Source organism: Macadamia integrifolia, chromosome 7, assembly GCF_013358625.1.
Source record: "Macadamia integrifolia cultivar HAES 741 chromosome 7, SCU_Mint_v3, whole genome shotgun sequence".
In the NCBI taxonomy this organism is placed as follows: Eukaryota; Viridiplantae; Streptophyta; class Magnoliopsida; order Proteales; family Proteaceae; genus Macadamia; species Macadamia integrifolia.
In genome coordinates, this window is record NC_056563.1 from 31,838,130 (window position 1) to 31,981,535 (window position 143,406).

The window sequence follows — 143,406 nt, forward strand, 5'->3', positions numbered from 1 at the left end:
CTCGTGATAGAGATTTTTCTTTATGGGCAGTTTCTTTCCTTTTTCTCTTTTTTAATGTTTGGTAAGAACTTTATGGTGGTTTACTTCCTTCTATAGTATTCTGTAAAAGCGACATTCAACTATTTCAGTCTCCAAGGTTCATCGAGAAGGGAAGAAGAGCTGCAAAAAGACACAAGAGAAGGTCTAGGAAGAACACAAACAGCAAGGTAAGCGTGCTAAGGTTTACCACCAACCTATGAGGTGTTATATATATATATATATATATATATAAGTGCTTATCCATAAATTATTCTTAAAAATAAACAAGAGTCAGAGGGAATAGAAGCTGAAGACCCAATGCCCCATCCCTGTAGATTCCCAAAGAGGAGTAAAAGGACAAATATTGAAACTGGTCTACCCTACAAATAATAATAATTTTTCCATAATAAAAACTTGGCACGCCATGGTAGGATAAACCGTGGTCCCATACCCATTATCCACCAAAGCTCGTACAACCCTATCTAGAGACCCCGATCTTAGAATATATAGAAGTAGGAAATAATGTTCAAAATAATAGTTTGGGCAGGGATCCCCACACCTTGGTGTAGAATGGTATCCTTAAGGGAAGTATGGAGGGTTTGCCTCATGGTTTGAGTCCTAGGGATCCAAATAGTAAAGAAGAGAGTAATCAGGAAGAGAGAGCATGTGAAACTTGAAATTTTACTCATAAAATTGATTTGGAAATTCACCCTAACAGGCTAAACTGTCTGTGATTAACAATTGGGTTTCTTGATAAACCCTCCAATTATTTGTGATTAACAATTGGGTTTGTTCTTCACATAGTATGGCGATCCATTAAGACCATAATCTCTACATAACAAAAACAAAGTGATAATCAGGGTTTCCTGATAAACCCTCCAAGTACTTATGCGAAGGATGAAATTTAACAATATGAGAAGGATTTCAACAATAGGATTAAGCTTTCTTTCGAATGTACTTCATTCTTTAATGGTGATGCAACCCCATGATTGGAGTCTTGTGTCATGGCCAACCCCCTAATTACGCTATGGGCAGCCGTGGTGAAAGATATCCTCCTTCACTGTGAGTTATTGGAAACTCTATCCTTAACAATATGAGAAGAGAGCACACCTTCCCCCCAACCCCATTTATTGATTGTGAAAGTTTTTGTTCACCTAAAGTAGAGTAAGTGGATAAAAGCCCTTTACCGTTCCGTGGGTAAAGGAAAGCTTCGTCATTTTTATTGATTCCTTCATAACAAGAAATCCATTCTACATATGTTAAGGGCGAACACACCAGATGAAGATTTCATGTCACTGGCACATGGCCACCCTTTCGTTTGCGCTTGTAGCATCCCAAGTGAGCAACAGATGAAGCCAACCGAAGTCGCAAGGCAACACACCAGCGCGAGAAACCCAAGAGGAGCAGATATGAGACAAAGAGGCGTAACCGTTGCAGCCGTGCGGCGCTGTGGCAGAAGTGGCTACTACTGTGGAGGCCCTCGATGAAGACGGAAGGTGGAGGCCCTGCAGGCTCAGATAAGGATTTAATTTCCTGCACTCTTACGGGAATTTGCGTCAAATTACAATGATGTAAGCAGCAGAAATTCAAGCAAGGGGTCTAGTGAATCCAGTGCATAGCACATTGGTTGCAACCTCTACTGATAGACCAGGCACTAGGTTTGTAATCTAGGGATCAACTCCTGCCACACGCATCCCCCCTCCCCTCGTGTGTGTGTGTGTGTGTGTGTATGTTTGTGTGAGTAAAATCCCCTTGGGCGGTTCTAAAAAGAAAAAAAAGAAAAGAAAAAAAGCGAAGGAGTAAGCAGCAGAAATTCAAGCAAGGGGTTCATGAGCTGAGAACCCGAATCCAAAACTGCTCACAAGCATTCCCCTCCCCCCTTTTTCCTATCAAAACTGCTCATTTAAAACTCAATCGGATCGAAAATATTAGTTAGATTTTAAAATTTAAAGTGAAATTTCATCCAGTTTCAGTCGATTTAGAGTTTAGATCGAAAAACATCTGTTTGAACTAAAAGGAATAAAGCACAACTCGTATGAAAACCGAACCAAATCTAAATCAAACTAAACTCTTCAATCATGTCTTTGTTGAATGATGTAAAATTATCTACTATGGATTTCTTTTTGAATTGTACAGAAAACATTGCACGATACCAGATTTAACAGTGGTATTATCTCATGATGTTGTAATTTCATTCCCAACTTCATTTGTCTAAGCAATTTATTTGTAATTTCATTCCCAACTTCATTTGTTTAAGCAATTTATTTCCACTAAAGTTGAAAAACGATGCATGAATTAAATGAAACCGAATACAGAAACAAAATAGGAACTGAATAACACTTGAAGTTATTAAAATTATTCGGTTTCAGTTTGTACAAATTATATCTTGAACCAACCAGAATCCAATGGATTGGCACCCTTACTAGTTACTAGGACCTCTCCCCAACACTCAAAGATATCACCTTTACCAAACCCCTCCCCCAAATTATAAAAAAAAAATAATAATAATAATAATAAATAAATAAAAAAAGAATGATCCCAGATCACGTGGCCTTACACCCAAACATAGAGAGCAACAAAATGACACCTCCACCCCTATGAAACTGTCCATGTGCACCCCTGCGCTGGGACAAGGGCCGTGCGATCAGAGAGCATTCTTTTCCCCAAAAAAGTTATCTGAGAAAAGGCAAAGACTTGCAATAATTTACTTGGGTAGAAAGCAAGACTATAAATGAACACAAAACATCAGACACAGCAAATGAAAATATAGCACATCCAAGCTCAATGCTCGGCACTTGCCTTTCAAAATCCTAAACCGAGTCACAAATATATCAAAACCTTGGAGTAGCTGGAGTAGTTCAATTGCTCTTCACCTTAGCCCTAACCTGAATCCTGACTTGATCAGCTTGAGTTACGAGGTAAATTTAATATAATCTTGGACAATTGGGAAAGACGTTCAAGGCCTAACATATAGACTAATGGTACAAACGACCAGAACATCCAATTCATTTCTGATGAGCAACTTGCTAGTTGATGAACAAGCTCTCAGATATTGTCGAGTAAGGACAAATCGTTGGTGGAATTTACACATGACAAGCTTCCAAGACAAATCCACTTAAATTAATAGAAGAAGAAGATGAAATACCAGTAAAATTAGTACCCACGAACTAGGGCAGTCGCTCCACCTTCGATAAAACTTTCCAGTATCGTAAACAGGATGGGTTCAAATGTATTGCTCGGAGAACCCATCTCTTCGGACTTTGATAGGACTCAATATTTGATGCAGAATCAGAACCAGCTTTCAGTTGCATTGCAAGCAAATACATTTGAAAATACAATTCTGCAGGCCTCATCTCTGCAGGAAAACAAAAAGTCGGATAAGGCCAATAAACTAAAAATTGGGCAAGCGAAAAAGAAATCCTAACCATGTGCCATATTCTGTATTTTACATCACATCCAGTGAGTTCAACCCAAAACATCAACAATCAAAAATACCCAACACTTCGACAAACACCCTCAATTTGATGATTAAATAGGTTTGGTCAAAGTTAATTTTTAGGTCATGTGATTTCCATGGGAAATTTTATTTTGAGTAGCAGATCAAATGGAAGTTGATGTCTCCATAATCCATCAAATTATGACTATATGTGTGGTATTGAGATGAAATGAAACCTGGTGGCCAAGAAAACCATTCAAGACGGACGTTTTTCTCCCATTTTGCTTTGGAGCCAAGGCTTCCTTCTGCTTGAGCCAGCAATGCAGATACAATAGGGAGAGGAATGACAGCGGACCCTTGAGCTTTTCTGAGACTACTTGCTGCCAGAGATAAGAACTGCGAACCATACCCCTGCCTGGCAAGCTCCATACAAATGGCCCCTGTTGAAGCCAAACTCCAGTTTAGAAACAAAGGGGGAGAAAAAAGCTATTTGAGAAAGCAATTCATCTATTTGTTATGAGATTCTCAAGGCAGGTGCCACAACTGACGTGAAAGTATCAAAATAAAAACAGAAATTAAGATATGTAAGTAAAAAAAAAAATTGAGAATATAAAAGGAATGAACAGATGTAGCTTTCGTATTTGGGCACTTTCCACCTCCTTTAAACACATAGAAGAGAGTACAACTCTAAAATGGTGCTAAAAGTAAACCTATCTCAGCCAAAAAAATACAGAAATGTTTATATTTCCATAGATCAAAACAAAATTGCAAAGGAATATGATGATTACAATATTTCTGCTGAACAATTTCATAGCATTGCCATCACATAAAAGAGTTCACGATTTCAGTCAGCAAAAAACATTTTGAATGAAAAACAAGAACCTACCAACACGCCATTTTATTTCCACCAAAAGATAAGTCAATATTAGAAAGGGGGTAAGTGAGCGCAGATCCAACCGACTCGCACCTTGGTGCAGTTCTAGCAACTTTATCTGCCACCTGGCATGTCAGGTGGCCCCCAAATTTTAGTGGAGGCTCACACCTTCCCCAATTAACGTGTCAAGTTTCGGGTCCAACTTGGCTTTGCCAAGTGCCAAAATAAAGCTAAGAAAGATGACAAAAAAGATAATTCTTTGAAAAATGCTGGACCGTCGAAAATACAAAGAAAAATGTACAATACAAGGTGGGCCATATAATTGATTTGGGGCCTCAAAACATCTGACCAATATACGGTGTTCTCTTCCCATTCAACAATTCAGATTTGTACAGTTAGCATTTCAAACATGGCAGAAAAGGGGTGCAGGAACTGCACTTCTCATCTATTCCGCTTATTTACATCCCTTTTGTCTTGTAATAAGAAAATAATAATAATATAACAACAACAGCAACAACTCAGCCTTATCCCAAATAAATGGAATCAGCTACATGGATTCATGCCCTCCAATCAGCTCTATTCGAGGTCATACTTGATACATGGCCTAAGCTATGCATGTCTTCCTCACTACTTTTCTTGGGATCATTTTAGGTCCGCCTTTGGCTCTTTTAGTTCCTTCAATCTGAATCAAATCACTCCTCAATATTGGAGCACCCAAAGGCCTCCATTGAACATGCCCATGCCACCTCAAATGAGCTTCTCATAGCTTATCGTGTATTAGAGCTAATTTGGGAGTAGCTCTAATATGATCATTCCTTACTTTATCCTTCCTAGTTTTGCCACACATCTATCTTAATATATTTAAAGGAATATACTAATCACACAACACTCCAGAAGCACCTCTCCACTGCCATCCTATATTAATTCTTTGTGAAACATCATCCTCTATACCATCTTCTTTATTTATGATTGTGACCGAGCCTAGATACCTAAAATAATCACTTTGCATAACTCCCTCTCATCAATTTTCACTTATCCGTTATTATATACTCCATCTTTTGTTCTACTTATCTTTAAACCTTTTGATTCCAAGGTTAATCTTTATAACTCCAACTAGGCGTTAATCCCTCTTTTGTCTCATCCACCAAAACAATATCATCAGCAAAAAGAATATTCTGAATGTCCCTAGTTAAATCATCCACGATAAGTGTAAACAATTAAGGCTTAGAGCCGATTCTTTGTGTAACCAAATTGTAATTGGGGGAATTCAATAGCTTGACCCCCCCCCCCAGTTCTTACACTAGTCACCACACCATCATATGATAATTCTATAAAAATTAAGAAAAATAAATGCACCATAGTTTACTTCATCTTGCAACAACATTTCAAGTGGCATGTGTGCCAGATCTATGTTTTCTGAGTTTTTTTTTTTTTTTTCCTGTTTTTTCAACTGATAGTCTATATATATATATATAACACAAAAGAATTTAAAAAAAAATTCTAATTGAACATAAGCAATGATTTTTTATTATTCAAAAAGTTACATGTAAAAGAAAATATAAATCATCACCAAGAACAGCAAATCCATGATTAGATACATACCATGGCATAGAAGGACACAACTATCTGCTCTTGCCAACGAACAAGCATGTGCAAATGTTTCTTGAGCAGAATGATAATCCTGATTCCGTATGAAAATTTGACCTCTTACTAAATCAAAGACGGCCATCCACATATTCGAAGTACTCTTTCTCTCTCTGAAGCACTCTTCGAAGTTCAAGTCTATGGTATTCGAATCAATCTGGAGTTTGTATCTAGATACTAGAAGTTTGAGGCATACCCAACCAATTTGAATATCTGTCTTGAGCTGCAAGCATTTCAAATACTCACCCTGCAGTCTCGATAAATCCTCTTGAACTGCATAGGCACGGCATAGTAGCAGATGTGCAAAAAATAGAATTTCACCAGGAAGAGCGAGCCTTGATGCATTTGTAGCGTGGTTGATGCATCCAAAGTGGTCTCCACCTTGGAAACTGATCTCTGAAGCACAGAGGAGAAGTTGGAACTTCTGATATTGATAAGAGATATCTTTCTTTGAATATACTTCATCCAAGAGAGCGGCTGATAGTAGCCGTTTAAGTGTAACACAAAGATGCTGAGGAAATCTCTCTTCACGAGCCTTCTGAAGAACATTAAGTAGAAGCAAGAACCGAGCATTGTCGTTCCACGGTTCTTGATGTAACCACCTGCCCACATACAGGGTAAGAAAAGGGATTAGTTTTTTAACTGAAGAAGTGCAAGCAGACTGCTTAAGACACAAACAGGTATCTTAGTTTTCGGAAGCATCCTTCGGCATATTTTATTACCTAAATATTGGCTTTCCATTACAAAAGTCTCACGAATATAAAAAATAGTCAAGGCCAAAAACTCAACAAAAATTGAAAGCCCAAAGATTAGCTCATTGTGAAAACGCAAACACCTAGCATCAAGAAATTATTATTTTGTGAAATTAAAGCAACAAGTATTGTTCAAGAATTAATCAAATACCAGAAAGTAACTTGAAAAAACAACCAAGACATTTAATGAAGTAAGCTATAATACTTCTGCATTTGTTTGGTTGCGTGTCCTTCATGCATGAACCGGTCTTTACACGTAGGGAAGGAGAACTTTTGGTTGGTCGTACCACAGGCATAGCATGCAATTGCAGCAGCACCTAGAATCTTGTATGCCGATTTTGATGCCTCCACACTCGGGCGACCAGGAGGGTCTACGACAACACATCTAGTAACTTCATGTGTATCTTTCCATTCCTTACTGGATAGCAAAAGATAACCTAGTTCATTCCTACAAGCAGAAAAATACAATTAGAAAACCAAGGAGTAGATGATATGTCCACTAAAGTAAACAAGAATATCAACTATCAGAATTTATCAACACCCAAAGATAAATTACCAATTTCACATCCACCATTTGGAAGTAGAGAAAAATCTGTCCCATCATTGGGTCCATCACCGAGTAACAAACAAATAACTTATTTGGTAACAGGAGATGAAGACACAATCCAAAAAAATAGCCTAGTGTTAGCCTCCACAATGCATTCCCATTTCATAATGCTATTCATATCTTGGGTCCAGCCAATCAAGATCATTCAGTCGATTGAAAACTCTATTCCCCAGCATTTGTTTGCACATCCCATTTTGTCTGTCTACGTTAGGATTGGCCATCTTTTCAGTTACACGCTAATGCAAACCCATGTAGCATTAGATAGTCCAATACAGATTCTATTTTTGCGCATCTGAATTTCTTGACTGGATTTCTACACAGAACTACTGGCAGCTTTTTTATCACTTCTAATTTTGAAGACTGATTCTTCTGCCTAGCACAAGTGATTCTTATAGCAAGCAAATATTTACAGTAGAGTGATCCTCAAAATTGAGAAACAGTCCCTCTACAAGACCACTTCAAAATTGCAAAAGATAGAATAATTTCTCTGGAGAATCAAAATTTGGGCCATAGCGATTCTGATCATGATCGCTCCAGAGAATAAAAACCCCTCAAAGTCGCTCCAACAAATTGCACCACGTGTGGATCTCCAGAATTCAACCAACGCCAAACCTAGATATGTCTCCTCAGATTTTTGTCAGGAGGCTTCCAGCTACATAACTCCATATTTACCAACTTTGCAATGGCCTTTAATAGCTACGCAGGAGACTTAGGACATAGCTGTCACAGATGTGACATGTCTCCCCCATTAAATATCTAGAACATTGGTTAGATCTGTACTCAGTGAAGCAGGCATTCTGAAGCTTGAATTGCTGGGCTTGTGGACATACTATCAGTAATATCTAGAACATTGGTCTCATCTAACTTCTTACTTGTTCAATTTCTTGTGAAGGCCGGAAATTCCTAGTAATTCTCAGCCCCTTTTTAAGGTCTTTGGATAGAGTATTGATTGAAAAGAACTCTTCTTCATACTTCAGATAGTGCTTTAGTCATGTGGGACAGTTATTCCAACTAATTAAATAAGATAGAGTATTACTCCTATGGATAATATCACGTGCCCCTCAGCTGTTAGTTTGTGCTATTTTATCTGCTGGTTCATCTGGAAAGCAAGGAATGAATCTGATGGAGTAGCCTTAGGGAGAAGAGGGAAAATCGCACGAGGGGGAAGGGGATCACACACCAAGCATAGATTCACTAATTCTAAAATTAAATTCACTCTAAAAATCAAACATTGAGTTTATACAAGTATTTAAAGGGAAATAATAAGCCTACTCCTGCTTAGGAGTAAACTCCTACTTATCCTACCCAAAGACAAACATGAGAAAATCCTACGTATCCTACCCAAAGACAAATGAGAGAAATAAAAGACATAATATAAAACTAACTACTACCAGCCCTTGTTAGACCAAAAACCTGGGCTGGACTAGTTCTTCTTGGCCCTTGGCTTCCACAGCCGGTCCTGCTAGTCCAACCAGGTAAGTGCAACTGTATCTACATTAGAATCCAGGTTTAACAATAGAAATCTTCCCCCTGTTGAGATTCACTCCCTCGCTGTCAGGGCATTTGAAGAATTCTGGGCAGCCACCCACTCCAGCAGCAAACAACTAGTCAACCAGGCCAACCAGGCATATCCTCCGTCTCCTGGCATCCGATGGACTCCTCCACCTTGTAACACATTTAAGCTGAACTGTGATGCATCTCGTCTCTCCAAGGATTAAGGTTCTGGAATTGGGTTTCTCATCCAAGACAGCACCGGTCTTTGCTCTGTAGCAGTATTTGACCCTGTGAAATTCAAAGATATCCTCCAAGGTGAAGCCCTCAGTCTCCAACCTGGCATGCTCTACGCCATGGGAGAGGGTATTGGACGAGTTGTGGGCGGAATCTGATTGCAAGGCTCTTATTTCCCTGCTGTCCCCCCCAAGCCCTCCTCTTCCCATAGGCATTTTTCCCATTATCTAGGATATTCTTCAACTTGCTGACTATTTTAGAAGATGCAGCTTCTCCTACATTCCAAGGTTAATCAACCATGTGGCTGATACCTTGGCCAGGAAGGCCTTATCGCATACATGTGCGATGAACTGGCCGAACTCCACTCCCTGGTTAACCACCCTATGTAATGGTGACACCTTGAGTTCAACACATAATCAATAAATTCCTTTTTACCAAAAAAAGAAAAAAAAGATACCTATTTCTACTTTGGATAGAGTTCCCTATGTTTGTTTTACTTTCTTTTTTCCTATTTCTTTCTATATAAATAATGTAAAGCCTAGATCCCCACCCTTTTTACTAGTTGAACAAGGTTGGCTTTGGCTCCATAAGTTCTGTGAGATGCTGTGCAACCCTTGGTGAGATGCTAAGGTAAAGGCTGATGGGATTTCAATCTAGTTCCAAGTGAACTGCTTGGTTCATATCCATCCATCTTTCTTCCATTCTTCTTCAACCTAACCATCATCAATTAGGTCAGTACTTCTTTGTTTTTGTTCAGTTCCTTTCACTTTGTAATTGCTGGATTTCCTTTTTTTCCTAGCAACCGGACTCTGTATTGATTATACTTACGATTCAATATCTGATCTTTACGTCAGATCATAAGAGTCCTACAAGATTCTTAAGCCCTGATATTAGGTTTTGGTTAGTAATTTTGATCAGTGTTTCCAATTCATAAACCAGAATATTGTTCTGTTGTTTAAATCTGACTTTTGCTGCTGTTGTTCTTGATCTATATATTTCTGTATGTTGTTCTGAGTTCAGTCCATATTCTGTTATCAGTTCTTGGTTCTAGAACAGTCCTCAATCCTAATCCAAGTAGGATTCTCCCATAACGTTGAATCTGACCATTGGGTTGGTTCTAGATTCTGATTTTCTGTTTTACTAATAGAAAATCAGCCTCTTCTGCGAAGCAGGGGGTAAGGTTGCATGCACACTTGCCCCTCCCAGACCTTGCAATAGCAGGAGCCTCGTGCAGTGGGTTGCTCTTTTTTTTTCCCCCTTTGAATTCTGAATTGCATCTGACATTCTGATCTTTGTTTACTGTTTGTTCTTTTATTCATTAAATCACTGCAATTCTGGTTTTAAATGTTCCAGGAATTTAACTTAAACTCACAAAAGCATTTTAGACCATAAGATGGCATAGAAGACTGGATTTACAGAAAAAAAATTCAAATTAAGTTCTTATAAGCGCAGTTTTAATAAGAAAAAGTAAAGCAACCAGGATAAATACATACTAACAACCCAACTGAAAATCTGTATATTTAAATAATCCTGTTCCGGTTGCTAAATAAATTACCTTATCAAACTGCTGTTAGGGTACATATGAAGAGCTTTTTTGAGGTGATTGGCTCTACTCTGAATTTCCATGTTCAGTTCTGATCCTTGTTTGACCTACAAAACCCATAGTCAAAATAATATCCTCATATTCAATGTTCCAGGAATTTAACTTCAACTCACAAAAGCAAGAAATGATTTGGCATAAGAAGCATACTAGTTTGCTTAAGGCGATTAAAGAGTGCATTCCAGTAATCTCCTCATGTGATGTAACAAAACGACGTGTAATTGAAACAATTGACTCGAGTCTGCTACTATGGTCTAGAGCATGAATTGCAGAGACAATAAAACTGATTTTTGAACTCTGCAATAGTTCCCTCGGCATTTTCAGGATGCTTGTTACTGCAGATTCTATCCCCGAAATGTGGTACAGCAATTTAAAGATCAAACTAATGGAGGTAGCACCAGATGTGCTTTCCATCGTAGAAACACTCGCAGCTAAGTTTCTTGCCATAGAAAGGGCCAGGTCATTCTTGCCAAGTTTCCATAAAGAGATGGCATACACCTGCAAGCCCTGGCTATCAAGCAAACCTACATTGACAGAATACATATAAGCATCAGACAAATGAGGGACATAGTGGTTTAAAAATTGTTTGATTTACTTAAAACCTCCACCATGTAATTAAACTAAATAAGAGACCTTTTATGAGTGTGCATGAGCGTGTGCGTGTGTGCGCATGTGTGTGTGTGTGTGTGTGTGTGTGTGTGTGTACATGCCCAAAAAGGCTTTTTCAGTGTAGCAACAAAGAAATGACTATGTCCAGATCTTGCAAACTGTAGTTCCATATTATAACATTTAAATTCTAAAAACCATTTCCACCAAAGAGTCGGAGCACATATTCATCAAAATTGAACACCCACAAAATGGGCCACCTCTTGGATCACACTAAGATATAAACTCAATCAAGAAATGCCTGTTTTGCTGAGAAATTACTATTAACTTTCATCAGGACTATAAACCTGAATTATATAATTCCTACATTTCTATAAATTAACATATTGGATGAACCTTAAATCCTATTTGAAAGTTACATTATAGATGTCAGATTGATTACCATTAATTTCTGACAGGATTTGACACAACAGAAGTAAATTATATGTGGACTAGATGACCCAGATGATCAGCATGTAGGTCATGTATCAATTTTCAGACCAAGAAAAACTGTAAAATAGCAAAGAGCAAGAGACCAATGCAACATTATTGCCTCCACATCCACACACATTTGCAAAGACTGAAACATACATCACCACTTTCTGAGAATGGCTACAACTGCCTATCTCACTATATAATTCGACCAACACAACTTCTAGCCCTGCACTCTGTCAAGACCATCTTTCTTATAAACACACCACACCTTGTATACGGTCAAAAGCGACATCAACCACAATCTTAAATTAACAGTTAGTATGGCTATATTCTAGAGAGCTCATCTCTCCACATAGAAAAAAGATTAAATCTGGCAGCAAGACGGAAACAGATGACAAAGGAAAAGGATTCGAAGTAAAACCAATTTGACTGGAATAAATAACAACGGAGGAGTAAAATGATTGTTCTCCTTAATTTCTACACCATCAGTTCCAATAAAATATAATGCAAACAAGCACGGAAAATAATCGTTTGCAATCCACACCTTCTCTCTTCAGAAGCTCACATTCTCGAACAGCATCAAGAGCATTCCCTGCCTACCAAACAGAAACAGTTAAAATTAAATAGAGAATGCCTCAGAAACATGGATGTGGTTAATTTAAAAAACTCCCATTTTATCATCACTGTAACTGGAATCATGAAGATATAAGTTCATTCATCCTCTATGAATATCCAGAAACAAAGAATAATAATGTTGAGCAAATTTGTTTACCAAAAGAAGTGACCTGGCCAGATTAAAAGAAATGTCACAGAAGAGGGAATCTTGTCCCATGCTGTTAGAAGTACAGATGGTGAATCGAGCAAGCCTATAAGAAGCAACAGCAGACTGATAATCCGACCTCGCCTCACAAACCAGCCCATTTAGATTATGTGACTCAGGATAGTGAGGTGCACGCTGCACAGCCTGTCGGATGGCTCCAAAAACCTGTAACAGCAATTACCTGCATGTTTCAGTCATACTTCCAGAGCAACTTCAGAACATACTATGTGAATATAGACGTACTAAGGGAGACGACAGGTGGCCTGAAAGAGCAGCGAGCTTTCCAAGACCAATCTGGAACTCTGCGAGCTGTTACAGAGCACATCTATAAGTACAACTCCACCAAAAATTCAAGAACATATTGCGTTCATTTGGAAATAGTTCCTTTTCCAATAAAACATGTGTTTTTGTGTGTGCATTTGTACATTTGTGCATGTCACACACACACACACACACACAAACAAAGAGAGAGAGAGAGAGATCTAATCATATCAATAACAGAAAACTCAGATTGTTGTTCTTCCCATATGTCCCCACTCCACGGCAACCCATGGTTAATTAATGAGTAGTTTTGGTTTCCCTTGACAATTAGTCAAGAGACAATGAAACCAAGCATTCATAAACAATTGATGTTATGAGCAAACAAGATCAATAGAAATCCTCCAGTGTCGAACTAAGAAAATCAATCCACTCCCAGTTAATCTATCAAATGATCAAGCTAGCTCAAAGATCTAGGAGTCTAAATGGACTGAATAGAGCAAATATAGGCATATCCATATCTGGTCCAAACTATATCACCAACATCTATCAGAAAAAAAAAAAAAAAAAAAAAAAAAAAAAAAATCTATGTCACCAGCAGTTACCCAATACTCGAGTAAATATTTGCATCATACGACAGGCCTGGATTCATATACCTGAATATTCTATATCCAATAAGAACTTTAAAAAAATACCATAAATGTTTCAAGGCTTATGTCCTATAGTACCTATTTATACCAGCACTTAAAAATCCATAGACAAATCCTGCAAATTATATAATTTCTACAAGTTAATCACATAAATACCTGAAAATTTGTTCCTTTTTAGTGCATTGATTGAGCTCAACAATTACTCCAATAATCTCATCTAAATGTAAAATGAACCTTCAATAGATGATAAAAAGGTAAACTAGCCATATTTAAGTGTATCCCCATATGGCTGGATATGTCTTTTGCAAGGAATTCCATATGGGATAAGATTGGGAAGCTCACCTTTGGAACAACCATCGCAAACATTTGGAAGGAGTGTAACCTTCGGAGATGGACATCCAGCTCCAAACCTTTTCGTCAGATTTGGAACTCCATTTTCTTTGAGGTAAAAATCAAAGTTTATAAGATCTCTACTAGTTGTGTTACCTCCCCAAGGAATAGGCATATTGTTGTCTCCTGGGGTCTTCCCTCATAAATTGAGGCGGGATTGGTAAGAAGAACCTGTTATTTCTAGTATTTCTAATCTTTTTTATGTGAAAAATCTAGAACCTTGACATGCAAATCTGAAAATTCTGCTCACAGCACAACTGGTGAGGGCTCGCATGGGGCAAGGGAAGGACTCGGCATAGAAACTCTGCATGTTTCAGCTGGCCATTTTGGTTGTCAAATGACCATATTTTGCACAAAACTTCAGGGAAACCCTAATTAAGCATTTTTAAACATATTATAGCCTTTAGATTGTAAGAAAAACATTGAAAATGGTAGTCTGTTTCGTACCCTGGGTTGGTATCATACGCCATACCCTGCTGTACTTTTTTAAATATAACCTATTCCACACATAATTTAGTATTAGAACACATAAAATTCCATGAAAATAACTAAATTATGCATTAGGAAAGAAGAAAACCCATTTCTATTACCCAATATCAAAGTGTTAAAAGTACAAGCAAAAGGTCAAGTGTACAAGTATTATAAGTAGTCAAGTACAAATGTACAATAAATGTTAAAACACCCCTACGAAACCTTTCCTTCAACTCTATGTCAGTACTACATACAACAACAACACAACTCAGCCTTATCCCAACTGAATGGGTTCGGCTACATGTCAGTACTACATAGAGTTTCAGAAAGACTCAAACTTTGAAGAAAAAAGGGCACACCTATAAGATTGAATCTTACACAATTCTTGCTCAAATGTGGCAAATCGTCGTGCAGATGAGTTGTAGTAGTTCCCAACACTTTGTTCCACCAAGGAATGTAGGTGATTTGGCCAAAACACAAAATCTGAGATCTTTTTTTAGGTTTTAATCTATAATAGACAAAACCAATTGAAACCAAGTCAAAACTGAAATTTCGGCCAAAATGGAAAAATTTTGGTCAAAACCCTGCATCCCTACTAAGTTGTACCCAATTTTGTTTCACCTTCATTGAAACCAAATATTTTTGTGAAATCTTGGCGGTTTCAACCGAGATTTAGAACTAAGAACATGACTAAAATGGTCATCCCCAAGTGATTGGGAACTTAAGGATTGTTGACAAGAGTATAACAAGAAAAAAAAAGGACAAAATTTAAAAATCAAGACAAAATTCATGATACATGACTCCTTTCTCTAAATATGGCATTCCCATATAATGCAGATAAGCAGAGCACAAAAAAGATATATCATTGCTAAGATGACTAGTTTAGCACAGAAAACTTACAGGCAATGTCTGAACAGCCCGTAGACAGCTTTCATAAGCCTCGTATAGTGTGTTACCCCTAAAACATATTTCCAAATGTTTTTCAATATATAAAAATTTCCACTTCATAAAGCTTAATGAAACCAGATATTTATTTGCAACATTTAAAGAAGCATTTACCCAGCATGAGTATCCACTGACATGCCTGCCCATGGTAATGCAAGTGAAGGATCTATGCTCCTAGCACGATCAAATGCCTGCTTCGCCAATTGTTTCTCACCCTCTTTTCTGTAAATCTGTCAGAAACACCAACTGAGATTCCTAGAGTTCAAGAAATGTCATATCTACAGTACTATCAAAACTTCGTTGATATTTTCAAGGCTCTGAAGACAAGTGATTAAATAACCAGTTCTTAAAAGATGTTAAATTTTGCATGTGGACTTCTTCATCAACTCAAAATTTTATAGTCCAGCTGCAATTTCATAAATATTTATGTCTTAGGTTTGGACACAAGGGTTTTTAAGCTTCCACCCCAGCAAGTAAACCTAGTAAACATCACGTCTTCTCCATTCCATGGATTGCAAAAAAGAATCCTCTAAATATAAGGGTAATTAAGTCATTTTACAATGGTGGTTGGAGAGGAAAATGTATTAAAAAATCTCAGTTGACTAATTTTCAACAATTTCTTTGGTATCTGTTGATGACTTATGAAACAACAAATGATCCAGCCATTGCACTTATGAGGCTACAAATTTCAGTTCATTGGAGCAAAATAAACAATTATTAAATTTCATTATATAAGAATTCTATCAACATTTAGAAAAGAAACTCTGGAGAACAGATAAGATGAGTAAGGATTCTTCCGGAGAGTACCTTTCCAAGGTATGCCCATGCAACAGCAAGAGATACATCCAACTGCAATCCCCTGACAAAAGCATGTTGTTTTAATGCATTGTTGTTGGATAAACAACCTAGAGCCACCCAGAAATCATTGTTGTCTCCTTCAAGTAGTAAACCACCAAGAGACATCTTCTCAGGTAACTGCCTGATGAACAAAAATAGTCAAATAAGGTATCTTCTGCCTGGCAATATGAAGTAATCTAATGAAAATGGTGTGCACTGTGAAGCAAGATTGTCATTTTACCAAGCATCTGGTTCAGGTTTACTCCTCTCCTCCAAAGAACAAATGAGATCAAGAGAGATCGCAATGTCAGTATAGATGTTAGCTTGCCACGGAGCCAAGTGCAAAGACCGCTGATAGGAACGACTCGCAGCTATTGCAGCTGAAAGACACTTCCTTTTCCAAGAAAGGATGGAATTTCTAAAAGCCTCATCAGTTTCTAAGCTAAAACCTTCTTCCATCCATGGGAAACATTTTGCATATGTAAGCTGGCATGGAGAAAATACACCTTATTTAAAATGAAAGACCTGCCATAAAATAACATTATTGAAATACTAAGATATTACATGGCATATTCCAGTAAATTAAGAGGCCCCCAACCCCATCTTTTAGTGGCAATATATGAGATGAATAGAAGCAAGTGGTTGTATCATAGGTGTACTACAGAAATAAAATCAAGGGATGGGATGATCACAAGACAAAGGCCATGCAAGCACTGAACAACATTCCACAAAATGTGAGAATGGTTATACCTGAATATCACCATGCAATTTCCAAGAACAGGCATTATTTCCAGCCAAAGGTATACTTGTTTTCACAATCTCAGACGCTTCCTACGATCAAGGAAGTTTCAAACTTAACAAATTTCATTGGTTTTACTAATGGAATCCACTGAGAAATGTATATTTACAGCAACTTCATTTAAAGGCTAACCTCCAACAGCGAAGTTCCCCAACCAAAAGCACCAGAATGTACACATTCCTTTGACAAACCAAGCAGCCCAGAAGCAAGCCCATAGAGTGCAGCAACATTATGAGGTGATATGTCTAAAGCCTGTCGTAACTGCTCAATTCCCTAAAGATGGAGAGACATTTAGTTCACGAAATTAGAATACAACTATAATGTAGCTTGATAACTCTTCAGTTTCCATGTAGCCTTCCTAACTGAAGCATTTAGTCTCATTTGCAGATCAAAAGAACAAAAGTTCATTCCATCTGCAACACAGCTGGTTGACAGCTAGTAATTGTTCTACACTCCAAAACAAACATTCAAGTCCCTAAAATCCAACAAGAATAATGATGAAAATAATCTTACTTTTCTAAAGGATCCAAGCATCAATAAAATGTTTCCACTCTCAACCAATGCAAAGACTCTTGAGTCCTCCAATTCAATGGCTCGCCCATATGACTGCTCCAGGAAACATTGTAAGCAACAATTAATTACCCCTCGAGTGAATCCATTCATGTGTGTTACAGGAATGAAAAATAACAAAATTATGCACCAATGCATCAATAAATTAGGAAGTTTCTTGGTTCTAAAACAAGTTTAACATTTTTTAACATAATAACCCCAAGTCCTCGGTTATTATTTTGGATTCTACGTTAGGTTTTATCATGTTTCGAATAATTAAACCAGAACACCTTCAGCCTCCGGAAGTCCTCCTATCTTTGAGTTTCATATGAAGCTTAGGACTTGACATTACAGTCTCTCCCGATAACAAGAAACATGTTAAGTAGCAGGCAACACGTGATGAAACTCATGATAACAAGTCGACAACAACAACAGGACTCATTGTATCTGGATTGGCTAGCTTGTGAACATATTGAAAACAGAACACCTACCCATGTGGAATCTCAACTGCACTTTGCCACGTGACTACAGAAAGCTCTAAAAAATGGTTGACAAATCAACTCTGGACAAATTGGTGTAACAGCTGAAGAGTCTAAAGGATTGTGAACCAGCTGAAGGGTCTAAAGGATTGTGAACCACTCGGTCGAGGTCGACCACAGAACTTGTGGTCATGCCAGGAGGAAAACTTATCCATAGTCCCAACAGCCACAAGGCCCACATCAGTCCTTCACGAGAGCCAAATAAGACGAACCTTGCCGACAAGGTTTCCATTACAGACCTTGTAAAGCACATTTTCCTATATGATGATGAACTTACCTTTATAGCAGCTGTAAGCATGCCAAGTCGCTGATATGCAAGACCCAAAGCCTGGAATGGATGAAAACCAATCAAAATATCCCCATCAAAGCAAAAGTAAAAAAAAAAACAGTATAAAACAGATGGAACAAAAATCTTCCACAAACACGCGGCGTACTTCCCACAAATCTGCACACGTGGGGTAGCCTCTTATCGCATGTTGAAGGCTCTGTACTGCTTCAGACCATTTCTTTTGATGCACCTGGCAGTTATCGGTGAATTTCCAAATTGGTTTTAACAGGAAGGGAAAATGAGTTCAATAATAAGAAAAGGCCAATGTTTACTGAAGTATGATTCAAAAAAATAAAAAGAGGGTCACATCAGAAAAGGCAAAGATAGGAAACCTGCAGGTAACCTAATCTCCGGAAAGCCCAAAAAGCTCTGGGCGACTTCTCCGAAGCTTCTCGGCAGACCACAATCTCCAGGCTCTCTTTTCCTTCGTCATCCAACAAATCACAAAGATCCTCCTGTAAGATAAAATATACAGTCAATTTTCAATCTTGATGGGAAAGAAAAACCGCACCCCCATTGAATTCAAACCGAAGAGGTACAAACCCCAGCTTCAAAATCATCTGGATTGAGAGTCACAGCTCTCTGGTAGCACTTTGAAGCTCTTTGGGAGTCGACTGACACACGGCTGTAGTAATGCCCTAAGAAGCGAAACGCAGAGCCATTGTTAGGGTTTAACTTGGCGGAGATAACAAAATGCTCCACTGCTTTTTCCTTAAATTCCTTCGACTCATCAACTTTCTCCCACAAGAAAAGCCCCTGTGACAAAGTACTTCCAAAATCAGAACGCCATTGTTCATGACAAGAAAACTTTCAAAGATTTTAAATTCGAAGTAATGGAAAGCGTACGAGATTGTAATGGTGAGAAGGGTTGTTCGGGTCGGAATCTACAGTCTCTTGCAGTTGTTTCAGGCGAGCTTCGTCTTCCTGGAAAGAGAAAACTGAGAGTGAGACCGATAATTGAGAGAAGGAATAATGGAAGTCGCAGAGAAAGATTCGAAAAATATCAGTTGAAGGAGTTGGAGATCGTAACGACCTTGTCTCCCATCTCGACTGCTAAAGTTAAACCCCCAACGCCCCAGACCGAAAACCCGTTTCTGCCGCGCTTCAGACTCAGTGACCCAAGTTAATAGGGAGGGAAACTGGGGAGTACCAATTATCCCCGGCACAACCAAATAGATTTCGCAGAGAAAAAAATCCCAATGTTGCATCTCAGTCCGTTGTTTTATTGGAAAAAAATCGTCTGTAATTTCGGTTTCGTACAATTTCGTGAAATACCACCTTCAGGGGTGACACGTGTATTGATATCAATACAATAGTCTAGATCTGATTTAAATATATTTTCACTGATTTAATGTTTTATTAGTTGTACCAGATCTAGGCCATTGTATTGGTATCAATACACGTTTCACCGCCTGAAGGTAGTATTGCACGGAATTGTATGAGATGAAAATTGTAGACGATTTCAACCCTGCTTTATTCGTTTATCTTCCAATTATCCCAATCATACAGTGACAAAATCCTTGGGCTGGGCCCCATATTATTTAGGTTATGCTTGGATGACAGAACAAAAAAAATAAAAAAAATAAAAAAAATAAAATAAAATAAAATCTTATAAAACAAAAATCAAGATGACACAATTATTTATCTAAGGTATCTCTTAAAATTCAATTTCTTCTATATCCAAAATGTTGCAAAAATAACAACTGTCTAGTGCAGTTGGTAAATTGTAGTGTGTAAAAAACTAATACTCATTAGGAGGTCTCGAGTTCGAGTCTCCTGGCTGTTACCTATTTCCCTCATTGCTTATAAAAAAAGTGTAAATATTTACAAAGTTTTAATGTTTTATAGACATATATAAATGTCGTGTTATATATTTTGAGGCTAGAAACTTGAGAGCATGTAATGTTTGTTTGGTTATAAAAATTATGGCCAGTTTGAGATGGATCTCCGTCGGTGGACACATATGTCAATGAAGGGATAGAATGTGAAGAGACGCATTAGATCAGCAATGCGTCAATCATAATTCTAAGAGTAGAAACAAAAACATATACCAAAGACAGAAAGGAGAATAACATAAGAAATCAGAATCCTAGTTTAAAAAAAAAAAAAAAGGAAAGTGGAATCTTCTTTATTTTTCCTTAGCAAACAAGCAACTATAAAAACCATAAAAATAATATGAAAAGATCCTTACCCAAACGCTGTGGGGATGCTTTTCCTTGTCTTCCCATTTTTTGACCATGGTCTTGCTACCCTCTTATTTAAGAAACCATTGCTTGTAAATCATTAGACTGGAAAATATACCATATTAAGTCATGATCTCCTCTTATGTGGTTTGGTTTGGATGTATAATTGCTTAGTACTTTGTAGTTATTTCTAATTAACAGTCCAATGTTATCTGTCAATCATATTCATATCTATTCTACTGGCATGCATCCCCCAACCGATTGAAAACCTTAATAGTAATAAGGTGCCTACAAGGTTGTTGTCATTAAGTTATGTTTCACCGGCTTCTCCATGGTTGAAGGATTCCATTGACGAGGTGATATCATGATTGGATATCAATTACATGTTACATTACACCTTCAATTGACGAAGTTGAAACTACCAATCTCTTTTGGTAATATATGGTACCAATGCACATGGCGGAGGACAAGAGAGAAAAATCATACTACAATGGACAAGCACATGCAATACATATATGTGATCACATAAAGTATCTTGGGTATTGAATCAATTAAAATGATCGGAATGTGATCAAAATCGTGGGGTGATTTCTAATAAAGAGGGACCCTACGAAAATAAACAAATAGTGGCCTGCTTGAGTATAATTCTGGATCAAGCCCGGACCAATTGCTTATTTGCGTATTAAAAAGTCCCGGGGCAGCGTGGATCCGGCTTATAATGGCATCTGGCAGCCAAGACGGCTAACCCAGTAACCCGTTTCTAACTATACTTATTACCTTGGTTCGGGTCCTGTCAAGTGTCACACTGTCGCGAACTCACAATTCATGACGGAGACGAGGATCAGGAATTGGGATAACGATGATGACGACCATGGCAATGAGTGGCACGACCGCCATGTCCGCACAGAAATCGCCTGCAAATGGACCAAATCCCTCCACAACACCAACCCTAGCCCCAATCTATAAAAAGTGCATCGCCTTCACGACGCCGCAAAACTATGCGGAGAGGCTATCTCACCTCATTCAAATCAATGGTGCGGAACCCATATGGTGTCCGACCATTGTCGTCGAGCCCACTCCACGAACCAGAGCTTCCATTAGAAACTTCCTTCTCTCTTCACCGAGTCAAGGCGACAACGGCGCATCCCGTCTCGAGGATTTCTCCGCGATCGCATTCACGTCCAGGACAGGTATCTTGGCATTCGCAGAATCCTTGGCTGAACTAGAAAATCCCCCATTAGCCCCAACCGACGGAGGTTTTACTGTCTCTGCTCTCGGGAAAGATGCAGAGCTTTTAACGGAAGAATTCCTCGCCATGCTCTGTAAGAACCCGAAGAATAGAATTAGGGTTTTAGTACCTCCGAAGGCAACACCGTCATCTATGGTCGAATCTCTTGGGGCAGGACATGGACGGAGGATTTTGTGTCCGGTTCCTCTTGTGGTTGGAATCAACGAACCGCCGGTGATCCCTGATTTTCTTCGAGCTCTATCTGAGAGGGACTGGATTCCGGTAAGGGTATCAGCGTACGAAACGAGATGGGCTGGACCGAATTCCGCTGAGGTTTTGTTGAGAAGGAAAGAGCGTTTGGATGCCATAGTATTTACAAGTACGGGAGAAGTGGAGGGAATGTTGAAGAGTTGCAGAGATTTAGGGTTTGATGATTGGGGAACGGTAAGAGAGAGATGGCCGGGATTGGTTGTGGCAGCGCACGGGCCGGTTACCGCTTTAGGAGCAGAAAGATTGGGCGTCGCTGTTGATGTCGTGAGTTCGAGGTTTGATCGCTTTGAGGGAATCGTTGAAGCTCTTGCTCTGAAATGGGGAAAACTCACCCCCGGCTCATAGTTCTTAAAGAGAATGTAATTAATTAAATAAATTAATTAATTCATTAGCGCAGCTGAGATTTATTTGATCGTGGTCTTTACTTGTTAAAACCCTGGTGAAGGTTTCTTCAACAATGGATTTTTTTTTTTCAAAAACTAATTTTATTATTGGAACTGCCGAATCGACCTCATATGGCCAACACTTGTTAGAATCGAGCCATCGTAGCAGCAAATTTCATCTTCAGTGCTTGACATGAAAATCAAGATGAAGAAAATAGTACAGAGACAGAGAGTCCAAATGGGAGAGTTTCCATTTGTTAAAACTCTTGCTGTATATATAAAACCTGGAGATCCTTCGCTTAACTTTGAGGGAGTATAGTAGCAATAGCCTTCATTAGTACTGTAGTAACAAGAACCCTCATCATCATCGTCACATTGAAGCTTCCTTTTTTTGGTAAGATCAGATTGAAGCTTTCCCTTTTCTTGTTGGAACCGTTTCATCTCCTCATAAGCCCATTCGAGACCAGGGCAATGATAGAGAGGTGGATTGAATCTATAGTCTTCAATGTCCGGTGGCAAGAACGCTCCATTCTCAATCAAGAATTTGATCGCTGCCTTGCATCGCTTCTCAGCGGCATTGTGCAGAGGAGTCCAGCCACAAGCCCCTTTGGTTCTTGCGTCAATGTTTGCTCCGCGTTCCAGTAACTCTTCCATGACTTGAAGGTGGCCACCCTGTGCAGCAAGGTGAAGAGGGGTTAACCCTCCTGAGTTACTTCCCGTCCATGCCCGCACGTTGACATCCATGCCTTCGTCGAGGAGTCGCTCCACCAATTTCAGATCACCTTTTCGAGCTCCGATGTGTAGCAGAGTCCATCCTCTGTCGTCCATTTTAGTGGAAAACATTAACGAACATCTGCTTGAGGAAGGCGCTTCTTTTGGCATAACTTTGATTCCTAACTAACTGAAAAATCAACAATTTTCAACCCAACAAGGATTAGGGAATTTTGTAGATTAACAGTGAAGCAACCCAAAGATTTATAGATAGAACAAGAACTTAATCCTAGTTGAATGAGGATATCAGAGACACGTTCAACCCATATATATAGCTAGACAGAACAACTGTTATTCGAAAAAGGATCACAGAGACTCAATCCCCAGGGCTCAAATCCAACGGCTATAATATAAGGTTAACCTACTTTCTCTCTCTCTCTCTCTCTCTCTCTCTCTCTCTCTAGATACTAGATGCCATCCAAGGCATCCCTAAGTATCCTAAGGAGGTCAATTGCTCTTGCTCTAATGGGTGTAAGTGTAACCATGGGGCTGCCCATGTTCCACTTATCCATTGGAATTATTTATTTATTTTTTTTATTTGAGGAATAAAAAATAATTAATTAACAATATGGAAATAAAAGGTTCATGATGTGGTACCCATCACATACAAGGAATCCCTTTGCTTTAGTAAATGGAGAGGAATCTGCATGCCTGCAGAATCGGGGATCGATTCGGTCCCTCCTGATTTCAATTCGAGTCTGAATCAGCTGGAATTGGTCCCAACAGAACTCTAGAAACCGTTCTCATATATCAAATTTCACTGATTTTAGGGTTTCTTGGCATGAATCGACTGTTCAATTGGTCGGAATTGAGATTGATCATGGCTGATTCACATATCAGATTCCCATTTTTTTGAAACCGTGTAGTTGGGTTACCTACTTTAGCCCATAGAGTGTTCAAGCCTAAAGGTGTAAATTTAAAACCAAAACTAACCGTTTGAAACTGAGTTAAATCGATTAATTTTTTGTTTCAAAATATAGAATCTTTTCTTGATTCAGTTTCTATTTTAATGCTGATGACATTTGTTCAAATCGAATAAATTCTGTTATTTTAAAGGTTTTAATCAATATAGATAATAAATTCTATTCCCTTTAATGTTTGGAAAAAAATTGGTGGATTATTATGACCTGAATTAACAAGGAATTTTTATGTTAGTGATGTTAAAAGTTGCTCAAACTAAATACAATCGGGGAGAAAGTATGTGTACACGAGGCTGTTTGATAACATTTCAAGAAACGTGTTTTTGCCGTTTCTGTGTCAAGAAACGACAGAAACAGAACAAAAACCATTTGAAAAAACGGTTCCATTTCACCTAATTTCATAAACATAAATAGAAATTTATATCGATTTCTGGTTCAAGAAACATAAATTATGTCCAAATTTTAACCCAAACCCCAACATTTTCCCCTCCACATTAGACAATGCCTCATCTTCTCTGTTCTGCAGAGACCTCTGATCTCTTTCTCTAATCCAGTTGTTGGTAGGAGAATGTTCGCCCCATATCGACAAAAGCCCTAAATAAATGTTCGAGTACTTTGAGTAGGTGCTATTGATGCTTCTGGTTCGTTCTTCTTACATCATATTTTGTAGATTTTAGTGGATCAAAATTTTTAGGGCTTTGTAAGGTACTTTTACTGGTTACTATCGACTTCAACCACTCTGTTAGAATCAAAAGGGTATCTTGAAGTAGTAAGGGGAGCGTCTTCATGTAAGTGCATTCTACCATTATGCTCTGAAACTCACTCATGATTCGGTTTGATTTCAAATACCTACGAGGGCTTTATCCATTTCTATCATGCTCTGTTCTGCAGAATGTATCTTCACAGAATTTGGAATTTGTAATTTTGCTTCATGTTGTTTTTTTATTTACTTTTTGTTTTTCTTTTTTTCCTCTTTGCCATTTCAGTTAAATGTCTATAAGGTTTACTTATGTTATATCTGTGGAAACGTTTCTAGAAACATGACTTATCGAACACCTTCAATTCCGTTTCTGTTTTTAGAAACATAAATTTATGTTTCTGCCGTTTCTTAAAACAGAAACAGCAGAAACTTTATCAAACTGGCATGAACGTCTTTTCACAACCTAGTTCCACTTCTCCATGTGTATGGACATACGCAACTCTATTGGATAGCGTTCTTTTTTCCATACAAGCTGGGTCAAAACCAAAAATGAACCAAATATGGAACAGAATAAAAACCAAACTGCATTGATTGATTCTGATTTGAAAAGAGGTTCTTATTTGATTGTGGTCAGGTTATGATTTCCAAACGCTGCATCCAAAATCGAAAAATCAAAACCACACCAATTGACACCCTTATTCAAGCTAGTTCATAGGCCTGAATCGACTTTGTGAGACCTAGCCCTAGCCTGGCCATATAACTCCGCTATGCTCTAGCCACCAAAGAGAGCAACAACATCATGACTGGAAGAACATTTCATCAAACATTTGTGTGGCACCTACTTCTAGTTCTAACCTAAGTTTTCTAACCACAAGCATTCGATGACCAACTTATCTCACTATTTAAAACCATCCTATTGATCATGATGACTCATGGTTCTCAAAGTCCCTGTGAGTACTTGATTTCAAGACTGTTCATCTCCAGGTGATTCTTGAAGCTAGCTGTGCTAAAGAAATGGATCAAAACCTTGAAATAAGAGGGAAAGTATGTGTGACAGGGGCGTCCGGGTATCTGGCTTCTTGGCTTATCAAGCGACTCCTCTTGTCTGGTTATCATGTTATAGGAACCGTCAGAAACCCTGGTTCTCTCTCTCTCTCTCTCTCTCTCTCTCTCTCTCTCTCATATTCGAATTAGAAGATGTACCATCTTACCTTGTGGCTTGTATGACCCACATGAGGGTCCCATGAAACTATTTTGCGAAAATAGATTCAAGGGAATTGCTTCCCACAGGTAACATCACCCAAATAACTATCTCTGACTAAGGCATGAGTCCATACATCCTCTGCAGCAAGTGATGAGGTGCAGTGAGCACCGAACGGCTGAGAGCATCTGGACATGTACCCCAAGTGGCTCTCGATCACTTGATGTTTACTGTATCAGTGCAGCGGCTACAGACAATTTTCAAGCGTAAGGTAGTAGATCAAAATGTTGTGGATAGGTGGAGCACAAGAGCGAGCTCATGTGTCTAGTTTCCGCCCAAAGGAAGTCCACCTTATGTCATAATAGTGCTTGAAAAAGCTGGTACTAGGAAGATGTTGCATTGAGCCATTGACTACCACATGGTCCCCAAAAAAAATCCTCTGCAGTGTGATAGTGAGCGGTAGTGAGAATCCAATGATTGGTGTGCATACTAGGGCCCCAACTATTGGATACTCATTGTTACTCACCGATCACCACAGAGATTTGAACCCCAGGGACCCATTATGGAGAAGTACATGATCATTGAATTAGGGTATAAAATTTGACACATGCCTACCCATATCGTGTTTTATATATCTAATGGTTCAAAATTGGAATCACTATATCAAATGGAGGTTGATCTTTTCTTATTTTATATTTAATGGTATAATATTTTGGGCAGAAAATGAAAAGCTAGCATTTCTTTGGCAATTGGAAGGAGCGAAAGAGAGACTGAAATTGATGAAGGCGGATTTGATGGAGGAAGGAAGCTTTGATGATGCCATCGTGGGATGTGAAGGTGTCTTCCACACTGCTTCTCCTGTTGTGGGACCTAATTCCGATCCCAAGGCACGTTTCCATTTCCAATGCCTCACCACGATGAAACCATGACTTTTTTTTTTATTAACTTTAGAATGCCATCTCTCATTCCATAAGTATTTTTATAAATTTTTTGGGCTTTTAGTTGGATGTCAGGCTGTATAGCTTATGTTGGCGTCTTCTTGTCCATCTGATCTCCTTTCATAACAGCGGATAGACGAGTTATTGTATCAGAGGGAGGATAGATAGACACAAGGAGGCATAAGTGTACATAATGCGGACTCGTAGAAATCTTTATTTCTTCCTCAAGTTTTATAGAAATATTTACAAAAAATAAAAAATGTTTTATAAAAATGAAACGTGTTTGGTTTTCATACACGATGGTGCATGCACATGGCCACCTTCATTCAATGGGGGTAGAATGGTATTAAGCGGGATCGTTTTGTAACATTCTGATGGCTGAACTTAGAAGTGTACGCAGAGTTCGGATCAGGTCTTCATACGAGAAACATTCTCGTACGGTGCCTAATCCACTGAGATCGGGTCAGGTCTTCATACGAAAAACATTCTAGTACAATGCCTAATCCACTGAGGAATCCACTTGTTCTCTCTCTTCTACATCAGATTTTCACAGTGAGTGGATTCCATGTGTGGATCAAACATCGTATGAAAATGATTCTTGTACAAGGACCTAATCCGGACTCATGTATGTATAACCTTTGGCCGACAGAAATTTTGCAAAAATATTTTTTTGTTGAAGCTAATGGAGGGGTCAGAGTTTTCTTGTGCACAAAATGCAGGTTGAAATCTTGGATCCAGCAATTAAGGGCACCTTAAACGTGTTAAGATCATGCAAGAAGAGTCCCTGCCTTGAGAGAGTTGTCCTAACATCGTCTTCAGCAGCTATAAGAGCAAGAGATGATTTCGACTCTCAAATTCCTTTGGATGAGTCGTCTTGGAGCTCTATTGAATTGTGCGAAAGCCTCAAGGTAATAAAAAGAAGGGGAAAAGGTCTAAGAACCACTAATTTATTTCTTCAATCATGGTATCTGGCTCTTTGATCTGATTAGATAAGGGTATTTTCGATCTTATACATTGGGGGATGAGAATTAATAATGCTTTCATCCTACAGAAAGTCCAATCACATGGTCAAATTCCAAATAGTTCACCGAATTAGGATCCTCTCCAACCAGCTATCGTCTCCAATCCCATCTCACACCATTCATGAGATGTGGTCTCCACACCCACCCACCCACCTCAATTAAGCGGAGGAGAAAGTTTTTGTCACCCAGATGGAGAGAGAATCTCTTCACCCACCATTATGTGAACTATGATTTGACTCTTGGGCAAGGCAATTTCATCATTAACTCTCACCCCTTCGTAGAAATTTGTTCTCCAATCCAATCCAAAGGACTAATGTCCTTGCTCTAAACACTCTATCTTCTTCATGGGAGAAGGGAGACTCGGCCTTAAGTGGGGAAAAAGAAGTATAGGCCACCTTTTGTTTAACATTTTGATTTCCATTTATCCTTACATAATCTTCAACCACTAATATGTTTTCTTTTTCATGTTGTTTCATCATCTCTAAGATTTGGTACGCATTATCAAAAACACTAGCTGAAAAGGCAGCATGGGTGTTTGCCAATGAGAACAAGATTGATCTAGTTACTATTCTTCCCACCTTCATCATTGGACCAAGTCTGCCAGTCGACTTATGTTCCACTGCCTGTGATGTCCTTGGTTTGCTGAAAGGTACCCTTCAGACTTCTTTTTTTTTTCCACCATTGGTGATTCGACCTTATATTATAACTATATGAAGGGTGAATTCGTCATTATACCCTTCCAGTGTCGGAGGGTTCAATCTAAAACCTTAAAATATTAAGTGGATAATCCACCCAAGCATATATGAGGACACTGAGAACTAGAATAACTTGATGTGAAACCATGACTGTGTTTGGTTTGCATTCTATGTCGACAATGCATTCCAAGAAATTGTAGCAAAAGCAACCTAGTATTTCACCCATGATCTTAAACATTTGACTCACTATTTACTTATATTTGTTATTTCATCTTCTCAACTTCAATATGTTGTGGGTCACGAACTCTAGAGCACCCCACCCATGTCCTGAAGATCTCAACCCTAACTCATTGTTAAACAAAGTGAAATATACAACTATACTTGGAATGTTTTTGGAATCATATGGTGGAATTTTTGAATTTAAAGCTGCATTTGGTATGATTTATAGCAATGCATTATTAACCAAGAATACATACCAAACGTAGCAATATAACTCTATGGTTGTGCTTGGTATGCATTTTCAGATTAGATTTTGTGTCTAGATTAGAACACTTTCTGAAGCGACAAAATAGAAAAGAATCGAGTTTCAGAATATGTTCTAAACTGGAAATATAACTCCTGACATCTCAACACCCAGCCCAATGAAAGGGAAGATCCCATGGTTGAAGAGTTTTCTCTTCCTCATTGGTAAAGAGAAAATGGGTTTGGAAGAAAGAAAAAAAAAGACATAATCAGAACTTCAAGGTGAAGGATTGGGTCTAGACCATCATCTTCATTGATTGTTACTTATTAGCAGCTTATCCTTTGCTGATGTGTAGGTGATTCTGAGAAATTCTCGTGGCATGGAAGGATGGGATATGTTCATATCGATGATGTAGCACTCATCCACATCCTTGTTTATGAAGATAGAAGTGCTAATGGAAGATACCTCTGTTGCTCCACAGTATTGGAAAACTATGAGTTGGCATCTTTGCTATCAAAGCGATATCCATCACTTCCTATTCCAAAAAGGTTGGTTTTGTTCATATGGCGGTTCGCATTTAATTTTGGACTGTGTGTTACTAATGCATGGAAGTTTCAGGTTTATGCCCCTCTTGAAGGATAGAGCCTATTATAATTACAACACATCTAAGGTCGAGAGCTTGGGCTTCAATTTTAGAAGCATTGAAGAGATGTTTGATGATTGTGTTGCGTCGCTTAAGGAACAAGGCCGTCTATAATCTCTAGAGGAGACATCTTAATTAATATTTTAAGAACTTTGCTTTCACTTATTTTCTTTTGTTTGGTATCAATTAACCCTACAGTTCAAAATTAAGTATCAATTATCAATATATGTTCGCACTCTAGTAACTAAATTTGACTTTTTCTTAATCTTTGCAAAGCTAATTAAGTTTGTATCGCCTCATTCGTGGGTTGCCCAGATAGTTAATGCGAATTGAGAATTATGTGGATAGGCGCACGGTCCCAAGTTTAATTCTCCATCCATACATTTGCGATTTAAGTGGAAACTGTGGTGGTGGACTGCTGCGCTAGTCTCCCCAAGGATTAGTCACTGGGGATCACTCTTTGATCCTTGGGTTCTATAAAGATAAATGATCATGTCCATGTAACAAAACAATCACCATCGCTTTCTATCCTAATTGTACCTAAATCAGTCGGGTCGACATTGGCTCCAAACAATTTAGAGTCCTGCCAATTCCAGTTTGAAATTCAAAACCATGTTTTGAACTGAGGAGTTTCGATGAGAGTTTCACTTCCAAGTAAAGAAAAAAAAAAAGAAAAAAAGAAGAAGAAGAAGAAGAAGAAGTGTGCCTAAACCCTAAACCCTAAACCACTTCTCAAAAATTGAAATTGAATAGGTGACCAATTTGAATAAAAGTAATGTTCTCCATGGGATCATGAGTTTTCAAATCTAAGGGGTCAATTCTAGGGTTCTTGAAACCGATTATGATTCAATTCTAGTCAAAACCTAAATTGGATATGTCATTCGTTACCAAAAAAAATGGATATCCCATTTTTTACACTTTCAAGAGAGTTGTATATAAACTTCGAATAGCTGCAGGTTGGCGAGAGAAAGGTGGAAAAGTGAAACTAATCCTCTCCTCATCTCTCTATAATTCTACTTTATCATATTATGGAGGAATTAATATGATAATCAAGAAGTTATTTCCTATCTACTAGTCACTAATAATCAATCGTGACCCTTAAAATATGTTTGTCGTCATTCAAGACGTCTTGTACTTTGTTTCTTATTTTGTAGATTGTTCATTCAACTTTATTCCAACAAAGATTAATGACATTGCTAACCCATTTAGAAGAACAAGGGGGGGGGGAAACTATCATCAACATGTAAGACAGTATAAACCCACCCCCCGGTTGTATGAGTTGTGTACTTTCAGAAGCCATGTGCTCTTCACGTTTCCATTGTCATTAAAACTTCTACTTCTTAAAAAAAAAAAAAAAAATCTATTGGTGCACGACCTACACTAGGGAAATTAGCTATGGACCTTATAAGGGGCTAAACAAGGGATCCATGAAGAGCTAGAACATGACCCACAAGGGGCCGGCAAGAGACTCATTCACCTTTATTACTAGATTGTAGATACAAAACTACTACTATTATATCAATAATTAAGATTGGGGTGTTACGCCTATCAAAAACCATAATTCCCTGAAGTTACGCAAGATCCAACTATCTAGCTTCATGACACCGAGCTAGAGCCTCACCCACGACACTCACAGCCCAAAATAATAAAAAATTGAAGATACCCTAATTTTTTCTATGGATGGTGAATGTTGCCATGTCATGTGGCTTCTTCAGCAGTACAGGACCAACGAAAAAGTTCACTAATCATAAAATAGGAAGATGATCGTTTCAGCACCCTGGTGTCAGGGTGGTGTACGATCAGATAACAATCTTTTGTTTTCTTTGTAATCTATTTCTCTCTTGATATGGAAGGTTTTTTTTTTTGGGTCGGTAGAAATTGAAATGGAAGTTGAGATTGAGATATCAGATATTCATGCATAGCACGTGAAGAACTACTAGTTACCTCTCCAGTGTCCAGTCCCCACAGTAGAGAGTCCATACACGGGGAATATCCAAACTGGCCTACCCAATATCGAGATGGCGATAATTTAAAATTTGAGATTTACCCAAAAAGGGAAAAAAATTGAGGCCCATCTTTGTGCTTCTCCACAAAGCAGTCCAGCACTCCAGCGTAGACTGCCCACAAACATCCATTGAGAAAATGTGCCCAACGGTTGCCGGCTTCCCCATATGGCCATATCTAGCAATGAAATTTTTTTCTCTTATATTGCTGAGATACCTATGAATTTCTCAATTAACTTAAAAAAAAAAATTCACAAACAACAAGGCAATGAGTTTACATTCTCTGTAACAAGCAATGAGCTACGGCAAGCAATAGACGGTTGAAAGTTTCTAGATTACACACGTTATAAGGGTTTTCAATCACCCGATGCTCACTATTCTAGTGCAACGACTGTAGATGATTTTCACAGCAAGGCAACTCAAACGAATATAGGCTACGTTGAATGAAGAAAAAGAATAGTATTGGTATGATTTTCCTCCCATATTTTCTTTTATTATTTTTTTTTTTTTTTTTTTTTGAGGGAGGGATATAGTGTCAGGCTGATGAGAGTGCATGTGGACGTATCTAATAGGAGTAGGATTTTTTATTTCATGAGAGGCGAGACAATCACACTACAAACAATCTTCTTTTTCCATTTCTTTCGAGTCAATGGTTTGTTGCAATTTAACCAATTATTGGCCCAATATCGATTCAACCTGACCAAAATTAGCCTGAACCAACCGATAGACACTCGGTTCTAGATCACGTTTTCCCAACAGCCCCACCCTTACTTGTTGGGTTTTTTACTAAAATAAAATTAATTGTCGAGTTGGTTTTATCATGTAAAAAAAAAAAAAGGAAATTTTTATGAAAAAGTTTTTGGACACCACCGTTTAAATAATCCCTTAATAGTAAGCTACGTGTCAAATTTCATATTTGACTTCAATAAATTTACCCTTTCCTAATGTCATCCCTCTTTTATATATATGTAAATGCACTCCCATTGTAGTTTTGTGCAGCCTCTTCGTAGTTTCAAATAGGCACTTGGCATAACTTGGATTGATTTGAAGTTTGGCTTGTAGGCAAGGGGTCTTCAGATCTTAATGTCCACAAAACTCTAGTCCCATTTTATATGGCATGTGGCGGTTCTAGATTTTCTTTTAAAGGAGGAAAACTTTTAAGGTTTACATGGGTCGATGGAGATAATTTGAAAAACTTCATTTTTTTTTTTTAAAGAGGAATTCTTAGTAATCAACAAAGAGTGAGGCATAGAGAACTTGTAACCATTTTCTCCATCGTTAATGAAGAATACTCTCATCTCTCCGTGGACGTTGACACCTTAATGAACCATATATATCTTTACATTGTGGTTACTTGATTGTTTTTGTTTCTGCTACATTATGCCCTCTGTATGGTAAATAGGTTTTAGTTTATACCTAGACTACTGTTTTATATCCAAAGAATATAAAATCTAGAAATGAAGAAATTTTCCGAATGAATGTCATCCGGAAAAATAAAACAGACATAGAAGTGGATCAGCGGAAATACATGTGAAATTGAAACCTGCATCCCTAGATAAGCACTCAATGAAGGGCATATGAGGTTTCTATCATTGGCTTGCTTGGTGGCTGGTAGCCGGTAGCTGGTAGCTGGTAGCTGGTGGCAGGTGAGGAGTGATAGATTTAAGATGTGAACTCAAACCCGTGAAAAACTTAAATTGGAGAAAGGAGATTGCCAGTTTTGACTTTTTATTACCTTTCAATTTCTTCCCTAAGATTCTCATAAATGCTTACATACCCTACACGCTTTAGTTTTTTAGAATGGATATGGATACAAAATTTCATCTCATGTCAATTAAGCCCTTTCTTCTCAACACCCCCCCCCAAAAAAAAGCCCTTTCTTCATTATTAGGTAGCTATTTATTCTAAGAATGTATCATGGTTCAAGGTCTTGGTATTGTATCAGCCGATCGATTTATATGTATTGGTATTGTCGGTAATTAATATCAATACATGAGAGAGTAAAATGGCCCAAAAATCAAGATAACAATATTTTGAAAAGTAAAATGATCTGATCCGAATTATTACAATTGATTTGTATCAATATCAGTTGAGATCAATATAAGTATTGATACTGATACCTACAACCATGGAATTTATACTAGTGTCGATATATTATAGGCTCAAACCGGTTAATTAGGGCCTAATATTGTGTTTGATGTGCACTCCAAGAAATCATTTTGAACGTAATCATAATCTAGAAAATTCCACTATATAATTCCAAACATTTTCAAAGTACAATTATATAGTCCATTCTCTTTAATAAAGATTTAAAGTTGAGATTTTAAAGGGATGGCTCAAGACTCACAAAATGTTGATGTTGGAAATATAAAATGACAAATTTACTGATGTTTAAGATCATGGGTGAACAATTAAGACTGTATTTAATATGATTATTGAAATACATTATCGACCGTAAATACATTATTCAAATACATATCAAAGACAACTTTAATTTCCAAATATCTGCCCTAGCTATATTCCGAATCTCGGGTTCAAGAATCATGGTTTATTGAGACTCAAACTTGGTAGTGAATCTACATATATAACATGATTGATTCCTACAAGTGAGGTACCAAATAAAGTCAAAGCAACAACTTTCCTTGTTCACCAAACTTTTAGAACCCTACCCTTATGGGTACTATCAACAACCATGAGCCAATCCTGGTCAGTGGAACAGCCCAAATAAGAGGTCTTCTTTGGTTAACAGAACCAACAACCATAAAAATACTTTACTGGTCTTGCCTTGGCATCTCATCATCAATCTCCTGAAACATAATTTGGCATTCTTCTCCTCTCATCATCTCATCATCTCATCATCTCATCATCTCATCATCTCATCATCTCTACACTCAATAATTTGGCATTCTTCCCATTTCCCTGCATAGAAGCAAAAGCAAAGTGGTTGTCTGCCCGAATGGGCATACTCTCTTTATGATGAATATTTGGGGTGTCACTTTTCAGCCCCAACCAGTTGGATCGGCTATAAAAAACAAGATCAAATCGAACCATTATTGGTGGTGATGAGGCAAAATATGTCCCATTCCTCAACACGGCTGAAACATGTATGCAAACTTGAACAGAAGGCTGACCCACCACCTCGGCCTCTCCTCGTGCCGAGCAACCACCTCGACATCTCATTAGGCCGTGCTGCCACCTCGGCCCTCCATCAGGCCATGCTGCCACCTCGGCCCTCCATCAGGCTGTGTTACCACCTCGGCCTCTCCTCGTGCAGAGCAGCCACGTCGGCCTCTCCTCATGTCGACCTATCACCTCGGCTCGACATAGTCAAGTAAGGCACCCAGAAACGTGCACACATCCACTCCTACATTCAAGGGACGTGATCCCTGATCACGAGGCTAGGACTCTATCCACTACACGTCATCAGAGGCATCCACCCCTCTCACGACTTGCACCTCTGAGATCAAAGGGGAATATTCCCAGAACATGCCTTGGAACCCGGAATATTCCTAGAATCACAAAGCCACTCCTCTCAAGGACTCTACGTCTAAACAGGACTCTCCACAAAAGCCTCTCCTTCTCTCTCCATCAGCAGTCTATAAATACCAAGGTAAGCCTCCATCATAGGGGATCATTTACTTTTTTTACTGTAAAAGCTCTCTTGAGCATCAGCTGTGGAAATATCTGACTTAGGCATCGGAGAGTCCCCTGTCAGGTTAGCCCGACTCTCCCCAGTCATCTCTTTTATGCAGGTCAGCTAAAGCCCCAGGAACTGCAAGGAAGATCATCCGGTCAATTTTTACCGCATCAGATTGGCGTCGTCTGTGGGAAACAGTTACAAAAGTCACCTTAGACCAATGCAATTAAGGAGTGAGAAGGTCATCTCTTCTATGACAACACGAGTAAGATCCACCCGTGAGTTACCACTTGGATGTCCCCATTCACCACCAATGGCAAAGCAGGAGAATGTCCCAGTAGAGACCCCTCCACGAGGACCCCAGCAAACCAGGCCTGATGCGCAAGTTACCCAGGGAGAGGGGGATCAGCGCGAGCAAAATCCTCAGCTATCTCGCGATGTCCCATCATCTCGGGTAACTCACCTAAACATGGAAGAGCAGATGCAGAGCCTGCAGCTACAGGTGTTAGCGACAAAAGCACTGGTGCGGGACTTCATACGTCAGTTCGGCTTGGCACTTCCAGTGCCATGGACTAGTTCAGCTCAGCCGCCTAGGCCTGTTCTATACAGACAACTCAACGACGAATCTACTGACAACAATGTCACCCCTTAATCAACAGCAAGGAGGGGGTTAGCCAGAACATCACGCATTGTTCACTCGATACCACCCCACTCTCCTACCGAGGGGCGCAGGAAAGGTCCCGTTCCTGGCCAGAATGGGAGAGCTCGTTGTTTCGCGCTTCACCGGAGCCCAGAGACACGTCTATAGATCCCCACCCCAGGCAGGAATATGCCAGTTATCGCCTCAAAGAATCACTAGAAGCGTGCGTCCGCACAAAGAAGAACGTGAAAACTCTCAGAGTACAGCTCGACGAGATCAACCGCATGGGGGTCAGGACTCGCCCATCAGGCCGACCAGAGGCGCACCACTGTAAGGTCAGGATCGGCCTGATGGTCACCAAGGCAGAGGAAGAAGCCCTAGAAGAGGTGAAAGGGCACGTCGATCCCCGGATCTCTGAGCTGAGGAGAGAAGGGACGACATAGAGAGCCGCCTCTAGCGCCTCACTGAGTGAGTAGAAGGAATGCAGAGGCAAAGGCACCCGGCCAACATAACTGTAACTCTGGCCCATAATGCACTATCTAACAAACTGATAGACTCCGAGCTGCCCCAAAATTTTGTGCTACCCGTCTTCAATGGATATGACGACACCACAGATCCTTATAATCATCTGTTGTATTATAGCTCGGCCATGACGGTTCATGGTAGCTCAGACGCCGTTCACTGCCTAGCCTTCGCAGCCTCATTGAAAGGAGCAACACTGGCATGGATGTCGAACTTGAGCCCCGGTCCATCCACAGTTATGAAGAGCTGACAAAAACGTTCCTCACATGTTTCCAAGAAAGTATGAAGCAGAAGTAAACTACACAAAACATGATGAACATGAGGCAGGGAGTGAGAGAGACTATAAGAGAGTTCCTTACCCGATTCACCAAGGTGACACTAGAGGGAAAAAACCTACCGGAAGGAGTGGCGTATAGCACGTTGTGAAATGGGGTAATGCACCGTGATCTGCTCCAGTCTCTGGCCCTTGACTTGTCAGAAACAATGCCCAAACTATTGAGACAGTGCAATCAATACGCCAACATGAAGGAAGTCCTGGCTGCTAGAGGGATAGCTGATAGGGGTGATCAGTCAGAGAAGGATAAGGAAATGACTATGAGGCCTAGGGACGATTCCCGCGAGCTAAAAAAGAATAGAACAGATCGGTCGCTTGACACTGATAAACCCGAGCAGTATGAACTTGATCGTTCCTGAACAAACCTGCTCTTAGAGATCCAGGATTAGAAGTATTTTTGCTAGCCAAGCCAATGATGGCTAAACCAGAGGAGAGGAACCCAAACCGGTATTATCGATACCACCGAGACCATGGGCATGACACTGAAGACTGCAAGTCTTTGAAAAGGAAAATTGATGAGCTCATCAAGGCTGGATACCTTAACAAGTATTTGAAGTAGAAATATGGAGAAAACTGGCCCGAGCTAAGATAGGACTAAGCCACTGAAGGAACCAGTCACAGACCGAGCTGACACGTATGATAATCATCCAGTGGGTCCAGCCATTCTAACAATCATGGGCGGACCCACGACGAAATCAGTTAGAAAAGCCAAAGCACATGCGCGGTTCATATGCATCACAGAACAGCCTGTTAAAGCCCTCAGAACTGATCCACTCATTACGTTCTCTGACAGATATCTGGAAGAGTTGAACTGGCCACTTGTAGACTCAGGGGGGTACAACTATACCAAGGGCATGGAATGTTGAAAATCTCAAAAAATTTTACCAGTAGACAGTTTTATCAGTAGATTGCATTGAAATCCCATCGATTGGGTGTTAGTCTTGTAGATTTTATATTGTCAGCACCCTAGCTTCCATATCTCAGTTATTCAATTTTATTCACGGAGAAGATTAGATTATATTTCAAAGCAATATATTTGTCCCAAGTGCATACCACACATCAATATACTATGAAGCTTCTCCCAAATATTTGGCTCTTCTAAGAAAATAAAGATCGGGCTACAGCTCGGTAGCATGTAAGACCAGGCTCCAGCTCGGCAACATCTAAAACCGAGCTCAAGCTTGGCACTATCAAGACCAGACCCTAGTTTGGCAACTCAAAGACCTTAACAACTAAGGCATAAATACCAGGCTACAGCTCGGCAGCATCTAAGACCATGCTACAGCTCGACAACATCTAAGACCGAGCTCCAACTCGGCAGCATCTAAGATCGGGCTACAGCTCGACAACATCTAAGGCTGGGCTAGAGCTCGGTAGCATTTAAGACCAGGCTATAGCTCGACAGCATCTAGGATCGGTCTACAGTTTAGCAGCATTTAAGACAGGTCTACAGCTTGATAGTATCTAAGACCGAGCTCCAGCTTGGCAGCATCTAAGACCGAGCTCAAGCTCGGTACTATCAAGACCAGATCACAATTTGGCAACTCAAAGACCTTAACAACTAAAGCATATAAGATTGGGCTACAGCTCGACAGCATCTAAGACCAGGTTACAGCTCGGTAGCATCTAAGACCGAGCTCCAGCTCGACAACATCTAAGACGAAGCTCAAGCTCAGCACTATCAAGACCAGACCCTAGTTTGGTAACTCAAAGACCTTAACAACTAAGGTATAAAGATCGAGCTTTAGCTCGGTAACATCTAAGACCGAGCTTTAGCTCGACAGCATCTAAGACCGAGCTCCATCTCGGCAGCATCTAAGACCGAGCTCAAGCTTGGCATTATCAAGACCAAACCCTAGTTTGGCAACTCAAAGACCTTACACATTAAGGCATATAAGCTCGAGCACGGCTCGACAACTCAAGTCCTTACGCATTAAGGCATGCAAGCCTGAGCCCCAACTCGGTAGCTCAAGACCTTATTAAGGCATGCAAGCCCAAGCAAGGCTCGGCACCTCAAGCCCTTATTAAGGCATGCAAGCTCGAGCACGGCTCGGCACCTCAAGACCTTACGCACTAAGACATGCAACCCCAAGCATGGCTTGGCACCTCAAGACCTTACGCACTAAGGCGTGCAAGCTCGAGTCCCGGCTCGGAACCTCAAGCCCTTATGCACTAGGGCATGTAAGCCCAAGCCCCAGCTCGGCACTTAAAGACCTTATGCATAAAGACATACAAGCCCGAGCACGGCTCGGCACCTCAAGACCTTATGCACACTAAAGCATGCAAGCCCCAGCCCTGGCTCGGTACTATAAAAGACCTTAACACAAGGCACCTCAAAATACTAAGCCCAAGCTCGGCACCCTCTAAGACTAAGCCCAAGCTCGGCATTCTCTAAGATCGAGCCCCAGCTCGGCATTGTCAAGACCAAACCCAAGTTTAGCGCCTCAAAAGATCAAGCCCAAACTCGGCACCCTCTAAGACCGACCCCAAGCTCGACATTCTCTAAGATCGAACCCCAGCTCGGCACCCCCATGGCTAGGCCCAGGCTTGGCACCTCAAGAGCTCATAAGCTAGACATGGAAGATCAATTATGAGCTCAACTAGGGAACAGAGCCACACTCAGACAGCTATACTGGTCCTTATTCTTCCAATAGTTACTCATTTTGAGCCGCGCTTGAAGTACAAGAAAATAAAGAAAGAAGCACAAGAATGCTGAGAGATGAAGACATCAAAACAAATTTTCCATTTATAAAAAAAGTGAAAAAGCCCTCAAAGTACATCGCTTCAGAAGGAGACATCTACATAAATATATATACAAGGCTAATCTCGGGGGGCTAATCCACGGGCCTAGCTCTTCACTTGGCTATCCTTCGAGTTGGGTCACCTCTTCACCAATGTCAATCGAGCTGTTGAGCTGCACCAAAGTAGCAGGGACGAGAATGCGCTACTCATAGTCCGTCATATCGTAGCCTGGCATCTTACTCAGGATGAACCGGATGGCATCGTCCGAGCCGACCTGAAACGTAGCAATGTTAACGTCAACCAACCACTTCTGATAGGCCTAGGTGTTCAACCACCTCGTTGGCATCCAGCTTGGCCCGGTGTTGCCTTTCCAGCTCGCCAACCCTAGCTGCGATCTCCTCCTCCTTCTTACGAGTGCCCTGAGTCTCGAACAACTCATCCTAGAGAGCATCATTCTCCTTCATCAAGTTGCTGTTGGCATTGAGCTGCTTAGCAACCTCCTGTTCCAGCTCTCCAGTTATCAACTCAACATCATTGACACGGACCTCCTCAAATGGGGTCATTTTCTTCTCAACCTCTAGTTGGCCTGTGATCTTGTGTGACTCCCTATGAAGGCACTTTGCCTCCTCCTCCACCTTTGAACAAGCGACAACACATCCTTGAACCGTTGAGCAGCCTCAACTGAGAAAGTGAAGCAGTGCATTTCACACCGAATAGACAGCGTACATCGCACGAAAGTCAAAATTGAATTAAATGTTCTAGCAGATTGATCCGAACTGCTAGAGCGGGGGGCTGGTGATGAGGTAAAATATGTTCCCTTCCTCAGCACGACTGAAGCGTATATGCAAACCTGAACAGAAGGCTGGCCCACCACCTCGGCCTCTCCTCGTGCCGAGCAGCCATCTCGGCATCTCATCAGGCCGTGCTGTCACCGCGGCCCTCCATCAGGCCGTGCTGCCACCTCGACCCTCCATTAGGCCGTGCTACCACCTCAGCCCTTCATCAGGCTATGCTACCACCTCGGCCCTCCATCAAGTCGTGCTGCCACCTCGACCCTCCATCAGGCAGTGCTACCACCTAGGCCCTCCATCAAGCCATGCTGCCACCTCGGCCCTCCATCAGGCCATGCTACCACCTCGGACCTCCATCAGGCCGTGCTACCACCTCAGCCTCTCCTCATGCCGAGCAGCCACGTCAACCTCTCCTCATGCCTACCTGTCACCTCAGCTCGGCATAGTCAAGTAAGGCACCCAAAAACGTGCACACATCAACTCCTACATTCAAGGGACGTGATCCCTGATCACGAGGGCAGGACTCTATCCACTACATGTCATCAAAGGCATCCACCCCTCTCACGACTTACACCTTCGAGATCAAAGGGGACTATTCCCAGAACATGCCCCGGAACCCAGAATATTCCCAGAATCACAGAGCCACTCCCCTCAAGGACTCTACGCCTAAATAGGACTCTCTACAAACGCCCCTCCTTCTCTCTCCATCAACAACCTATAAATACCAAGGTAAGCCTCCATCATAGGGGATCAATCACTTCTTTTACTGTAAAAGCTCTCTTGAGCATCTACTGTGGAAAGATCTGACTTAGGCATCGGAGAGTCCCCTGTCGGGTAGCCCGACTCTCCCTTATCATATCTTCTGTGCAGGTCGGCTAAAGCACCAGGAACTGCAGGGAAGATCATCCGGTCAATTTTTACCGCATAAGGTGCTTTTCAAGAAGCCAGTAGAAAATCACATTGGATCGAACCATAAATGAAAATCAAACAAATCCCAAAAATAATAATAATAATAAGGGTAATTTATAATGCCACCCCCTAGAGAAATGCCATAATTATAAGAACATCCCTTCTGTTTCACCAAATTAGACTCAGACCACTTACCGTCAGGCACTGTTAAGGAATATACCTTATATGTTGATGTCAGCAACTATATTTTATTTTAAATACCAAAATACCCTTAAAAAATATGAAGTACCTAAAATACCCTTGTAATAATTTCTTTCACCCAAATCGATTTGGGCCCATTCTAAAACCCAATTTACCTATCCACCGATGATCATTTAGAGCATCAGCAACGGTGGCATCGGCGATGGATGATGACGGACGTCCATCATCCTGTAGGACCTCATGGCGACTGGCTATTGCTTATGCTCCACCAAAACTAAACTAATTTACTTTTTCTCTAATCGATAAGGCTAAGGCAGTTGCAGACAGGGGAACAATCATCTATGGTGATAGGAAAATGGGCGTTGCCATTGTTTTCAAGAAATGAAAAAAAAAAATACAAGCCCCACAACTTTCACTGTTCTAGGAACCATATATAAATCCCCAAAGCCTAAGAAACCTTCCATTCCAATTTCCATGCCAGGGGTGGCATCCAAAACAATAGTAACAACACATGTAGAAAGCTCAGGTAATACCTATTGATCCAGTTTCCAGACCCAAACATCAAACACTCTTACAACCTAAAAGTAATGGATATAGGGACTACTCAAACTCCCCATAATCATCATCGTCTTCCTCATCAAACCCTTCATAGAACCTCAGCTCCAGCTCCTCAAGCATCTGCTAATCGTCCCAAACCCCATCAGAGCTCTCACCTTCATACAGATGAGTACTAAACATCCAGGCAGAGTAACACAAAGAATCCAAGTAATCAAATAAATCATCACTGTAATTCCGGTAGTAATTATCCATGACTGAAGCGCCCAGAACCTTCAACCTAGAGCACTTCTCATCTAAGAACTTGTCATCAAGTTTCACATCCCAGCAACCTCTCACATCTAAGGATTTGAGTTCTTGGCAACCAGAGAGAATGTTGGTTTGACGACGAGCCATGGAACCACCACTCGATGTTCGACGCAAGCAATTAGATGGATATCATTGAAGAACGCCGCTGACGATGGCGTTGTGCCGTAAATTGCGTCTCTCTCTCTCTCTCTCTCTCTCTCTCTCTCCTCTCAATGAAGGAGAGAATGGATAAAGGTGAAGAGGAATTAGGTTAAAATGAGTTTTAGTGAAAAGGGTATAACGATCATTTTAACTTTTGACTTAACAGACTGACAGTAAGGGATCTAAGTCTAATTTGATGAAATATAGGGGGTGTTCTTATAATTGTGACATTCTCCAGGGGGTGGCACTGTAAATTACCCTAATAATAATAATAATAATAATAAACCCATATAAATTGAAAATATATATATATATAATTCTTTAAATTTTCGTCCATGAGCAAATTTTTTTGCCCTCTCACAAAAACGAGGATCCGATTTCTCTCTCTCTCTCTCTCTCTCTCTCTCACACACACACACACACAACCCCTTATTTATGATTCACTAAATTAATAACCAGGCATTGTGGGAAACCCTCTCTATCTTAATGTATATATGAAAACCATTAACAATTCGATAATAGATCTATTAATGCAGATTCCGCTTTGTACAATCCTGCACAACACATATTAGAAACTGGCCCAGAGAAAGCTCCGGGAAATGGGCTCTACTGATGCCTAAATCTGGTCTCATCTTAAAAAGGGATATTAGACATAGAGTATTCAGTACGTTGAGAGTCTTACTTACCGAATTCGCTAAGTGTCCCTTATATAGACATTGATGGTTCATTTCATTAGCTAGGTTGTCCTCTTCATTGTTGATGTGGACTCTCTGCTCATTGGTGAGCTCGTCATTTTTTTACATTGAGTTAGTCGATCTCATAACGGTTAACTTGACCATAGTTAATCCCATAATGGCTAACTTAATCATCATTAGTCTTGTGATTAAATAACTGCCTAACCCATGTCGGGTTGAGTTTGTCATGTATGAGTAAGCTTAGAGATAGTTAGTTATAGACGTCACCATCCTATGATGACGTGGACGCTCTATATCACGTAGGGATGAGACGTTCGATTGAGACATGGGCATACTGAGCATAGCAATTGCGAATGATCGTGAAAAAATGGTTCATGTTGAGCTGTTCAACTACTGGCTCTCTTCAAACCTTCTTGACATTTTGTGGTCGGAAAATATGTTATATCAATGAGGTTGTACTATATAGTTTCGACAAATGATAGGTTGGAGTAATGGTGGAATATCAAGATCAAAAAGAGCCCATACGCCAACCTATAAGAAGACCGAATCAATCAAACCATTATCTTATCTTAGCGAGGTTGCTTCAATTTGATCTAATTTTCCAATCGAAATTGATTCAACCTGACCAAAATCGAACCGTACTATATCCTATTGACAACCTAATAAATATAAGGGTAATTTACAGCACCACCCCTTGGAGAATGCCATATTTATAAGAACACCGCCTTTGTTTCACCAAATTAGACTCAGACCCCTTACTGTCAATCACTGTTAAGTGAAAATTTAAAATGATCGTTATATCCTTGTCATTAAAAAATTCATATTTTAACCTTTAGCATTGAAGGTATAATCCTCTGTTCCTTTGCAGAGGCAGAATCCGAGATATACTAAGCTTCGATAATTTATTTGACGTCTCTATATATAATCTACAACCAACGAGATGTGGCTTTTAAGGAGTTTGAAAGGGGAAACCAAAAAGAGAGAGGGAAGGGAGAGGAATCAAAACCCTCTGTAGATCTTTCTTCTTTCGTTGTCTCTGTGGATGAAGCTGCCGAGTCTTGACAATCTCTGAGGTTTCCTAAGGTTTCTACCATATTCTATTTGACAAATTTCTTATTTTTGAGACACATTGTTCTGTTATGCAATTTGAGAGATCTATTTGATTTTATTTTCTCTATCAAATCAAATATGTTGTAAATGCGCGGTATCTTAGCTTGATTCACTTAATTCTCTCTCTCTCTCTCTCTCTCTGGATTTAATTGATTCCAACACCTGATCCACCTGTGTTCATCTTTAACCAACAACAACATCCCAATTGGATAGGGAATCCCATAAAAAAGAAAGAGATGCAGAGATGCTTTGCAGTGTCATTGGATCTCTCTGAATCTACTTCGGAGGAAGAGAGGAGTTTGCAAGAGATCATAAGGAGCCCACAAGGCGTCTAATGGACAAGCCGATTGGTGTCGAGTATTGCCTATGGCTTACCCTTTCCACTCCAATGCAAGAGACTCACCAGACCCAGATGCAGATCTCTACAAAGCCCCAAAAATTGTCACCACCGAGGCCGTGTTGGTTCCAACGGTGATCCACCGGAGCAATATTCTCGGCAAAGACAAGCAGAAAGTGAGGCAAAGAACACAATTCGTAAATCCTCATTCGCTTATGGAGTTCCATCCATTCCTCGATCTTGGTAGTATAATCCCTAGCACGCCATTGCTCGAGATCGATAACCATGACCCCGGTGTTGAAGTAGCAAGCCTTGAGACCGGCAAAGGTTAAGGATAGAGCAGGGTCAGACCAAAAGATTGCAGTGAAGTAGGAAGTGAAGTTAGCATTACAGTACTCAGGGGTGGCGAGGATGGAATGGTCACCGAGGGGAGTGGCAGTGAGGTCAGCAATGTCATCGATGAGGAGGAGATCGGAATCAAGGTACACAACGCGGTGGACGCAGAGAGGGAGGAGATTGGCAATGTAGTTACGGGTGTAGTTAAGTAGGCAATCCAGTGCGGCACCAATGGAAGTGGAGATGAGACCGACCACGGCAGAGTCATCGAAGCCGTACACTTGGAATCTCAGGTAAGGGAAGGATTTAACGATGTTGCTGCGGAGGTGAGGCGAAAGTGGAGCGATAAAATGGAAGGCAATGTTTAGAGGGCAAGAGAAGTGTTGGAGTACCGAGACATCAAACGTAGAGACCAGATTGAGATTTTGGCCAAAACATATTTCTCATATATGGTTATCTTCTGATATACCATCCTTATTTCAGACCTCAGTGTGACTACATTGAAGAAATAACGAAGGGAAGAGATTGGAACGAATCGTTTCCATGAATCGACCTAGCGTCCTCTGAACCTTTAAAAGTTGTGAAAGAAGAGATAGAAGGTCATTTTGGTATTTAAAATAAATATAGTAGTTGACATCAACATATAAAGTATATTCCTTAACATTGACTGATGGTAAGGGGTCTGAGTCTGATTTGGTGAAACAGAGGGAGTGTTCTTATAATTGTGACATTCTTCAAGGGGTGATGTTGTAAATTACCCTAAATATAAAGGGAGAAAGACGAGGTATGGTAGAAGTCAAGTCATCTCATTTATATAATCCCTACAGCACTGCCTGTTAAGCTGCTTGTTACCTTTTTCATGGTCTCCCTTATGTTTTGTTTTATTTATCGTTATTATTTCTGGGTTGTCAAAGTAGCCTCCCCTGTATTAGTGGTCTGATGGAAGGCGCCAAGCGAGGCCGTCGGGTAGGTGAGGAAAGTATGGAAAAGAGAAAGTGAGGATTAAGAGTCGATCACTCGACCTCCCTGACGCTACACCAAACCCGCTGATGGGAGCGGATCACTGCGCTACAAGCGCTTCCCTGGGTCCCCTTAGTTGGCTTGTCGTGAGAGCATTTCTTTCTTCCTTTCCTTCACCAATGAATTGAAGTTATCATTCAGCTGGTGGGGTTAGAATCATATCCCTCTGAGAGTGCTACAACTTTCTCATGACTCTCTTTAATGCCCCACAGCTTTATCGAACCTTCTTCGTTAATTGTTTGGTTGTACCGGCCTTGGCCTTTTCCTTTTTCCATTAACTCCCTTTAAGTGGGATAAGATTATTAAACTACGAATCGGAATCATGAGCGGGTCCACTCGATTCCAATCTCGATGGTTGAAACGGTTGGCAATCAATTGTAGTAGACCATAATTTGCCTTCGCCCTAGGTTTTGTATTTGGATCAAGGGTTGTGAGTTGTAACCTCTCGGTTTGGTTTGATTTGGTTATATCGGTTTCGAGATGGAATCTATCGGAATTGAGATAGGCTGATCGGAAGGAACTGATACGAATGACAGCTGTCACTAAAATAAATGGGAGTTTGAAATTACAGAAGTAGCCAAAGGGTAGTACAGTGAAATCATTAATTCCAAAAATAGAGTTTAAATGCCAGCCATGCCGGCCGGCAAGGAGAGTTGCAGTGGCATACTGGTATGCATGAGCTTCACGAATTTAGAAACACAATCTAATAAGAAAAAAACTGAGTCCATGTTTTCGGATGTGTGTGCACTGCGCGTTCTAGAGGATTGAGTATTCATCTAGCTCAGGGTTATCTAATGATTTTGTGGGTTCCCCACTTGAATGATTGATTGATTCCTGCTGTTATATGATTGCAGTCTTAAACAAATACTGGTGCTCTAGTACGTACTGGATCATCGGTGTAAAAAAGGAAGTTTTTGGCGTCTGGGCCCATCTTCTATGTTTCTAATGCTTATGTCCTGTGCTGCCCTTGTTGCCGTTTGTGTATCTCAATTTCGTGACTTTTGATATCGGATGATTGGGATATTCGAGGGTTGTGATATTTACTATTTTGGATGAGTGGAGCAACGGACTTGCATGACAAAAATCAAATCATATAACGCCGCTTTCTTTGGTATGATTTTTATTTTGTATTTATTAATTATTTTTTATAAATTATTTGTGACAATAAATCGTGGACCACAAATAGTATTTGTTTGTCTATTATTTATAAAATATATTATATAATGAGAAAATAGGTTTTAGGTGTCACCTTCAATTTTGAGTTCGAGAAAGATGGTATGATTTAGAGTTTTTTATTGGAAAAAAATATAAAACATACTGAAGTTACTTATTTACCTTTGATTTTGAGTAGTTTAGCATGCGTACTCATTTAAGGTAGTGCAAAAATCAATATAAATGATTTGTTACCACAAATCGCAAATAGCTCGAGAGTAATTTATGATCTTTAGTTTATTATAATTTATTATAAATAAAAATAAGTGTTATAAATTATATCAAACACTTATAAAAATAGAAATAAGTCAAATAAATACAAATAGAAATCAAACTAAATATACCCTAACAGAATGATCGATTATCATAAATTTTTGGGAAAACGTTCTAAGAGCCATCAGGGGAGGGTACGCTAGCACTTATGGTTTTATCTATCTCTTTCTCCTTTCATGAAATGACTTCATTATCTTCAAATTATTTTGTTCCTTGTATTGCCAATGACAGATTATGATACGAAACAATATCTATTATTATTATTTATTTATTTTTACATTTTTGATTGATTTGGATCTTATACGGTTCGATCTACATCTGTTTTGTATCGGTATCAACAATAATCAATATCGATATAGATATCATTCACTAAAACCCTTATTCCGTTGCACCTTATTGTTGTGCTCATCTGTACCACTTGTTGAGAGAATCCTCTTTCTTCCTTTCTAGTTTTAAGTTTTTAACAAAAGAATCTTTGATACCTCTCTCATGCATAGTTTTTTCGATTAGCATGGTTAATTCTAACAAACAAATTTTTCTTTTTCTTTGGTGTGAATTCTAATTGTTACATATATAGAAAATAACCTGATTTACCATTTGTAAAATCAAACATCCGAATTCAATCATTTATTGTGTCACTTTAAAAATCCTTTTCACATTCAAATCTAAAGGGACGTAAGGATCTATTTGTCTGCAAAATTTGGGGTTGTGATATTTAATGTTGTAAGCATTAGTATTGTTGATTTGTCATAATCTGATATTGATACGCTTAAAAAGCGATTAAAAAAAAAAAAGGGCAAAGACGGGTACACTTAAACTAATACTATGAACCCAGGACCCATACTGGTATGATATCATTATCGGTATTTATTAAAAAAAAAAAAAGACTCATCATCATTTATCGGTATAGATATCCGATACGGGTACACTTAACTAAAACCCTGGTCCCATTTTGTCGAGTGGCAAAAAGAGGTGGGCACGTCCAGAATCCAGAGTAGATTGAGATCAATTTTTACATCCTGAGTCCCGCCCTCGAGAAGAGTATTTATAATTTAAAAAATTGAGTATTGGGGATCAACTATCGTTTATCGATGATCAAAGTCTCCATTATGATCTATGGAATTGAGAACTTGGAAGTGATAGGTTTGATATTTACGCAACAAAACAGAAACAGGAGCTGAGGAGGAGCAGCAAAGTCCTTTCCTTCTCTTTTGTTTTTTCCTTTCGACAGAAAAAAAAAAAAAAAAAAGGGTTTTTAAGTTTTTAATACACTCGTGACTCTTGAGCGAGCTCCTCAACTCTCTCCCTGGGATTTTTTGTTTATTGAGATTACTTCTGGTCTTTTCTCTTTCTTCTTCTTCTTCTTCTCTAGATCTGTTTTTCAATGACAAGATTCAGGAGAAGTTTTGCCCTGCGACATTGTATCGATTGCTTGCTCTGGTATGTACCTATTATTTTCATTTGTCTCTTCAAGTTTTGCTTCTAGAATGGTTTTGTTTATGTTTGATCTCTTCTTTGGGGTACTTGGGTAAGAAAAAGCATTTACAGGTCGACTACTCGTCTTCTGCTTTGAATGCAAAATGGTTTTCGAACCGATACTCTCTATTAGCTTGATTTTTCTAATGACAGTTTGCCCTTCGTTTTAGCCTGCCTTTTAGATTCGTCGAATTGAAAGTGTTCCATTTTATTTGTGATTGAAGTCCCAATTTCTCCTGATGTGATGTAATTTTCTATCTCCAGTTAAGCAACTGAAAATGACTGACTAAATTGATTTTCTTCCACTCTTTTCTTCTAAATTTTAGGCACTAGATTCATCATGTTTTATTTGCTTATAATTTTTTGTATTGCATTTTGCAAGATCTGATCAAAGTGGGTTAAAGTAGCTGAAACAGGAAATAGCAGCGGAGGAGAGGAGATTGTAAGAACCTTTTAAGTTTTGATCCCAATGACTGTTGATACACCTCTTGTTATGTCCGGAAGTGCCAGAATGAGTGGATCTTCCTTGAGCTCTGGCAATGGCAATGGAACCCCTCTACACAACTCTGTCGCTTTCTCCAATGTTGATGAATATGACAGTGATGGTTCAAATTTCTTCACTTCGTAAGTTTCCATTTTCTCAAACTATTCTAAGATTATATCATGGGTTTGTGTTAAATAACAGAATGCTGTTTGTGCCAGTTTTTTTAATATCATTTATCTTCTTGCCCAAGAATAATTTTCTTTCTTAATTTTCAAGTAAGAATGGGAAGAGCTATTTTTCTTGTTCGCTTGTTGTAAGCATACGTTAAAATGATCCCCTGAACGCAACTAAGAACGAATAAGTTGATTTGGCCAACAGCCAGATTCATTTTATTTCCACAAGCACTTACACCTTGATTTCAATTCCAATCAAAATACATCACTTTAGTTAATTCTTCCATCCATGCTATGCTGGTGTATTCATGAGTGAGACAAGGTATTTTTCACTTCTTTAGTTCTTCACATTTATGCATTAACTAAGTGTTGGCTACCTAAAGTCATAAAGGGTTCGAGTTCTTTTCCGTGTAAACAGTCAGAGATTGTGATTGATCCTTGTTTCTTGTTTGTTGTTTTTGTTGCAGTTCTCCAGCAACCCTGTCAACGTCTATTCCAAACGATTTAGTAGGAGCTATACCATTGATTAGTAAATTTCAGGTAAGAAAAAACTGGCTGGTTTGTTAATTTCTTTTATTTTAGCTCAGGATATCTATATGAAGTATAAGTAGTGCATTAAAATTATGCATCTGCCTTTTTCTTTTTATGGCTTCTTGTTCGAATAACCTTCTCTCAGCATTGTTGTTTGTGGCATGAAGAGACATATAATCATTGAAGGCTTGGTATGGCTGATTTGTTTGTTGTAAGATTTTTGTAGTTTTGGCTACTGAAGTCTTTGTTATAAATTTTGTGAATAGACTGGTATATTGATTGATCAATGTGGTTTTTCTTTTCCTTTTTTACTAGGTAGAGGGATTTTTGAGGTCCATGCAGAAACAGTCTGCTGGGAAACGTGGATTCTTTTCCAAAAGATCTGTAGGCCTTCAAGCTCGTGACAAATTTACATTTGAGGATATGCTATGCTTTCAGAAGGTAGTACTGTTAACATTCTATTCTTAATAAGCTTTGTCTTGCTTTAAAGCATCAAGTTGTTTGGAGGGGAAGAAAAACAAAAACAAGAATAGTTTAACGTTCAACAACTTCCTCGTACTCATCGTCTGTTTCCAAGCTTTTGTAACTATGATATTTGTCTTGAATGTAAGATATTCCAGTCATTGCATGCAGCATATTTTATTATTTGACCAAACTCATGTGGCAGCATGCTGAACTTTTGACAGGATCCCATTCCGACTTCATTGCTCAAAATTAACAGTGACTTAGTAAGCCGGGCAATAAAATTGTTCCTGATAATTCTGAAGTATATGGGTATTGATTCATCAGATAGAGTAACTCCTGTGAGCCTAGAAGAACGGATTGAGCTTGTTGCCAAACTGTACAAGCATACTTTGAAGCGATCTGAACTTCGTGATGAACTCTTTACACAGATATCAAAGCAAACACGGAATAACCCTGACAGGTATGAATCTTTTCCTGGCAAAGGGAATTCAGTTGATTTCACATAGGCTATTGGCCCCTATAAATTGCCCATGCATGCAATATCAGCGTCTGTTTCTTAATGTATCTACGGTTGTTTTTGAACCTACAGGCAATCCTTGATTAGAGCGTGGGAACTGATGTATCTATGCGCATCCTCCATGCCACCTAGCAAGGACATTGGGGCATATTTATCTGATTATGTTCATCAAGTAGCTCATGGGGTGAATATTGATTCTCAAGTCCAAGTCCTTGCACTGAATACATTAAATGCTTTGAAGCGTTCTGGTAAGGCAGGGCCTAGGCATACAATTCCTGGACGCGAGGAGATTGAAGCTCTTTTGACCAGTAGAAAACTAACAACAATAGTGTTTTTCTTGGATGAGACTTTTGAAGAAATTACATATGACATGGCAACAAGCGTTGGTGATGCAGTTGAGGTACTTTAAATTGTCCCCCCTTCTCTTTATGTTGATCCTTTCCTTTTACATACCATCTTACATGCCATTCTTGCACAGTTCTATATTTTGTTATTGAGCCTTCTATCAACAAAAATCATTGTGCTTCATAGGTGACATACAAAACTTAAAAATTGAATTTCTTACTAGAGCCTGGAATCTAGTACCTCTTTTGCCTGATCTTAAATTCTTAATCTCTAGCAATGCTAAGTTTGTCTTCCACTTTCCTCCAATTTTGTTTTTACATTCTTTACACTATTACCTTTGTTTCACAAACATTCTTTCTATTATTTGTTTTCTGGAGTTATTGGTGTACAATGATTTTTTGTGTATATGCCAAAAATGACTTGGGGGTAGTTAGAAAAGTAAGGAATAAACAAAGACAAGATTTTAGTTGATAGAAGGCTCAATAACGAAGTTGAATGCCAAGACAAGATCTGTGTAGCCAACCAAATTTAGTTGAGAAAGGAGCTTAGTTGAGTTTGCACGGTAATGTACAATGATTTTTTTGTCCTGAATACTTTAAATAGTGTTGCAAAGAGAAAGATGAGCAGCTGGTCACCCGCCAGATCCAAAGCAAGGCAATTAAAAAATAAAATGAAGCAGCAATTAGAATAGTGTCCCTAAGGAATTGATTACGGGCCAAATACATACCCTCAGCAAGTCAGCTATGAGATAACTCATTCGTGATGTTGTTACGACTCCAAGGGAGTGAGATGTTCCTATCAGACACCAAGGCACTAATCTGTGGCATGGATGACCTAGCTTCCACAGGTCACTCCTGCAGAGATGTGGTCCACCATGTTAGTTTTGCTGAATCTCCTTTGACCTCCACATACTGAACATACAAAGAAGAGGACATATTAAGTCAAAGAAGTACTACAACATGTTCTGCAATCATTGAGTCAGATAAACCAATTGGTGCCAAAAAACATGAATAACTTTCACCCTCGTTATCTTTGAAAGTTTCTCTGGTTGTCTTCCATCTTTAGTATCCTTTGGGCTGTCCATTTGTTGAATAATAGAGAGAGAGATTATCCTTCTGAGTATTCACTATTTGTTTCTGTTCTTTTATGTTTCCTATGGTTCTTTTAGTTTTTTGTCATTTTAATGAAAGATGACATGTTTCCTATTTGCACCTTTTGTTGCTCATTCCCGGTGATATTGATTTGTGTACTTGTGCTTCAGGAACTTGCAGGGATCATTAAACTTTCTGCATGTTGTAGTTTCAGCCTGTTTGAATGCCGTAAAGTTGTCACTGGTTCCAAGTCACCTGATCCGGGAAATGGTAACCTTGTTGAAGCCAAATTTCTTTGCTTTAATTCACTCTTAGAATTATGGAGATTGGGAAAATTTAGTAAATTTTAATATTTATTAGAAAATCGTCAAAAAGAAGAATGATGAATTTTGGAGTCCTGTAATATTTGTTGAAATAGGCATAATTACTTTATAAGATTATGCAAAAAATTTATGCATAATGAGATATGAGTCACTTGCTTATGCATTGTTATGCTTGTCGACGATGTGATTAATTACCTTAGAAATAAAGTGTCATAGAAAAGGCTACATGTTGCTTTACCTTTTAGTAATGATATAGTGCTGGTAATAATTCCAACTGGTGGATGCTACTAGGGATTGTAATGGTTGGTTTGGTCATTTGGACGAGAAAATTGTGTCCCTTTCACTTTGCTTGTTGGCACTCACATATGCTCAACTGTAAAGCTGGTCGGTATCATTGGAGGTAGTTCACGTGCTGGTCTGGTTTGGTTTCTAGCTTCATTTACTTTATTTTATATAGGTTTTTTATGGGATTATGGGTGACCTGATCCATTACCCTTCCTGGTTATTGCACTGATACAATCATATACACAAAGATCATATGGCAATTATGTTGATGTTGCCATGCATTTCTATAGCTTTCTTTTAAGTTTTTGGGGTGATCGCCATAGATTTCTATATGACTATCCATCCACATGATTCTTTTTTTTGGTAAATAAATAATTCATTACCAAAGAGACGAAAGAATACAGTAGCCCCAATGAAAAAGGGAGGGGGAGGGGAGGGGGAGGGGGAGGGGGAGGGGGGGGGGGAGAGAAACTAAGAAAAAATCAACCAAAAAGGCAAAAACCAACCCCCAACCCCCTCAATGAGCAGAGGGGGGTCTCAAAGAAGAGGGGGGGAGAGGCCCTAGGAAACAACAACGCACCTATTCCATGGGGAGATAATACAAATAGAAGAAACTATAGATAACTTGGCTTTTTTTTTTTGGATGAATTAGATAACTTGGCTTTAATATCAAAAGAAATGGAATCCCAAATCTGACGAAGAGATTTAGAGTTGGAGCTCCATTTCTTGATATTGCGTTTTATCCAAATCTGATTGATGGCAGCACTGAAGGCATGCTTACCCACAAAATCACAAAGAGAAGAACCGCCAAAAGTCATATCCACCCAAACCATTCCCATTGGAAAGGGAGAATTCTCTGGCTTCTTGGCCAACATTTGGCAAGGACCCCTTTCCAAATAGAGGAGGAGAAGGGGCAAACAAGGAAAAGGTGAGCAATGTATTCAACCGCATTCCAGCAAAGGCAGCACAAAGGCGCGATAGGGATCTAATGATGGATAAGGAAGGACTACGTTTGGAGGCAACTGGAGAAAGTCCTCCAAATAGTAAAGCTATGGCGAGGGATGTGGTGTGTGAACTAGATAAGCTTACGCTAGAGAGCTAACAAGCCCTAAGATTTGATAAAGTCCCAAGCCACTTTATAGCTGAAGAGGCCTGTGGTTGTAGGAGTCCAAATGATCTTGTCTCCACTACCTTGATGCCTTCTAACTAAAGGAGGAAAGGCATTCCACACACTAGAGAGCAGGGGGAGTGTGGAGTCCAATCGCCAAGACTAATAATGTTAGCAACCTTTGAATGCCTAGATAGACCCAAATTGTAGATATCTCTTGCACTGACTAAGTGAAGGAGGATCCCATAGGGTGCCAATGGTCAAGCCAAAGGGAGGTGGAGATGCCATCATCTACATGGCTCTTGTGATTTTTAGTTATTGTTTAAAATTTATTTTGTATCTCATTTGTAGTATTTTAATTTAATCTCATAAAAAGAAAGAAAGACCACATAAAACAATAAATTATGACTGCATTACTTTATATTTATCCTGAAGTTATATATATGGGAGAAAGAATGCTACCTGATAGTGTTGCGTACTTTTAGACACATGGGGAAGTGGAGCTGGGGCATGGGCTTCTTGTCACAGCTTGTTTCCACTTTTTTTTATTAAGTTTAGACATTTTCTTTGATAACGAGTTTTAAAATAAAAGCAAGGGAATAGGATTCTACCTTTTTGGCAGCAACAGTGCCAGAAGCCATTCTAGCACGAAGACTATTTTCTGCAACCTGGGTTATTGATAAGTGCTGAAATGGATTAGATGTTTTTCCCACATTATCATCTAGTCACCAGTCAAAGGTTAATCTTGGACCCAATCTAACTTCACTTTTGAATATGATGCTTTCAAAATTGTTTGAAAAAGTTGATTCTGTTTGAAGAATTTGGACCGGTGGAAAAATGATGAGGATAGCTAATGATGGAATATTTCCTTTTACCTGACAGGAATTTCTGTTGGTGCTGGAACACCCCCTCCCTTTTTTTTCCTTTTCAAAAGCAATCTTTTACCAGTTGCCACAAAGGATTTACATATCATTACTGGAAAATTTCTTTTGAAACTTGAAAGTGTTGGTATTAACAGATTCTCCAAGGAACTGTAGTGCAGAGAGAGACCTGAAATTTATGAAATTATGGATGTTCCTTCATATTGAAAAAGTAGCAAACCTTTTTGAAAATTTCCAAAATTGTAAACCTTGCTTGAGTTTACCCTTGTAGTTGTCATTTACTGCTATTATATGCTAATATTCATATATATTTTTTTGTGTTACCTAGAAGAATACATTGGATTAGATGATAATAAATATATTGGAGATTTGTTGGCGGAATTCAAGGCAGCAAAAGACCGTAGCAAAGGAGAAATTCTGCATTGCAAGCTTTGTTTCAAAAAGAAATTATTTCGGGAGTCAGACGAAGCTGTAATAGACCCAATGTTCGTGCAATTGTCCTATGTGCAGGTATGTACTCTTTAGTTTGAGATAATGCTTTAAAATGTGGATCAGACCTCGTGGTTGAACTGATTCATGGATTAAGTCGCCTTGAAGCGGGTTGGTTTGATCCAATACTAAGAGCTACAGCCAAATCTGGTTTAGCGGAGGCTATAATTTCTATGTTTTTTGTGTTAACAGTCATTTATTCATTCATTTATAACACCACAGGACATCAGTAGGCTACCTGAGCCAACATACTTGTTTTGATGCATTGACCTTCCCCTTTACCTGCTCAATCTCATTTTGGAAATTGGTTTTCAGGCAATGTTAACTGATTTAATAATAACTTGAATACTTTCATTGCTTCAACCAAAATTTGATCATAATTATGTTTCACATTGCCAATTTTTGTTTCAGTTGCAACATGACTATATTCTTGGGAATTATCCCGTTGTAAGAGATGACGCTGCGCAGCTTTCTGCATTGCAAATCTTAGTTGAAATAGGATGGGTTGGCAATCCAGAGTCATGCACGTAAGTGGTTTATATCACTCTAACTTTTTGTGTATTTCCTTTAGTTGTTATTATGTGGATTTTAATTGACTTATGAGAAAAGTAGGAGAAAAAAAGAGTTGAAGAGACAAGTGCCCAGTGAATTCTTCCTTTTAAAATTGTTGTTTTCTTTCAGTGACTGGACATCACTTCTTGAAAGGTTCTTACCTAGACAAATTGCAATTACGCGAGCTAGGCGAGACTGGGAGCTGGACATTCTATCTCGTTATCATTCTATGGTAAGACTCAAAATATAAATCTTTTATAAGTTGCGCATCAATGAAAGTTAATTGTGTATCCTGCAACAATTAGTTTGAAATTATGAGTTTGGTTTTAATTTTCTGAAATTATCTTGCAAGTCTTCCAGAAAGAAACACCCACAATTTGGATGCACAATTTATTTATGTAAAATTTTATTTTCCCATATTTTATCCTGCAACCTTTTTTTTTTTTTTGGAGGTAAAATAATGTCAAAGAACTAATGATGATTAGTTTGTCATCATTTTTTTAAATTATCTTCTTTTCCTATTGTAGGAACATTTGTCAAAGGATGATGCAAGACAACAATTCCTTCGAATTGTGAGGACACTTCCTTATGGGAACTCAGTTTTCTTTAGTGTTCGGAAGATTGATGATCCCATAGGCCTTCTGCCTGGTCGGATCATATTGGGCATTAACAAGCGAGGGGTTAGAAATTTTTTAATTCATATTTTTCTTACATATATATTTAATATCTTAATTAGAAACATTGAAAATATAGATGATGAGTTTTCATTTACTTTTTCAGGTTCATTTTTTCCGTCCAGTTCCTAAAGAATATCTACATTCTTCCGAGTTAAGAGACATCATGCAGTTTGGTAGTAGCAATACTGCTGTATTTTTTAAGATGAGAGTAGCGGGTATCCTCCACATATTTCAGTTTGAAACTAAGCAGGTTCTATTCATTTTTCTTTATTTATTTGTTTGATCTAGTATCTATATTCTTCTACTAAAATATGGTCTTCATCGAAACTTAGTAATTCCTCATTCTTTTGTAGGGGGAGGAAATTTGTGTTGCCTTGCAAACACATATAAATGATGTAATGTTGCGTAGATACTCCAAAGCACGGTCAACTGGTAGTGCCTCCACCAATGGAGAAATCTCACAAAACCTTAAGCCACCTAGTCTGGATGTTTATGAGAGACGTATCCAGGAGTTATCTAAAGCCGTTGAGGAATCTAAAAAAAATGCTAATCAAGTAAGAAATCTTATCATAGAATATACCCTCTTTAAGTATTTTGGGAGCTTATTGTTTTTGGTTGTATGCTGAAATATATCTATCCGAATAAATTTTGTATTGATATTTTATTATCTTTCCAAACTATTCTATGAAATCTAGCAGGATGGCGTGAGGATGTTTGACTATTTTTCAGTCTCTTATTCTTTAATGGAGTTTGTTTAAGCATCTTACTGTGAGAAGTTTCTTGAGGATTGATTAGGAGGCTTGAAATGTTGGGTACCCTTGTTGTTCACCAATTATTTTACGCTTTGTTTGAGGAAGCATGAAAAATGGTCATTAAATTAGTGAAGCATAAGAAATGATATATATGGCATTACTTATTTGTGTTTTTGTGTGTGTGTGTGTGTGTGTGTGTGTGTGTGTGTGTGTGTGTGTGTGTGTGTGTGTGTATGTGTGTATGTGTGTATGTGTATACATAACATGGTAATGTATTTTGCAACTCTGGTATGGTAAAATATCTTTGATTTTACTTAGGATGAAAGTCAAAACCATTCACTCACTTGACGGATTTATTATTCAAGTAGGGTATAAATTCTTTGTTGCACATGAATGGCATAACTATTACTATAGTTTGCACTTTTCCTTTATTTCTCATCAAATTCTTTGTTATTTCTTCCCATGAACTTTATTAGATTAATCAATTAGTTATGTATTGTAGTTAATGGAAGAATTACATGGAGAACAAAAGAAGGAAATGGAAATCCAGGAGGAGTTGGAGTTTGTAAAGCAGTCACTGAGATCTGAGAAGCAAATTGTAGCTGAAGTTACATCTGAGTGTGATAGACTCAGGTCACTTTGTGAAGAAAAAGATAATGCCCTTCAGGTGATTAATTGTGATCTAATTTTCTTGCATAGGCTAATGCATAGTTTCTTGAAGGCGACTCATTATTGTCTTTGCTCTTTTGCCAGGTCACATTGTTAGAGAAGAGAAGCCTGGAAGCTAGATCGTCAAAGCTTGGAAATCTGGGGTGTTCCTCTTCAGAGAGTAGTGCTAAAAAGGATTTAATTGGATCTAGTAACCAGGTAAATGCTAAAATTAATTAGGGTTATACTGGTTTGGCAATCCTATTAAATTACTTTCTTAGTTAGCTATGGGATGCTTGGTTTTCAATGGTTTTGTTGCTTATTTGCAGGTCGGGAGTAAGGTTCAAGAGGAGTTAAAAGCACGAAAGGATGAGCTTCATACAGCTGAAGAAACTATAAAGAAGCTTGCAAATGAGAAGCTATCATTGGAACAGAAGATTCGAAGGCTTGAAAAGAAGAAATCTGATGAGGTGTGGAAGTTTTTTGTGCTCCTATTGTTTGTCCATTTAACTTGCTCCAACAAGCTTGCATGAGCATTTGTGGAACGCATTACTGATCTGCTTTGGCTATGAAAGTGCAGATGGAAGTTCTTGAGAGAAACTTTGAACAACAACGCAAGGCCCTTAAGATGCAGATTTCGGACCTCGAAAAGAAGTTGGATGGAGTTACACAGGAGTTGGATGTTGCTGAATCCACTCTTACAACTAAAAATAGAGAGTTAGATATGTTGCAAAATAATTTAAAGGAATTAGAAGAACTAAGAGAAATGAAGGAGGTAACAATTTTGGAATGTTAATGTTCATAACTCATCTCATCAATGTGTGTTAAGTAATTGAATTGTACCATTTTTGCTAATTATTGTCTTTTTATGTTTAGTGTGTTTCTACTTTCTACTTTGTATTGTTTAAATAAATTATGACACTCGTGGCTAAATTTTACTATTTGGTTCAGGACATTGATAGAAAGAATGAGCAAACTGCTGGTATTTTAAAGAAGCAAGGAGCTCAATTGATAGAATTAGAGGCTCTTTATAAGGAAGAACAAGTCTTAAGGAAGCGATATTTTAATATCATAGAAGGTTGACATTTATTATCCTACCTTTAGATTTACCAATAGGATCTAGTACTTTTTCTTGCTTAGTAAAATATATTTTTGTTGAATCACATGGAATATTATTTTTTGTTTCTCACATGTAGTTCTTAAACATTAACATTATAAATTGTGTTCTTTCTTGCTTTGCAGATATGAAAGGTAAAATCAGAGTGTACTGTAGGTTACGTCCTCTGAGTGAAAAAGAGATTGCTGAGAAAGAAAGCAATGTTGTTACAAGCGTTGACGAGTTCACCATTGAGCATCCTTGGAAAGATGACAAGATAAAGCAACACCTTTATGATCATGTTTTTGATGCTACTGCTTCTCAAGAAGATGTATTTGAAGATACGAAGGTATGTGCTGAAGAATTTGAAATCTATTAGCCAGGTTGTCAACAAGTCTAATCTTTGTTAGGATATTTTTTCGGGACTTGATTTGACTGTGAAAAATCAATTAAACTTTGTTCTTCCAATTGAAAATTATATCAAAATTTGATTGCCCTGATTTGATATTATAATTCATGTTTATTGACATCACATGTACATTTGTAAAATCTATATTAATATTACATAAAATTTTAATTCTTTGAGATTTTTTTTTTATCAGGTTGGTTGGGGATATTTTTTAAATAAGTTTTGCTTTTATTATAAGATTTATATTGTCTTATGTAATTTTCTTTATGAAAGTAGGTAAATATTACGATGTTACATAATCGGATGGGATTAACTCTTACCCATTTACAGCTCTTTTTAGTAGTTATTCATGTAATTATATCTGACTTTTCTATTGCAATACAGTATCTTGTGCAGTCAGCAGTAGATGGTTATAATGTCTGCATATTCGCATATGGGCAAACTGGTTCGGGGAAGACATTTACAATTTATGGTTCTGAGAGCAATCCGGGTCTGACCCCAAGAGCTATTGCTGAACTTTTTAAAATTTTGAAGCATGACAGCAACAAATTCTCTTTCTCGTTAAAGGTGAGAGTCAATGTCAGACATTGAAAATGTAAAGTGGCTTTAGATGCTTCATTGTTTCTTAAGATTCCTTTGAACTGTTAATTATATGCTAATTATGTTACTAAGATTAACTAAACATATTGGCATGTATCCATTTCTCCTCCCTCCCCCCACTTTCTAGGTAGATTCTTTAAATTAATCATTTTGAATTAGATTTTTTTCATTGTAAATTTGGTTTGAAATAAAACCATTCAAGTTTTTTTTAGAAACTAGGGATTAAATAATGTCGAGCTTTTTCTAGAACTCTTTTCCCCCTCTTTTACGATGCTTATCGTTGATACTTAATCTTCTATTAACCTGGTTGATTAACTGATACAGGCCTATATGGTGGAGTTATATCAAGATACTCTTGTTGATCTTTTATTGCCAAAGAATGCAAAGCGTTTGAAATTAGAAATCAAGAAAGATTCAAAGGTGATATACACCGAGGATACTTTATACTCTTTTATTCTTCCTAAAACAAATATGAATGTTAATTCCATGCTTGGTAAGAACAAGGTTTAATAACTTTTGTTCAATTGTTACTCCAACTTTTGTGAGCTACTAATAGATCTTCTTCATATATATATATATATATATATTCTCTTGATCATTTCAGATCTCTTTGATTGATGAATTTTATTCTCTTCTTAGGGAATGGTATCTGTTGAAAATGTAACGGTTGTACCCATTTCAACTTTTGAGGATTTGAGAAGCATCATTTTAAGAGGTTCTGAGCAGCGACATACATCTGGGACTCAAATGAATGAGGAAAGTTCAAGATCTCACTTGATACTTTCAATTGTTATTGAGAGCACTAACCTTCAAACTCAGTCTTTTGCCAGAGGAAAGGTATGTATGCACACTCAACCTTACTAGTTCTTTCATGAGAGTTTAAAGAAGTATGTGCACACTATTGTCAAGTGCAATGCCTTATTTGCATGAGCTCAAGCTCTCTCACAGGTGATTTAAGTGTTAATTTAATCTAATTTCCATAAATGTTTATTTGCAGTTGAGTTTCGTGGATCTAGCTGGTTCAGAGAGAGTTAAAAAATCAGGTTCTTCGGGGAGTCAACTTAAAGAAGCCCAGAGTATCAACAAATCACTTTCAGCCCTTGGGGATGTGATCAGTGCTTTATCTTCTGACAGTCAACATATACCATATAGGAACCACAAGTTGACAATGCTCATGAGTGACTCACTTGGTGGGAATGCTAAAACTCTAATGTTTGTTAATGTCTCTCCAGCAGAATCAAACTTGGATGAGAGCTATAACTCTTTGACGTATGTCTTTCTTATTGAGTATTGATATTTTAAGAAGTATCTGAATTCTTGGGACAATGTTTTGTGTGTTTTCCCAAATGGAAGTATTTCTATTTTTACCAAAGTTGTTTTTCTTGTTGATTCAGGTATGCTTCAAGAGTTCGGTCGATCGTGAATGATCCTAGCAAAAATGTTTCATCAAGAGAAGTTGCACGTTTGAAGAAAATAGTTGCTTACTGGAAGGAGCAAGCAGGGAAGAAGAATGAGGATGAAGAACTCGAAGAAATCAAGGAAGAGCGGCCAGTAAAGGAGAGGACAGATGGCCGACATTCTATGTGAGCATATGATACATTGATATTGCAAATGGCTCGACAGTTTTAAGTAGGGAACACACAGTTGCCAACATTTCTGGAGGATTCTATAGATGCATTGAAGGTTATCCCACCTGCTGTTCTCAACAATTTGTAAGTATGCAGCTTGTTTAAGATCTCAAAGCGGTATGGGTGTCAAGGCCTTGCTCTGAACGCTTTGTTGGGGGCTCAAGGATCATATTGCATCAAAAGGATCCATTCAATATTGTATAGCCTTAACTGGTATATATTTTGCTGACCCTTGTATATTATTGCCTTCACGTAGAACCTATCGCTCCAAATGTGAATTTACCATTTCTTTCTCAATGGTGATTTATTCCCAGTTCTTTTCTCTAAAATGATTGTTAAGTGTCAGGCTTTCCCCCTTACTATTGCTGGGGCCAAATGCAAAACCAATGAATGAAGCAGAAATGTCTCATGAACAGTTCCTCCTTTCTCTGAACTCTCTTTGAAATTACTGTATTCTGCTGCTACTGAGTTTCTTCCTATATTTGTTAAGCCTCTTTTATGTGTGGAATGCTAGAGAATGAGTCAATCCCATGAGCTCTTTGGTTGAATTGAGAATGTTGAAGAGTGATTAACATTCACACAAAAACAAATTGGGAGTTTTCCAATTAGTGGAATGGATTCCTCCATGCCAAGTCAATGTGGGCACAGGGGTCCATATGTGAGAGAGAGAGAGAGAGAGAGAGAGAGAGAGAGAGAGAGAGAGAGGGTGTATGATGGCGATTGCATGGTCATCATCCTCCCATGCAAAACAAAGTTGCACTGATCAGGGTTTTAGATATCGAATCAACTGGAGTAGAATTGGAATCTGGTTGAGACTGATCCCGACTCTCCATCTGGTTCAAGCTTACTCTGTACAGTAAAACCTTAGATGCCTAGAATATATCAATTCTAGAGCTAATCTAGACCAATCCGAATCTGATTCTGCATTTTCTGACCGTAGTACATCATGGCCAACATAGGCACAGGCCTTCACGTGGGTTATTTTTATTTTGGTACGAATCATAACTCTATCATACTCCATTGAGGTCGAGTCCTTGAATGACTCAGTGACCCACATGGATCAGAATAAACCAAAGCAATGAGAACCATTAAACCTTGTTCAGGTGGCCCCAACTCCCCAAGAGTGAACAATACATCATTACTTATGAAGCTGTGGCTCAGGTGTTGCCATGTGTCTGCTGATGTCCATATGATGTAGACAGTACCTCTTCTATAGAAAGGGCATCATTGGTTGGGACGAGTTGCTTCCGTCCCCATCTTTAATGCGTATAGATTGGGAGTGGGACAGTGGAGAATCCGCTCAAGTCGCATCCTTCCATATCTTCAATGTCTTAAGGTTTTCTCTCGAGTCTTTTTACTCGATTGCTTTAAGCTATGTTTCGAAATTGGAAGGCAACAAAAGGGGATAAAAAAGGGTAGAGGGTTCCTTCGACACCTGTTGCTGATTTGGGCTAAGAGTGGGGGTGTGTGGGTTACAAATTTTCATGGAGGGGGGCATAATCTATGTGAGTGATTGTGCAAAAGAATCCGCACACTAGATTTTTTGTCTAGAAATAAGATAAGACCTACGATAAAACATCATATATATATATTTTTTGAGGGCCCATTTGCCATTAGGATGATGTCCCAAAAGAGTGGCCGAGTGGAAAATGTGGAAGGGGTGGGGAGTGGGATCTTAGGAATACATCAATAGCAACGAGTCAACTAGTACTACAAAAGTAAGGGGATGATTCGAACTTGAGAGGACATTTGAACAACTAAGCAACTCAACTATCCACTGTGTTGGGAATTGTCACATTAAGTCACTTCACATTTGTAATGGGGGTGACGGAAAACTTTTCTCGTAAAATAAAATAATAATGATGGTAATGATTAGTTTATGTTACCTTCTCTCTTTTCATTTTCTTCCCCTCCTATTTTCTTGTGTTCCAAACATATCCTTAAAATATGGCATTGATAGTTCTAATGGGAAATATGGTACTGGTAACAAGGTTCTAAAACTCAAAATTGGTCTAGGTTGATATTATTTCGATATCGATTTGAATCAGTCATAATCAAACCATCTCGGACAGATTTACCCCCTTATTTTTTAATAAAAATCAAATTTTATTATGTTTCACCCATAAAACTATTCAGTCAGGCCAATACTATCTTGTCTGATCCGATTTTAAAACCATGATTGATAGTGGGTAATAAGTACCTATCTCTTGATGAATGATGGTTAGCATGATTATTCCATATTAGGTGTTGACGAGACCAAACAAGTTCTTGATTCCGTTTATTTAATTATTTAGTTGTATACATATAATTATTAGTTATACAAAACATGTTGGGGGTTCATGTGAAAGCATTTGGTCCTACATCGGATGTTAATATACCTATATGAAGATTTATAATGATTTTGGCACCCTACAAATGGTAGCTGAGTCAGGGTGTGGTAATTCTGGTGTTAAGAGAAGATTGTTGGGTCTCCACATGAAACTATTCAATCATATATCGGATATGAATAATTGGATGTAAAGATTCATAAGGATTTGAGCACTTTCTCCTTAATGATTAGCTTTTAAAGGTGATTTTATTATTATTATTATTATTATTATTATTATTATTATTATTATTATTATTATTTTAAGGTGAGTTTTACATGAGTCCCAACAAAACACACCTTAGATTTTTTAATTTTTTTTAACAAATTAAAAGATTCTTACAAAGAGCATATGGATAGGATTTGACAAATTTGATGCAAATGCCTATATTAGCGATAAGACCCTTTTATGCTGAGCCTCCTTCCTTCTTAAATCATTGAGCATCCATGACTTGTCAGTTTTTTAAAAATTACATATGCCTAAATTAGCCATAAGACCTTTCATGTTCTTAACCTCCTTCCTTTTTATATCATTAGGCATCTATGTTTGATCAAAATTATCCTGATTACTAAATAAGCCATAAGACCTTTTGTATGCTAAGCCTCCTTTTTAATAATTAGTTATCTATTTCTGATCAAAATTAGTTTGATTATTATGACACTTCAAAAATTTTCACATGCGAAAAAGGTGATGTGAAAGACATATCCATAAATTTGAATTTCAAACTATAATGAAGAAGCACCCAGCCAAGGGCACTCACCAATACATATCTCTATAGATGGATCGAGATATGCCTTTCTATAGAAACTGTAGGTATCGTTGGGATAGAAAACGGATCATACCTCATGACAGTTGGACATGGTCAGTCTGAGCTGAATCCAAAACCTAAACCCATCGGCACAGGATTCACATGACCATGTTCTTTTCCCTAAAACATTGGTAAAATGTTCTTTGAGCTGATGAGGCAAGGTATGCTAGCACCTCCTTGGCTATATCTATCTCCCTCTTAAATGAAATAACTTTGTTACTCTCCTATATATGATACTATTTTGTCCCACCTCATGAGTATGCTCCTCTTGCTTGTTCAGAATAAAACAATAAAATGTCATGACTCCTCATTGAATTATGTATCAAGTTTATCAAGAGTGACAGACGACAAAGGGCCAGGGGGACCACGGTTATGGGGTATTGCATGTCCAAATAAAAGATGCTTGTCCCTATGTCCAAGCTTGGATGTCCTAGACCGAACTTTCTTTACCAAACCCAAACCTAGAAGTCCTACTTTGACGGGCCCTAAAGTCCGTTAGGTGTAAAATCCACTTCTTTCGGGGCAAGACAGGTCCACAGACAGGCTGCACTACCATTTGTTCCACTAGTGACTAGTCCCACACTTCCACTATCAATTGGCAGCAGCTATTTGGTGACAACCATTCCCCTCCAATAGAAACCATGAGCTTATATTTCGAGAGGATCTTATCCATTTTTTTTTCAGGTAAAGATTTTATCCATTTCAATACCCATAATGTATCAACTTTTACCACTTTATAGATATTCATGATAAAGCTTTTCTAGCACTAATGGTTCTAATAATTTTCACCATTGGATGGAGGGTCACACATCAAACTTAATAACCTGTCTCTAATGCCACGTATAGGATTCTTTCCCTTGTTTCTTCAATAATGAATTTATTTTCTCTACAACTTAGTTTGTGATGAAATAACTACAACTTAACCCCAAAGGGTAGCCGAGTTGGGGAGGAACCTTCGTCTCATGAAGCATGTGGCACTGAGTTCAACTCCTCTTACCTCCTTCGGACCACTCACACAGGAGTGTTTGGTATTCTTCACTGCTTTCAGTGAAATTTGAATAGCTCTCATTCAACCCTAGTACGATCTCTCTATGCGGTTGTGGGGTCAACATGGACCCGTGGGACTAATCAGGCCAAAAGATTAGTCCGGTTTTAGGAAAAAAATAAATAAATAAAATACGATCTAATGAAAAGTTTTTCTTTCTCTAATGTGGTGTAGGTGGTGGAAGAAGGAGGGCCTTGCTGAGACCTTGAGCTTTGCAAGGCATCGATTAGTGGAGTGTTTCTTATGGGCAGTGGGAACAGTTTTTGAGCCTCAATATGGTTTTCTTAGAAAATGGCTGACAAAAATCATTAATCTGATTATCCTAATTGATGATGATATTTATGATATTTATGGCTCACTGGATGAACTAGAGCAATTCACCGATGCAGTGGACAGGTTAGCATCATGAATCCTTGAAGTAAATATCACAGCTATCAACCCCAGTAATGAATATAAGGGCTTTCGTAGAGGTCCCAATTAGAAGACTAAATGTTTGTTGAATTATTACTGAATATTTCAAACCATTTTCCTTCTCCAGGTGGGATGACAAGAAAATTGAGCATCTTCCAGACTATATGAAGATATGTTTTCTAGCACTCTATGGAACGACTAATGAAATCTCCAGTGGCGTTCAGAAAGACCCGAATAGAAACATAATTACCCCTCTTAAGAAAGTGGTACGTACATTAGCTCTTTAATTTTTTTTCATTTTCATTTTCCTTTTTCCCCTTCTTGTTCTTGTTTATTCCAAAGCCATTGTTTGATCATCTTGATTGGACTCAGTGGACAGATTTTTGTAAAGCATTATTGGTGGAGGCGAAGTGGTACAATAGTGGATACTCACCCTCTTTAGAAGAGTATCTAGACAATGCATGGATCTCATCCTCAGGGGCCATCCTTCTAGTTCATGTACATTTTGCTCTAACCCAAGTGATGAGTGATGAAGAAGTAGGTTTCCAGGAGACCGATCAGGATCTTGTGTACTATCCATCCATGATCATTCGACTTTGCAATGACTTGGGGACTTCAGCGGTAATTTCTCTTTCTACAAAAGTTCGTGACTAATATTTTCCTTCTCCAGTGGAGTAGGAAGAATTCTCTATTTTTTTTTCTTTCTTTTTATCGCTAACGATGGATATCCAAGCTTTTGGCCTGACTAGTCCCGCGGGCCAATAATGATCCCACAACTGCATGGATCGGGTCATATCGGGGTTGCATGAGAACCATTCAACTTTCACTGAAAGCAGTGAAGAGCACTAAACACCCCATGTGAGTAGCCCAAAATGTACCTATTGGGGTAGGAAGAATTCTCTAACCAATAGTGATGATCATGCATTTGAATAGAGACTAGAACTTGAAAAATGCTGATTTCGATTCTCTATGTTTTACAATCTATTGTCAACAACATGGATATGATTCTTCTGATTTCTCAATCATTGAAAGTATCATCATCTGGTGTGACAAATAAACCAATAATGTCGGATTTTCTATAGGATTGTTTCTCACCTCCTACCCCTAGTGATTTATGAATTATGCATTTTGGATTATATTGGTAATATGAACATGGGGTGTTTTGACAGGCGGAGTTAGAAAGAGGTGATGCTCCATCATCAATCCTATGTTACATGAGAGAAGCAAAAGTTTCTGAGGAGATAGCTCGAGAGCACATAAAAGGCATGATAGTGAACTCATGGAAGAAAATTAATGAAAAATGCATCTCCCACTCATCTCATTTGCCTCCTATGTTTCTTAATTTAACCTACAACATTGCACGAGTGACTCATTTTTTTTACCAATATGAAGATGGCTTCGGGGTTCAAGACCGTGAAACCAGAAACAATGTCCTATCTTTGCTAGTTCAACCTATCGAACTTCATCATCTCAACAAAACTCACTCCATTAAATTATGATTGGTGATGGTTTCATATATCTCCACAAAAAAGGACAAGATCATAAACATGATGATGATGGTGGTGTTTTTGTTTTAATTTTTTAAGTGTAAAAATGTAGTGTCTTTCATGAGATGTATCTTTCTTTTTCTCTTCTTTAATAAAATTTCTGTTCTTTAGCGAAAAAAGTAAAAGTAAATGTATATTTTGTTGTGTTTTAGTCATTGTTCCTCAGTATTTTCAATTATCAATGCAATATAAAGCAGACATATCAATTTTTCATCAAATAAATGAGAAATGATGTGGCTGGTGATCTATAGTATTTCTAAGCCAAACCGAAGGGCTCATCACGAACTTTGTTCTTCGACTATCCAACTTTCAATCAAAATTGACATCTGGATCAAATGTGATGATGTAGAGTTTTGGCCTTTTAGATTGAAACTTTCCACATGACTTAAGGAACATATGTGCAATTTATAAACAAAATATGGATGCCAACTACGATCATGTGAAAGGGCCAAAGTTGCTTAGTCAGAGATTCCTCTCTGGGTGTGCCCAAGAAGAAAAACCACCTTCAACTCTTTTACAGTTTTACCCTCGTGGACAACATCTTTACTGGCGGTTTTTTTTTTTTGGGGGGGGAGCTAAAGATCAGAGACAAGTGATAATGTTAGGTGGCAATGATGTGCACATCATGTGCATGTAAAGGAAGTACTAATGAACTTATGAAACGGTTGTATGATTTAAGTTCAATTGATTAAAAGAAGAAAGTAGCAAAAAAAAAAAATTTTTTTTTTTTTAAGTATATTCACACGGATTTAAAAGAAGAGTAAAAAAATAAAGCATATATAGAACAATAGAACACATATTCTTGAATTGGACAATAAATGGTACGACTAGACAGATGGGTTTGTTCAAACTAACAGACTTGGTCAATTTGATTAAACCTTCAACCAAACATGTACCATTCATTATCTACATCTAAATATGTGTTGGGCTCTAGAGCCTCGTGGTTTAACGAACTCCCTTTATTGAGATGAAAATGAAGGAAATCTCAAACTTAAGGGGTGAAGAGTTGACAAATAAATTTGACTGGATTGTTATTTGCTTTTTCAAAAGTGTTCCTTATAAAAAATATATAAAAAAAGACCTAATTTTTCTTAACCACGGTGAACCCGTTGCCATCAGTGAAAAAATCTTTCACAAAAAAAGAAATGAGGGCAAGAGATGCACGGAAATTGACAATATTAATAAGAGGACCACACTATACATGACCGTGCACACAACCTGACCATGTACACAACGCCAAACATAAAGAATGTTTAGAAAAATGTTGGGTGAAAAAAAATGCAAGAAATTTCCTTGACAGTGGCTTAAGAAAATTTGACTTCTTTTATTTCCTTTTATAAATTGAAAAAAAAAAAAAATCTCATATCACAATGGAAGAAAATAAGATAAAAAGTATGGAGATCAACGGCTCAACGTCGCTCGTATATGTTGACGTGTATCAACTGAGGACCACGACTTGGTTTCATACTTTCTTGGTGACAGTTGAACGTCTATTTAGTCTTAAAAGAACGTTATCTCTCCGCACCTGTTTTCTTTCTTTCTTTCTTTCCCACAAATTTGAAAATTTTAGTTAGTAATCAAATTAAACATCTAACCAAGAGACCAGAAAGCTTCAAGATGATCGAAGGTTCGAAGCCGTCAAGATCTTCTTTTTGAAGAACTTCGTTTTACCTTTACAAAAGGAGCAATTGATTCTGTTCCCTCTGAAGCATTTGTGAATGCAAATGAAGCGAGTAGCATCAAACACTAAACATTGAAATCTGTGAGGATTCATTCACTTTTTGATCTTCTTTTATGTAATACTCGAACAAGATTGTTACTTCTGTCCCAACCATTAACGATTTCTTGTAAGGATTCATTGATTTGAGCAGAATCGATGATTTTTAACTGTGATTCCTGTAGATTTTCATATATATTCCAGTTCAATTGTCTCCAAAAAATATAATTTAAGGGCTTCTCTTATCTATTAGGTAGCCAGGTGAAAGCCATGGATGTTGGAGGCCAAAGTTCAGATCAGGAGCACGAGGGAGAAACAAGGGTTGCCTCTTTCAGGGAAACAGCTCGTAAGTGGATGGCATTTGAAAGAGATGAGATTACAGAGGATGCTGAAGCAGAGACAAAGAGAAGTTCACTGACAGATAATGATTTTTCGGAGTCAAGTGAAGCAAGTAGAACGCCTTTGGATGATCAATCTAATCAGATTCTAACTGGTGCTTCCATGGCTGAAAGAGCTGCAGAATGGGGGTTGGTTGTCAAAACAGAGTTAGGATCAGGCAATCCCAAAGCTGTAGAACTAAGGTTATCTGGAGATAAAAGCAAAAATTCAGCAGAGAGAATCATAGAATATGCAAAGTCATCTGAAGAATTTGGATCTGATTCGGAATTCCCGAGGGTTTCACAAGAGCTTAAGGATGCATTGGCTACACTACAGCAGACATTTGTTGTATCAGATGCCACCAAACCAGACTGTCCTATAGTATATGCAAGTGCTGGGTTTTTCAGCATGACTGGTTATTCTACCAAGGAAATCATTGGAAGGAACTGGTAAGTATTTCTTTATAGCATTTCTAATCGACAGATAACAAGGGATTTCTCTGTGTAATCTATCTGAGGGAGCTTCATGGGAGATTCCATGACAGTTCCCAAAAGCTTATTTGGAGAATATCTCCCAGACCAAACTAAGTTTCACTGCTCAATGATTATGGGTTCTGTGTGGACTTTATGCTCTGTCTTGTGGTAGAAGAATGAGATGGATTTCATAAGCTCACTTCAGTTAGTCCTACCTTCTTCCAAAATTTTCTAAGGAACTGGTAAATATTGCTTTATAGCATTTCTAATTGGTGCAAAGAATCCATTACTTATGTTCAACTTCTCTGTGTAATCTATCTGATGGAGCTTTGTGGGAGATTCCATGACAGGTCCCAAAAGCTTATTTGGAGAAGATCTCCCAGATCAAACTTGGTTTCCACTGCTCAATGATTATGGGTTCTGTGTGGACTTCATGCTTTGTTTTGTGGTAGAAGTATGAGATGGATTTGATGATCTTTTTCCAAGGATGGAAGAATTCCTTGAGCATTACATGACAAGTTGTTAGTTTTAAGAGCAAGTGGATTTTGTATCTCAGTCTGTTACTGTTTGATCAATTTTTAAGCTTTTTCATTTTCCTTGCAGCCGCTTTCTTCAGGGACCTGATACTGATGAAAACGAAGTTGCGAAAATAAGAGAAGTTATTAGAAATGGGAAAAGCTATAGCGGCAGACTCTTGAATTACAAGAAGAATGGCACACCTTTCTGGAATCTTCTCACCATCACACCAATAAAAGACGATACTGGGAAGGTTATCAAATTCATAGGGTAAGCCATTTTGATCAATTCAGTCTTCTGCTATCATTCTGTTCTATTTTACTGACTATAGATAATTATGTCAGGATGTGAATAGAACCCAACCCTTAGAATAACTGGTCTACCTTTCTGAAGTCTTTAATCAATCACTATTCACTACTTGAAGGAATCTTTTGTTGTGAAATATAAAAGCTGGATTTTTCTTTTAGATGTTGATATTTAGTAATTTAGATGATCAGATAATGAACAATGTAGGATCTAGAACACTGTTTTTTTGTTTGTTTGTTTGTTTTTTTCTTTAAACTCATGGTGGAGACAAATCAGCATGGCTAAAGGGATTCTCCCTTCACCTATGGTTAAGACAAAATAAATTCTATATATGCTTAATATATGCAATGCCAATATGCCATCACTATGTATTGAATTTTCTTATTAGTTGACAAAAAAATATTGGATATTTTTCAAAGTACATAATTTCCCTACTATATATAAGCCACTAACCATCATTTATTGTCCTGAAAAATACCCACATATTGTGAGAGCATCTTGGTACATTGCAAAAATTTTTTGGACAGAAATTGCAAGGTGATTATGAATGATAATATAACATATGTATTAAAAGGTAAGGGAATGTCTTTCACCATGCCAACACATACATCAATGAGAGGCTGTACGGAAACATAGCTAAGTTTATGTTGTAAATGGTGGGCTAAACTTGTGTAATATTTCGTGATGACAATAAGTTATCATGCATGGTATAGAAGAGACAAAATCCTTTTATATGTAAGATAAAACATCATTAACGAAACTAACATTTGACTACCTAAAATACCTCTTGGTGGTTTCGGCCAAAGGTTCCATTATGGTACCAAGGTTAATGTAAAAAACATGGATACACCAAATAAAACCTTTGAATGATTTCATTTGTTCAACCTAAAATTTGTATAGAAAAATATTAAAAAATTCATAAATTACAAGGATATTATTTACCACAAGGAGTCCAGTAGCATTTCATATTGGTGTAAATAATATTTTGAAGAAAAACGCTTCTTGATAATGTGTACTTGCACCAAGACATATCGGGTGTAAAAGGATCGCCACGTGATTGAGGGGCGCCAGTCGTCATAATGGGTTAAGAAGTCGAGAGATCGAATCCCCCCACGTGATTGAGCACTATTCCATAACGGTCGGCTGGTTTAGGGTTTTAGTTATTCATTTCATCTGTCCGAACCAATTGGCTCTCGCTCTCTCTCTCTTGGAGTCAAGAGTTTTATCACTCTTTCACTCCCATGCCAACTGCAATCTCTCGGAAGAATCACCTACGATCTCTGTTATTTTTGATTGCCACGGTTTCCTCCTAGTCGTAACACGGGATCGGGGAAAACCATAACCTTATATTTCTTCTCGACCCCTGATGATGGCTAATGGCCGGGAGCGGAGTTTTTCTGAGAACCCACAGATGGGGTTCCGAATAATTACTGGCAGTTCGGAGTTACAGACATATAAACCAGTTTGTCTTCCGAGGCATAGGGTTTCGAATGCACAAATTGCTGATAATGGTGGGCTCCTTCATCCATGTGAGGGAATGGATGAACCCAATTTATGGGTTCTGAGAAACATGACTGGAGAGAAAGACAAATTATGCATTGCGGAGTTCGTACGGTGGCATCCATTGTATTTCTAAGTGCTACAGAGGTATCATTAGATGTTCTGATTTATAGCGATTGGGAAATAGACTCCTTCACATGCCTTCATAGCTTTGCTGTCGTTTGATAACAACCTTACAATGTTCAACAGTTTCCGCGTTGCAAGAACCATATTTCCCTTCTTTTCTGTCACCAATCTAACTCTTATTTTTCTTTTTTGGTAATCTCTGTAACTCTCATTTAGTTCAGAAACTTTGGTGCCTAACTAGTCATTATCTTTTTAGTAAGATGGCTTGTTTTAGAGTTTACCTTGGCTGGTCATGTCTCAATGCATTTCTGCCATTATGATTTGATTTTTTTTTCCTAGTAAGAATTAACCTCGTTAAGTGGATTTTGTTCATATGATAGGCATAATGACTCATTTTTTTCTCCTGGAATGCTAAAAACCCTTGAATTATTACGGCAGGATGCAGGTTGAGGTTAGCAAATACACTGAAGGCCTGAATGACAAGGCTTTGCGACCAAATGGCTTGCCTAAGTCACTGATCCGTTACGATGGTTAGAACACATATCAAATGTAATCTTTTGACAATGACCACATACACTTATCTTTGCCTATAATCTGGATCTTTGATTTGTTATGGCATGTCAGCACGCCAGAAGGAGAAGGCCTTAGGTTCCATCACAGAGGTTGTCCAAACTGTGAAGCACCCACTAGCTCATATTAAAGACACAGATCATGAGAATATTGGCAAGCGTGAGGAGCCAGAGAATTTTAACCTTGATTATTTACTTCCAAAATCTTCAGAAGCTGAGACCCTAGGCACACCTGATGGACAAACTCCTCAAATGGATGCCAGAAGTGACGTGTTTAGAAAGGATTATTGTCAAGATGATGGAAAGAAATCTCGGAAATCAGGGCGCATGTCCTTCTTGGGGTGAGTTATTATTTAAGTTGCTTTTTAATTATGAAGACTGGATAAAATAAATTATGGACAAGAAAGAAATTACAATTCTCTTCCCCTGTTCATTGTATGCCATGTATGATATTTTACCTGTTGCTCTTTTATTTGATTTTCTTTGAAAGTTTGATCAGATAGATCTGCACTATTACTTAAAACTTGTGAGAGAATTTATTGTAAATTTTTGTAGTCTACAGAGAAGGAATTTCTATACCGACTCCCATAATTAACTCTGTTACTTCGAAGCACCTTCTTCATTAGTTTGCTACAAATCAAATTTTCAGAGACCTGATACTTCTACTTATTTTTCAGCCGAAATTTAACCATTCAAGTATGTGAGGAACACATTTTCTTGACTAATTTTTACCAGAATTCAATATCCAGAAAGAAACCAACCAAAGTAAACCTTATCAGACCATGGTGTCATGTCTCAACATGTATCAACCTTATCGGTTCGATCTGTATCTAGATTGACCATGTTGATATGATACAGAACCGACACATGAAAATATTTGTGCACAGAACTATATCATCTGAAATGGACTAACATGGACCTCTACAGACTGATATGGTGCCGTTACACTCGATACATAGACTGTCAAACCTAAGTGAATCCCATCTACTCTCAAAAGCAACTTAGGAGAAGTGATTAAACAAGTAAAAATTTGCATTTGCTAAGAAGATTTGAATCACATAGATTTTTCTTTTTCAAATCCTGTTACTTATATTGCTTCTTATTTCTTATAGGTAGGTTTGATATTTGCACTTGCCAATGAAGATCATGTGTAGACACAGATAATTTGACGTGGGTTGGATATCATTATTTATTGCTAATTTATAGTGTACAATGCTTAAAAAAACTAGTTTTGCATGTGTCATAAGCATATCCATGCGTGTCGAAGCATATCTACCGTCTCTCCAATCTTAAAATCAGCTTTCTGATACGCTCCTTGATACCAATACTTTACACCTTGACTATTAATCTTAATCATATACATTAGAATCATAGTCCACCTAGTCTACAAGCTTGCCGAATTTAAGTTGAAGACCAACTTGCTATTTATAGTATCTCATTGAATTGCTTCCCGCTCTCAGGTTTTTCAAAAGTTTCTGGAATCTTTGTGGACATTTGCAGGCCTCCATTTACTTTCTTCTGGTGCTTCTTGGCATGTGCACTGGCAGGAATTTCATTTGCATCAGTATAGGACGTGTTGAAATTCTTAAGTAGGACAACAAATATTCTAGTAAGCTTTTTTGCATGATAAATAAATATAAACTTATTATGTTAATTATTTATGTGTAAATTTATATTTTAGTTTCTTTATTTTGGCTGCCTTTGTCAAGATGATTTGATGCAAGATGGAAACCCCATCATTTCAGGTTAAAGCGTAGGTCTCTAGGCTTTGCAGAAACTCCTGAGCCCATTATTGAGCCAGAGGTGTTGATGACCAAAGATGTGCAACGAACTGATAGCTGGGATCATGTGGAAAGAGAAAGGGATGTACGCCAAGGAATTGACTTAGCTACAACATTGGAACGCATTGAAAAAAATTTTGTGATTACAGATCCTAGGCTTCCTGATAACCCAATTGTAAGACTTGAGTTTAGAATACATATTTTGGCTGGCTTTTCCCAGATTACTTTATATTTTGACATGCCATTTTGCTGGTCAATGCCAAGTTCTTTAGTTCCATACTTTCTATACAAAATTCAATTATTTTGTAATTATTTTCAAATTTTAATCTTAGTTGCCTTTAGTTTTTTGAAAATTTTATTGAACTTCTCCCATATCATGCCCTTTGGATCAGGGCTACATTCAAGGGTCGGTAGCAGTTTTACCAGAACCTGTATTGGACCTGAGCCATTACTATTCCTATCCATTTCCCTTTGTCCACAAGCATGCAATAATCTGGTGCACCTGTCTTTTTGAAGTTCTACTTGCGCATATGGGTGCAAGATCTGTTTGACCTATAGAAACTAAAATTCTTTTATTTGTCGAAGGATCTATATTATATATCTGCTTTTCATGTGGTCACTTACATGATTACATCCATATGAACTTCACTTTAATTGTTGGATTTTAATGTCTTCATTTATCATGAATTACAATTTTTATTGTGATACATTTGACTTGCATTTGATTCTTGTGTGTTTCCTATTGTTCCCAAAAGACTGGCTCAATCTGGTGCTATGTTTTGCAGATATTTGCATCTGATAGCTTTCTTGAGCTGACAGAATATACTCGGGAAGAAATTTTGGGAAGAAACTGCCGGTATGAGATTTTCCTCAGTTGGCTATTAAGAAAGATTGTCACTGAATGGGATGGGTACATTTTGACCATAAATGTCCATAAATTTTCAAAGTTATTTAACTTTCATGCACACAAATGCTCGGAGAGAGACATATATAAATAAATACATGTTCTTGCGGGCAGATCCATATATGGTATGGAGGAATCGCCATACCCTTGTCATTCCTAAGCACAAAGAAGTTGGGTATCCTTGGTTGAAATTTGACACCTATGTCTCGTAGATGTACCCTGCCATCTATCCTGATGTGATGGATAGGTAGGTATGGGACCTATGGGTTATATCGTGTTAGTTACTATTCCTAGAATCATGCTGGTTTCTGTGAGGCCCTAAATTCACTTTAGTCTGGTTTTCTCAACCAGCATATCAATAGCATTTTATAGTTGTATGCTTTTCGTGTCTTGGGTCTCTTTTTTCTAATAGGACAATATGTTTATTTTTAAGCTTCATTTGTCATCTAGGTTTCTTCAAGGACCTGAAACAGATCAAGGTACTGTCTCCCAAATAAGAGATGCTATACGAGATCAGAGAGAAATTACTGTTCAGTTGATTAACTACACCAAGAGTGGTAAGCAAAGCAATAAATTTTTTATGGTACATCGCCATACAAATCACATTGCACATGTGCATGATTGACAGGTTGATGGGGATATTTTATACTATGAAGTATTTAGAGCCTTAAGTTTTGTCGTTCTTGGTCTTACATATATTCTTTTGATGTGCAATATTCTGTGAAACTTGGATTTTGCAGGGAAAAAATTTTGGAATTTATTCCACCTGCAACCTATGCGTGATCAAAATGTAACTATTAGATCTTTGTTCTAGATTCTTGTCTTATTCCAAGATTATGACTGCCACACTTATTATGCAACTTTTCTTTATACTTTATTGATTTCTATAGAATTTTTATTAGGGTGAACTTCAATACTTCATCGGCGTGCAATTAGATGGAAGTGATCATGTTGAACCCCTTCGAAATCGCCTTTCGGAGAAGACAGAACTGAAAAGTGCTAAGTTGGTATGAATTTTTGTTTTTCTCATCCAACTACGGCCCCCACCAAACCCCCCCCCCCCCAAAAAAAAAAAAAAAAAAAAAAAAATGTAAGAAAGGAACTTTTATTCATTTTGACGACTGTAAAGCTGTAAACAGACAAGGCGGTTAGCATCTCTTCCACTTCCATATGAAGCAAAAGGGAAAGGGGTTGGTTTTTGATGTTCATGGTCCACCTTTGGATTTCTTTCAAAGTAGTGATAATTCACAAGTATTCATCAATGCCTTTGACATCATCAAAGGTTTTCTTTTATTATGTCCCCTCCTAATCCCCCAGCAAATGGCAAATGGGACCAGCTTCCAGACAGTGGTCTCACTCAATGCACATGGATTTTTAGGTGTTCCACACAAGTCCACACCTGTCCCAAGCATAAAACTTACAATTCCAAACTGTACATGCCACATGACATTGGATAAATAGTTGACTCATATTTTTTTATTCTTTCTCCTCTCACATTCTGCCTACAACAACAACAGCCATAACGTTATCCCAACTTAATGGGGTCGGCTACATGGATCCGATATGGTCTTAAGATAGTAGTAGGCATAAGAATAAAAATAACATTGTAAAGAATAGATCTCTTTCATTCCAGATTATGTTAACCCTTCCATTATATCCTGGTTTGCCACAGTTTGAGTCATATATATTTAATTTGGAGCACCCTGCTAAAGGTCACATCTTTATAATACCTATCGTTTTTTTTTTCTTCCTAGGTTTCCCAGGAAATGAAGAAAGGTGTTAACATTTTACCTTCAGGCTTGACTTGCTATTTTCACATACTCCCACCTGCTGAAAATTCTTTAGGAGAACATCAAATTTACATAATCCTAGTACCATATAAAGATGAGATCGAACTCCAGGTTTCAGAGGGTAGATAAGTAGATTAGTTTAAGTTTCTGTATTTAGTCTCATCGTATAAGTTTAATATATTGAAACTTCAAATATTTGCAGTGTCTTTACTTCTACATTTTTTTTTTTTTTACAACTTGCAATATTTGATTTGTTTTATTTAATGGAACATTATTTGTATATTCCCCAAAAATATGAAATGGTCAGTAAGACGGCCAATAATACAACCCGTAACCCTAGTGTAAATTGATGTCCATGGCACATGTCAGTACTATATAGAGTTGACATGGTAACCTAAGCTAGAGGACTCTGAGTGCTGTTGATGACATCAATGGGAGCAATAGAAAATTGTCAAAAAGATTTGACTTAGTTTTCTTTTATGGTCATTTGCCCACGAAATCATAGAAGTTCAGCCTAAATGGCATTAACTGTGCTCTAAAATTTCGTCACATCACTCTGGCTTTTGTTTTTCTCTTTCCAGGTAAAAGGGACTGCAGAAAATGTTAATGAAGCTGTTCGAGAGCTCCCAGATGCCAACTTGGTAAGGTACACTGTTGCCACTGTGATGTGTTTGTATGACTACAGAGAGATAGTTTATCTCATTATCATTGTTTAAGAACCTCCGTTATGCTCATGTTGTAGCCTTGTATGTGTTTGGACTTTCCATAATCAATATTTTATGGTTCGATTTTTTAAAATATTTCACACAATGAACTTGTGCCAATAACAAGATGAAGATGATGCTGGTTAAGCCTGTGCGTAACAAGATGAAAGATGATGCCAGTTAAGCTACCAGTATGTAATCTTCCCTTCTCATGGTTGAAACTGAAAAATAATCTCAGGTACTTTCTTTTGTGTGCATGTGCACAAATTTGTATGCATCTGACATAAAGAAGAAAAAGATACCATACCATTGTCAGTTTCTGTATATAGAAGTATAGAAGTATAGAACTACTTGTGAACTGAAGAGAAGGAATTCTCAGGGTCATATCTGTATAGAACTACTTGTGAACTGAAGAGAAGATGTTCTCAGGGTCATATCTGATTTTGAACTGAGAAGTTTAGGAGATTTTATGGAGAGGGAAAAGCAAATTCTAAATTCAAATTAGTCCTATCACTTCCTAGATATACTTTCCCAAACTTGATACAAATCCATGTTCCTAAAGGTATAAACTAAAGATTTTTGAAATCCTTGGGGGATCGATGAAAGCTGTGAGGACGTTTATTAAACAAGTTACTGGGCTGTCCAGCTTTAGGCTTGACAAAGTCCAAGTGTGGCCCAGTGGAGGACAAGTTTAGGCCCATGATAGTTGTCATGGCGTCTAGGCAACCCTAGGCTGGAGGAGGGAAAAAAATCAACGCGACATCAACAAGGCGCTGCCTTAACAATCTTGGGCCCAAGTTTTGATCCATTTCAAAGCCTAATAGAAGGCTCAAACAGGCAGGTGAAGCTGGAATAGTGCTAAAAAAAGTGCTGATCTAGTTTCTTTTCATGGTGCTTGTGCTCTTATCATTGTTGTAGTCATTTATCATGAACTAGAATTAATTTCTTACACTTAAAACCATTTAAACCTTGTGTATGTAGTTTGTTAGGTGCACATCTAATACTCAAAACCTTACATTTAGATAGAGGTCAATACATTAGTTACATTTGGGATCTGAAGGTTTTGACATTGATGGCACTAAGCCCTAGTGAGCTAAAACTTATTTCTAGAAGGGTTTCGATATCTCTTAGTTATCTTGTCTTTGAAATTATAGAGTTCTCTCTGGTGCTGGTCCTTCTTCATTTTTCTATGCTGCCATTTGTTATTTGCTTTCATTAAGTTATCAAATCTTCTCCCTCCCCCAAAAGAAATATGTTACTTAAAAATCTAAGTTGTAAAATCATTGATGCCTCTCCTTGTTGTTGGCAATTATTGTCCCCTATCCTGTTTTGTAGCTGATTTTACTTTTACTATTGTGTAATTTTTTCAGAGACCAGAAGATCTGTGGGCAATCCATTCTCAACCTGTCTTTCCAAGGCCTCACAAAAAGAACAGTCCTTCTTGGGTAGCAATACAGATGGTAAGTGTTTGTGAAAACGTTGCATTGTTTCTGCATACTGATCCATACTCAGTGTCTTCTTGTATGTATGTGCTTTCATGATAAATCTGCTTTTGATCATGTAAAGAGTGCTGTATGTCAAGTTTGTGTGTATCTTGTGTAAGTCGGTTGTCTATTGAAATTTAAATTCTTTTGCTTCACATTTGTTTTGAGAGTTAATGCTGGTCCTCAGATTAATCTTTCACATGAAAAAAAAAAAATGATGAGAATTTATCTGATCTTGGATTGATACTTCTTGACATTGTGGTTTATTTATTTTTTAATTGATTTTTGTTGTAACACATTTGTTCTTGACATGCTATTTTCTAATACCTTGCTCAATCACAACAACAACAACATTGGGTTGATACAAACTTCCTTTTTTTGATCTTCCTGCTGAGAGTTAAGAACTCAAATTCAAATTGACCCGGTTAGGGTTAAAATTGCCTGCTTAAGGTTAATTTTTGGAATAGTCATTTAAACACCCATTGCCCTCGGATCCCCCTTACCACTAATTTACCAGTATAACATGAGGTTGGTTAGATTGTCATTTGTCAGTGTCATCTATCTTTTTCAATGCTTAATCAACTTCTCAATTTAGTGAGGGTGGTTTAGCTACAATTTTTTATCTTTTCACATGGAATAATTTATGCTCAGAAATTCAGTAGACATATAATAACAAAATTCAAATGTTCTTCATTTTTTCCATGTTTAGATATTTTCTTTCTGCCTTGATGACTATTTCTCCAAGTTTAGTTCAACTATAACTTGTTTTTAGTTGAATTTTAAATTTCATGTTCATTATTAGGCTGTGCATCTTTTGGATTTTTTTTTTTTAATATATATAAATGATAACTTGTATCTTTGGCATGTTAAATACCTATTCTCTACTGAAAACTTAGTTTTTGGATTCTCTTGGTTTGGTAGATCATTTCACGTGGTGAAAAAATTGGGCTGAAGCATTTCAAGCCCATAAGACCTTTGGGTTGCGGTGACACTGGCAGGTAGTGTTATTTTTTTGTTGACTATCTACTTCAGAAAGATGGCTCGCATATCATCAACCTTATCATGATTAATTTTGTTCAAAGTTCCTGGCCACATTTATGTCACTTGTTTTGAAGTTGTTCTTTTCTATTTCTGCAGATTTGAAGTATATCGTTGTTGCTATGATTTACTTTCCACTGCATATTCTAATGAAGAATAAAATTCTTCTGTTGATATTTGGGTGGGTTGGTTCTTAGAAGGTCCGGGATTTTTCCTCCATAGACCTTAGAATCCAACTCATACACTTTGCACAAGCCCTAGTCTGATTGTTAGACCTTCTAGTGTATGTCTAGTTCTCAAAAGAGGGAGGAAAAAAAATATTCTTTTAAAAACGATCAAAAAAATTCTCTTTTTCCTTTTGGAAACTTGAGCCCACTAATCTAATAATAAGGATTCAATGAGTACCTGTTAAGATAAGTTGATTGAATTGCAGACTGCAGAGAGATGTGGGCACTAGACCTCAATTGAAACAAAAGATTGAAAAAGGCCAAAACACTGTTCATGCGGTTACTGTTCACGAGGTACTGTTCATGTTGACACTACAGTGGAGCCCAATATCGACAGCTGGCTTGGATGAGATGCTGCTAATAGTTTTTAGGACATTATATATTAGTTTCTATTTTCTTATATAGTTTTGGTGTCTTGGATAGCAAGCTACAAGGAGTGGACGGTTGTTAGAAGATTTATTTCCTTTTAGTTTTGTTTCTTTTTTTTGTAAAACAGTATGTTGTTTTTCCTTTTTGGTTAGGTAGACTAATACAAGCAAACTTAGTTACTTGTTTAGGAGTTTCTATTTTCTTAAGTTTCCTAATTGCTTAATTTTCTATTTTAATACTTCCCTTTGTGAGGCTCCATACTTGGGCCTATATAATGTAATCGACCCTTAGATGATTGGCAATGATTAGATGAATGAAAAGCTTGGTTTTTTAGCCATGGTTGTTGGGAGATACAGTGAGGTGAGAGACCTATGAGTGTGTGAGAGGCCCAGGGAAGAGTGAGAGGCTCAACCCAATTTATCCCCCTTCTTCTCTATTTTCTGTTTATTTTTCTGATTTGTTTCTTGCATCTAAAATTTATTGATCTTGTTTAAGATCCTGCATGGGTTAGGTTTGTCAGTTTCTGGTCGTGAGGTTTCAATTTGCTACGTAAATGAGCAAATACTTATCAAACTCGGGAACTTTCAATTCTTTATTGCGTGAGATTACCATTTAGTTGATCAACTATACCCTGACGCAAGCACTAAAGCTTCCATATAAAATCTAATGATACACATCAATAGTTCAATACAATACTAACTTTCTAACTAGGAACTTCAAGACTTCCATCAGATAGATGGTAAAGAAGATGCTGCTAAGATCAGTACCAAACTACCAATACGTAATGATCCTAACTATGCAGTAATTTCCATATTATGCATAATAATATCTTCTTGAGAGGGCTTAACGAACCTATTTTTTCCCCCTTACTCTCCTCTTTTGCAGCTTATTTGCTTTCATGTTTTATTTATCTGAACCCAAGGTAGTTATTCACTCAAACAGCTTTTCTGTCAGTTGTGGACCTTTTGCCAATATCTTCTTGACCCCCCGTCCATCTTGTAGTGTAGGATCGAGGGTATAAGATTTTCTGGATTACAGGTTCAAATCATTGAGTGCATTTACATTAGATCTGAGCACTGATCAGGAAATATGTTATATAGGTTGCTAAAGTGCAACATGTACTGTTTATACCTCATTCTAGTCAAATGTGCTCTAAACAATTTTCATTTTCTCAAAATAAATATATTCATGTATTTGTCATAGATTTTGGCATATCCATACATATTTACAGAGTTTTCCCAATTTGACTTACCAGTATCCCAATAATACTGATGCTCTAATGCTTTCCTTGAAGTATAACCAATGAAGTAATGCATTTGATTTAAATTTTCTGAATTTGTTTTGGGATCCCGTTGTTCAAAAGTAGTGTGGTTGGATGTCCACTTCATTTCTTTAAAATTTTCCCCATTAGACACCCATTATCAATGCTTCTATTTTCTTTATAATCGTAGATTTTTCCACAGCAGGTGCCATCTTGGGCAATGTATTATAGATTAGAAAGTTACCTGAATCGTCCAAGAGTACATGCAATGTTGTTCAAATTCACAGAATTTCATCTTTGGTATCTGATTAGACTATTGGGGTTATTTTGCAGTGTTCATTTGGTGGAATTGAATGGAACGGGTGAATTGTATGCTATGAAGGCTATGGACAAATCTATGATGATGAGCCGTAACAAGGTACGAATATTGTCAGGATATGAATTGTACATTTTTTGCAGGAGATATTTAACATCGTTTTGTACTGCAACTTCATTTTTCTTGAGCTTCAGTTAATGTATGATGTTTCTTAGCTATGCTATTAATGCTGCTTGTTGTGGTCATGTACTTTCCTTGAGCCATGTGGATATAAGTTATGATATTAATGAGGTTGATGTAGCAAAGCTTGAATGGTCAGATCTATTTTTCTACCATGTGGACATTGATCTGACCATTCCAGCCATATAATAGATGGGTGATCCTTTGGATCAGCCACATTTCAGGGGATCACCCACATTTCAGGTTTATAGGTCCAACTCAATCAATGGCCCACTTTATTGGATTTCCCCCCTTGTATTGTCAGCTGTCCGATTCTATTTTAAAATATTTACATATGGTGACAGGAGTATGTGTTTACAAAGTTTGGCTGCCAACTAAACAGCCTTGTGGTCTGATGTCTGAAATATATTTCTCTAAGCTGGGTGGTCCTCCCCGAGAAAGGGATCCATATTCCTGCTATATTGGGTATCTTCAAGAATATTTAGATATGCCATAGGCTAGTCACTGCCACTATCCTCTGCTGGGTTTTACGTGTGGAGTGTCTCTGAGGTCCTAAAACTCTTCACTGGATACGAATTATGATAATGCGATGAGGTGCTTCCTTGGAAACAGGAGATAATGGTGCCTCATTTAAAGAGTGTTTATTTTTCATGGTACCCTCCTGTACATGGTATTTCATATGGGCGAGACAAAACAATTGGTTCGAATGAAATTATTTCCTTCCAATCTTCTTAATGCAAAGTGGATCTTGAACCTGGGAAAGAGCAACATGATCAATTATATAGGGACAAACAAAATCAATAACGGAAAGCTTTTATCTTTATTTTTTTATTTTCCTTACATAGAAAAGAAAAATTTAAGAAGGATATGACTTGGCATCCCTCTATCAACAAAATGACCAACCACACTTGCCAGGCATCTCACCAAGCTGCAATGTTGTCACAGCATGCAATATTGTCTCTCACAGCAAAAGGGAAAAACCAATTTCTTTGTACTAGTCCATCATTGGGGTAGGGTTCCCGTACTCTGATTTATAACTTAAATGCTATTAACTTAAAAACTAAGAATAAACTATAGGGCCGGAAACTAAATCAAATCTTCAGCCAAAGAATATTCCAGCAAGATATTCCAAGCAATATATTCCAAGATCCGTGCATGATCTTCCAGGAGGGACCCACCATATATTTTTATATAATAAACCATATAAGCCATACACAGGCTGAGCTAACCCTGGCTTGAACCAGGACCAGAAATTGGTTAAAAGGTGAACCAAGATCAACCACAGGCTCTTCCTCTTTCTACCATGATCTGCATCACTTATTGAAGGTGGTGATCAGGGTGCATCAAGTTACCACCACGAAATTTCCACTACTGCCTGTCTGCCATTGGCCTCATTAACACAGCATCAAAACCCCACCTTTGGACTGATTTTCTGTACTTCCTGTTTTCAGGCCCTTCATGAAAGTTCTCTCACCAGCCATTAAACTCATATCTGCCCTTCACAGGACCCTTATTTCACCTCAACCCTCATTTCCCTCTTACTTTTACACTTTCTCTATTCCTAGACAGCATGCATTCTCTCTCGTGTTCCATCTTAGCCAACTCCAATTTTAGGTCGCTTAGAGCCTGTTCCACTTATTCAGGATTGCCTTTAATTGTGGAGCACCGGTTCTACATCAGATTTGGATGTCCCATGTCTCCTCTACATTAGTACTCTGCTCACAAATGGACCACCTTAGGATCCAAGGCATGGGTTACTCAATGAGGAAGCACATGACTTCTCTGATTACTAGGGGATTAGTTAAATTTCACAATAGTAGTACAACCTTCTGCAAGTGGTGAGCAATGACATGCGTAGTCTTGGTCTTGTCCCAAGTTTGACCTTGGATAGAGTCTATTAGAGGACAAGGATCCATGTAGCCAACCCATTTAACTGAGCTTCTCCTGACTTGTTGGGCTTTGCTCCTTTCCTCTTACTCTCATCTTTTATCTTTTCATTTCTTCCTTCCCCCAATTCTGTTTGGACTTTTTTCTTTTTTTTTTTGTTTTTTGATTTTTGTGTTGTATTGTTTTTGTTTTGTTTTGTTTTTTTTTTTATGGATCCATGTAGCCAACCCCATTAAGTTGGGATAAGACTGAGTTTGTTATTTTATTGTTAGTACAACCTTCTGCAAGTATACAAGTCTGGGGTCTTAAATAGCATCATTCATAAAGGCCTATACGGAGTCAATAATGGGATTAATGTTTCATAAACAATGTTAATTGATGTTTCTGAGTAGTTTTAATCTTAAATTATCTATATTCTTATGATCAATCTATCTTCCTTGATATGTATTTCACTACAACTGTTCTTGTTAAAAATGGAGGAGGATAAGAAGACAAAAGAATAAGAGAAAAACGTAAGGCGAACAAAGGGAAAGCCAGATAATCCATTGTGAATAAGAAATAAGAAAAAATTGAAAAACCAGTAATCTAGTTATCTGGACTATAATCTCCACTTTCAGGTGAGATGAATAAATCCCATTTTAGAGATGGGCATACCATATTACCATGCATGCACGCATATCTATATGGTTTCTTTATGTCAGTAGATTTGGTTTTGCAGCGTTCATCATATTGTCACAATTTATTGCAGGTTCATCGAGCATGCATTGAAAGGGAAATTGTTTCACTACTGGATCATCCTTTTCTTCCGACATTATACACTTCTTTTCAGGTCTAGCCATTTTCTTACCCTGTTTAATTTATGTGTGCTGTAACTACGGAGAATAATGTGCTTACTGTCCTACTTGATATGATTTTAACTTGAGGCTTATATTTGTAGACTGTGAAAGCATAGGTAAGCGGCACCTCATGTATTACAAAAAAACAGAATTGAATTTGGTGTAGAGTTGTGGAAAATTATTACCACAGATTGTTCTATTTTACTCACATAACTCAGCTCGGCTAATAAGCCTTTTCCCAACTAAATGGGGTTGGCTACACAAATTCTATTCCTCCATAAAACTCTTTTTGTATGAAAATTCGGAACATATGCTACCATATAGATTTTATTCTTCTTCCCCATCTTTGTCACTGTCATCTTGCTAATGATGAAACCATATCTAGGCTTACAAGACTGTTAACCAGCCACATTTCCTTCGTGATAGTTTCGTGGGAGATCATACATAAGAAGTTCATCATATTGGGAAATCCACACCTTCTAACCTAGCCTAGTAGCCTGGAACTGACTATGGTCAACCCTGGGTTGCCTTCTAAATTGTGTCTAATGATGAATATATGTGTTTCTCAATGCAATTAATGGCGCTCCCATACATAGCTTTGGAGCCCGAATCAGACTGACTGGTTGAAATCAGATTGGATTTTTTTTTTCAATATACGAAAATTGCAACTTTAATTTTCCTTTATCTCGTAGTCTTTTAAAAGATCCTTTTGGCATAATTCTTAACTGTCCAACATGATCGAAGTTTCTTCATTTCCTCAAACCTTTTGTATTTCAAGTCTGTGATCATCAGTCTGACATACTTTTCGCCTAGACACCGTGACAACTATGCTCAATTTACAGTGTAATCATTGCCTTAGTTCAACCTAGCTTGCTACTTCTATTGCTTTCATTTGTTCTGTTCTAAAGTTTCCTCTTCATAGTGACTTTTGAGCCCTGATTTTGGCATCAATTTCCAGTATTGATTTTGAATCCTAGCACTTAAGGAGTTCTTCTGTCGCATTTCTTACAGTGAGATTTTCTACCTCCAATTTTTTCTCGCCATTTGCTTCATCAGCTATTTCTTTCCAGACAAGATTAGGACTTAAGCATGTTATTGGATCACAGGGAACCTGTGTTCTTGTCTTTTCTGTTAAGTTGTTACAACCATAGTTTTCATGGCGCCAAGGCAAAGGCCAAAGCATTCTGATGCCTAAGCGACGCCAAGGCGCCCCAGCATATTCCAGGTACGTTTCCATGTTCCAGTTATGTTTTCCATTTTGATGGGTATGTTTCCTTTTTCTGGGTCTGGGAACCTTGATACATGAGGGCTGGTCACCTTTGGCATCAAGGTTTGCCTTACTGGTAGGTAACACATTGACAACTATAGTTGCAGCTTCATATTTTTCTCATCTTCAACGGGTCATGTGGATAGAAATGACCTGAGATTGAGTCACATAAGCTTGTGTTAGAGCTGGTGATGTGGGGACATTCATGAGCTGTCATGTTTCAGAACATAGTAACAGTTATTTTTGACATTCTTGACTGAATGATAACCGTTTGGTTGGTCTTTCTGGCTACCAATGGCCTGGGATATAGACATCGATTAGACGATAATCCAAATTTTCTGATCCAAGCCCTGGCTTCCTGTTTGGCTGATGAACCAAAGCAAGCTTTTTGATGGGAGTCAGCCATTAGGTTACCGTGGGCACATCATTTTTATGAATATTCAAAATGTGTATCTCCCGTAGATATTAGAGGATGATGAATTTTTAAAATCAAAATCTCATGGATATTGATTCCCCCCCTCCCTTTTTTAAATTTAATGAGGTATAACTGGTCTTGGAAGGTTGAAATTCTGTGATTTTTATATTGTTTAATTTATGCTTCATTTGAGTTCTTGTTTCTAACCCTGATTTGCTTAGCAATGTGGTTGAGTATTTACTGTAGCCCTATATTCATTCTGGGAGAATTTTCTCTTTATCAATGAAAGTGTACCAACTGCCAGTGCTTCTTGTATTCCTCAGACTGATACACATGTTTGCTTGATTACGGACTTTTGCCCTGGTGGGGAGTTATTTGCCTTACTTGACAAGCAGCCATTGAAGATATTTAAAGAAGAATCTGCGAGGTATCCTCGTTGCATATCAACATTATATTTGAGATTCAATTCCATTTGTATGCTACAAATCTATCTAGTTGTCACTGGTTGATTTCCTATTTGTTGTTAAATTTCATGATTAAATCAAATTATGTGGAATTTTGTGTTGGCTAATAGGCCTAAATAACTTGTTAATCGTTTATGCATTGTTGGAAAATTCACATGCTTTCTTTCCCCACTAGATGCTTTCGCCCTTGGGTAGGGGAACTTTTTATTCATCTAAACTAGAGAATTTTTCCTTTACTCATCAACTTATTTGGTCTAATTTCATCAGATTGATTTCATTTGGACTAGGAACATAAATATGAAATTGTAATATTGAATGAAAAAAAAGAAGAAGCTCAACTCAGCCTTATCCCAATTATATGGGGCAGCTACATGGATCCTTTTTCTCCAATCAACCCTATTCAAAGTAATACTTGTTACCAGTCCTAAGCTATGCGTGCCTTCCCTCATCACTTCTCTTTGACTTTAGACCTATCCCCTGCTTTTTTAGCTCCTTCAATCTAAATCAAATCAGCCCTCCATATTGGAGCATTCAAAGGTGTCCATTGCACATGTCTGTGCCACCTCAAACGACTTTCTCGTAACTTATCATGTATATGAATTTGAAGCTACTCTTAAATTAGCTCTAAAATTTGTCCAATTATTATTATTTTTTTTTTCTAGTTTTAGCACTCATCCATCTCAACATCCTCATTTCAGTTACACTAAGTTTATTGATACATTGTTTCGTCATTGCCTGACATTCAACTCCATCCATCATTTTTGGTCGTATAACTGTACTATGAAAATTTCCTTTGAGTTTTAAAAGAATACATTGATCACAAAATATTCCGGACGTACTCCTCCACTCATCGGATTCATCCACCCTTTTTTTTTGTTCAACATAATCCTCAATATATCCTTTATTTATAAATAAACCTAGGTACCTAAAATTTTCACTTTGCAGTATCTCCTTATCATCAATTTTCACCACCTCATTTTCAGTCCTATTGTTACTAAAGTTACACTTACACACCATATACTTTATTTTTGTTCTATTTATTTTATAACCTTTTGATTCCAAAGTTGATCTCCATAATTACAACTTTTCATTTATTCCTGCTTTTGTTTCATGCACCAAAACAATATCATTGGCAAAAAGCATACACCCAAGGGATCTAATCTTGAATGTCTCTAGTCAACTCCCTAAATTAACTCTCTAGAGACTCTATCATAAGCTTTTATATGTCAATGAAGACTATATGAAGATCTTGCTTTTTCTATGTCAATATAGACTATATGAAGATCCTCTTACATTCTCTAAATCTTTTGATTAGTCTACCGAGTAACTTCTGTGGTTGATCTACTTGACATAAAGATAAATCGATTATCCAATTTATTAGATTCTGGTCTTAGGTGGGTTTCAATTACTCTCTCCCATAATTTCATAGTATGACTCATTAGTCTTATTCTCTATAGTTATTACAGATTTGAATGTCACCCTTTTTTTTATAAAATGGAACCACAATGCTTCTTGATTCATGTGGCATTTTTTTTGTGCTCACAATCTTATTAAACAGTTTGTTATCCAAGTTATTCCACAGATTCCTAAGCTCTTTCCCACCTCTATTGGAAAACCATCTGGACCTATGTTTTCTTTAAAGCTTCATTTACTTCAAACACCTTAGTTTTTCATCTATATCTAAGCATGAAGGTTATTGCAACATTCTAAAACATCATTACTTATATTTTTTTCATTTAGGAAGTTGTAGAAATAGTTTTTCCATCTCTCTTTAATATCCTTAATACATAATAATACTTTATCATCTTCACTATTAATGCATCTGATACTTTCTCTCATATTGAACAGAAGCTGCAACTAAATTAGTTTGGCATGTTTTATGTTATTACACTATTTGTTGTAGAATTATAAATATTTTAATATATGCTTATTATTATTATTATTATTATTTTACTCCAAGGTGTGGGGTTTTTTTCTTCGTAAACAGATTCTTAAAAGTTATTTCTTGTATTTGTATACTGACATTAACTTGAATGATGTTACTTCTCCAGGTTCTATGCCGCAGAAGTAGTAGTTGGATTAGAATATCTTCATTGTTTAGGTACTCTTCTCACTTAGGGACTTGCTGTGTGTTAGTTTAATCAGAAGTCTATTTACGTTACTTGTGTTTAGTTGCTTCCGTTTAATCCTGGACATTAACTGTAGCTTAAACATAAGAGGTGCTTTTCCGATAATGCATGTCTGCCATATAATACGGAAGGAGGATAAAAATACGACCTTTGATGGAAGTGCTTGGAGTTGTAAAAAGGTTATAACATAAAATCCATATTTGGAAATCCAATTATAAAGAGTTTAATGGCTGAACTGCTACTAACATCCAGAGAGTGTAGTGGTCTTCTTTGGTCAATCATGTTATTGTGTATGTTTTTGCAAGGCCTTGCGCTGTATAAAAGGCTCTTTTTTTAAATCATAAACATTTGACTTAACCAAAAAAAAAATATATATATATATATATTCCACCATTTTATAATGTTCTATATATGTAGGGAAAATCTTCTTGTCACCAAGGTTGACCAAAAAAAATCGTATCCTTATCTTTTTTCCCTCTCAGTATAACACATTTTTTTAGTGACAGAAATCCTGTCATTTCACATACCTATTTGCAAAATGTAAAAATGTTTATAATGACATAATAATAAATCACTTTTAAGTTATTTTCAAAACTCTACATTAAATAACCTTTGGGAAATAAACATAGCAGGGTTTTTCTATCAAAGGAAGGTTACAACTTCTCACTTCACCATTTCTTTTAGGATTTCGATTTTTTGTACATGCTTGTATATATCCTGTTAATTACTGTATATACAGCATGCTATTTAGTTTGGCACCTTAACAAAAAATTAGTTCTTCATTTGTTAATTTAATCTCTTGTCCACGTAATTACCAAAAAGAACAACTTTTCATCCTGATGTCTAATTATTTCAAATGAAGTTTCAGTATGGCTTATGCCAACTTTATTTAAAGAAGGATTTCTATGGGAAAAATGATATAGCTGATTGGCGACAGGAATAGATTATAGAAATTAATGGGAGAGGTACAATATGAGAAACCGAAGTTTCTAGGGAGGTGGGAATGCAATCAGACAAAGAACAGTGGATGTTTAGGCTTCCTCCAATGCCTCACCTAGACACCCTGACAATTGTGTTTGCTGGTTACTCTAGTTGAGGCATATTTCTGCAGTTTTCTTGATCCTAAATCCTAAATCCTAACTTGGAGCTTTGGCATTGGGAGTGCATCGGAGAGGGAGAGGTCTCCCTACAAACCCCCACTTCCAGGGAGAAAACAATGCAACACAACCAACCTCCTTGAAACTGACTCAACCAAATGAAAAACAACATAACAGCCCCACATCTGGCATGGACATTAACGATCATATAAAGTGGAAAGACCATAGAAAACAAGGTGGGAGGAAATGGACCAGCTGCTTCCCCTTTGAACCCTGGACAGTATGTTGCTTGGAGATATTTTTACTGAGAGAGAAAAGGGTTTTAATAAAGTGATGGGTTTCTTTAATGGGAACAGCTAGTGAGTTTATAACTTCTAAGTGGAGGCTGAGTGAAAACTTACTGTAGTATAATGGCTTGTTTCACCAAAAACATGGTTGTTATTTCTTGGATGAAGTTATGCATGGCTAATATGATTTTGCAAGCTTCACCTGAGTCTAATAACTTATACGTTCCATGCTCAAGATATTAATTTAATAATTTGTTATATTAACTCCTTTTTCTTTGTTTCTGCTCAATACAGGAATTATTTATCGGGACCTAAAGCCTGAAAACCTGTTACTCCAAAAGGATGGGCATATTGTATTGACTGACTTTGATTTATCATTTTTGACATCTTGTCAACCCGAAGTATGTTGTCCCATTATCATTTTAAAATTTTATATACTTTATTAGACAGACATGCACTGATGCACTATATGGAGTATTCCTGGTTTATGTTTCCTATTATAGGTTATTTGTACTTCTAATTCTAGGATACTTTTCGGTAAATCTCATATATATTTTTTGGTAGAAGGTAAGTCTCCTGTATTATTTTATGTTTGATTCCTCTTTTGATAGGAAAACCCTGCTATACGAAGAGTGTTAAGTCGAAGAGTGTTAAGTTATATGGTTGTAATATACCGCAGGGGTATTATTGTCAGTCCCCTGTGTAGTCTTTAGTTTTTAGTTGCGGTAGTGTATAGTTTAGTTCTATTGTATTTCTAGCTAGTATAGTCGGTGTGTTAGTGAGCTCCTATGAATTCTCTACTTCAGCGATGACTGCAGAGTCCTTGCTGTTTTGTTATTGATTGACACACACACACACACACCTCTCTTCTCTCTTGTTCTATGTTGTTATTACTGGTTATCCTTTCTCTGGTATTGTTTCAAAGAGCACTTGGTCATGGCCACAACCAAGTAACTTGGTTACAAAGTAGTAGGGAGATCCTTGCATGGTGCTAATTGAACCACCAGAGTTCCAAAGGGGAACTCATGAGCTTAGAGTGCTTTGGAAAGTGTATTTGAAGCACTAGTGTTGGATAATGGGTTTACTCCATGAGGGGCTTCTTGTTGGTTTTGATGCAGATACACACCCGTGGAGCGATCCATGCCCATATGGGTCTCCAGACATAGATGAACCAGATTCATAGTGGTTTTGGGTCTAGTAGGATTTTAGGAATTTACCTTATTTAGGATGATTGACTTTGATTTTATTTATTCACTTTATTTTAGCAAGTTAGGTTCACGTAGGATTTAGAGAGCTTGTTTCCTTTTTATAATTTGTTTCCTTGCTTAGGGTAGTTTCTTATTTCAGTTGAGTTTCTATTTGTATGTCTTTTATTTTTCCTAAAAACTTGGTTGTAACCGATAGACAAAATCAGAGTTGAAGAATGAATTAAGAATTGGTTTGAATGTGTGCCTGCATGGCCTGGCAGCCTTTGGCAGTGTGCTTCCTTCCACTCCCTCTTCTCTTGTGCGATTCCCCTCTCTCCCCTGCAACTCTAAGTTTTCTTAGGGATTTCTTCCCTACCCTTACCGGCCCTCCATCAACTTGGTATTAGAGCTGAAGGATCCCATCCCATCCTTCCCCATTAATTCTTCTCTTTCCCCTTGCCATTCCTCTTTCATGTTTAGCAAAGGCAGATTTGCTCTACCACACACAAAAAAAAGAAAAAAGAAAAAAAAGAGGATCCTACGTGAACCTAAATTGCAAAAATAAAGTGAAGAAAATAATATCAAAGACAATCTTCCTAAATAAGGTAAATTACTAAAATCCTACTAGACCCAAAACCAATATGGATCTGGTTCATCTCTGTCCGGAACCCTAGATGGGTATGGATCCCCCCACGGGTGGTGCGTATTTGTATCAAGTTTGTTTCAATTTGTAGTGTGTGATGATTCCATACTGCAATAATATGTTGTGTGAGTTGGTCCACATTGGTTGGATTCCAGTATTCCAATTACAATTCCGATTCCAATTCCGATTCCTTGAACCATGGCTAATAATTTTGGTAGTAATTTAGTCCTTTGGATTTAATTTGGTTTTCTTGAAGTCTTGAGTCATGGTGGATGTAATTGGATCTCCTAAAATTTGGGTTTTCTAATGCATGCCAAATGCTTGGAAACCCTAGGATTCTCGCAGTGGGATGTTTTATTCCTTTCTTTCTTACTTGTTCCATCTTTGAATACCTTATTCATTTTATCATTCTGTTCTTGTGGTTTACTTAGTGATTTTCAATGCAATTTTCTTTCCAGCACTGAATCTTTGAGTCCCTTTTGTTAAACACTTCCTTGTGAAACTCACCTCCTTCCGTTTGAGAGTAGACCTCACCACTGGCTACGTTATCCGTTATGAGTTTTGTATTAAACTTCAACCATATCTTATAACCTCTTGACCTCACATAATTAAAATTTTCTTGCTTCTTTGTTGATCTTTGTCGGTAATAATTTGGTGGGTTTTTTTTTGGTGAATGAATAATTCTTAACATGAGGAAAAGAGGGGTGGGGGGAGGGAGGAATATACAGCCCCGAAGGGAAAAATAAAAAAGGGCTAGAGAAGCCCCCCAAAGGCAGCAGAGCAAGCTAGAAATGGAAGCTAAGACAAACGAAAAAGCAGGAGACCAAACTGTTACATCAACGGGGTGGGGGTGGGTCAAGGGAAAGGATGGTAGTGGAGGGAAAACCCCATGACACCCTAGTTAGCAATTCGGATTCGGGAATTATTCGGAAGAATTTTTTGGTTGGTTAGTTTATGAGTTTGGTCAAAAAAGCGGTCAAAAAAGTGGGAAAAATAAAATCCGAATTTGGGAATTATTCTTTTACTAAGACAAAAGTTGGGCGAAAAATTCAGATATTATTTTGTAATTTATTGTATCTGTTTTATATTATCAAACAATTAATTAAATTTTTTTTTTGGTAGATAAAACAATTAACTTTCACTATCACATTTATATGACTGCTGCACTTTCAAATTTGAATATCAGAACATAAATCATTTCATATGAACAAACAAATAAACCACATAAATAGTTGCATTACAAAGTATTTTGGGTGTCCCTGCTGAAGATCTTAGCCAGCAAAATCATTTTACATGTGATCAATGTAAATTGTAGGCTGATGATAAAAGGAAAAACATTACAATTTGCATCAAGATAATGTATTGACTGATCAATCAAAAATTTTCAATTGGAATTTCTTTTGTCAATTGGTGTAAGTTGGTAATTTTTTTTCTTATCCTTATCCTCAGGCTTGAACAAATTGAAATTTAGGTTAAGTGTTTATGAGTAAACATATGCAGTAGAAAAAAAAATCTCATTTAGCTCTTTCATGGCTACTCTCTTGATAAAATCATTCAGGTAAGGCTTCAGATTAATAACTTTTAAAAACTGATACACTCTTAAAAGGATCAATCCAACAATCACTGTAAATCATTGAATCTGAGAAAGAAGAGTAGGAAATCCAAATTTCTCTATTTTAAAGTTCCTAATCTCTGCCATTCTTTCTCAGATGCAAGGATTGGAGATAGCAGGTTAGAGTAAATAAAAAATAAAGCATCCATAACTAGTTCCTAATCCGTATTCTGTAAACACCCAAAATAAAAGATAGAAAAATGATTTCTATCTTGATTTACTTTTAATGGCCATTGAAGAAGACAATGAAACTCTACTGATTGTGAAAGCCCTAATGAGTACTATCCCACTAACCATTTCTCTCACCAACTCAATCCCTTATCCTGATTTCTTTCAAAATAGTGGGAAATGGGAAAACCAAATTCAGATCAATACTCAAATTTTATAGAGAGGAACTGAGCTAGAGATCAAAAGGATGAGAAGTGATCAAAAATCGAGATTCGAGATCGCCTGAAAATACCTCATTTTTATTCTATAAATTAAGAAGATAAATAGGCAACGCAAACCACTGAAGCACACTAATTTTTATTCTATTATCTCTATACTTCAAAATCCCATAATAGAAGAAAGGGGGTGATGAGCAATGAAGCTAAAGAGAGCAGATAACGATGTGATTTGTTTGTTTGAATCGGGGGAGATCTGTTTTCTTGTCTGGTTCGAGACGTTCGAAGACTGAAGGGCGTGGGCTTTTGGTTTTGCAGCGATGGAGGGCCTCTCTCTCTCGGGCTCTCAGTGTCTCAGACTTTCAGAGTTGAATGCCTGCAGAGGTGGTCGGAGTTGCACCTCCAGAGGTGTTGCATCGGTGGCTGTAACCCTCGGCTCTCCACCTCTTAGTTTCTCTTTCCTCAGTTGGGAACTTGGAACTTGGAGATCAAATTTTGGACCCTTTACTCTATTACGGTATTACCGATTAAACCTAAAGGTCAAAAAAAAAAAAAAAAAAATAGGGTTTTAAAACTGGGTTTTCAAGGTAACCAAATAATTCGTAATTAGTTCGATTCGGCAGAATTATTCGCATTTATAAAAAATATCCATAAAATCCATGATTTTTTTTCCAATTTTTTATTTTCTGTTCGGATTTGGACAGAATAGCTCGTATAATCTGGCATAATTCTGTTCAGCCGAATCATTTGATAGTTCGGAGAATTAAATAACAGAGCATGACACAACAATAAGCTTATTCCTTTGGGAGTCCCTAACAGGCTGGTGAGGGAGAACATGGAGCTTGGAGCTGATGTCAGAAAAGATAGCTTTCCAAATCATTTTAAAGAACGAGAGTTGGAGGTTCATCTACAAAGATTCCGCTCCATCCAACTGTGGTTTATAATAATTTGGTATTTGATCATACATCAATTGTGTTTGAGATTAGCTACACTTCGGTTTAGATGTCGAATAAAAATATTAAGCATCTCTTCTCAACATTCAAATTGTGAACAGCCTTTTTATCTTATTAACTATCATCTCCTTGAATCACATATTACTCTTTGCATCCATCCTTTCCTTCCATTCTTCTGTTTGAACATCTGAATGTGTACGGAGATTTGAGCCTTAGTAGATTTTCCTTGATGAGCCTCTAGCAGAGGCTAGAAATAGGAATTGATGCTTGTGTGTGGTTTTACAAAATTTTATTATTTGTGGCAGGTTATACAGACTCCTAAGCCTACGAAGAGAAGATCTAGGAGATCTAGGAGTCAGCCACCTCCAACATTTGTTGCAGAACCTGTTACGCTGTCAAATTCATTTGTTGGAACTGAAGAGTATATTGCTCCGGTATGACAAAACTTTCTTTCACTCTGAATGTTCGCAGAAACTATGTTTCTTGTTTAACCTGTATGTCCAGTTAGAAACTTATAAATACATATTTCAGTTTCTATGAGGTTCTTGAAGAAACACCTAAGAGAATCCAGAAGCAATTCTTGTTTGTTCATTACATGTTTGTTCGTCCCATGCTGGTACTACATTACTGTTTCAAAATGGCAAAACTATTAAAAAAAAATGAGAAGTAAATACATGACAATACATCTGAGCCTGACTTATTGTATTATAGAATATAGATCATATTTCAGTTTAAGGTTATGAGAACTTTGCCTTACTTTGTGTTTAAATCCAAATAAATTGGAAAAAGTTACTAATTGAACACTGTTAAGCAGTGTAGCGTGGGGTTCATATTATGTCCTTATTGTTGCGTGGGTTTAGTTGTAATTATACTAGACTGTCCATAGTTGTAATGAACCCTTTATTTAGGTATAATAAATATGTGACCAAGGCTCATTCTAGGTCATTCTGAATCCCACCATGAGCTCTATGGTTCCCTTCTTTTCTCTCATTGTACTCTTTCTCTTCTTTCTCCTTGCTCATGTAGGGTCTGATTCCTGGTTTCTACATTGTCACATGGTATCAGTCCTTATTTTTCCTTCTCTGTTTTGTTATCTCTTAGTGATTTCCCTTTGTGGTTTGCAGCAACCTATGCTTCCATATCTATTCTATGGAACCCTAGTTGGTAACTACATGAAAATAAACTAGGGTCTCTTCCATAAATGTTGCCTGTTTGTTTCTCTCGCATAAATCACTGTGGGGCGTGGAAGATGAGTCTACATCAAAGTTATGAAGCACACGAAGCATATTCCATTAAATTTCTGATGGTTATTGCTGTCCATATACCCCCCTTTTTTTTCTAGGGTTTTGGACAGATTGAGATTCCCTATAACTGGGGAATCTGTCCATCAGATTTTTGCAAGCTTCTAGGGCTATCAAGGACCCTCCACCAAGGACTTTCCTAGAGTTTTCCTTTAAACAGAACGGTAAATCAGTGGGTGACTATTATAGTGCGCACTCAAGGGCATGTAGGAGGAGCTTAATCTCACCAGCCTTTGTCTACTAACCTCAAATTCCTAAAATTTCAGTATGTAGAGTTTCTTGTCACTAAATATTTATTCGGGTTAGATACTGACTTGCTTTCAATCAAAAGCCAGATTCTTGTAGGAGAGAAGATACCTTCTATGAGGCATTTTATCATATTCAACCCATTGTGCCTTGTCTCCCTCCCTCAACAAATCTGAGCCATCCTCTTCCAAGGATTTTTCAGCTTTGTTTCAAATAGTGGTGGTTGTGGCTGTGGTGCTGGTTTTCTTACTAGAGGTCAAGGTTCAGGGAAGGTCGAGGTTGTGGTGGTGGTGGTGGTAGAAGCGGAGGACAACAACTTAACCAAGGTGTACGTCAGTGTACTTCTTGTGGAAAAATTAATCATATTATTGATACATGTTATCCGAAGCATAGTAAACCCAAGTGGACTCAGCGGATGTCTGCTAATACTATTACATCTGATCAAATGTTTATAGCAGTGTCACCTTCCGACTCCAATCTTGCTTATACATCTAGAGATAGTCAGTTTATGTAATGCCCCAACCCCATTAACCTTGTACAATATTGTCCTCTTTGGCCTATAGGCCTCAAGGCTTTAAAACGCGTTGTGCCATGTTAAGGAGACGAGAGGTTATTAACTAGCCCAACCTAGTAATCTCTCCCTAGGCGATGTGAGACTAAAATTTGCACACCATTACCAATCTCCCAAACCCCCTTGTACTTGCCGTATTCTTGGGTCGTCTCAATTTGTCTCTCCATTATGAGATGAACTAAATTAATTACTTTAATGTTTTCAGCAAATTGAAACTTCTGCCATCTACATCCACTGCTACAGTTTCTCATTTAGCTGATCCTTCGTTTCCATCCTCTACCTCATCAAACTCCTTGCATAGGGATTCTTCTTCCTCCACTTACTTTCTAGTTGCTCTTCGAAAAGGTATTCGAACTTGTACTCTAAAGTCTGATATTGCTTATCCGGTATCTAAGTTTGTTATTATCTCTCTCACCTTCCTTTTTTACATCGCAACTTTGTTTTGTCCTTGTGTGCCGAACAAGCAAGGCTCACGGTATCGGGTTTCGACCTCTGGGGAGGCTGAAATTTCGGTGGAAATCTGGGAAATTTCAAGAGTACCAGGGAATTTTTCCCGGTATGATGGAAACTTAGGTTTCGGCCCTTAAATAGTGTTTTTTTTGTCTATTTTTTGTGTACAACCTATTTTAAACATTTCTAACACATTCACATCATTAGTTTCATTAAAAAAAAAACACATAAAGTCTTGCGTGGTAAACCAAAGGTTCGATAATCATTATGCTGACTTGTTGGCTTAAATTTTGAACTTCACTACATAATGACTATATATAGTCTACATTCTACATTAAAACATGAGACATAATCCAAATGATCCAAAATAGATAAAAATATTTTATCATCAACAGTTATCTATCAACACTTAACAGTAGTGACTCAATTACTCAACACTCGAAAGTAGTGACTTAATTCCAAGTAGAGTGTCTAGGCGGTTCCATCCAAGTAGTGATTCACTACCCTCAAGGCACGCATGTTATCGTTTCTAACATTATTTAGTAAGCTATTTATACTTTGTATCATAAAAAATCAACATTAAGCCACATCAAGTCATTAAAATCAACATTTAGCTACATCAAATCATAAAAAATCAACATTAAGTTAATCAACATTTAGAGAAATGCTTTTGTTCTATAATAAGTTTCACTGGTCAAATGATTTTTATTTTTATATGATACTTTTTGTATTAGGTATAACATAAAACCAGCTTTCTAACAAGTCTAAGATTACTTAAATCTGAGTTGTAATGACATAGTTATGCCCCGGTCAAACTTTTTTTAAAATGCGCTAATGTTGTTAAAATCGCCTGAATGAAAATAATGTTAGGGATATCAAAACAAAGGATTATTTTACCGGACTTTTGGTTTTTAGCAATGTTTTAACATTATAGGATTTATAAAATTTTCATAACTGAGAAAAACCCTAGCATTTAAAAGTTGAAAATCGCCCCTATAACTAAAATTCAGTTTTTGTTCTTGGACTGGGGGTTTGACTTTTTATCGTTTAGGAGTTTGATTTTTAAACTATTTTTATTGGATTCAAATAGGGGGATTTTCTTATTTATGAATAATAACATTTACTTAAATGATATTTGGCATAAATAAGTGCCCAAAAATGAAAATCTCTACTGTTTCCCCAAGTTTCCCACAATTGGGAGAAAAAATACACAAAAGAAGGTCGAAATTTCCCATGTTTCAAACAGGTATTTTTTAAAATCCCCTAAAGTTTCGTTTCGACATGGGTCGATACTTGCGAAGCATGCTAAATTTCGCATGCTTCGCTCAAGTTCTTGAACCATGCTAACAAGTACCAAGAAGTATTGTTGCATCCTGGTGGGAAGAATGTTATGGATGTAGAGATGGATGCCTTGTTGACTCGTCAAGCTTGGTCTTGACTAACTTACCCCCAGAAAAGGAGCTTGTGAGGTGTTGTTGGGTTAACACTGTTAAATGTATTCTTGATGGATCTGTTGGGAGGTTGAAAGCTCACTTGGTTACTAAAGGTTACACAAACTTATGGAGTAGACTACTTTGAGACCTTTTACCTAGTGGCTCATCTTAACTTTGTTCGTGTACTTATGTACTTGGTTGTTAATCTTAACTGGCTTCTGTTTCAGCTTACTATCAAAAATGCTTTTTTCTATGGTGATCTTGAGGAAGTGTATATGGACCAACCTCCTGGGTATGTTGTTCAAGGGGAGAATGCATAAAAGGTTTTTCATCTTCATAAGGCGATTTATGGGTTCAAACAGTCCTCTCGTGCTTGGTTTCATAAATTTAGTAAGGTTATTGGTGGTTATAGGCTCACATGGTGCTTCTTTGGTTGTATCTGCTTGTCATCATGGTTCCAATGTGGTTAGTTTGTTATTCTTTGTTGTGTATGTTACTATGTTGATGATTGTATTATCTGTATTAATGACCTTTTTGGGATTGAAGATGTCAAGGTGTATTTACATCAACATTTTTCAGATGAAGGATTTAGGGAATACTCAGATGGAGGATGTTCATAATAAAAATTGTGGATATCAGTATATGCGGCTTGGTTGGGAACTTATTCTATCGGACCGTTACTTGACCAAACATTTCATTCATTATTGGTCAGTTCATCGAAATTTAGGTTCACTAGGATGTTGCATGTCTCATTTTTAGATATCTTAAACGTGATCCCGGGAAAGTTCTTATTTATCAACGTCATGGTCATACTAATATTGTGGGTTATTTTGATGTTGGCTGGGCTGTGTTGATGGTGATTGCAGTTCTACTACTAGATACTGTACTTTTGTTGGTGGTAATCTTGTTATCTAAAGGAGTAAGAAACATGCTACAGTGACTCGGTCGGGTGCAACGGTTGAGTATAGGGCTATTGCACATACTGCAGCCAAACTGATGTGTCTGAAACCTCTTATTCAGGAGCTAGGTTTTTCATTCACTAAACCTATGGAGATGTATTATGATAATCAAGATACTATTTATATTGCTATTAATTCGTTTTCCATGAGCAGACTGAACACATTGAGGTTGATTGCCATGTTGTGGGGAATGTTGTTATGTGGAAACTGATTTCTACTCCGTGTGTTAATTCTGGCAATCAACATGGAGATATATTCACCAAGGCCTTGTTTAGGCGTGCATTTCTTAGTATTTGTTCCAAGCGTGGGGATATATATGTTCCAGTTTGAGGGGCAGTGTTAAACAGTGTAGCATGGGGCTTTATATTATGTCCTTATTGTTGTGTGGGTTTATTTGTAATTATACTAGACTGTCCGTAGTTGCAATTTCCCCCTTTTTCAGATATAATAAATATGTGGACCTAGGCTCATGGTAGGTCATTCTGATTCCTACTATGAGCTTTAGGGTTCCATTCTTTTCTTGCTTCAAGATCTCTCTCGTCTCTTCTTTCTCCCTGCTCACATAGGGGCCAGTTCGTGGTTTCTACATTGTCACTTTGACAAACCCAAGGATCTGTAACCAGTTTAACTGCAAGAGAGAGAAGAGAGAAGAGAGGAGCAAATTTTCTGAACCCACGATAGATTCAGTCTGTGTGTCTCTTTCTCTTCTCTTCTTCCTCCCTGCTCACGTGACAAACCCAAGTATCTGTAACAAGTAACTGCAAGAGAGAAAGGAGAGAAAAGAGAAAGAGAGAATTTTCTGAACCCACGATAGATTCAGTCTGTATGTCTATCATGGGAAATTCCTTTATTTATAACCTGTGTAACAAAATACAGTTGTAGTATAAACAGGAAACAATACTAAAGAAACCTAGTCTAACTTGGAAAGGATAAAAACAACTATATCAGGTTGGGACAAACTCCCAACTCATGACTCATATCTTGACATTCACATTCACTATCTTATGTGCTTATGTCGCCCTTTTTTCTTTACAATAAGAGCTGTCACCTATGAAATGTAGATCGGGTATTCCTCCAAGCATAATGGTGGACTTACAACCCTTTCTGTAATGATACCTACCATCAGGGACTTTGGGTGGTGTTGAAAGTGTTATGGTCTGTTTTTAGTACTGTGTGACCTGTATATTCAACAGAAGCACCCGAGTCGCCAAGTTGTTTGGCAAACATTTAAAGTTCACAAGCTATACTTTTCAAAGCTTTTAAGCCTAGCAGTCCTCTATGTCTGAATAACTTGAAGTTCAACGCTTGGGTTGGTGGTAAATATTTATTGAGTTTGCCATTTTGATTAGACCTAGTTACATGTAAACTGTCATTTATTTGTTCCAGCATGCAGCCCTTCGTTTTTAAAGAGGAAAAAAGAAAAAGAAACGAAGCTTTTAAACTGTTTTCTGGTTGCATTCAATTTTTCATAGAAGATCTTTATGTTTTGAATATCTTCTTCATAGCTGTAATTTCTCCATTGTTATAATGTTCGTGAAAGTGATTTGGTTGTTGTACTTTTTCAGTTTTGGACTTGTGAACATTATTTCTGCAGAAAATTTTCAGAAAACAATATGAATAGGTGATGATGACGTAGAGGTGGAAAGCACTTGTATAGTTGTATCTGTGATACAGTCTTCTAATATGGTTATTAAAAATGTACTTTCTAGTTCATTGTTAGTATAGGTGCTAATTTTTTTGGTTAGAAGTATAAGTGCTGATACACCATATGATTTGTGCTGATGTATTGTATCATATTTAAGTAGTTTGGTCATATAACTTATTGAGTGATTGATAAATACAGGTCATTTTGTTGCTCTCTGCCCTATGTGATTTTAATCATCTCTCTCACTCTTTTTGAGCACTCTAATATTTACTCTGAGTTTTATCGCCTTGCTCTATCTTCATATAATTTCCCTCTATCAGTCTTGACTCTAGTATGACCTCAAATAGAGCTGTTTGGAGGGCAAAGATCCGTGTAGCCAATCCCTTCTAGGTGGATGTTTCTTTGATGTTGCTATGTCTCTTACTCTCTTTCTTTTTAATTCTATTACTATTTTACATTCTTACAGATCCATATAGCCAACCCCATTTAGTTTGGGATAAGGCTGAGTTTTGTTGTTGTATCAGTCTTTCGATGTTTTTAATCAGGGTGCTTCAGAACATGCCTGTTATGATTAGAGTTACATAATCAATCAAAATACAAGCTGCATATTTTGAAGTATTCATTTACATGTTAGTTAAAATGATAATATGAGTAATAGTTTCTCTTGGATTGTGCATCTTTATATTCATACACTAATAATGGTTAGCACTGGCTTGTGTCTTAAGAATTCTCATTGGGAGTTTTAATTTCAGGAAATTATTACAGGTGCGGGCCATAGTAGTGCTATTGATTGGTGGGCTCTTGGTAAGCATATCATAATTTCATAATTTCATGTTGAAGATTTCATTGATGGGACTTTAGAAGTCCATTGATAACCCCATGTGGGTGCCTCGGTTGGCAAACACCAAAAACCTATCAATTAAGAGGTTGTGACTTCAACTCTCCTTGGGCCTAACTATCCCAAAAAAAATTTCATTGAGCGGTCGATGTTTCTTGGGCCTTGGACTTGATTGTTTGGTTAATGATTTATGGTTTTAGCTATCTAATGACCTGATATCTTTTATAGAGGTCACATTTGCTGTTGAGCTGGGATGGGTTTGAACTCCTTGATGCACAGTAGCCTGAAATGGGTTCACCTATTTATTCATGTTACCCTTATATATGTAAGAAATTTAAGGAAATCCTAGAGAAATCAAGGGCCAGTATTTGTAAATGGGAAGTCACAATACACATGGTGGAGTGGTTCCACCTCAGATGAGGGCACCATACACATGACCAGGGTTTCTTACTCAGATTCACAGTTTGGCTCTGCTATTTTCTTTCACATACTTGGCAGAATACCTCTGCTCTGATTACCTTTTTCCTTGTTTCTTTCCCTTCTAACTTAGCCTGTCTCTGTTTGATGGGCCTTACTGTTCTGTTGCATTTAAAATGCAGGTATTTTGTTGTATGAGATGATTTATGGGCGCACACCTTTCAGGGGAAAGAATAGGCAGAAAACATTTGCCAACATCCTGCGCAAAGATCTCACTTTTCCTAGAAGCATTCCGGTAATAAACAAGCATCCCATTTTATCATATTCCTTCTGAGTAAAACTAGCACCATTTGAGTTATTGGGAAAATCTGTATGTAAACAATAAGATTTATGGAAGAAACAGTTAGGCTTGGGGTTTTTATGATTGAAAAAATAGCTCTATAATTTAATGATTTTACTGTTTATGGAGTTTCTAAGTTGATAGTTTTGCACTTGTATTGTTTATTTACTTGGAATAAGATGGGTTTATACATCCCAGCTCTTTGATTGAACTTTGTGCTTCTGTAGGTAAGCCTCACAGCAAGGCAGTTGATACATGGATTATTGCATAGGGACCCTGCAAACCGTTTAGGATCAACACATGGTTCCACTGAAATCAAACAGCATCCTTTCTTCCGTGGAATTAATTGGCCTCTTATCCGCTGCATGGTACTTTTTCACATCTTTCTCCGAAACTGATATGTACTCATTTTGCCTTGCAAGAAGGTTCCAGTTACTTTTGCCCTATTTCTAGGGCCTGCAAAGTAAATTTGGTACTGCTAGGTTTGTATTATATTTTCTTTGTACAAAGTCATCATTGGATTGCATACTTATCTAAGATTTGTCTTCTTACACGTACCTGCTGCATGCAGAGCCCACCGCCTTTAGATGTGCCTCTTCAAATAATTGGAAAAGACCCGAAGGCAAAGGATGTAAATTGGGACGATGGAGTTCTCGTCCATTCCATGGACTTCTTTTAAGAGGTAAAAATTGATTGCTTCCTATCGATCTAATCTGTTTCCAAAATTTGAAAGCCTTTGTTGCTGCATCATTGCCTACATGCACAGCTGCAAGCATCCCATAACTTTATCCACTTAATATGGTGACATTGAATTTCAATTCTGCATGTCATGTAGCTAATACTTTGCACTGCAAAGATATGTACATCTATTGCAGTTTCTTATGTGCACAATATGATGTTGATAGCATTCTGTTCTAATTATCTTTATTTTTTCTTAACTACACAGGTTTTACTCATAATTTAGACAGGAGGATTTGGTAAATCACTGCACAAGGTTTTGATCCTGCCTCTTGTCTCACAGGATCTCAACATGAAAATTCAGATACTAAATCATGTACAGCGTAGAAAAGCAATCAATAATGGTGCAGGGCTTTGGAGGTATCAAATCAGACAAAAATAAGCACTTCAAGGGCGGTTAGGGAGAACCTCATCTGTAGCTTTACTACAACATGCTATGCATATGGTTCCTGTAGTCATGCAGAAGTGAATAAACAGCAATTTATCCCTTAAATTTTAACAGGCCCCTTGACTGCATTTTAACCAGCCCAATCGGAAACTACCCCTTAAAATTAATCAGAGCAAGTGTTGTTCATAATGACTTAACTAGATTTTCCTTTACATACCACTAACTTGTGCTCTTTTTATGTCGTCGGATTGTTGGAGGATAAAGAAGATTTTTTCTTTTGGGGTGTGGGGGGGATTAATATTGGGAAGCTTAGAAAAAAAAGAGAGACAAAAATGGATTTTAATCTAATGAACATGATTTGGATCCTTGACAAGGGATCATGGCCTCTGCCTCCAACGCATTTGCTGTGTTTCCACAATCCAAGTAAGCCATCCAAATATTAGGATAATCTGAAGCACATGTAGCCTCTTTTATTTGATTTTCATGTTTACCTTACCACACTAGATAGATGAAAGAGTATTCTTGCAGCCCCACTTTTTTTTTTTGGACATGAAATAAAAAGTTGCCAATTTGTTTCAGTAAATGCATTCCATCTCATCAATTAATCGAAAGAACTGTGACGAAACAAATCTGCTGGCTCATTGATCTATTTAGATGACAGACAGGATCAAGGGAACCCATAAAATAGAGGGTGGGAAATGGAAGTAGTTTTATGGACTTTGTGATTGAGGTGTAAAGCTATTAGGACTCGTCTTGGACCATGGTTCAAGGTATGGGTATTGTATATCAATTGATATGTATCGAATATTGCTAATATCCCATATCGATTTGATACCAATACAGATCCAAATATTTTTAGCAAATGAAAAAGAGAAAAAGATTAATATTAATTGATTAATATCAATATTGCATCCATGTGTCAAGTTGAAGAAAAGTCACACCCCCCCCCCTCTCTCCTCTCTCTCTCTTTTAAATGAATCTTTCTCGGGTCAATTCTCAGACGGAGAAATCAAAGTCACCTCCACCATTAATTAACAACAAAACCAAATGTCAACCGTGTTGCTCTACTCCAATGTCCAAACTCCAAATTTACAAATATCGTCTTTTTAGATTAATAAACCAGAGAGGGAAAGAGGGAGTTGCAATTTACAAACAAGGAAGCGAATGCCTGCCTAGATGAGATGATTTGATCCTAGGTAGGAAAAAGCGTAATGGACGTTGAGTAGGGATGAGCGACAGAGTGGGCAAGTGAAGCGATTCCGTTCGATCCAGCTCTTGATACAAGAGGGATGGAACAGGTGTCGACACCTAGAGAGCTGACTCACTTCATCTTCCCTCTGGAAATCTACCAGGCAAACTGAACAAATTTCGTCTACCCTTCCTCCTCCTTCTCCGGCCCCCATTTCCCCGAATCTCACAACTGCAATTGGAAGATCTTCCAAGTTCTGGTGGTGGCTGATGCTGCTGATCCCTTCAAATTCGAGGCTCGTCAAGTCCATGAAAGGGGGCTCCAGCGTTAACATTGGCTGTTCTTGGTCACACGATGAGCTACGCATCAATCCAAAGATGCTTAGCAGATCCTCCTTCAGTTGACGAATTGGGATCAATATACAAGTGTAGAGGATGATGAAAGCAACATTTAGTCGCGATTCAAAAACCCACAAACATATCATCTTTCTTATTTCTTTGCAACTCTCAAAGCTCTTCTTCTCTGGAGGGCCGTTTTCAGGTAGCGTCCAAGTGTGGAATTACCAAACTTCATTTCTTGCCCTTTATATAATTTCCAAGTCAACCACTTCTCTTCACTCCCCTGCAGATTATCCCAACAAATTTGGAAATGGAAAAGTTTCATAGTAGTAGTGGTGGCAGTAGTCTTGTCTCTGACTTTTGTGAGAGAGAGAGAGGAGATATTTTAATTTTAAGGGTTAATTAAATGAGGGCTAAGGAAAAAGAAAAAGAATTCTGTGGAAATCCCAATTTTAATTGAGTTCTCAATTGGAACTTAAAGTGCTAATCGTACTCTTAATTCCGCATTTTCGGTCGGCGCCGACCGCCGCACCATTATAAATTTTGACATTTTGTTAATTTAAGAAAGTAAATGGTTCCAAAGTCAAAAATTAATTAAGAAAGATAATCTCTTCCTCGTCCTACTCTCCCTCTTGCTTCTTTTGTTTTTAATTTTTTTTTTAATTCACTAATATTCTAACGGTCATAACGGTGCAGAAACGAAAACAGTTGAACCGTTATTGACCGTTACAGTTGTAATGGAGGCTTCATGATGGTCGCTTGTTTGAGTCTTCCCTCTCACATTGTTTTTATGGTAAGAACTTTGCTTAATATAATATTGCTTGAGTTTGAATTAGATGGCAAAGTCGAATAGTTGGGTTGGGTTAGGGAAGCTGATAATTAGGGCCACGATTGGATGCATTGTCGCTTGTAGTCCTTTTGGACTATCATTATTGGACGAAATTTAGTTGTTGCCCGAGCTGTAACCCCTGTGGTAGTCAAAGAAATGAAATCTAAAATGACATTTTGAAAAATACAATAACCTAGGGGGGTATTTGTGAACCTTAGGTGGAAGTGAATATTTCATTTCTTTGGATGCCAACACTTGGGTAGCAGTCAAATTTTTTCCTTACTATTGCAAGGTTGGAAGCTTTTGGACAATTCATGTCGTGTAATTGAAGATTCTAGATTTTTTTATTTTTTTTGGGGGGGGAAGGAAGGCATAGTTATTTATGCAACAATGGAAGATTCTAGATTTTTTTTTTGAGGGGGATAGTTATTTATGTAATAATGGAAGGTGATATGTTTTAAAATCACAAGATAAATTTGAGTTATCCATTTTAAAGATTTTTTCATTGATTTTTTTTAAAAAAAATTTAATGTGATGATGATAATGTCTGGTGAAAGGATTCAGTCTAACATTCACCCAACCAAGACTAATTGACTAATAGTCCAGACTCATCTTGACATGTTTAAAGTCAATTTAGAGCTCGTCTATTAGCCTGACATGTTTAAAGCCCGTTTAGATATAGATGTATCATTAGTCCATCTAAGGTTGTTTGGCCCAATTGTTGGTAGCTCGACTAAAGGAGCGTTATGCAATGAATCGTTTATAAATGGGACCATACCTGGCCTATGAGAATTAATTACTTAAATGAGCGAGTCATAATGCGGGTCCTAAAGTGGGAAAGACCGGATTAGGACCAATTAAAATTGGCCCAGCCCGAAGGCTTGACACCCCTAATAAAAAATATGGAAAAGACTGATCAGGCCCAACCGAAATTGGCCCGGCCCGATGGATTGCACCCCTAATAAAAACATCCGTGGAATTGTTCAAAAGATGCAGGCAATTTGAGGGCACAGAGAGAGAACCTGTGAGAACTGGGGAGTACTTGATAAGTATCGGGATTCAAGAAAGGAGGCTACCTTCTATTACTTCCAAATGCCCCAAGATCCTCACCCTTGGCTTGATGAACGAGAAGCTTGTGCCAATGGTTCAGTGCCTTGTCACTCCAGGGACAAAACAGAGTGAGGTGGATGTGGAAAGAGAAGCTTTGTTCTCTATTAGCTTTCCTTCAGGCACTGGGGGATTCCTGAAAAGCAAGTAAGTTGCTGTTGCTTAATCCAATGGTTCATCAGCTACAGCATTGAATCGAAACTAAGACTGGATTTTCTATCTAGTCTCGGGCTGAGCAAGGAAGGAATGATTGACAAGATTCTAGTGAAGAACCCATCTATTATGGGTTTCAGTGTTTAGAAAAGACTCCATCCTACTTCACTGCTTCTGAAGTCAATAGATCTGACAGAGCTTGACCTCCAAAGAGTGGCAATGAGCTTCCCTGTCCAAAGAGTAGCAATGAGCTTCCCTGAAGCTTTGTGTAGAGAAGTTGAGAAGAATCTCAACCCCAACCTCAACCTCACTTTTTTGAATAGCAGTTTTGGTTACTGGGTATTATCCCCCTATTTTGATCAAGGTTGTATTAAGAATTCTTTAGAGCCAAGAATTAGGTTCTTGGTAGAAGTTATGGGAAGAGGAATTAATGAAGTGGTAGATTACCCCGACTTCTTTCAAAAGAGACTGGAGTTGAGGCAGTCTTTTGAAAGAGAGGAACATAAATTACAGTTTTGGACTTTTTTTTTTTTCGGGTGAGTGGTAGCGGTGCTTAAGCGTTCGGAAGTTATAAACAACACATTAAGTATCTACTGTTGATCTATTTTAAGATAAATCTTTACCGTCCAATTATTTTTAATGCATCAACCGGTTACTCATTATCACAGTGAAGCCTGACAGCCCCCTCACTCTCTCTCTCTCTCTCTCTCTCTCCCTCTCCGCCTCCGCATGTCCTTCTCCAACTCTTACTCCATCCCCACTCAGGCGTTCACCCCAACTTTGTCCCCTTACGTAGTGAATCCGCGACACCCCCACTTCTCCATATGTTAGTTTTTCGTAAATTGCTGATCCGTTTAGAGCTTAATTCCGATGTGAAGGGTCGGACGGAGCCTGATTCACTGGCACTTGATTCAACCACCGTCGCTGCAATGAGGTCTTCGTCGACAGTCCTCTGATGAACTCTTCCGGTAAAATCTTGTTCCCGAGCTTGGAGAGGAGCTCGAGCAGCTTTCAATGGCGGTCCTAGAATTAAACAAAGAGGAATGGAAAGATCTTATTTTGGAAATGTCAAAGTCACCCCTGTTCTAAACGTTCCCGTTCGTTCGCTTCATAGATCGTCGAAGTCTATTTCTGTCTTTGGATTCAGGCAGCAGTTTATTCTCCTCAGATGGGAGACAGAACTTCCACAAAATTCATACCAACAGAAATCGCCCCGACTGGAATCGATTTGATTTCAGATTATTCTTCAAGTAACACTATACAATTTTTTTTTTTTACTTAACTTAGTTTCCTCTGATCCTCTTTGTTTGGTTGCGATCTCTTCCGCGGAGAGGAAGGCAAAGGAAAGGAAGGAGGCATCGATGGAGCATGCAACTCCTCTGAAGGTTCATGGAAAGGGGAAGAAAGGGTTGTCGTCACCGATCACTGGTTGGGCCTCCTCGATCGATGCCATGAGGAGAGCTAACGATAACATCGTCGGGGTTGCAGCCACCGGTTCCAGCAACTGTTGAGGCGATGCAGTCGCCTTGGGTCCCATTTGAATAGAATCTTAGGATCCGTCGAACCTAGAAACCGCTATCCATCGAACCCAGAAACCGCTATGTAACAAGATGTGAAGAAAAAAGAAAAAAGAAAAAACATAAAAGAAAGATTAAAAAACTATATGCGAGAGCCGGTAACAGGTTAAATGTTTTTGACATTCAACGGTTGAGATTTAAATGATTAAAGCAACGGATGAGATTAAAATGAAGCGTTTAAACCTTGAGAAAGCTTAAGCGCCGCTCCCTTTTGGGGTTTTTTTTTTTTTTTGTAAGGATGTTAAAGGCATGGGTAAAGCAACTGTTACTAAGGGTAATGGCAGAATGTCCAATCTTTCTTCTCTGATTCAATTTGAAGATCCAATAATTTCAAGGGACAAGACTGGATCCACTTATAGAAAAAGCTCTCATGAAAATCATAAATGAAGGCCCAAAATCTTTACAAATCTCTTTCACTCATGGCTTTCCATGCTTGGATAAAAGTATGATACGGTCAAATTTATTGTCCAGTAAGGTAAGGACACGCGTCGTCCACCTAGACATGTGTCGCCCACCTGATAGAGGCTGCAAGGATTCTGACCACGTCAACCGTGTGAAGAAAATATTCCTTATGAAGGGGATAAGACGTATCCGAATAAGACTCGAAAAGAAAAGGAGGCGGACCCGAGGAGGACTCCTCTAAGGAAAAAAGAAACCCTAAACCCTAAAGACTATAAGAGAGGACCGGAGAGGAGGAAAAGAGGTAAGCAAATAGACCTACATCATTACTCCTGTAAAGAACTGTGCAGTTGATCTTTAACTTGAGCATCGAAGGACTAATCTTGGACAAAGTTTTGGGCTTCTACCTTTTATGCTTGTGCAGGATCAGTTCATATGGATTTTCGATAGCAATAAAGTAGAACTATAATAGTGAAAACTGAAAAGAGCATTCCAACTGTCCTTGATGGGCAACAAATAGATTAAAATATATCTTTATTCTTTTTATTGTAACGTTTTGTCTCGTTCATCGTTACCTGGTCGCCTTCTTTCTATTTCTAAAAAGCTTCCATGAAAGTCAATAATGGAAGGCGCAAAGTCTGGAGGCTCAAGGCCAAATCTCGAAGAAAGAAACGAGATTAAGCAGTAGGGTTTGCGAAACGAGTCTAAGAGAAGGAAAGAGAGGATCGAACAGAAAGAAGAAACTCAAGAGTAGATCTGGGACCGTGTGGTTGTTGAGAATGACAATCCCTGTAATTGATCTGGAGGACTTCCCAGGGCAGTCTCAGGCGCTTGTAAGAGCATGCGAGGAGTGGGGATGTTTCAGAATCGTCAACCACAAGATCCCATCTTTGCTGTTGTCGGAAATGAAGTCTGTGGTCAGATCACTCTTCAACCTCCCCATGGAGATCAAATGCCGGAACACCGATGTGATCGCCAGCAGCGGCTACTGGCCACCTTCGAAGGAAAATCCATTCTATGAAGCATTCGGTTTGTTCGACGTCGCCTCCCCACAAGCCGTAGAAACCTTTTGTACTCAGTTGGGCGCTTCCCCGCAACAAAGGTACTCTGGCTCTCCTCTGTCCACTAATTGCTCTTAACCCAGTTATTACTCTGCTTCAATGATTCACTCACAAGTCAGATCTCTTATCACTCTCACAGTCTCACTCCATTTCAGCTCTGTTAATTGAGATTTAGATAGTTATTGTAGGCGTTGACTTAATTCTCTACATTCTAGAAGCCCAAATCCCCCTTTTTTCAACTTGATTTCTTATTTACTGGGTTCATTTTCTCTTATGATTAAATTAACATTGTTAGCTAATGGATGATGTATTTTGAATCTCAAATCCCACAAAAATGAAGAGTAATTTCTTTCTGGTTGGGCATTTGGGGGGTTTCCAAGTTCCAACTTCAAGTGACTGAGCCAGCACTTGACAGAACAACTCTTCCATCCTCATTACAGATCAAATTAAGCCAAATCCTATCACACCCCAACATTGAAATGCCTATGGGAACCTCAAGACCGAATCATTTGAACTCTCAACTGATTAACTGAACCAGCCTACATTTTTGAGTACTGTCGTTTACTCATGATCCATAATTCAGATTAGAATTCCATTTCCAACCAGTAAATTTTCTTCCTCACCTGTAATGGCAGAGAAACAATCCTATCGTATTCCCGGGCGATGAACGAGCTGGGCTTGGAGATAGGGCAGAAGATAGCGGAGGGAATGGGATTAGACTGTGAGTTAACGAAGGGGTGGCCATGCCAGTTCAGGATAAACAGGTACAACTTCACACCGGACACCGTGGGTTCCCCTGGGGTCGTCATGCACACAGATTCTGGATTCCTCACTATACTTCAGGATGATGAAAGTGTGGGTGGCCTGGAAGTGATGGACAAAGCTGGTGCCTTCGTTGTCGTGGAACCCAAGCCAGGGACTCTCCTTGTCAACCTTGGGGACATGGCCACCGTATGCCTGCAACCAATCGCCCTACATGTTCAATCTCTTGGTTAATTAGTAGCTTTTGGTTAGAATGTGACTAATGTTTGAATATTTTTTTCACTTAAACGCATGTGATGTGTGCACCAATTGAACAAATGAGAAGCTTTGGAGCAATGGCAGATTCTACAATGTGAAGCACAGGGTGCAATGCAAGGAGGCAATAACCCGCTTCTCAATTGCCATGTTTGTACTTGGACCCAAGGACAGTGCAGTGGAGGCTCCACCAGAATTTGTGGACTCTGAACATCCTCGCCTCTATTCCCCGATCACCTTTGAAGATTTTCGAGATCTCCGATTTTCCACAGGATCTCGTGCTGGGGAAGCTCTTGAACATGTACGCCTTCAGCCAGCTGGCCCCTGATAATTTGATCTTTTGTGTTCAAACAGAGTGTTTTAATACATTTTGAGAGAACTGATTGAACTCATATGGCAATAAAAATAAAGATCCATATCTAACTGATCATTTTCTCAATCTATCGCACCTACTAGATTTTTTTAAGCAAATTCCTACTCTATTAGTTAGAAGCTTCTTTTTAGGACTAAGAAAATTTATAGATAAGAAATCTGCTACAGCTCAGTGATTTCTAATAAATGACAGAAATTTACAACACCACCAGCTCTCCCACAATGCTCGGGAGCGAAGGACATCTCTCACATCCTGTGTGCTTCAAAAGAATTACAGTGGCAAAGATGAACACATTGAGTTGATCTTTGCGCTTAGAGACTTCTTACTGTGCAGCCTCCTTAGCTTATGTGCAGACTTCTCAATGGTACAAAAATATATCTTTATAGGAACCTAGCTTCAGATGGATTGTCAAAACCTCTTTCCGAAGGCCAGATCATTTTTGAAATGCTTCGTTAGCTAAGTAGCAAATGAACATATTGCTTTACAAGAGCTGGTAAAGCCGTCAGTACTTTATGCCTTCAAATACATTTATGATAATGTTATCAGTTACAAATTCATACTTAACAGTAAAGACCTAATCATATAGGTAGAGATCCTTTAGCTAACTCTTTGGGGATTATACACCAGAAGGCAGACACAAGAGTTTCAGGGTGACCACTGAATGTGCTTGTCTAGCATTTTTCCCTATAGCATCTTCAGGTAGTTTTCCATTGATTTCCAGATGCACATGCATTTACCATCTTCAAACCCCAGGTAAATCCAGAGAAGCATCCTTAGAATAGTAGTATAGGAGCTTTGGCAGGATAATTTTTGAGTCATTCTGGATATAGATACTGCTCGAATGAATTCTTTGCATGTTTGAGGTCTTCAAATACACTCTTCGCTTGTAGACTCGGACCTACAAGTAAGAATTATATGCTTTTAGGGATTATAGATGGATATATTGAGAAAGAGAGAGAGATTAAGGAGATCAGAGAGAGAGTCATACTACAGGGTCGGAATTTGCACCCGAAAAAAGTGCAAAATGAACTAGTGGCACTAGGTAATCAAAGGCATAGACATGATGTTCATTACTCCCTGTATGGAACTAGGATCCTGGATAGAACAGTGTTTGTAGTCACTGCACTAAAGTTTTGTAAGAAATGCATCATAAGACTAAATTCTAACTAGAATTGTTCAGTTTTTTTTTTTTTTTTTTTCAATATGCTATTCGATACTCCGCAGAAATTGAATAAAAATATGACCAAGGTTCCTCTAGTAAGAACCATACCATTGCTGAACATTGCAGCTGTCAACCTAGAATGGAGCTCTGTATTACATGCAAACTATTGAATAATGTCCGCCAACACTACAATCTACCAGAAGATTGAGTAATGAAGAAAAAAATATATATATTGCAGTAAGGGAAGCATATTTGTTTTAAAACCATGGTACATCATGACCTGAGAGTTAGGACATGAGGACGGGCTTTTGATGCGACTATGATGGATTCTATACTCTTTAAGGCTGCGGTTTGGTATGCATTCTTAGGATGCATGCTGGATCAAGAACGTGTAAATGCCATTATTATTCGATACTTAAGTCTGTGCTCTTGGGTATAAAACTAAACCATGTAATAGTATCAGATAGAAAGTACAAATAACAACCCTATCCAAAAGAAAAAGAAAAGCATACAATCTGTCTCCTTTATTCCAGCTAAACAATTGGAGGAAAAACAAAGGGATAGGCCCTTCATACGCTACGCACTATGGCATAGGAGACGATTTATGGTTTTTACCCATTCTTCTATCTTTTGCTCTACTCAATCCCAAGTTTCTTCCTCCTCTGCTCAAAGAACTGATCGAACTTTTGTTGATCAGCGAGGGACTTGGACACACTCCCCTTCTGCAAGCACCTTTTAGCCCAAGCAATTAGCTTTGGACATTCGGTTCCTGTGCTTATGTTCCCTGATATAGCCAAATTGACCTCTCGGTGGGGGCAATGACACGTGTAGCCTCTGAGACACGTGTCCACCGCCAGACGAAGGTTCCAAGAAATCACTCACGCTCAAGCACGCTCAACCACTGAGGCACGCTCACAAAATCACGCGGGATCACGTCTTCTGCATGAAGCGAATATTCCCCCCCAGAAGGATGGACGTATTCGAGTGGGACTCTAAGAGGGAAGAGGGTGGACCCGAGAAGGACGCGGGGGAAGAAAAGGGAAAACCCTAAACCCTATGAGCTATATAAGGGGGGCCGAGAAGAAGGAAGAGGGTAAGTTCTGATACCCTCACCATTACTCCCTTATTGAACTGTGCGGCCGACCCTGACTTGAGCGTCGGAGGACTAACCCCAGACAAAGCTCCGGGCCTCCGTCGTCTGTGTTTGTGTAGGTTCGACTAGCGAGGTTTTTTGGCAGCAACAGATTGGCGCCGTCTGTGGGAACGACGATAATGGTGGGGAGAACCTACAACCAAAAGAGGATAAGAGCGACGTCCAACATAGACATGGGGGAAGAACCTTCAGGGGAGCTTCCTCCCTCGGCGGAGATAGGACGAGAAAGGGGCCATGACGACCGGGAAGTGTCCGTCAGATACCAGCGTTCGACTGGATATTCAGTACGTGAAGGCAGTGACCATCAGCCTCCTGCAGCCCAGGAGTACGTGACGAGGCAGCAGTTCGAAGACCTCCAGGACAAATATAACCGGATGGCCGAGACTATGAGGGAGGTCTCCAAAGTTGTCTCCCATAGGATCGGCGGAGCACCCCCAGGTCCCCACGTCCAGTTTGAGAGAGCTCGAGATGAAGACCGAAGCAGTACAGGATCGACAAGGGCCGGTCGTGACCCTCGAAGCCGAGCAAGGGAGAGTCCCGCGCCCCGAAGTAGGACGCGACGCGCCGCCAGAGACCCACATGGGGATCCGCACCAAGGAGACAGACAGAGGTCCGAGGACTCGGGATTAAAGAGGATGATCCTAGACCTGAAGGACGAGATCAGAAAGGTGGCAGAAAACCAGACGAGAAACCGCGAGCCCGACCTCACCAATGACACGGTCTTAGCTGACGAGGTCATGAGGGACCCGCTCCCGGTCGATTTTTGCCTACCCAAGTATGACACTTATGACGGGTCAGGGGACCCCGTCGATCACCTGGAAGGTTTTAAGGTCGCCATACAATTCCATCGCGTCTCGGAAAATATTATGTGTCGTGCCCTTCCATTGACGTTCAGGGGGGCGACGAGGTTGTGGTACAACCGACTGCCGACGAAGTCGATCCACAGCTTCAGCGACCTGAGTTACTTCTTCGTGAAGGGATTCTCTAGTAGTCAGCCCCTCCAGAAGACTACGTTGAACCTAACCAATGTCAAACAGCAAGAAGGGGAATCGCTGCGGAACTACATGAAGCGATTCCAATAAGAAAAGATCACAATCAGGGGCCTAGACCCAAAGGAGGAGTTCACGGCCCTGCTAGGAGGCGTCAAGGACAAGGAGTTGAAGAGGTCCCTGGAGAAGCATACGCCTAGGGACCTAACCGAGCTGAGGGCACGATGCGATAAGTACATCCAGATGGAAGAAACCCTCCAGGCCAATGAAGAAGCCGAAAGGAAGGCGGCGAGGAAGAGGCCCTCAAGGGTTGATGATAAACCCGTCGAAGAAGGAAAAAGACGAAAGTCCGAGCGCGGTCGAGCCCCCAGTCCACCAAGGAAGTTTGAGAGGTACGCACCCCTGAACCGAAGGCAAACAAAGGTGTTAATGCAGATAAAAGATTCCCCATATGCCAGAGCCATGAAGTGGCCAGGAAAGATGGGGCGACACCCCGAAAGACGCAATGGGGACAGATATTGCCACTTCCACAGAGACCATGGCCACGATACCGAGGACTGTTGGCATCTCAAGGGGGAGATAGAAGGAATGATCAGAAGGGGATACCTGGGCAAATTTGTAGACCGGGAGAAGGAGGTGGCCCCAGATGGTAACGGCCGGAGGGATAACCGTCGGAGGAATGGTGGAGGTCGTTATGAGAGAAGGGGGCTCGCCCGCAGAGGCAATCAAGAACAGCGAAGGAACCAGACACTCGAGGAAGCTGACCGTCGCCCTCGAGAGGAGAATAAGAGTCTGACCAGAGTTATAGCGACCATCTATGGAGGCCCGGCCGCTGGAGAGAGTTCGGTCTCTGCCAGGAAGGCGAAGGCCTACGCGAGGAGTGTACATATGGCAGAATGGCCGAACAAGAAGGTGAAGACGGGGACGGTTATCTCCTTCTCAGATGATGATTTGGAAGGGGTACAAACCCCGCATGACGATGCCTTGGTCATCACCATGACCATAGCGGATTGCAAAGTGAAGAGGATCTTAGTGGATAACGGCAGTTCAGCTGATATCCTGTTCCTCGAAGCTTTCCGAAAGATGGGCCTCGACGAAGGAAAATTAAAGAAGGTTGAACACCCGCTACAGGGATTCTCCGGCATCCCGGTGAAGGTGGAATGGTCGATTGAGTTGCCGGTTCGAGCTGGCACCGGAGATTGCCAGGCGACGGTCATGATCAACTTCCTGGTGGTGAGCATTACATCGGCGTATAATGTCATACTAGGAAGGGTCGGGTTGAACCTGTTAAAGGCCGTCGTCTCCACTCCCCATCTCAAAATGAAGTTCCCTACCAAGAATGGTGTCGGGGAGTGTCGGGGCGATCAGGAGACATCCCGGAGGTGTTATGCCACTACTCTGTGGGGAAAAGAAAAGGCGTGCGAGGCGCTCCCAATAGAGGATCTACGTGATGATGCCAGTTATCAACGGGGGGAGCCGGCCGAAGATTTGGTGCAAGTTGAAGCTGAAGAAGGGGATGACACCCGGTAATTCCAGATTGGGGCTACCATGCCAAGGTTGCAGCGAGAAAGACTCATCTCATTCCTACGGAACAACGCTGACGTATTCGCCTGGTCGGCGTCGGATATGCCCGGGATAGATCAAGAGGTGATAGAACATCATCTGGATGTTAGCCCAATGAAGAAGCCGGTGCAGCAGAAGAAGAGGACATTCGCCCCCGAAAGATAGAAGAAGATAGACGAGGAAGTGGAAAAGTTACTGAAGGCCCGGTTCATCCGCGAGATCCAGTACCCGGAGTGGATATCTAACGTGGTAATGGTCCCGAAGGCAAACGGGAAGTGGAGGATCTGCATCGACTTCACCGACCTGAATAAGGCCTGCCCGAAGGACGTATACCCCCTGCCAAAGATAGACCTCCTCATCGACGCCACGGCGGGATACGAGGCGCTGAGTTTCATGGATGCATACTCGGGGTACAACCAAATCAAAATGTCCGAGGCCGATGTCCCGAAAACATCCTTCATAACCGAGGGTGGGTTGTACTGCTATGAGGTCATGCCTTTCGGACTAAAGAACGCAAGGGTCACCTATCAAAGGTTGGTGAATAAAATTTTCAAAGGGATAATCGGCAAAACCAAGGAAGTGTATGTGGACGACATGCTCGTGAAAAGCCTGAAGGCAGAAAGACACATCCAAGACTTGGAAGAGGCGTTCCAGGTGCTGCGACGGTACGGCATGAAGCTGAACCCGGCAAAATGTGCCTTCGGAGTAGCCTCGGGAAAGTTCCTCGGCTTCATCGTCTCGGAGAGAGGAATTGAATCCAACCCAGTCAAAATACAAGCCATTCGGGACATGAGGTCACCCCAGAATGTGAAGCAAGTCCAGGAGCTGACGGGTCGGGTCGCCGCCCTCGGAAGATTCATGTCTCGGTCTGCAGATAGATGCCTTCCTTTCTTCAAAGCCCTGCATAGGGACCAAAAAGTTCGAGTGGACGGAGGAGTGCGAAAAGTCTTTCAAACAATTGAAGGAATACTTGGCTGCACCCCCGCTGCTGACAAAGTCGAACACCGAGGATGCCTTGCAGCTGTACCTTGCTATATCGGCAGTTGCTGTAAGCGCCGTACTGACGAAAGAGGAAGGAAGGCAACAACGGCCAATATACTACGTCAGCCGAACCCTTCTAGATGCCGAGAGAAGATACCGAAAGGCGGAGAAAGTGGCGTACGCCCTCGTGACGGCGGCAAGAAAGCTGAGGCCATATTTTCAGTCACATACGGTATGCGTACTCACCAACCAGCCCCTGAAGAAAATACTACAGCGACCAGATATGTTCGGTCGCCTAGTAAATTGGGCCATAGAGTTGGGAGAATTCGACATCCAGTACAAGCCGAGAACCGTAATTAAAGCACAGGCCCTCGCAGACTTCATAGCGGAGACGACGATCCCCGATGACCCGAAGGAATCTACCGAGGAACAAGGAGATGAGGCTTGGACACTGTATGTGGATGGGGCTTCCAACAGCGATGGAAGCGGCGCAGGAATCGTGTTGGTAAGTCCCGAGGGTTTCAAAGTAGAATACGCCCTACGGTTCGACTTCTACGCCTCCAACAACGAAGCGGAATACAAAGCGATAATAGGCGAAATTAATCTGGCTCGGGCTTTGATGGTGAATACGAGGCTAAAGAGCAGAGGATGGCCGAATACTTGAACACTGTGCGAGATAGGTCAGCGGCTTTCAAGGAATTTGAGGTAAAGCAGGTGTCACGAGAAGAGAATGCTAGCGCAGACGCACTATCACAGCTGGCCACTTCCAACTTCGCAGAACTTGGACGAGCGGTGTATTTCGAAGTACTACCACAGCCAAGCATCGAAAAACCCCGCGAGGTATTACCCGTAGGTGAAAACGGCCAAAGCTGGATGGACGCCATAATAGAATACCTCAAGGAGGGAAAGCTCCCAGAGAACAGGGACGAAGCAAGAAAAGTAAGAATGAGGTCAGCGCGCTTCTTCCTGAAGGGTGACACGCTATACAAGATAGGGTTCACCTCACCATACCTCAAGTGCCTGGATTCTTCCAACGGCGAGTACGCGCTCCGGGAAGTGCATGAAGGGATATGTGGCCAACACCTTGGAGCCCGGGCCCTGGCGCACAAAGTACTAAGGCAGGGCCTATACTGGCCGACAATGAGAAAGGACGCAGAGTCACTGGTCAGGAAATGTGTCAAGTGCCAGATGTTCGCCCCCGTGCCTAGGCTACATTCTACCAAGCTCTCGTCCTTATCTAGCCCAGTACCATTCGCCATGTGGGGGATGGACATCTTAGGCCCGTTCCCCCTGGCCACGAGACAAAGGAAGTTTGTCGTGGTGGCAATCGACTACTTCACGAAGTGGGCGGAAGCCGAAGCCCTAGCGACGATAACCGAAAAGAACATAAGGGACTTCTTCCAAAGGGCGGTAGTATACAGATTTGGAATCCCCCAGGTTGTGGTTACGGACAATGGAACTCAGTTTGCCAATCCAACCTTCGACGCGTTCTGTGAAGCCCTCGGCATCAACCATAGGAAAACCTCCGTCGGGTATCCATCGACCAACGGGCAAACAGAAGTAACCAACCGTACGTTACTCCAAGGGATAAAAAAGAGGCTAGATGATGCCAAAGGACTATGGGCAGACGAGTTGCACCACATTCTCTGGGCTTACCGCACTACTGAGAGGTTAGCTATCGGAGAAACACCCTTCATGTTAACATACGGCACTGAAGCTGTACTCCCAGTAGAGATAGGGGCTATTACCCATCGGATTCGGTACTACAACGAAGACGAAAACGACGGAGGGCTCCGGGCGAATCTAGACCTCTTGGCAGAAACCAGAGAAGCTTCACAAGAAAGGATCGCCGCCTACCAACGGAGGGTCGCTAGGCACTACAACACCAAAGTTCGGAAGAACGAGTTCAGGCAGGGCGACCTTGTCCTGAGAAGGGCGGAAGTGTCAGACCCAAGACATCAAGGGAAGCTAGATCCAAACCGGGAAGGTCCCTACAGAGTTTCGAGGGTAATACGACCAGGGTCCTATCACCTAGAGACTACGGGGGGAGTAAGGGTACCCCGATCGTGGAACTCCCATAATTTAAGAAAATTCCACCAGTAGTGAAGTGGCGGGCACGCACTGTAGTAGTGAAGTGGCGGGCACGCACTACAGTAGTGAAGTGGCGGGCACGCACTCTTGCCATCTGTAAATTTTTCCGTCTGTAGTTCTTTTGCAATTATTGCCCTTATGAGCCTTTAAGTTGTAATTCATCTTAAAATCCGGAAGATTTTATTCATGGATAATACGAGAGCTGGTTTACGGCAATTGAGACATTCTCCAGGCTGATAACCTTTAACCCTGCTGATCGGATGACTGAAGGTCCACACCTCGGTCGAGGCACAAATAAGGCTAGGATGACCTCACCGAGTCCCCCCTTCGGTTGGAAGTTCGGCCAAAGCCGAATGGACTTGACCGAAGGTCACCGTCGACCTGAGACCTGATTCGGCATCGAAGGAACTTACCAAACAAACCCTTTGGCTGGAGCCGAGGGTGCGCACTTGGTGAATTGCTTGGTGATTGTCCGACTATCGAAGGGTCGGCCTTCGGCGAAGAGATAGAGCCATGCATCTAACAGACCCTTCGGCCGGAGCCGAGGGTACACACTTGGTGAATTGCTTGGTGATTGTCTGACTATCGAAGGGTCGACCTTCGGCGAAGACCTAGCATCTAACAGACCCGTCGGCTGGAGCCGAGGGTACACACTTGATGAATTGCTTGGTGATTCTGACTATTGAAGGGTCCACCTTCGGCCAAGTCCCAGATCCATGCGTCTGACAAACCCTTCGGCTGGAGCCGAGAGGAAAACACTTGGAAAAAATTGCTAGTGATTGCAGGGTCGGCCTTCGTCTAGCTTACAAACAGGTCGGCCCTCGGCCAAGTCTCGAGGCCATGCGCCTAAGAAAGTCAACTAGGGTTTTGGCTCTTTGCACTTATTTACGAATCAAAGATAACATTAAAGGGAGAAAAGAGATGGAAAAAGACTGATGCATTCATAAAGCCCGAAGGCAAGGATTACATTAAAAGCCCGAAGGCTAATTACATAAGGCATAATGCCCGCAGCCACAAGAAGCCCGAAGGCTGGTTACATAACAAGAGGGGGGGGTAGTCTGAGCTGAGGCCCGAGGCGACCTCAAGGAGCGTCCGTCGGGTTCGCGGCCTTGTCTTCGGCTGGGAGAGTCTCCTGGTCCGAACCTCCATGGCCGGGAGTCGGAGGGACTTCTCTATGCAGCTGGACCTCACCTTCCTCGCTGCAGCCTCCACCATCGGCGTCGGCAAGCTCGGTGGCCGATGGAACCGCCTCCATGTCGTCGTCCTCGAAGGAGACCCCGGGGTAGCGCTCGAGGACCCAATCTCGGACCTCGGTAGCGCCCATTGTGTACCCCGGGGTGATGGCGCGCTTGATCTCCTCCCTGAAGTCTTCGGAGGACCGATACTTCTCGACCCCTCGGGCCTCGGCTTCCTGAATACGGGCCTTCACCTGTGACTTCAGCTCCGAGAGCTTCCGGTCGCACTCTCGGCACTCGAAGACTAGCTCCTTCTCCAAGTGCTCCACCTTCTCGAGGAGGAGGGTGCGCTCGTTGTCTAGGGAGACCCTCTCCCTCTCGATGACCTCAAGGTCTCGGCACATAGCCTCAGCTCGAGCCGCCAGTTGACCCATCTGATTCTGAGCCTGCACGAAACACTGAAGGTCAGAATGCAAAAAAAATATACAAGTAAAAGAAGGCAGGGGGACCGAAGCTTACCCCCGCCATGAAGATGCATGCGGAGGTGATCAGTGCCGCCGTCCCTTGCTTCTGGGCCTCGGTGGCATCTCGGGGAAGACTCCCCTTCATCACCAACTCCCTAGCAACCCGTCCGACGGCCAGCATGTCGTCCTCCTTCACTGACCATTGGGGGATGAACCCCACCTCGGCCCTCGCCATCGCAACCCTCGGGCCTCGGAGACAGCAGCGGGGGAGGGGTCTTGAGCAGGCCAGTCTCGGCCCTGAGCTGCGAGGGCCTGGACAGCCTCGACACTCGGCCCTTCGACTCTGGGCCTCTTCTTCGGAGTCTTGGAGGACGGTCCCTTCTTCTCCTTCCGCTTCGTCCTCGGCTGCTGTTGGGCGTCACGTGCCTTGGCCTCTTTGATCTGTGCTTCCCTCGCCACGGCGACGGCCTTAGCCTCGACCCTGGTGACTTGCACTGCAAGAAGAAGCAAGGTAATTAGCATAAGGAACCGATACTCGAAGGAAGCAGACGGGGGCTAGCCTAACTCACCGTGGCTAAGCCCGAACTTGAAGAGTATGGCGTCGGACTTGAGGCAGTCGGCCTCGACTGGAGAACAGCCTTCTTGCCACCTCGCCATTGCCAACGACTCTGCGTCTACCCCGAATAGGGCAGGGGTGGAGTTCACATCCCTAAGGTCCGGGATATCCCAGACCGTGCCGAAGGGCACCCCCTCGGTCGACTTCACGAAGAAATACTTTTCCTTCCATCCGTGGATGGAAGTCGGGTAACCCTTCAGGAGCCGAAGGTCCTTTCGGGGGCAAAAATAGTACCAACCCATAAGCCCCTTGCAGGCCTGAAGAAGGAAACAGTTAATGAAGAGGGGAAGGGAGAGGGGCCTCTTGTGCCGAACAAAGAAGATGACGAAGCTTAACGCTTGTCGCCACCCGTTCGGCTTTAGCTGGGTTGGGCATACCCCATAGTGCCGAAACACTTTGGTAAAGAAGGGGTGGAGGGGCAGCCGAAGACCGGCCTTGAAGGCCTCCTTGTACAAGCACAGCTCCTCGGAGTTCCGATAGCTGGCTCGGTCAGAAGGTCTAGGCAAACGGAGCTCGAAAGCGTCCGAAACATTGAAGGAGGCCCTCAGCTCCTCCAGTTCTGGTTCGTCCATCGTAGAGACGATGTTGAGAGCCTCCACTTCCAGGGGCTCCTGGGTCTAGGCTCGGGCATCGAGCACCCTCTCCTTGAACCCCTCGCCGTTGGAGCCACCCTTGGACCCCGACGGTGAGGCCGCGGACGATGAGTCGCGGGAGGAGGGAGAGTCGGTGGAATCCGAGGACATCCCTCGGACTTCCCCAGGACTCCTATACCTACGTTTTGGCCTTGACCTCTCGCGGGACGATGGGCTGTAGCCCGACGAGGAAGACATCACTTACTTGCGGGTGTTGCTAAACTAAGGGAAGACGAAGACGAAGACGAAGGCTCAAAGGGAATCCGAGGCCGAAGGTGAGCTCTCCGAAGGGAAAAGAAAAATGCCCCACAAATGGCCCCCCACACTATATAGATGGGGGAAAGGTGGTACGACTTCCCGAGCATTAATGGCACCGCCACGTCAGGATATGAAGCCTCGAGGTTTGCGCCCGAACGGACCTAGCAGACGGTCTCACCTTCGGTGGGGAGTTCGGCCAAAGCCGAACGGACCTGACCGAGGGTCCCTCCTTCGGTTGGGAGTTCGGCCAAAGCCGAACGGACCTGACCGAGGGTCCCTCCTTCGGTTGGGAGTTCGGCCAAAGCCGAACGGACCTGACCGAGGGTCCCTCCTTCGGTGGGGAGTTCGGCCAAAGCCGAACGGACCTGACCGAGGGTCCCTCCTTCGGTTGGGAGTTCGGCCAAAGCCGAACGGACCTGACCGAGGGTCCCTCCTTCGGTTGGGAGTTCGGCCAAAGCCGAACGGACCTGACCGAGGGTCCCTCCTTCGGTTGGGAGTTCGGCCAAGGCCGATCCGAAGCGGCCAAAGATCTTTCTCTCGGTCGACCCCAAGCCTCGGTCACTAGTAATGCCAAGGCCGAAGGAACAAGTCAACCAAAGAAGAAGATGTTGGTTACTCCCACAGGAAGAAGCTCCTAGTGGAAGTAAGGGGGCTCCTGATATAGCCAAAATAACCTCTCGGTGGGGACAATGACACGTGTCGCCTCTGAGACAAGTGTCCTCCGCCAGACGAAGGCTCCGAGAAACCACTCACGCTCGAGCACGCTCAATCACCGAGGCACGCTCTCAAAATCACGCGGGATCACGTCGTCTGCATGAGGGGAATATTCCCCCCAGAAGGTTGGACGTATTCGAGTGGGACTCTAAGAGGGAAGAAGGGGGAAAACCCTAAACCCGAAGAGCTATATAAGAAGGCACGGAAGAAAGGGGAAGGTAAGTTCTGATACCCTCACCATTACTCCCTTATTGAACTGTGCGGCCGACCCTGACTTGAGCGTCGGAGGACTAACCCCGGACAAAGCTCCGGGCCTCCGTCGTCTGTGTTTGTGTAGGTTCGACTAGTAGGGTATTTTTGGCAGCAACAAGTCCCCTCTAAACAAACCCGCCTAAGAGCTAGATAGGAGAAACTCCCTTGCACGAATACTTTTTCCATTTTTCGATTTGGATATATGGCTCAATATTCAATGATCAGGATTCCCACGTCATCTTTGCTAGTGGGCAAAAGGGGTATCCCCACTAGGACCCAGAAAGGCATTTTTGGTGGCGGCGTTTATTTGGTCTCCTGAATTTCGTCCAACTTCACACGGATTTGGTCCAAATAGAACCCGTTTTACCCGTTTTTTATACTCCCAATCTCTATCTCTCTGCATATTTGATCGAACCGAAGACGATCACTTGCCAAGTTGATTTCGTTTCCTTCCTCCGGCCGAGACACTAGGGTTCGATCGATTCAGGTACGGTACCTTTCACTCTCTCTTGCTCTCTTTCTTACATGGGTAAGTTGCCCGTCACAGCCATCTGCAACGATGCAGAGGTGAGTTGAGTCCTATCCCTCCTTTACCCAAAAAAAAAGTCCTATCCCTTAGAGCTGTGGCTAGTAGATCCTCTTTTCCCTTTCTTCCAGATCTGCCGTCGCCGCTGATCTCTTTCATTTTCGGGTGATGATCTGCAATGCCAATGAAGTAGAAGGAGAAATGGTTCTCCCCCACACTCTTTTTTCGACTGTTGGTGACTCGCTTCGCTACATTTGTTTTTGCAGGGACGATGAACACGAGAGTATAGTGGCTGATGAACCAGTGAACGTTCAGAGGCAAAAGCACTGGTTTCAGGTGTTCCCCTTCGCAATCATAGATTTCTGTTTTGTATGTCTCTAGTTTTTAAGTTCCATTGGCTTGGGTCACGTACTTCAATTGCAATAAAAACACTTTTTTTTTTTAAATTGATGCAGACAATTTATTACTGACTAAGCAAAGTTATGGCTACATTATCAGAGTTCAGCTCACAAAAATTAAAAAGACCATGTTCACATCCCAGCCATATAGCACTTTCCCCTGTTTGCATAACGAAAAATGGTTTACACAAAATTGCAATTGGTTTTGCTTGGTACAGTATTTTTTCACTACTAGCTGATTGTCTTCACAGAAAATGACTTATTTGAATTTGTTACTACCTTGCACTGTTTCAGATTATATGTTTCAATTTTAAGGCTTATTTGGAGCTAATTGGAAAATGCTTTCATATTGTGAGAATTATAATATTGTGAATGGAAGAACATACTATAAATGAAGCCAAGTACTAACCTTGATTGCTTGTTGAGCTTCTTAAATGTGCTAGTTCTTCTAGTAACAACTTTGGGGAGTATGATGTTTGGAATTCCCAAAAATATCCTAGGTTTCATGGTGTTTGTTCTTTATATGATACCAGGTGATTGTGTCACCCCCCCATGAAATAGAAAATGATGCCTCTATTGATGCTTCGTCGTGCTCCCATTGGCCCTCACGCATGTGCAGGAACTCCACCCACCCACAGGAAACAATTCCCATATATAGTCAACAATATATTAAATAGAACTTCAAAAACTTAGTACTGATTCCTCAATAAATAAACCATTTCAAGATGGAGAGCATGACAAGAGATGATCAAGAAACTTAAGAATTCAACTATTGCCTCATCTGAAGTAGATATTCCTAATATGAAAGGAATAATAGAATAAAATCCTGAATGGTTGATTTATATGCATGTAGCTCTATTTTATGAATGTTGGCTTCTAGCTCATATTCCACCCATGATTGCCAATATTCTCTCTTGGGTTGAAAACGAATCCTAACGATTCATTGGGTGGGATGGTGGAACGAACCAGGAACCAATTCATTTATTCTTAGAGGTCGTGGGCTATAGCCCTACGTATAAAAAAGATATTGTAAGAGTAAATATTCGCCTGCGAAAGCCTTCTTATTGGATTGAAAAATTTCAGCAATTCGATAAAGGGAAAAATAAAGATTTGTTATAAAACATTCTATGTTGGTGATTTCACCCCCATGTGTCTCGGCACAGGGGTCACACACACACACCCCACACAGAAACCATTTTCCAATATATATTTTATGTTTGAAAAGTTATATTTTAGTCATTGTATCTCAACTTATTTTGGTGTTTAGTTATGAATTTTTTTGTCTTATGGTTTTCTATAATCATGTGACATTTTCAGGCGGGCTTTGGTCAGTGAAAGACAGAAAGTTTGAAGGATCAGTCCATAAGGCCATCCAAGAGGTTTGGAAGCCTGATGCTCTTTTCTTTTAACAAAAGGTGTTGATTCTATTTCCATCACAATGCATCTGAGTATTTATATGTTGACAGGGAGCAGTGATCCTTGCTATGTTGAAGCATATCATTACCTGACTCCACTGATGGAAGGATTACCCTGCATCTAAAGGTTAGGTGTCTCCTTAAATTAACTCTGAAATGCTTTTGTGAGCATAGTTGTCAAGTTGTTGCCTAGGCATACGCCTTGTTGGTTTCGCCTTTCGTCTAGAGTCCCTCCAACGCATTGGGTCCACTGAGCTGTCTCATTGGGAATTTTCACGATATTTGCTGATTTACTAGAATTTACATCATGTTCAGATTTTCTATGTTAACGACATAGGTTTGATGGGTTTGTTATGAAAAGCCTTCTGACCTTAATGTTCATTGCTTGTGTTTTATGTTATCTCTCTTCTAAAGCTCAGGGAGTGACCTATAAGGTTGTTTGAGCTGTTGGTGGTGAACTGGTACAATTCTAGAGACCAGTTCTCCACCTAAGATTTCTGTTAATTCTATGATGTAATTCCTTTACAATGACAATAGTTAACATATCTAAGCAAAAAAAAAAAAAAAAAGGGAAAAAAAGAGTACTTACAACAATCCTATGAATCGCTTCCTGCTTGTATGTTGGGGGGTGAGAAACTTCACTGATGGATTTCTAGAAGCTTTAAGGGATTAGGTTCACTGATTAGTTGAATACCAAAATTGCAGTGAGGAGAAAAGAACTGATTGTAGAGAAGTAAAATATCTAATGATCAGAAACTCAGATTGAAGGTAAACCTTGGTTGAAGATCTGATTTGTAGATAGGAATGCCGCCTAAAAAGATGAGTTTGATCTGATGGTTTGATTTGTAGTTATAAAGATATCCTATTGGGGATAAGATTCTTTAAAACAGAATTTCAGAATTGACGATTGATGGAAGATCTTAATGGGCTCAAAACAATAATCAAAAGTTCATTAAAACACCAACAAATTTTAGAAACAATATTAGGATACTGAACTGAAACAGAAAATCAAATCTGATCTTAAAATAGAGTAGAACTACAAATCCAACTTGAAGTAGAATTCCAAGAAATCAGCACAAAAATCAAAATTTGAAACCGTCTGGTTGTTTAGAATACCATCTGATTACCAAATTTGAAATCAGATTTGAAATCATAGATGGGAACAATTGAGAAATTGAAATTTCTAGCAAGCAGGGTATGGACAAGAAGAGAATAGAAGCCAGATTACTGACCTGGTTTAATGGTTAACAAGATGAAGAAGAATGGAAGAGAAGTCTAATGATATGGACCAAGTATCTCATCTGGAACTAGACTGAAATCCCATCAGCCCTACCTTAGCATCTAACCAAGGGTTGCCTTGCATCTCGTAGAGCTTTGGAGGAAAAGCCAACTTTGTTCAACTAGCAAAATTGTCGGCTTATGAATATTACAAAGCTTATGTAGAAATTGTAATAGGAAATTCTATCCAAAGTATGAATAGGTGTCCCACATGACTAAAACTCTATGCAAACTAGGAGAATGAGTTCTATTCAAACAAGACTCTATCCAATCTTTACAAGTAAAGAGATAAACTATAAAATAATGAAATGATGCCACCTAAACTAAATTAAGAAAGTAAGTCCCATAATTTTATCTTCTACCCATATTTTAGACCCACTAAAAGGCCAATTACAAAGGAAAACTATTGGACTACAGGCCCAACACATATATAACCCAAACCAAAGCTTATTTCCAATAAAATTAGCTCAATTTAGTGTTTTATTTGCATCATTTAGTTTTCTAAACGGTTATAACCTTGCATGTTTAAAGCATGGGGGCAATGGGCCCACTATCAATATAATAAAAAAAGGAGAAAGAGATAGGGGGCTTGCTTGCCATGAATAGAGCTAGGGTTCGACCATAAGACCTTGAACAAGAGCGAAAGCCAAAGGGGCAGGAGTGAAGGCTTATGTAGCTGCTGGTGTCGAAGCTGAAAATGCAAGATTGAGAAAAGACTCATGCTTGGGAATTCCCAAGCAATCATTTTCAGCACTTTTTCTGCCTTTTTATATAAAATTTACAGGAAAAACATTCAAATTTATGGAACACTTTATAAACTAGTAGCCAAAGTCAGAAAGAAAGAACCAATGAAGACCAAAGCGAGTAACTCATTCCTATCTATTGATCGAAAGATCTTCGTCAAATATACCGGACTTTGCCTTTTTGATTTAGGAATTCCTCATATCCAAGGCAGCTTAGCACAATCACCCTACCCCATACGAACTATCAATATAATACAAAAAGGGAAAAAAAGATAGGGGCTTGCTTGCTAGTAATAGAGCTAGGGACTTGCTTGCCATGAATAGAGCTAGGTTTGATTATAAGACCAAAGTTTAAAGTATCAGTCTATCTCGTATCGTATCGGTATCTGTCGCTACCAATATGATTCAATAGTGTATCCTTCCTTATCGGTAAGTATCAGCTAATATGCACCGATTCACAATGATACACATTGATACATACTGATACTCACCGATACTTAGTGATACTTAAGATACGTATGTAAAGAACCCATTTCACTTTTAAAATAGAGCATGTTCTTATACTGGTGGTACTTAAGTTTCCAAAATTTGAAGCGCAATTGCATAATCAATCTCCCTTTCATTTCTTGGACTTGAGGCTTTAACTCATTCATAGAAAATGATTCAAAATCAACAATCAAACTGATGTTTAGAGGATCGAAGCATAAAAAATATCCACTGAAGCTAAACATAACACAAGACAAGTAAGTTAAAAAAAAAATGATTTTTTTTTCCTCGCAAATCTTTGTTTTTACTTTTTCTTTTTCTTATATTTGATTAGATTTAGGTAAAAAAAAACTAAAACATTGCATCTATTTGTTCATAGATTTTGATATATCTCAGAAAGTCGAAAAATGTTCAACCTAAAAAAAAAAAGACTTGCTTGCAAAAAGCAATTGATATTGAGTTGGAAGAGTACATTTATTGTATATCAGTGTATGTTAGATATCTCATCCTTTATAACAATTTCAATTGAATGCACTTGTCTCATTGTACGTTCTGCATTTTGGTGTTTATATGCGATACATATTATATATTCTTTATTTATAGTGTGTTTTGATCCAAAAGTGTATTTCCATACGTATCTTGACCATATTCATGCGCATCTTTCGTATCTTCGATACGATATGTCTCTTAAAATCACCCCTCCAGTACGATATGCAATGCTGATACTTTAATCCTTTGCTAGGACAAAACCCAGGTTTGAAATGTATGGTTGAAACCCGATGTTCAACCATAGGTTTCAAACCAGTGAGGCCCAGGGTCAAAACCCAATGTTGAAACCTCGAAACAAGATCTGAGTTGTATTGGTTTTGGCCAGGGTCAAAACCGGCATTGAAACCAAGATTTAGAACCTTGGTTCAAACTCCCCTAGCACAACATAGTACTTTGGGCCTTGGGGGTTTCTTCCACTTTTACTCTTTAATGTTGCAGTATCTCTTTCTTGCCTTTCTTATATATATATATATATATATTGGTACACCTATGACACAAATAATTTATCTATTCTATATATTATACCTAGGATTTACGTTCGGACTTGGTTTAGTGTCAAAGTAAAAAAATGAAAAACATTGTTCGATCTTTTGCATATCAATGTCATGGAGGTGCATGTGATAAGACTTAATAATATGAAATTTATCTTTGATGCATTGCATTATGGAAAAAAAAAATGTTGAACATGGGAGAAGTGATTTATGGTGATTGTCTAGCTTCTTTGACCTATAATAATGAGACACGTATCAAACTATGTTCTTCTACAGACATGAAGATTTTCTAACCACCCCCACCCAAATTAAAAAAAAAAAAAAAAAAAAAAATCTTCAGTATCCACTTAGGGGAGCCAAATCATCCTACTTGTAATGTAGAACTGGGTCACAAGTGATCCAATCCTAGGTAGGATCTTTATTAAATTCAATATAAACCAAATTCAGGGATAGAAAGAATGAATAAAACAGAAAAATAAGAGAATAAAGAAAATAAAGAGAATTAGATGGAGGGTTGAGAAGGGGGAAGAAGAACTAGTGAATGAGCATCTCACCCTAATGCAGAAGTTGGTGAGAGATTACTAGCTCCCGCAATGTTAACCCCAAGTACACAATTAACCATCCCACGATAGCCTTAAGGTTAGCTGATAGAAAATCAGAGGAATAACACAGAAATAACCAGCAGCAATACTCCAGAAATAGAACCTGAAAACAGTAGCAAAATCCAACCCAAAACTGTCACCAAAGAGAGGAGAGAGAAACCTGCGATTGGGAGAGAGAGAGAGAGGTGCGGCTGGCTGTGTGTAGCTCCAATGGAGCTGTACTCCTGGTCGAATGGAGGTCCCTTGAAGGCAACAAAAACCTGGAAGTCTGATAGAATTCTGACGGCTGGAATTGAAGATATGAGGTTTCTTGATTTCAGCCCTAGGAGAGAGAAAAATCAAGAAACTGCAGAACCAGCAGTGAGACACTTTAGAGGGGCTTCCAACAGAGATCAACTGGTCCTCTGGGAGAGTAGAACCAGTCCCAAAAAGGCCTTGCAGATCAGGCTTCAAACGTATGTAGCAGGGGAGATTGATTGGTTCAAGAATGGGCAGTTATTGATGATCGATCTTGCAAGGACAGGTCTGAATTCTCTGTGATTAATAGCTGCTGTAATCAGTGAACAAAAACAGAATTTTAACTGCAGAAAATAAGAGGAGAGGTAAGGGAATGTGGGGGAGGAGTGGCTATCTCAGCTAGGGCTTCTCACCCACAACTTTCCCAGTTGTTCTAACATAATGACTGCAATTTCCTTTATTCAAATCTGAAAATATGAGTTCATAGGCTTCTCTATTTATAGAGGGCAGAATAACAATCAAACTACTATTGAGAGCTAGTTTCCCAATAGGACTAGACACTCCTACTTCAACTAAGAGCTAGTTTCCCAATTGGATTACTACAACTAGGAATTCAAAATTGGACTAGGAATAATAAACATATGTGGAAAACAAATAGAGTCCTAAGACAATTTGGACTCGACATACCATTTACTCAACTCGATGGGCCCAATGGGCCCACTAATTAATTAAAAACAATTATTAATTATCCCCTTGGCTGATGGGCCCAATTGGCTCTTATTTATACTTAGCCACTCAGGTGGACTAAGTAGGGGTTCGGTTGGCTTCTTGGCTGGACCATAGCCACTCAGGTGGACTAAGGCTGGACCCTTCTTCCTCTCATATTTTCTTCCATAATGTGCATCTACATCAGCTCCCCCTTTCTTAGAATCATTCAACTCCGATGAATGGGTAAGGGACATGTAATGCTCATAGAGGTCCGTGTCAAGGCGTTGAAAGTCATCAGTATGGATCCAAGTACAATTCTCTCGTGGTCGACCTTTCCATTTGATGAGGAAGGAGTAGTACCCTTTGCCTCCACAAACTGTGGTGAACTTGTTGTCAATAACATCTTCGATGACATCATCTTTAGGGTTTGTAAATTGAGGAAGTTTGAGGGTGTGTTCAGTGTCACCGTCATTAGAATGGTGTCCCAAATATATCGTCAAATCAGCTACATTGAAGACATTGTTGATCTTCAGAATAGGAGGTAGCTTTAGCATGTAAGCATTAGTGCCAATGCGCTTTAAGACCTTGTAGGGACCCATGTTCTGAGGATGGAGTTTGTACACTGTACCAAGAGGAAACCTCTCAGGTGGAATTCGAACCATTACCATATCACCAGGTTGAAATTCCACATAGCGACAATGTCGATTGGCAGTTGCTTGATATCCGTCATTGCTAACAGCGATGCGACGACGAGCATCAGCATGTACCTCCATGATGTGTCTAAGGAACTCATCGGCTTTCACACTAATACGGGCCTTAGGTGGTAAAGGTACCAAGTCAACCGGTTGTTGAGGCTGCAGTCCAAGGACAAACTCAAATGGTGTACGACTTGTGGTGCAGTTGACGGAATTGTTATGGGCGAATTCAGCAATGTCCAGTATAGATGGCCAAGTCTTTTCATAGTCTTGGACTAGACATCGGAGTAAGTTGCCAAGACTTCTGTTCACCACTTCGATCTGTCCGTCTGTCTGAGGATGGAATGCAGTGAAGAACTTGAGTTTAGTATTTGTTTTCAGCCACAGGGTCTTCCAGAAGTAGCTCATGAACTTGACATCCCTATCTGAAACAATTGTCTGTGGTAGACCATGTATGCGCACTATCTCTTTGAAAAAGAGTTTGACCAAGTGACTTGCATCAAGAGTCTTCTTGCACGGGATAAAGTGTGCCATCTTGGAGAAATGATCTACTACCACAAATATGGAATCATACCTTTCTTATGTAGGTGGTAAGCCTAGGACAAAGTCCATGCTTATGTCTTGCCAAGGTGTGTGTGGAACGGGGCAGCAGCGTGTACAATCTTGTGTTCTTCTTTTCTCCTTTAGCAAGTTGACAAGTGCGGCATCTCTGTATCACATGTTGTATGTCCTTTAAGAGTTGAGGCCAAAAGTATAAGTCTTTCATCATGGAGTATGTTTTGTCCTTGCCAAAGTGTCCACCCATTCCTCCTCCATGTAGCTCTCGAATCAAATGATGTCTCAAAGAGGTGTTTGGAATGCAAAGGCAAGTGCCCTTGAAAAGATACCCATCATGTATAGCAAATTTGTCATTCCTTCCTCCTCCTTGGAGGTTGTTGAATAATTCTGAAAATTCAGCATAATTCAGCATCATTAATGTATTCCTCTTTGATGTGTTCCACTCCTGCACTTTGTACTGTGAAGGTATTTATCATCGTCACCTTTCGACTAAGTGCATCAGCCACTTGATTCTCTTTCTCAGCTTTGTACTTGAGAGTAAATACATATCCTTGTAAGTTTAAGATCTATTTAGCATGCCGATCACTAATGGTCTTTTGTGAGTGCAAGTATTTGAGTGCTTCATGATCCGAATAGAGCACGAACTCTTTGTTAATTAAGTAATGCCTCCAATGCTTGAGGATTTGAACAACGACATAGAGTTCTAAGTCATAGGTAGAATACCTTCTTTTTGCATCATTCAACTTTTCACTGTAGAAGGCAATCGGATGGCCCTCTTGCATAAGCACTCCTATTCCAACATGGGATGCATCAGTAGCCACTTCAAACATAAGATCAAAATTGGGTAGTCTAAGCACGGGTGCTTCTGTCATCTTTTGTTTGATTAAGTTGAAAGCTTTAGTGGCTGCCGAAGTCCATTGAAATGGAACTTTACCCCCTTTTGTGCATTCTGTAATTGGGGCACTGAAATTCCGGATGAATCGTCGAGAAAATGAGGCAAGACCATGAAAGCTACGAACCTCGGCCAAGGTCTTTGGAATGGGCCAATCAACCACACTTTTCACCTTCTCCGAATCAACTTATATGCCTTGTGAAGACATGACAAAGCCAAGGAAGATAACCTTGGGCAGCATAAAGGAACACTTCTTCAAGTTGATGTATAACTTTTCTACCCGTAGTACTCTCATGACACGTCTCAGATGCTCTAAGTGTTCACTTTGTGCTTTGCTGTATATTAATATGTCATCAAAGTATACTATGAGAAATTTGCCGATGAAGGGTCGTTATACATGTGTCATCACCCTCATGAAAGTGCTAGTGCATTGGTGAGGCCAAAAGGCATAACCTTCCTCTCATACATGCCTTCTTTTGTTTTAAAGGTTGTTTTCCATTCATCCCCTGGACGGATTCGAATTTGATGGTAGCCACTTTGTAGATCAATCTTTGAGAAGATGGAGGCTTCTGTCAACATGTCAAGCATATCATCCAAACGAGGAATAGGAAATTTGTACTTTACCGTGATTTTGTTAATGGCACGGATGTCAATGCACATACGCCATGATCCGTATTTCTTTGGTGTTAGTAGGGCTGTTACGGCACATGGACTCATGCTTTCAACCAAGAACCCTTTCTTTAGTAAGTCATCCACTTGTCTCTTGAGCTCGGCATGCTCTATAGGACTGAGATGGTAAGTGGGCAGATTAGGGAGTACTGACCCAGGCACAAGGTCAATGGCATACTGAATATCCTTCCTTGGTGGTAGTTTATCAGGAAATTCCTCTGGCACCAAGTTTGAAAAATCGGCAAGTAATTGTTTAATCTGTGGGGGATGTTTTACCCCTATCACTGGTTCAGCAGTGTTGGTAACAAGGGCTATGATTAGGCCGGTTTCTTCACTGGTGGTCAGGAATTCCCTATGGGGCAGCACACATAGCTTATCCAAAGTGTTCTTCTTGCTGAAATTTTCTTTGCATAATTGCTTCTTTTGCTCAATGGTCGTTTTGGAAGAGGTCTTAGCAACTTTCTTTAAGACATGTTGTCTCCTTAGTTGGGCAGCCGTTAACTTGTCTTTTACCTGAGGTATGTTGAGTGGATTTAGAATAAATGGCTTGCCTTTGTGATCGAAGATGCATTGGTTCTTAGTATCTCCTACTAGCACATTGTTGTCATATAACCAAGGCCTTCCAAGTAGTACATCGGTGAGGACTATGGGGATGACATCACATCATACACTTGCTTCATAATCTGAGACCTTCAATGGGACAGAGCACCGATGCGTGACATCCATGGTGTTGTTGTCTAGAAGGGATACTTTGTATAGTTGTGGATGGGATTCAGTTTTAAGCTTTCCATCAATGACAATGGCCTGAGATACCACATTCACACAACTTCCATTGTCCACAATCACTTGAGCTTTGTGAGGTCCACTTGACATTAAAGTGTAGAAGATATTGTGCCTCCTCCAGTCTTCACCCTTAGTTTTTGACACTAGGATTCTTGAATCCACATTAACATAAGCATGAGGATCATCATTCTTTGGTGCAAGCTCATCTTCCAGCTCATCCTCTCCTTCAACTGTAACATTAACAGCCCAATCATCATCCTGAGGTTCGTGGATTTGTAAATCCGGATTGGATTCGATAGCACTGATGACAGAGTTGGATTGTCCTCACTTAGGGCAGAATTTTGTCGTGTGTCCAGTCTTTCCACAACTGTAGCGTGACACAGATCCACTCTCCCTTCCCATCGGAGCCTTCCCCTTATCCTGTGTATCTTGTGGAGTTCAGGTAGGAAATCTAGTGGGTTTGGTTGGTACATAAGGCTTTTTGTTGTCAGTTGGCTGGATGTACCTTCTGGAGGTTGATTTGATCAGATCCTCTGCTTCTAGTGATTTGTCAAAACAAGTACTTAAGGAGGGTATCTCAATCACACCCAAGCTTCTCACGAATATCATACCTTAACCCCAGTTTGAAACGTGATATGAACAGTTCTTCATCTTCTTTATGGGCACCTGTTCGTGAAAGCAGTTCATTAAAACGATCAATATAATCTCCTACTGTCATAGGACCTTGCCTAAGAGTATTTAGCATGTCGTATAGCTGACGTCGGTAGGTGGATGGTAAAAATCTATGGTTAAAGATAAATTTCAAGTCTTCCCAATTGTGAGGCATCTGACGACTGCGGATCAGCTTATTTTCTTCATTCCTCCACCAGTCCTTAGCTCCACCAGTTAACTTAGTGACAACTAGTTGGACTTTCCTTTCTTCGGGCATACGGTACCACCGGAAGTAGTCATCAAAGGAAGTTACGCAGTCCTGGTAGTAGAGGGGATCGTGCCTCCCATTGTATTCTTTCAGTTCTAACTTGACCTTTTACGTATCGTTAGGCTAATAAAGCTGATTGTCATACTCATCATTCTGAGCTGGGACATTCCTTCTAGGTTGCATAGTGACTCTTCTGGGAACATTACCAATGCAATTAATAGCAGGTTGAACATTAGTTTGGGCAACAGTTGGTTGGGTGTTAGAGTGGGCAGCAGTACTCTCTTTTAGGTCAACCAACTGTTGGTCATGTCCATCCAACCTCGTAGACAAGGCTTGGATTGCTTTCATCACATCTTGAAGGGTGGGTTGGGGTTCTTCTGTCTGAGCCATAGCTTTGATACCACTTAATGTAGAAGGTGGTGAGAGATTACTAACTCCTGCAATGTTAACCCCAAGTACACAATTAACCGTCCCACGATAGCCTTAAGGTTAGCTGATAGAAAATCAGAGGAATAACACAGAAATAACCAGCAGCAATACTCTAGAAATAGAACCTGAAAACAGTAGCAAAATCTAACCCAAAACTATCCCCAAAGAGAGGAGAGAGAAACCTGCGATTGGGAGAGAGAGAGAGAGGTGCGGCTGGCTGTGTGTAGCGCCAATGGAGCTGTACTCCTGGTCGAATGGAGGTCCCTTGAAGGCAACAAAAACCTGCAAGTCTGATAGAATTCTGACGATTGGAATTGAAGATATGAAGTTTCTTGATTTCAGCCCGGGGAGAGAGAAAAATCAAGAAACTGCAGAACCAGCAGTGAGAGACTTTAGGGGCTTCCAACAGAGATCGACTGGTCCTCTGGGAGAGTAGAACCAGTCCCAAAAAGGCCTTGCAGATCAGGCCTCAAATGTATGTAGTAGGGGAGATCGATTGGTTCATGAATGGGCAGTTCTTGATGATCGATCTTGCAAGGACAGGTCTGAATTCTCTGCGATTAATAGCTGCTGTAATCAGTGAACAGAAACAGAATTTTAACTACAGAAAATAAGAGGAGAGGTAAGGGAATGTGGGGGAGGAGTGGCTGTCTCGGCTAGGGCTTCTCACCCACAACTATACCAGTTTTTCTAACATAATGACTGCAATTTCCTTTATTCAAATCTGAAAATATGAGTACATAGGCTCCTCTATTTATAGACGGCAAAATAGCAATCAAACTACTACTAGGAGGTAGTTTCCCAATAGGACTAGACACTCCTAGGACAATTAGGAATAATGAACCTATGTGGAAAACAAATAGAATCCTAAGACAATTTGGACTCGACATACCACTTACTTAACTCCATGGGCGCAATGGGTCCACTAATTAATTAAAAACAATTACTAATTATCCCCCTAGCCGATGGGCCCAGTTGGCCCTTATTTATACTTAGCCACTGGGGTGGACTAAGTAGGGTTTGGCTGGCTTCTTGGCTGGACCCTAGCCACTCAGGTGGACTAAGAATGGACCCTTCTTCCTCTCATATTTCCTTCCATAATGTGCATCTACATCACATCCTCTGGTTTAGACATCTTACCTAGGGCATCTCACCCAACTGGATCCCACAGCACATCAGCATAAGCTATCTTTTTTTTTTCTTCAATAATAAATTCGTTTATAATATTGTAGCCACTTACAAACTTATATAGAAGACTCAAAACTGACTCAAACTCTAAAAAGGAAAGGCCTAACCCAATCTTTAACTAACTGGGAAACTTAAAACTGACTAGGAAACTGAAATAACAAAGGAAATGGACTCAAAACAGGACTCTAACTAAACTAATGAATTAAATTCCGTTGTCTTACTTTCTACCCATATTTTAGGCCCATTAAAGTGGCCTATTATAGCAAAAACCCATGGGACCAAAGGCCCAACACATATATGACACAACCTAGGGCTTATTTACAATAAAATAAGCTTATTAAGTGACTTATCTACATGATGTTGTCTGTGAAATATGATTCCAATTAGAATTTCAAGCACTAAAAGTCAATTGTCTCTTTCTCCTAGACACAGAAAGAGACACTCGAAGGAATTTCTACTTTCTTCCTCCAAATATAAAATCATGGGTGGCTTCATGCCATTCGTTAGAACTTTAAATTGTCAATATTGATATTTTTTCTAGTTGTAACATTCATTCTTTACTAAGAAATTGGTTGGAATCACCACACCATCTTGTTTACTATTTTAAACTTAAAAGAAAACTCAAAAAATTACTGTCATTTAGTACTTTAATCTTACTGGGATGTATGTTCACTCCTAGATCTAGTTTTTCTTTATTTGGATGACTAGGCAAAATTTTCTGCATTTCACAAGTTAGTTCAGCACATTTCCATCTTTTAGAGTGAATTAGAGTTATCTTTGTCGTTTGGATATTTAGTTTCCGCAACAAAATTAGTGTAGGATCCATGCATTCTTGTACGTTGTCGCTTCTGCAAGCTTTGCACACATGATGTGACTGGTTTCTAGAAGCCTAAAGTGAGTAGGTTCTGAAATCCAATGGTAAACCAGAATCGCAGTAGGTTAAGAAACCAGATCTCAAGAGATTTATAATAACAGGCAATCCAAGGTCTGATTTAGTCCAAAAGCTGGTTGATGGTCAGATTTATAGAGGGAATTAACTCATCAAAATCTGAGGGTCTGATCTGAAGATATCATAGTATCCTACTGAAGTTAGGACACTAGATTAGGGTATCCAGAACAGTAATTTGAAATCAGAAGTTAATATCCCTGAACCAGTAAACCACAGGTAATAAACATAGCAAATAAATCTCAGAATAACAACAAAATATCTCCTGGTTCTGATTTGGGAGTTGCTTCGATTCAAGACAAGCTTAGAGAATGTCGCTCAAGGTGGTTTGGCCATATTCAACGTAGACCGTTGAATGCTCCTGAAAGAAGGAGTGATCAGATCCAGATGGAAGGATCTAAAAGAGTTAGGGGCATGCCTAAAATGACTTGATGAGTTGGTAAGCAAAGACATGTAGAGGCTAGGCCTGGATCCTAGTATAACATCAAACAGAGCTGTTTTGAGGGAAAAGACCAGTCGCGGATTCATGTAGCTGACCCCATTAAAGTGGGAAAAGGCTTTGTTGTTGTTGTTATTGTTGTATCTACCTAGTTCTGAAAGGTAATTTTGTTACCAGATCTGAAGATTCCAGCAATTTGATCAGCAATAAGGAATCAATGTCAAAATCAGATTTTGAAACCAAGGCAAGAATAGGTTAAAGAGCTTAATTCAATTGATACATATGAACTCAACTGAAAACCAAGTTCGAAACCTGAAGTTTCCAGAAGATCCTATTGTGAAAAGAATTCCTTGGAATCGAGGTAAAAATAGAATTATGAGTACTGATTTTGAATTCAGATTGATGATTAACTGAACTTAGATCTGAAGATTCAGAACTAGAAACACAATCAGCAACAAGGATTTAGTTCTCGGTGTCGGTACGAGTATCGGTCTCTGATGATACTGATCTGGTTCGGATCGGATCGGTGCGTATCGGTCACTTTTGCCCTTGTTTTTGGAAAAAAAGTACATTTTTGTACTGTTTTACCCCTGAAATGATATGGGTAACCGATCTGGATCTATCAGGTATCGGGTATAGGTCTCAGCCGATACTGATACTTGAAACCATGATCTGCAGTATAATATGATCTAAGAACAGAAATAGTAAGTATGTTCATACATAGAAAATTTTAGAAAACTAATTTGATCTGATGGATAAATAATGGAGAAGAAGAATAGGGAAAAAGGAGATGAACCAAGTTCCTCACTCGATCCGAGACTAGATTCCCGCCAACCTTAACTTAGCATCTCACAGCAACTATTCTGAATCCCATAGAGCTTTGAGGCAGAAAATTCAATGTCATTCATGGTTTTAAGTATCTCCGATACCGATACAATACCCTCCGATACATATCTTAAATTTAGCCGATCGATACGATACACACCGATACTATACATAAAATTTTTAAATCCTTTTGTATCGGTATATATCCCCTACAATACATATCGATATGCATCAATACACCACCAATACACATCGATGATACGATATGCCTCGATACGACTCTATGAAAAATATAAAATTGAGATAAAATGTATGTATTGGTACGTATCGGTATGTATTGAACAGTACGTGTCGGTATATATCGGTATGTATCGGTGAGTATCGATATATATCGGTACGTATCGGTGAGCATCGATACGTATCGGTATGTACTGATACAATGCGCTACGGTCATATAATGACCAAGATGGGTAATTTTTCAGAAAAACACGATTTTTTGAAGGGTTTTTGTTCCAAAGTTGCTGTCAGCCATATTTCTCTAATTAAAGTGAAAATCAATGTTGGGAACAAGGATTTTACATTTGTGGGACAACTACAAACCTTGAATTCTTAGTACGATACCCTCAATTTAGTGTTTATGCATAGTACATGTTATCAATAGCTTTTTTTAACAAATTCTTTATGCAAAAGTGTTTAAAAAATTGTTTCCTATCCATTTATGTGTGTATATTTAGCGTATCTTCGATACGATACGATACCCTCCGATACGTATCTTAATTTTGACTGACCGATACGGCGACCGATACCGATACTTTAATCCTTGAATTGTCATTCAACAGTAAAATCTTGAGGGAGGCTGGCCTTACATTGTTTTATAGAATCAGTCTAGGCTGAATCATACTCAAATAGAAATAAAGAACCAAACTGAATAAGAAAAACCCTCCATGCAAGCTAGAAAGAAGGTGCCCTGTATAGACTAGGACTCTTATCTTATCTACTTAGAAACTTCAGACAAAGGAATATAGTAAATAATTGAATAAAGTCCCAATCATATAAAACCCATGACTGATTTTGAGTGAACCACGTAACTACCAAGCTATACGGCTTGGCCTGAACCAGAATGTACCAGAATCTGGTTCAGTTGAACAAATACTGGTTCTAAGGAACTGCAGGCCTATGTTTAGTAGCCGCTGGTC

General features: G+C 39.3%; 9 protein-coding genes and 2 pseudogenes across 22 annotated transcripts in view; 8 read left to right on the forward strand and 3 right to left on the reverse strand.

Moving 5' to 3' along the window:
- Positions 1-1,185: 1,185 nt before the first annotated feature.
- LOC122083373 (tetratricopeptide repeat protein SKI3) lies at positions 1,186-19,511 on the reverse strand. Of its 6 annotated transcripts, XR_006141635.1 has the most exons (24): positions 19,359-19,511; positions 19,172-19,249; positions 18,869-19,081; positions 18,658-18,780; positions 18,432-18,515; positions 18,275-18,325; positions 17,423-17,515; positions 17,042-17,182; positions 16,861-16,941; positions 16,352-16,596; positions 16,081-16,252; positions 15,388-15,503; positions 15,229-15,286; positions 12,803-12,868; positions 12,512-12,724; positions 12,284-12,335; positions 10,810-11,183; positions 10,615-10,709; positions 6,930-7,172; positions 5,931-6,574; positions 3,691-3,894; positions 3,164-3,373; positions 2,818-2,903; positions 2,333-2,694 (listed from the first exon to the last, which is right to left on the reverse strand). XR_006141635.1 is itself a non-coding variant. In XM_042651146.1 (23 exons), the coding sequence occupies exons 1-22, from the start codon at positions 19,368-19,370 to the stop codon at positions 3,186-3,188; spliced, it is 3,546 nt and encodes a 1,181-aa protein (XP_042507080.1). In that variant the 5' UTR covers positions 19,371-19,511; the 3' UTR covers positions 1,186-1,523; positions 3,164-3,185. The 6 variants fall into 6 exon arrangements, 5 of the variants coding, with proteins under 5 accessions (XP_042507080.1, XP_042507081.1, XP_042507079.1 ...); XM_042651146.1 differs by lacking the exons at positions 2,333-2,694; positions 2,818-2,903 and adding an exon at positions 1,186-1,523; XM_042651147.1 differs by lacking the exons at positions 2,333-2,694; positions 2,818-2,903 and adding an exon at positions 1,186-1,551.
- A 1,859-nt stretch (positions 19,512-21,370) lies between these two features.
- LOC122084917 lies at positions 21,371-22,351 on the forward strand. Its single transcript, XM_042653337.1, has one exon. The coding sequence runs from the start codon at positions 21,371-21,373 to the stop codon at positions 22,349-22,351; it is 981 nt and encodes a 326-aa protein (XP_042509271.1).
- A 117-nt stretch (positions 22,352-22,468) lies between these two features.
- LOC122083376 (phytochrome-interacting ankyrin-repeat protein 2-like) lies at positions 22,469-23,381 on the reverse strand. Its single transcript, XM_042651149.1, has one exon. It carries the CDS (start codon positions 23,269-23,271, stop codon positions 22,495-22,497), a length of 777 nt encoding a protein of 258 aa, XP_042507083.1. The 5' UTR covers positions 23,272-23,381; the 3' UTR covers positions 22,469-22,494.
- A 1,822-nt stretch (positions 23,382-25,203) lies between these two features.
- On the forward strand, positions 25,204-29,991 carry LOC122083375 (tetraketide alpha-pyrone reductase 1). Its single transcript, XM_042651148.1, has 6 exons — positions 25,204-25,921; positions 26,702-26,868; positions 27,639-27,827; positions 28,428-28,590; positions 29,455-29,647; positions 29,718-29,991. Exons 1-6 carry the CDS (start codon positions 25,795-25,797, stop codon positions 29,854-29,856), a joined length of 978 nt encoding a protein of 325 aa, XP_042507082.1. The 5' UTR covers positions 25,204-25,794; the 3' UTR covers positions 29,857-29,991.
- Positions 29,992-44,695: 14,704 nt separating this feature from the next.
- On the reverse strand, positions 44,696-46,752 carry LOC122084918 (annotated as a pseudogene).
- A 1,824-nt stretch (positions 46,753-48,576) lies between these two features.
- Positions 48,577-62,454, forward strand: LOC122084338 (kinesin-like protein KIN-14I). Of its 5 annotated transcripts, none has more exons than XM_042652507.1 (24): positions 48,577-48,949; positions 49,393-49,609; positions 50,110-50,182; positions 50,489-50,614; positions 50,860-51,098; positions 51,228-51,555; positions 52,762-52,861; positions 55,520-55,698; positions 56,089-56,204; positions 56,359-56,461; positions 56,757-56,909; positions 57,010-57,156; positions 57,260-57,460; positions 58,161-58,325; positions 58,412-58,525; positions 58,636-58,776; positions 58,887-59,081; positions 59,258-59,384; positions 59,549-59,751; positions 60,196-60,378; positions 60,736-60,831; positions 61,051-61,248; positions 61,409-61,680; positions 61,806-62,454. In XM_042652507.1, exons 2-24 carry the CDS (start codon positions 49,455-49,457, stop codon positions 61,996-61,998), a joined length of 3,807 nt encoding a protein of 1,268 aa, XP_042508441.1. In that variant the 5' UTR covers positions 48,577-48,949; positions 49,393-49,454; the 3' UTR covers positions 61,999-62,454. The 5 variants fall into 5 exon arrangements, with proteins under 5 accessions (XP_042508441.1, XP_042508439.1, XP_042508438.1 ...); XM_042652505.1 differs by having other exon boundaries at positions 48,578-48,949; positions 49,368-49,609; positions 55,517-55,698; XM_042652504.1 differs by having other exon boundaries at positions 48,578-48,949; positions 49,390-49,609; positions 55,517-55,698.
- A 3,131-nt stretch (positions 62,455-65,585) lies between these two features.
- On the forward strand, positions 65,586-68,329 carry LOC122084919 (alpha-farnesene synthase-like). Its single transcript, XM_042653338.1, has 5 exons — positions 65,586-65,590; positions 66,433-66,654; positions 66,797-66,935; positions 67,042-67,290; positions 67,839-68,329. Exons 1-5 carry the CDS (start codon positions 65,586-65,588, stop codon positions 68,166-68,168), a joined length of 945 nt encoding a protein of 314 aa, XP_042509272.1. The 3' UTR covers positions 68,169-68,329.
- A 1,402-nt stretch (positions 68,330-69,731) lies between these two features.
- LOC122085034 (phototropin-2-like) lies at positions 69,732-106,721 on the forward strand. Of its 3 annotated transcripts, none has more exons than XR_006141992.1 (24): positions 69,732-69,978; positions 70,187-70,760; positions 71,388-71,570; positions 73,671-73,762; positions 73,857-74,142; positions 75,547-75,757; positions 76,368-76,438; positions 76,937-77,043; positions 77,227-77,276; positions 77,389-77,493; positions 78,858-78,917; positions 80,351-80,440; positions 81,386-81,462; positions 83,693-83,777; positions 86,491-86,571; positions 88,584-88,687; positions 90,776-90,825; positions 92,532-92,638; positions 97,321-97,449; positions 104,373-104,424; positions 105,058-105,170; positions 105,443-105,697; positions 105,787-105,897; positions 106,162-106,721. XR_006141992.1 is itself a non-coding variant. In XM_042653469.1 (24 exons), exons 2-23 carry the CDS (start codon positions 70,204-70,206, stop codon positions 105,892-105,894), a joined length of 2,859 nt encoding a protein of 952 aa, XP_042509403.1. In that variant the 5' UTR covers positions 69,733-69,978; positions 70,187-70,203; the 3' UTR covers positions 105,895-105,897; positions 106,162-106,721. The 3 variants fall into 3 exon arrangements, 2 of the variants coding, with proteins under 2 accessions (XP_042509403.1, XP_042509404.1); XM_042653469.1 differs by having other exon boundaries at positions 69,733-69,978; positions 105,443-105,583; XM_042653470.1 differs by having other exon boundaries at positions 69,733-69,978; positions 70,191-70,760; positions 105,443-105,583.
- Positions 106,722-109,137: 2,416 nt separating this feature from the next.
- Positions 109,138-110,913, forward strand: LOC122084920 (annotated as a pseudogene).
- A 1,579-nt stretch (positions 110,914-112,492) lies between these two features.
- LOC122083430 (2-oxoglutarate-dependent dioxygenase DAO-like) lies at positions 112,493-114,450 on the forward strand. Its single transcript, XM_042651233.1, has 3 exons — positions 112,493-113,035; positions 113,630-113,945; positions 114,082-114,450. Exons 1-3 carry the CDS (start codon positions 112,713-112,715, stop codon positions 114,337-114,339), a joined length of 897 nt encoding a protein of 298 aa, XP_042507167.1. The 5' UTR covers positions 112,493-112,712; the 3' UTR covers positions 114,340-114,450.
- A 12,307-nt stretch (positions 114,451-126,757) lies between these two features.
- LOC122084626 (probable apyrase 7) overlaps positions 126,758-143,406 on the forward strand; it is a 22,805-nt gene continuing 6,156 nt past the window's right edge. For 2 of the 3 annotated variants that reach the window (XR_006141955.1, XR_006141956.1), the window contains exons 1-4: positions 126,758-126,921; positions 127,227-127,296; positions 128,676-128,737; positions 128,825-128,900. The gene's annotated coding sequence lies outside the window, so the exon portion shown is untranslated. The remainder of the gene's footprint in view (positions 126,922-127,226; positions 127,297-128,675; positions 128,738-128,824; positions 128,901-143,406) is intronic. The other variant, XM_042653025.1, reaches the window with a different exon arrangement.

Bases quoted from the DNA above. Each gene is read 5' to 3' on its own strand.
- LOC122084917 (XM_042653337.1), top strand. From the start codon at position 21,371: ATGACGACCATGGCAATGAGTGGCACGACCGCCATGTCCGCACAGAAA.
- LOC122084338 (XM_042652505.1), top strand. From the start codon at position 49,455: ATGACTGTTGATACACCTCTTGTTATGTCCGGAAGTGCCAGAATGAGT. The intron at 51,099-51,227 runs GTATGAATCTTT...TTGAACCTACAG, and splicing joins ACACGGAATAACCCTGACAG to GCAATCCTTGATTAGAGCGT. The intron at 56,462-56,756 runs GTAAGACTCAAA...TTCCTATTGTAG, and splicing joins TATCTCGTTATCATTCTATG to GAACATTTGTCAAAGGATGA.
- LOC122084919 (XM_042653338.1), top strand. The intron at 66,936-67,041 runs GTACGTACATTA...GATTGGACTCAG, and splicing joins TTACCCCTCTTAAGAAAGTG to TGGACAGATTTTTGTAAAGC. The intron at 67,291-67,838 runs GTAATTTCTCTT...GTGTTTTGACAG, and splicing joins ATGACTTGGGGACTTCAGCG to GCGGAGTTAGAAAGAGGTGA.
- LOC122083430 (XM_042651233.1), top strand. From the start codon at position 112,713: ATGACAATCCCTGTAATTGATCTGGAGGACTTCCCAGGGCAGTCTCAG. The intron at 113,036-113,629 runs GTACTCTGGCTC...CTGTAATGGCAG, and splicing joins GGCGCTTCCCCGCAACAAAG to AGAAACAATCCTATCGTATT. The intron at 113,946-114,081 runs GTATGCCTGCAA...ACAAATGAGAAG, and splicing joins ACCTTGGGGACATGGCCACC to CTTTGGAGCAATGGCAGATT.
- LOC122083373 (XM_042651146.1), bottom strand. The intron at 16,597-16,860 runs GTATAACCATTC...TCTCCATGCCAG, and splicing joins AATTGCATGGTGATATTCAG to CTTACATATGCAAAATGTTT. The intron at 10,710-10,809 runs GTATGCTTCTTA...TGGGTTTTGTAG, and splicing joins TAATCGCCTTAAGCAAACTA to GTCAAACAAGGATCAGAACT.
- LOC122083375 (XM_042651148.1), top strand. From the start codon at position 25,795: ATGGATCAAAACCTTGAAATAAGAGGGAAAGTATGTGTGACAGGGGCG. The intron at 26,869-27,638 runs GCACGTTTCCAT...CACAAAATGCAG, and splicing joins GACCTAATTCCGATCCCAAG to GTTGAAATCTTGGATCCAGC. The intron at 27,828-28,427 runs GTAATAAAAAGA...ATCATCTCTAAG, and splicing joins AATTGTGCGAAAGCCTCAAG to ATTTGGTACGCATTATCAAA.
- LOC122085034 (XM_042653469.1), top strand. From the start codon at position 70,204: ATGGATGTTGGAGGCCAAAGTTCAGATCAGGAGCACGAGGGAGAAACA. The intron at 70,761-71,387 runs GTAAGTATTTCT...TTTTCCTTGCAG, and splicing joins GAAATCATTGGAAGGAACTG to CCGCTTTCTTCAGGGACCTG. The intron at 90,826-92,531 runs GTACTCTTCTCA...TGCTCAATACAG, and splicing joins AGAATATCTTCATTGTTTAG to GAATTATTTATCGGGACCTA.
- LOC122083376 (XM_042651149.1), bottom strand. From the start codon at position 23,271: ATGCCAAAAGAAGCGCCTTCCTCAAGCAGATGTTCGTTAATGTTTTCC.